This window comes from Antedon mediterranea, chromosome 6, assembly GCF_964355755.1.
Source record: "Antedon mediterranea chromosome 6, ecAntMedi1.1, whole genome shotgun sequence".
Lineage (NCBI taxonomy): Eukaryota > Metazoa > Echinodermata > Crinoidea > Comatulida > Antedonidae > Antedon > Antedon mediterranea.
This window is the reverse complement of record NC_092675.1, coordinates 19,783,144-19,911,300: the sequence shown is the minus strand read 5'-3', so window position 1 is coordinate 19,911,300 and position 128,157 is coordinate 19,783,144. Positions and strand designations below refer to the sequence as shown.

The 128,157-nt window shown below is 29.9% G+C and overlaps 2 protein-coding genes across 13 annotated transcripts; both read left to right on the top strand.

Annotated features, from left to right (window-relative positions):
- Nucleotides 1–9,424: 9,424 nt before the first annotated feature.
- On the top strand, nucleotides 9,425–112,894 carry LOC140050886 (calcium-activated potassium channel subunit alpha-1-like). 12 transcript variants are annotated; one of them, XM_072095866.1, is made up of 29 exons: nucleotides 9,425–10,080; nucleotides 31,917–31,978; nucleotides 42,270–42,363; nucleotides 42,965–43,076; nucleotides 50,180–50,331; nucleotides 50,632–50,802; nucleotides 53,151–53,242; nucleotides 54,505–54,615; nucleotides 63,963–64,068; nucleotides 64,302–64,454; nucleotides 65,260–65,415; nucleotides 74,423–74,476; nucleotides 76,553–76,662; nucleotides 82,377–82,445; nucleotides 83,316–83,402; nucleotides 84,501–84,577; nucleotides 85,517–85,582; nucleotides 88,788–88,862; nucleotides 93,101–93,151; nucleotides 94,759–94,815; nucleotides 99,083–99,137; nucleotides 100,936–101,001; nucleotides 103,132–103,252; nucleotides 103,666–103,893; nucleotides 104,595–104,787; nucleotides 107,771–107,884; nucleotides 108,359–108,489; nucleotides 108,699–108,893; nucleotides 109,310–112,894. In XM_072095866.1, exons 1-29 carry the CDS (start codon nucleotides 9,757–9,759, stop codon nucleotides 109,643–109,645), a joined length of 3,618 nt encoding a protein of 1,205 aa, XP_071951967.1. In that variant the 5' UTR covers nucleotides 9,425–9,756; the 3' UTR covers nucleotides 109,646–112,894. The 12 variants fall into 12 exon arrangements, with proteins under 12 accessions (XP_071951967.1, XP_071951969.1, XP_071951968.1 ...); XM_072095868.1 differs by lacking the exon at nucleotides 74,423–74,476 and adding an exon at nucleotides 73,042–73,059; XM_072095867.1 differs by lacking the exon at nucleotides 74,423–74,476 and adding an exon at nucleotides 66,120–66,158.
- A 6,305-nt stretch (nucleotides 112,895–119,199) lies between these two features.
- Nucleotides 119,200–123,981, top strand: LOC140051813 (uncharacterized). Its single transcript, XM_072097132.1, has 8 exons — nucleotides 119,200–120,156; nucleotides 120,520–120,656; nucleotides 120,832–121,006; nucleotides 121,226–121,260; nucleotides 121,469–121,761; nucleotides 121,932–122,060; nucleotides 122,769–122,902; nucleotides 123,115–123,981. Exons 1-8 carry the CDS (start codon nucleotides 119,276–119,278, stop codon nucleotides 123,905–123,907), a joined length of 2,577 nt encoding a protein of 858 aa, XP_071953233.1. The 5' UTR covers nucleotides 119,200–119,275; the 3' UTR covers nucleotides 123,908–123,981.
- Nucleotides 123,982–128,157: the final 4,176 nt, after the last annotated feature.

Below are 128,157 nucleotides of genomic sequence, written 5' to 3'. Positions count from 1 at the left end.
CGCATAACAAAAGTATTCAAAATTCCAACGTGATACATTAATTTGGAAATACTATGAGTACAATTACGTCTAGGCTTAGTACTTTTGAACAATGTTGCACTGTAAGCTAGGCCATATGGGTTCTAAAGGCCCATCGGTAGCTGTCGTCATGTCATGAAGATGTGCGTAAATGTTAATACTAGAATACGCCTTTATTGTAAGCGAGCGTAAATGTTGTTGGTGTTACTGAATTACATCATATTCTCGTGCTATTATATATTATATATAATAATATATAATCATAATGTGTGCTACTGTTGTTAAAGCAATTAGGCTATCAATATTGATTATGATAAAACTAATTCCCAAAATAGTAAAGAGTTAACAATTTATATTAAAGTTCTCATGGAATTAAATCAAAACCGGCTGTTGCTTTTAAAGTATAAATTAATATATTACTATGGAATCACATAGAGTATGGATTCAATCCAATGAAATTGATTTTAGTAAGTATTCGGTGATTTAGAACAAGCTAGCCATAGGCCATGGCTAAGCAATTACTAACCGTACGTCCATCCATCCCCTAACCGGCTATAGCAACTCGACGAAGTAAGTTTAGATAAGGATTCCCTTCGGGAATAAAGAGTTATCGAAATTGATCCATTTAGTATTTAAAATTCCACATGTCTATTAGGTATTCTAATACATTCTATTCACATTGAACTAAATCCTTTTGAGAAGCTCGTATTATTTTACATTTGTTTAATCGTTGTTCAAATAATTACAGCTGCGACTGTTTAGCCTACGTTTAGTTAAGTTTAGGCGTATCAAACATTTTAAAACAAAATATTGCTTCATTAAAATACCACCGCGTTAATCTTTCAGTAACAGATGGATTACTTAGCAATTACAAATTAATCTATTTTTCTTAGCTATTAATTGTCAATACAAATTTGCTATAAATAAATTATATAAAATATAGTCCGTCCCGTCAATAATAAATGACATTGTCATCGTATTTTTTATTTAAAATTTTTTTCAAAAGTAATTTTTAGAAAAATGTTAAATCACATTTCTGTTCAACCAAATAAATATAAGTCAATCATAGTCCTTGTAATTAACTTGTTTACATATATTATTGTTTTTGTTATATTTACTTGTTTAATGCAATACTTTGTTACGTTTATATTTTTTTATTTTAGATTATAAAAGGATCCCAATTGAAATAAGCTAATAAGCTTTTTGGGCTATCCTGGAAAATCTTTTATAAATGTATTATTTGTAATGTAAGTAATTTATGTTATCACTTTGTAAGTATCTTTTATGATGATTTTCCTAATTAATTCAAATCAAATTCAAATCAAATCAATAACAAATCCTGACGTATGTGCGTTTAATACTCAATACAACCTCAATACAAATTCAATCCAACGGTTTATTCGCACATAATTATAAACACACTCTCATTATTTCAACATAGGTCTGAACGTGAATGTGAAAATCAGAATAGTTGAATTTGTTGCAAATAAGATAAACAATTTTACAACATTTCAAAGTTTCATTTGACTATAAAGTTTGCCAATTCATCTTTTGCAAGATCATTTTAAAATAACATAAATCATATTTTAAATGTGATGTTCTTTAATGTAAATCCAAAAAGTACAATTACTGTATTGGATCCATGATGGATTTATTTCAAGATACATTATTTGATGGTACTTATTAGGCTTCTTACATTTCACTATAAGAGTCTTCTCGGATAAGGACTATAAACCGTAGGTCCAGTGTATATCTGGCTCATGTGCACTCTAAAGAACCTAGTACATCTTTCGAGACGAGTAGGGGGTTACCCCGGTGTACTACCGTAGTTCATTCATACACACACACACACTGTCGTGGACAGACGTATTGGCGCCGTAGTTGGCTGCCGATGTCACAATGGGACCCTTAGTGGAGCAGTAGCCTTCAACTATGAAGTTTGCTCCTTAAAATAGAAGAAGAAGAGAAGAATGGTAAATTATATATTTCAATCTATGAAGAGTTTACCACAGTGCGCATTGACATAAGCGACTATTTCAACACATTATGTTAATGCTTCGAGACAGCCCAGTCCTTGAACGACGATTGTGTCTATTAGTATTCACTTAGCTAATGTTTCACACTTTTTACACATTAAAAAGTTAAGTTTGTCAATGGGACTTAATCCAAGAGATGATAGTGTACATTGATTTCAAACTGAACTGGAGTTTTACAACAACAACAAAAATCAAAAATTATATTTGTTTTAATTATTATTTAATCATCACTTTTTAATTATTCCCAGTTATCACCTATCTAACTGATGATCAACCTGGAAAATAATATTATAAATATTTTAATCTAGAATTAATATTGAAGATGTTTTCACTTTAAATTCAACCAAAAACCCACTTGCTGGCAGCCAATTTGAATATTTTTTGCTTGAAATTACAGTATTTTAGGTAAATACATTTTTGTCGATCCAACTTTTGGTCAAAGTGTATAACTATTAGGTGACGATTAAAATGGCATATTTAATAAAAAAATATTTTTTTTCAGGGGGACAATACATCTTTAAACTACAGCCTGTATAAGACCCATCATAATTATTAAAATTATTTTTTGCCTTTGATACTGATGCTGTAATAAACAGTGACTCGGCTGTTCTTTTACGCCCTTATTTCAAACCAACTGTAGCATGTTTTTGCCCCACATAAATAGCAAGGGTCAGATGAGCAATAGAAACACCTGTGTAAAGCTCTATTGACAATTGAATGAATCCGAAAAGCTTCAGTTTGATTAAAAATTGTCAACATGATCTTTGAGTGTATCTTTAAACTTGACCCACACACGGAACGATTAATATATCGTCGTTGGTAGTGTTTGCTCACGCATTTTGTAGGCTGTTCGATCATAGCATAACACATCGTTGAAATAGGAACAAGTTAAAAGGGAACTGTCTTTGTCAGTCAGTCACATTGGAGTGGTTCATTTATTGATAGAGTAGACCTAATCACGTTATCTGATAATTATAGATGCGTCAACAACGTATCGAAATAGAATCAATAATCTATATAGGCTTGGTTGATATGGCGTAATTCTATCGTCACTTTAAGCAATATATTATTTCGTTTACTGACACCTTAACATTGGTTTGGTATTAGTTATAGTTTTAGAAGGTCTTACGTATAACCACAACAATAGTTCTTTATTTAAAATTTATTATAATAAAAACACAACCTATATACAAACATTTAATTAATACTTATATTATTAAATGAATGTGTCATGATTACCATTCAGTTCGCTATTACGATTTGTGCTAAACATTTATTTAGAGTTATTACTATATTAATATTCTAATTAATTATATTTTATAAGCATATAGTTTTATAGCATTATTTCTTATTTATGTTTAGAGTTTGGCATTACTGTATTCAACATTTTACTAAAAACTCTACAACGAATGAACAGCTATATAAAGTACATTAGGTCTATCGTACTGCGCATTGTCTGTTCGAAAATGTTACACTGCACATTTGTATATGTCACTGCCAACAAACCTTATGCAAACCATTTTTTGTTATTTGTATTTTTATACATTGTTTCTATAAAGAAATTATGTATGTATTTGCTAACTCTTTCCTTTATCAATAGTCTAGTAGCCACACATTAAATATAACATTTTTTACACTAATGAATTAGACATACTTATGTTTAAACATTTTTCAGGTTTGATAAATTCATAACATTAGTAGGCCTAATGACGTAGCAGAAACGTGACCAAATGTTTGCTTTTTTTTTTAAATCACAAGATACACTCTTTCTGATCGATTGACCAAACCTTGATAAGAACCAACTATCAAATTGACAAACCTTTCAATCATTCAGATAACATAAAGGAACCAAAACTCATTTGATTCTAATCGAATGTTTGGAAATCAACAGCACTTAGGCCATAGCATGCAAACTCCACCATCAGTCACACTAAACCGGAATTCGTGACAACGCTTTCGGACAGAGAGATACTGGACATACATAGTTTTGTCAATACAATTGAGTGATTGATTCTTTTTTGAATGACCATAAAACGAATAAATACTTAAAGTAGAATAAAACACAAAGAACTTCAATGCCGAAAACTAAACTTTACTAAAGGTGGTTTCTTTTGTCTTGTTTTATATTTCCATTATTTATTTTTTCCTCATTATGTTATCATTATAGTATATATATTATATTTCATAGAATAATAAATATTAAATTCTATTATATATATATTTTATTATATATAAGATAATAATATCATTATATTATATCATAATATATTAATATAATAAGCTTTGAATCACCAACACTTACAACTTTCGTCTGAGTCTGCAAACATTCTATAGCGGAATTTTCTGATCAAAAGTAAAATTGTAGGCCTATACATTTTATCACCAATACAGATGAACTTTATATTATACATTATAGTATTTTACACTCTTTTTTAGTTATAGTATATTAGTATAAAGTTATCAAAATATCTATTAGGGCAAAAGACAAAATAATTTTGATTATCGACAAAATAACGAACACATAAAAAAAAAATACTATTTATTCATTTCATCTTTAACAGTTCAATACAATAGTTTAATAATTCTGTAATAATAATAGCTATTTCATTCCGAATACTTATATATTTATTTTATGAATATTACAAAGATAACGATTGACGTCACATAATACAGGTACTCAAATGGCTTTATTAACAGAGTGGGAACATGTCCACCACTAAAATGACTTCGAAACCTACCTGTCAATCACATGACAATCAAACTACAAGGTAAACCACATCGATGTATTTATCAACCTCAAAGTGGTCTTATATCATATTGAACAGCGTCATACATTTGAAACTCGATACTCTAGTAAGGGGAAGAGTGAGTGGCAAAAATATTGAATCTTAGCTCACTAGAGTAAACTAGGGCTAAGTCCAATGCAAATCAATCTTTGGTTGCAATAGACATAGTAGGGTCATGTACCGAGTAAACAAGTCCTATGTTGACAAGAGTGCCACATGCTATAGATCTGTCTGTATCCTACCAACTTCAAGCAAAATGCATATTAATATAAACACTTAAACTATTTATCTTTAAAATATGATATTTTTAAAAATACAGATTGAAAAAAACCGAAGTTTAGTTACCGTGCTGCCGGTACAGTTGTATCTACAGCAGATCCAGCATCCAGGTTTAATTTCAAATTGTTACTCTTTTTATAAACTTAACTGATATTAACTTAAACAGTTATTTTGTATTTAAAAACCTAAATATGACAGGCCTAACATATTTTCATTGTTCTTTTCTTTTCATGTAAACATTAGTTAAACGTGTTGTTAATTAGAGTTAAAAACAAACAAATATATATATAATTCATTAACAGTGTTACTGATCATAAATCTTGAAATTTAGGAATTCACACGAATGAATTCGAACATAATGCTTAGAAAAAAATGCCATTGGCAACATACTACGGTAATATATCGATAGTAATCCAATCGTTCAACTGATTATCTTTATTGATTATAGTAATATTAAAATGATTTAGACTTAATTGACTAATAATATGATATAAAATTTATCAATTATATAAAAGAAACTTAACTTAAAATAATAAATACACACAAACTACTGGAGTGGTCGTGTAAGTCATCAATCATGCTTGACGTAAGTACGTAGAAACATTGAAATACAGCTACAATTATACTTTTACCTAAATATAATACAGTAATAAAAATGTACTTTAGTATTATAATACATTTGTTGCTGTATAATTGTATTCAACTACTATCTATACCTATTATTGTTTGTTGCTGTATAACTTTATTAAATAAAACCCCTTGTTCTTATATCCCACTCTCTAAATCTCCCAATTATTTTGTAACGAGTCATTTTGTTTTTCATTGGGAGTGAAAACAATTAATATTTGTCAAAGGTCACAGAAAACGGGTTGATGGAAGCTGTCAATCTGCATTTGGCCTACTGTAAACACCAAAATGCGAAATAATAATGTTCACATATAATACTCTGAAGTACTTCCTTTCTAAGCTAACTTTAGCTTTTGTTGTTAAACTGTGTATTATTTCCATTAAAAAGACTAATTTAGAGAATGAAAGACCACAAACTTCCTACAATGTTTGACAATCAAATTTAACTTTTCTTATTTAACAAATAAGGAAAATAACAATGAAGATATTGTATTACACGAGGCACAGACACGTCATATGCGCTTTGGTCTCTTAACAAACAAATAGGTACAAAATATTGAAACAAGATGGTGGTGAATAGCATTGAAAACGCTTAACATCTGTGTTGTTTAAAAGGCCTATAGTTCGATGTTTTGGAATTTTATAGCCACTGAAAATTTAAACATTTCATTTGAACATTATTTTATTTTTAAACAAAACATAAAAAAAGTATAAAACTTTGAATAGGCATTTTTGTTAGTTTTAATAAATTTTACCTACTTTTGTAAAAATAAACAAAATATGTTTAATAATTTCACTTATTAAAAATAAACATTTAGATTTTGAGTAATTATTTCAATCCAATTTTTGGTCAAAGTGAGTAACTATATATTACATATTTTACAAATAATTATTTTCCAGGAGGAAAATATATCTTTAAGTACTATAGAAAGCAATATAGAGAGTTATTGCCTAATCCATCAGTAGAAAATAATCATTTCACTTATTAATTATACCGTATATCCTACTTATATTTTGCATGTCAATGCAATATGTAAAGCCCCATTGATGTTCTGTTATTTAGTAAAATTTAATACAATTATATTATTTAAATAATTTCAATTTCAATTAATCAAAATTTCTCGCTAGAAAAAAAGTCACGTTTATAATAGGAATACGCTGATTTTACAAATTACACTGAGAACAATGATTATTATTTAGTAAATTTTAATATAATTTTCATATATTTGAATACATATTTCATATTATAAATGTGTATGCCTACTTTATTTGCATTATTATTTAAAGATGTATTGTTCCCCTGAAAATATAATTCTTAACAAATTTTTGTTGAATATGCCATTTTAATGTAACATAATAGTTATCCACTTTGACCAAAAATTGGATCGAAAAAAAATGTATTTTCCTGAAAAAACTGTAATTAAAGCAAACAATGGTCAAATTGGCTGCCAGCAAATGTTTTTTTGGATTGAATTTAACCATTCATTTTGTCATTTTATAAGTGAAATGAACATATTTTTTAATTTTTTTAAATTAACTTTATTAAAACTACTTGAAAAAAAAAAATAAAATAAAATAACATATTCAAAGTCTGATTTAATTAATCTTCATTTTTCATGTTTTTGGGGGACAATACATCTTTAAACAAAAAACAGTATTTAGTATACAATTGACCTATTACATAAGGTAGTGTATTACAGTTTTCGTACGGTAGACTTGTACTTAGTCTTTTATAACATGGATTTGATTATAGATAAAATGATATTATAATAAGTATTACTGTATTAAAGATTTATATTAAGTTCTTAATTGGTGGGGTACTTTACAGGTTTATCTTAGATAAGCTATTTTGAAAGGGACTTCTGAAATCAATTAAAACGATTGATGGAATATGGTATGAGCAACAGAAGACATCAATGACTGCAGGATATTAATCAGAAGCTCTCTAATTACTACCTTAGACTCACAACATTGAATTAAATTGTATACTTTACTGGAGGCGGTTGAGTTCTGGCACGCTCTGTAATCAGCGCCTTTACATCTTGATCCGATTTGAATATACTAAATCAATGATGTTTGTAAAAATCAAGCAATATTTGTGAATCTAATAGAATAGACAAAACCCGATGACCCGGGGGTGACATAGTTGATATTGCAATCTTAACCAACTATTCATTTGTTTATCTCCAATCACGACTACGTTCGTTTAATGCATGTTCACTTTCTATTACTTTAATTGATTTTATCTTTGATTTTCTCCAAAGTCATTTGGTAATGAAATTGTGTGTGTTAGTTTTTATTGTTAAAGTTTCTACAGTTAGCTAGACAAACAAATGTTATGTTATCGGACAATGCTGGAAATATAATTACCTGTATAGGTTTATTCAAAATAATAGGCCTATTCAAGTTGGGTTTTTGCAGTATTTGACATAAATAATTATTCATTATTATCAAACAAGCAAATTATTGAAACAATGCTTTGGAATATTTGTGCATTTGTATTACTGTAGGCCTGCTACATAACGTATATAAAATTACTAGCTGGATCTCAAATTAGCAAAATCTACATCAAACGTAGTACTAGTAAAACAGTCAGAAAGTCGGAAATATTATTCGTTAAATAATATTGAAAATAAACCTTTATTTTACAGTCTTCCCATTTGGAATAAGGTGTCTAATCGCAAAAAAAAGTTAGATCATTAGAATGTTCAATTTTTGTTTCTTTAAAAAAAATTGAATATACGATGAACATGGATGTGCCTCTGTTTTCGCTGTCTGGGAGAAAAAAGAAGAAGTGTTAAAATTATAATTGTGGAAATGATACTTAGGAGAAACGTTAAAACACACTTAGGCCTATACAAAAAATAAATAAAACAGCTGTATATTTTTCCTTCAGAAATCTGAACATGTTACGAAAATACAAATTAATATTATTAAAATTACTAATATATATTTGTTTACCCACTATTTCTATTTTTGATCAATCAATGGAAAAATAAATGTCAAAACAATCGGGAAATATACAACTTGTAAATTCCAATCAAGTATTGTAGTTACTTAAAAAACGAAGTCGTATAGAGGGCGATAGCTAGTTTTGACTTGAGAACAAATACATATGTAAAGGTCTATGTTTCAGTATTTTATTTATTGCAATACCAATAGTAAACCTTTCAGCATATCAACTTGTTTTTCGTTAAAAAGTATTTACCATAAGTCCTTTTTGTCATGGGTATGATTTAAACAACTTATAGGCCTACTAGTAGGCCTACTGGTAATAAATCATACAAGATAATATCAACTAAATGCCATATATTAGAGGGCGACATTAGATTAAGTTTACTTGTCAGAAGGGAAAAAAATAAAAAGAGGAGTACGTAAAAAAGATTGGGATGATTTGATTCCGCGATCCACTCTGAAAATGTTCATAATTATAACCATTATCATGGTACGGTGCGCGGTGTATTCACCATGCCAGCAGCGCATTCTAGCATGCGCGAATACGCATTTCCGATGTACAATCGCACGCGCGCGAGTACTGTATTTCCGACACGCACTTCCGTTCTGCAAAATGGTTCAGTCTATATGAAATGACGCCCTCTATGTCAATCTTGATTTATGATAACACGTCGTTTGACGTCCAATCTTGGTCCAATTGGAAATTAGATACAAAACCGCAAAACTAAGCAATTGGTAACCAAACAGCAGCAGCAAATAAGCATGTTTATTATCAACGAATCAGAAGAAAAATACTAAACGTCCTTAACATTATCATATATGGGTTAGATACAGGTTTTGAAGTTCATTTTAGTTGTGTTGACATTCGAGAAAACTTGGTAATAATTTTTGCCAGGCTAGGCCTAAAAATTACAAACCGCTGACAAGCCAAATGTTTTCCGGCGCTCCGTATGCTGCTAACTCTGGTGAGGTAGTGGACGAGAGGCTATAGTAAGAATTCGCCTTTGTTATTTTTTTTTATTTGAAAGAGTTAGCAGCAACAGCAAGCAATCATAATGATGAAGAATCTAACGGAAGAAGAGTGTGAAGAGACAAATTGTGGAAAACCAGACTGCTACGAAACGTATTGGTGGTATTTCCTGTGTTCAAGTCTAGGAGTATTTATCAGTGGTATAGTGGTGATTGCTTTGGTGCAGGTTATCGCACAATGTATAGCGAATAGGCAGGAGCAAGCAGCTGATGGAAACAGAAATGTTAAGGGGGTGATGGTGGCAGACCCTAAAACCGCTACCTCTGAGGAATCTATGAATTGGGGTACGGAGGTCAAGGATTGGGCAGCAGGTCTAATATCGGCTCAGACAACAATCGGAAAGGTCTTGGTAAGTATAGTCCTTATTTATACTGGTACCTTATCGTTGTGTCTAGCTGCTAAAAAGGTATGGTAATTCATAAAAAAGCATGTATAATGTACTATTGTATGCACATTTTCAGGCCTTGTCTTTTATTTTAAGGCGAGCGAGTGCGATCACTCACCTAACACACTCCTAAATTGCCCTTGAGGAGTTAGCTTAAATTTGGTAAACTTCAACACACCAAAATACAAACGGCACACCTGCAGCATCTCTGAATGTATTGAGAGTGCAATTTTTTTCATACCTATTATAATTTTCAAAAGACAAAGCCTGTCCTCAAGATGATGGTGAGTGAAAATCTCCAATAGACTATAAAAAATATGTCCGGCCAATGAATGGAACCTACAATCCACTACTTGACCACACCACTACGTCAACCAGCCAGTGAAAGAGTCGGTTTTAAACTTAAATACATTTACATTTACTGTACCTTTAGCAGCCAGATGCACTGATACAGTACAGTGTATCTTGACACATCGTTCATTTTAATACACCATATTTGGATTTGGATACAATATTTATTCAATTTATTATTTATTATGCATGAATAGATCATATTCTTACCTTTAAGATGTCTGTATAATATCCAGGCAATAGTTTTTAAAAATCTTATTTTTTTTTCCTGTTAATTTAAAGTTGATAATTCATAAATTACCACAATAATAAAAAAATATTAGTTTTACATTATGATTATCACTAAATATAAATAAATTAGCGACATTGATTTGTATGCGTCGTAATAATCATATGTATTTAAATAATAATATTTTCGATTGACGTCAGTAGCATACTCTCATGAGATTATAATGTCTAACTCGCCATTCGTTATAAACATTATAAATGGCCACCGCTCAACATCAATTCTCTAGATGTATTTTTTGAAACGATAGTCATTATAAACAAAATCAATGCAAATACAAATATTATACAGTACATTCTTCTGATATTTATTTTGCTACTGTAGTTATTTTCTTCCTGTAAAGAGACCTCTGCAAAATATGTACAGTATTGTGAATTGTTCTATTTTAAAAGTTTGTAACCATAAATTGTTGCATCAATAAAAATAATATGTTTTAAGCTAATAAGTTTTAGAAATATATTTGGTAAAAAACCTACCTGACTGATAACTGATTTATTATCTTATTGTTTATATGAATATGTTGGAAATACCTTTTGAAACTGCAGAATAAGTAAAGCATCAATAACATACAATACAGTCAAGAGAAAATATGAAATTGAACACTATTGTAGAATTCATGTCGGTGTATTCTATACCAATTCATACTGTAACCATGTCATATTTTAATATATCATTGTGTGGACATGGTTGTTTCTGTATATGTACACAAGTTAATTACAGTATGAACATGTTTACTCATACATGTTGTGTGTAAACACACTTCATAATGGTTTATGAAAAACGATCTTAAAGTACACAAAAGTATGATGGTTTCGTGATGTTGCTATGTACAAATTTTTTAAGATTCAGTCCTAATAAGAAAAAAATTAAAACTAAATGAAAACAGCTCATAATACTGTATCTTTAATTTTACCTTTACATTGACATTTTATGCAGAATTTTTCAATTAGCTTTTATTTACTTAGTACTCTCAATTGTCTAGATTTGGTATGGTAACTGAATCGGTTAATTTTACAAATTTAAATTTGTACAGTAATTATTCTTTCTACTCTTGTATTTTATCGAATATACCATTTGTCTGGTAAAGATAATTGCGTAATATCATATAGTTTTATTACATATATTTTAAGTTAATGATGATTCTACTAAAACTCCACTTATATGATTACAAATTTTTCTTAGTGAAAAGTAATTTTGTTGATTACAATAAATGTACAGTATAGTTCTTAATTTAAGTCATTTCAATTTAAATAATTGATATCACTAATTATAATTATCTATTTTGAATCATCGGTTTAAGTTTGATTAATTTGAGTATAATATCAATATTGTAGATGTCTGAATACAGTACATGATAATAAAACGAACCCACCTTTAAATATGGAGTAATTAAATGGGGAAAATGATGATTCATGTGTCAATATTAGGGATGGGAGGCAGGTGGACAGATCGTCTGTGTTTATTGGAGCGTTAGGTTTTATTTCTTCATGCCTTGCGATTGGCAAATAACCATTCTATAAGCTCTGTCTACACTATCAAACTTTATGTTACAAAAAACGTGATATAAATTATGAACATCATGATATCATATCAATGCCATATAAGGGCATATGAATACCATATTATTTGAGAACACCTTTTTTGTCCCAACTAGTTTGATAGTGTAGACAGAGCTTTTAAGCACTTCTTACATTCCACAAATCACAGTTCTATGGCAAGCAGTGAAATGTTTATTTTTGACATAAAGACATATGCTACAAAAAATCGCATTAGATTTTGTATTGTGGTATTTTTAAGGAATAAACAAAATATATATTATCGCTCCTAGAAAATTGTGGACTGGAGATTGGGGTATGCGCAGTCTAAAAGTAGGCGGGGCTTAGTGGGAATTGCCGTCATCCAACGATTCCCTCCTGATGCTCGAGGTCCCTATTAACTGACCTAGAGGACAAGAAGTCATATAATAATGTACAGTAGTCGTAGAGACAAAGATGCTGTATAAATGCAGCAGGAAGCAAATTGAATTTTGTTACAAAAAACCCAAAATTTGTTACTGTTGGCTTTAAACTCTGGTCCCTGGCCTTAGAAAATGAGCACTTTTACTCAACCCATCTACACATTGAAGGGTAAATTAAAAAATTAAGTGGAAGGTTTCCAGTAATTTTATTACCAACAATTTAATATATTATTTTAATTACGTATTCTACAAGAATCGTGTCCTTGGTTACTTGAAGAAGGATGTTCTTATATGCAAACCACATCCTCGATAAAAGGAATCTTAATTGGATTTCAACCTACAGAGTAGTCCTATTCAATTCACTCATTATTACTTTCATTAGTGTGGTATAATGGCACTGCCTAGTGGGAACAATGGAAGGTCTTAAAACATTCTACTAATCACTGTTATTGCACACTTAGAAAATATTGCAATTAATTCAGAATGTTGTATATCCCACCCTGTGTAATAACAGTATAATCCCAAAACAAGACTACAGTACCCACTTTTTTTCGTAATAATATAATACCGTAATATCTTTAAAAATACCAACAAATCCTTAGTATACAAGTACGAGTATTCTAAAAAATGCTTTTATCTTACTAGTCTGCAATGAAAAGCTGATGTTCAACAGAATAGATGTCACTAAACTGTATATTAAAGTTATTAGAGAGGTTTCGCAATCTTACGAATACGATAACGAAAACGGATACGTCCGGTACACATATTCGTTTTCGTAAGCCATAAAAAAATCTGTTTCGCATGGCAACGAAATATTGAGGCGCGTCCAAAATATGACTGCGGTAAATTTGAGCGAAGCGCAGGTACGTGTTGCTTGGTGCTTGGCTGCCTAGGCCTAGCGTAACATCAAAGCGAGGGAGGACTTTATAAACTGCTATTTATCAAAATTGACTTGGCATTTTAGTAAAATAACTTTAGTAAATTATTTTCAATAAATCTATAATTATATTATAATCATGAATCATTCCTGATTCAAATGCAAAATGTGCAAAATAGATCAAAAACTATACTCGTTTTGTAGTTACGAATATGACTGGTGATATTCGTCAACACGAATACGCTTTACGAATATGAAATGGGGATCAGCTCAAAAGTTTCACAAATGTATGATGTATCCGTTTTCGTTATCGTATTCGTAAGGTTGCGAAACCTCCCTATTATTAATATTAATTAACCAAATAAAATGTTAAATATTTTTCCTGAATATTTTGATTGTGTACAATATAATTTCTATAAGAAGTATGCATATATATTGTACTAATCCCATTCACAACATTTGCATTAAAAAGATATGGCACATTTTAATGTTCGTATCAAATCTATAATACCAAATAAACAACTAGATTTAATTCGTCACTATGACGAATTATAGGTTATATGCATTGATTTAAATCAAGATAATTGATTTTTAAAAGATATATTGATTGATTGATTTTCTCAGAATCTTTAATTATTTATAATATATGATAGGACCTTGCTAACGCGAACACCATAGCCAGTATCACAATCCGATCAAAGATCCATATGCGTATAATGTCATAAACCACATTTGTTGTTACATAATAATAAAGACATAAGTTAATTTTTATCTAGATTTCATTATAAATCATGTGTATAATCTATACACTAAGAAATAAATTTGAACAAACAATACGGATAATAAAAAAAAAAAATCTTATTTCGTTTCCCAAGGTGAGACTCGATCTCGGTACCTTGAATGCCATAGACACGAGCACAGACCACCGAGCCGTACACAACTGACTAAAAGTTGTAGACAAATTCCTCCGTGTATTTACTATGCAGTAACCACTTTGATGCAAATAGATTATTACATACCGAAATGAATTATAATTTTTTACTATGATGACATCTTTAAAATGTATACAAATGATGCACTGTCAAACTACATACTTTTAACTTTAATATATGAATTTTTGAAGGAAGAAAGTTAATGTTAAGTTTGTTATTTTGGCATAAGAAAATGTCATAATTTGTTTGATTGTCGAAATTATTTTTTTAAAATTTAATATGCAATTAATGATGACTTAATCAACTTTAGTTCTCTTTATTTGATAATAAATCATACATATGATACATACACTTCAAGAAAATGAAATAAAAAATAGGTGTTCCCCTGCATTCTGACGATATATATTAATTTTAAAATTTAGCATATTTTCACCATTTTGTTAACTTATACGTGCGTAGCCAGTCACTTTTGACGTGCTCGTATAACGCAATTTCGAGTTGAAACCTGAATCAAATATGATGATATTATTAAAGAAAGATTGTAAAACAGAAATCGGGCAAAAAGAGTGCGCATTAACGTTTAACGCGCAGTGCGCGTGCAAAAATCTGCGCACTCATGGCATTTTTTTAAACGCTTAAAATTGCCTGAAACGTACTCTAATTTCATCGAAAATAAATTTTGACAATTTTGAACATTTTAAGCGCGCGTACGCAAGCGTTATATGCGCTACGCACGTAATTTCATTGCCATATGATGAAATATGACCTGAAATTTATGAGTACCAAATTTTGTTTAATTGTGATTCATGCTTGTGAAGATATGATTACAAACGTGATTTCGTAAAATCGCGCGTAGACCGCGTAATTTTTGATTACGCATCGTGAAAATATAACCACATCGATTCCTGGCCATGAGGAATATACTCTGAAAACTTGACTTAGCTAGATTAAACTGATGCCAAGATAATGCACGGACAAAATAGTGCTAAGGAAAGAATAAATAAATAAATAAATAAATAAAGATTTTGACAGAATCAAGAGGTTATATGCATATCATGCATATAACCTAATTACTTATATATTTTCAAAACCATCCTTATTAAAAAAAATTGTATATTTAGGTTTTACGGTAAAAAAATGATGGGACTGTCAGTTACACAGCATTGGTATCACAAACAATATAAATAAAATAATGACAAATGTAAAATATACTTGTGAAAATTTGAAGAAAACATTTTTTTAGGTTGAATCAACGGTATTATTAATAACAGTATGTTAATATAAGAACATTAAAGGACAAATTGACCGAGGACCATATTTTTACAACGTATTAGGGATGTACATATGAACAGAACAATCGCGAGATTAAGGAAATCGCCGCTGATCGTCGCCGTAAATTGCTGTGACGTCACAGGTGCATTGCAAAATCTACTTAATGAGTCCAGATAAGCAAAAGAAACAATAAGCAAAATCAACATTTATATTTTTTACGATTTATTTACAAAGGGTGTTTCCTAGATATTTTCGCGATTTGCCAGACTTTGCCAAAAAAACTTATGACGTAAATTTTGTGATGCACCTTTGACGTCACATCAATTTACGACGAAGGCTGTATAGCGAGGGAGTGCGGCGATATCCTTAATCTCGGGATGGTTCTAAAATCCTATGTACATCCCTAATACGTTGTTAAAGTATGGTCCTTGGTCAAGTTGTCATTTAATTATTGCACAATTTATACATCACATTCTGATCCTTGAAAATACTGTCGATTTTCAATTATTATCATTTGTCGTCGCTTGACACCACCCTTTTCTTTTCTATAGAATATTATATCAACCTTGAGTCATAAAACTATAATATAAAATAGGTATTGATATCATTGATCTTGCATTCGTATGTATTGTTTGTTCCATTGATCTGATTATTGCTGATTGCTACGGCCAGTTGACAGCCTGTGTATTGTGTCATTTATTGTCATCGTTGTGGTTGGCAGCGTCATCTGCATAATGTCATTTTCAAAGCAGGGGGTGGGAGTAATTAGACTGTAAAGATCAGACATTTATTTTCAACAGACACAACAATTTGATAGCACATTATAATTTATATTAATGATTATGTATAAAATTGTTATCGATTTGTGGAGACTATTGTTATTATTATTATGGAAAATTGCACATGTTGCTTGACTAGAATAAATTGTGTGTATTTAGTGTACCAGTGTTTGTGTGGGTGGTAGCTCAAGAGTTAGTTAATTCTATCTAACGCTTAGGATTTTTATTATTAAAAATGGAAACTTATCGAGAACAGTACAAATAAAGTATCTATATATAAATTTACGTAAGGGCAAAATTCGGTAAATCTCGGTTTATTTCTAGAATTTCTACTCGATGGTATATAAAGTTGGTTCGTACTTTCGGTACTGATTTTAACCATCTGATGTAACCCTGTTTACTAATTAAATTGAGTTAGGTAATTAGTTATTGACGATTAAAACGAATTTAGGTTCAACGATTTGCCCCAAATAGGGGTGTTTTCCGATCGTGGTATACACTGTCTAATGGATGTCCATCTTGAAAAATACCCGCCACAAAAATACGAGGAGGCTTCGCATTTTCCTATCTCCTCCTACGATAATTGTTTTTAATAGCTGAAAACTGGTTGAACAGCTAGAGTACAGCATCATAATGTTGAAGACAGGCCGATTTTCTTAAAAAAATACTATTTTGATAGATTTAATATACGATTATACAAATGTATTGATTTGCGATGAATGGAACATTCCAATCTCTGTTTCACAAGTGTCGATTCCCTCAGGCGTCGTAAAGGCAAGTACAGTACTGTATACTCGAAATTCGATCCATTTTTGTTTTCAATCTGTGCTGCAGAGGTTGGATATAATTTTTTTTAAACGGATAATGAGCTAGCGTTTTCACTCGCCGTATATTATGTACAAATCTTTATTATTGCAGTTAAACCACCCACATCATCACCTTTCCCTCACTGGCATGAGTAGCGTTGTAAAACCAGTAGAGAATAGGCCTACGGTACATCACATGCCCTAAACGCAGAACAACTTTGGTGGGTAGGGTAGGAACCAACTTAAGTATGAATTGGCTCTAAGAAACAATTGAAAACCATTAGGCCTACTAATTAAGTTGAGTTAGATAATTTAATATTTATTGACGATTAAATCGAATTTATGATTTTCCCCGAATAGAGGTGGTTTTCACAAATTGTTTTACATTATATAAACATATACACGTCGTAGTGATGTATCGTTACATGTGCTGTACTATTTCAATCGACTAGGACGGTGATAGTTTCAACAAAGTATTACATCGCAATGTTTTACTGTGTTTAGTGGTATATTATTTGTAAAACATGAAAGCAATTAATATTTCGTTACTAAATGGATAAAGAATATATTTTAACATTGTTCCTCTTTGCACCCATCCTCTTCCCCATCCCTCAACCCTAATGTTACATACAAAACACAAATTAAGTTTGTTTAAATTTGACTTAAACAATTGGTCTTATTTTGTGACAAGTTTCTCTTTCGGAAGTAATAGGGTGCTAATTTTAGTTGAGTACATAAATCACAGTGTCTATTTATTCGTTCCTGTACACGACATGTATTATTGTCCTGCGGTAGGCCTACGTACATTTGAAATCGCCAGTTTTTTAACGCTGAAATTATTATGTATTCGAGAACCATCTGTGGGCACGACCTAGATGGTACGCGAGCGAAGCGAGCGTACCATCTAGTTACTCTAATTTAAAAAAAAAAGTATATATATATTTATAGTTTGAAACGATAAAGATGAGGAAATCTGTGAGAATGAGAAAAAGTCGCCCCAACCGAGACTCGAACTCGGACCGCCTGCTTGATATGCAGATGTCCTAACCATTAGACCACTGGGGCTTTCATGGTATTGCATGGCGTGGTACGGCGGAACAGCACTAGTCCAATAAAAATACTGAAAGATGAGGGCGTATCAATTTGATCTCTGTTGCGCGTGCGTACAACTGAGGACTAGTGCTGTTCCGCCGTACCACGCCGAGAATGTTAAAGAGTCGTTATCCAATCGAGTTCGAACAATACCATGAAAGCCCCAGTGGTCTAATGGTTAGGACATCTGCATATCAAGCAGGCGGTCCGAGTTCGAGTCTCGGTTGGGGCGAATTTTTCTCATTCTCACAGAATTCCTCATCTTTATTGTTTCAAATTAATTAATTAAATTTTAGTATATCACCGGGCGGTTTATATTTATAGTTTTATATTTTTAGTATTTTGAAGTGGGTTGTGCGGTTTAGTAATACCCATAAAAAATAGATTATCATGAAGAATTAAAAAAAAAACACATCTGTTTATCTTTAAACTTTGAAATTTAACCAATTTTTGTTACTATTTCACACGGTTATTTTTTTTTCTATTTAAAAAAAAAATGTTTTACCAAAATTTAACTTGTAGTCGGTGCCAAAATGTATCAGTTAGTTATACTGTATCTGGCATTTTACACTGTGTGTATACAGTACAGTACATTAGATCAATTGTTATCATTGATTATTACTTGGAACCTAATCAAGTATCTAAGTAGATGCCTAACCAATGTTCAATAGATAATTTGTAGACGTAGTATAAAATAAATAAGAAAAAAGTTTCAATATGATATTTTATTTGGTTTGCTGTCTAGCTTCAAATTTGTTGCCATAGTTTCCAATGTCCTTAAGCAGGATTATCAGTTTAATTTCGTTGCTATGGTTACAGCTGGCTAACTGTATTTTGCTCATCTCATTATAGCTGTTCTTTGTCAAGTACAATTGTGGCATAATATTCGCAATTCTTTGAGGTTTTTATGTGAAATATGAAAATAATGTATTATTTTCTTTCTATTGTTGATTTTTAAATACAATTTTTGTCACTAAAATTAAACTCATTAAAATTTCACTAAAAATTCTATTCTTGGTAGTTTAACTGAATTATTATCTAATACAGTGAATAATACTGTAAGCATGCCCATGTGAGGGTGTGGTTGATGGAAAAGTCCATTAAAGTGAAGGGGTGCTCAAGGAACTTTTAACTTTTCAGTTTATTGTAAGTGGCATAGACTACCAACACCACTGTTGGTTTGTATGATTTATACAATTGTTAAGTAATTTCTAATTTGCACAATATTATTTCAGAATAATAAAGTTATTACTCAGCTCACTCTAGACATTACTCTCTATAATATCGCTACTGTATGCTCAGCCCTATAACATTTTTGGTTTATCGTTATCGTTGATATCCACATACACATGTAGCCTACAGTACCAAAACCATTTTTTATTTCATATTAGTACATATTACCTGTATTCAACATGTCAAGGACCTGAAGTTGATTTGTACTGGTATAATATTTAACAGTAGTTGTTAGTCTGTCAAATTCACCTGGTTGTCAGAATTGCTTAGGCAATTGTGCACAAAATGATATGCTGTCAGCCTGATCTCTTCTTTGTAGCTGGCTTTATAAAGTAAGAATTGCTATTCTGCCTTACTTTGAGATAAGGGCTTATCTACAAAATGCTACTGTTGAGTAATTGACCAAAACATGTTTTGGTTTTTCATTACAAAAATTCAAACAGTATTTTATTTCCAAATGAACATATTTCAGAAGTACATTATTAAAAAATATCTGACATTTTATTTTGGGGGTCAAATTGCAAATTTTCCATATCTGTTCGTTTGTTCGTGTCGACACATTCAGTATCAAATGGCGATATTTCTGTATTTTTTCAATCAATTGCTTGCTTACGAGTATTATATAAGGTATGGTTTAAAGATCTTTGGCTATGTTTGGCTTCGGGACGTTATACCACACTTAGACCTAGGCTAGGCTATAGGTGTCGTAGGTTTCGTGTTATGGGTTGTCCAATTCTAGGTCGTCCAATTCGAGGTCGCCAGGGTTGTTGGGGTCGTCCAATTCGAGGTCATCGCTTTCTACACACCATCAAAAGTCGCTACACTTTGTATTAGTCCCATACTTCATAGCGACGAACAAACTAATCTTTATGAATGTTATTAAGATATTAATGTAGATTATATATTGTAGATATTTCATGTACTATGCAGAAATAAAATCTTAATAGTCTATGGTGATAGGTAAATGATTGATAGTATAAAGTTTATTGTACAGTAGCATCTCACCTGATAATAAACCAGGTTAAGAAGACAAACTAGCGAACTATACCTATGATTAATCATACAATATCATCGTATAAACAAGGTTGTGTAGTTGATGTCCTTATTAGGAACTGTCTACTAAGCAGTTCTAATGTATTGATCATTATGGTTCAAAGGTCACTCAAACATTTTTGATCCCATTTTAATTCGGAATGTGGAGAAAAAAACATTAACATATCTTTTCTGAAAATTGTTCTTAAATGACAATGGCTTTAAAGAAGTATTGTCCCTAAAACATGAAAAATAAAAAACTTCCTTTAAAAGGGTCATTTATACCTCCATGGTTATTCATGGTTGCCAGTAACAAAATAATGATTTCCCTATAAAAAAATATAAATTGACTATACTCCTTTAAATTACTGTTTATTATGTAAATTTTTTTTTCGATCAAATTCTTGATCAAAGTGAATCAGTATTATTATTATTATGTGACATTAAATTATTATATTAAAACATTTTAAATTTTAGGGCAGACAATATCTTTAAAGATGGCAACGGGTTTTGTAAAAAATAAATATCTCATACTAGTTTTACTACTACTAGTGTACAACTATCAAGATAAGTGCAGGCCTTATACCTATACAAAAAATGTGATTGCTTTTGAAAGGTTCAAGTATATTGTATTACATAGACATAGTGAATCAGAGGCAGCTGTACCAAGCTGCATCATATTACTGTAAGCATATAATTATACATATCTGATCATTGATTTAACAAATTAGTAATAATATTAGGATGATTAATTGTTGTAACCAATATGCTTAGGTGGAATTTTACTACAACCAAACTCACTCATACTGTAGTACTGTAGTATTCAGGATAAATGCTGTTAAATTATTAATAAAACCTACTTTCACTTGATGTAGGCCTAAATGTATAGGTTTTGAGTTTTGTTTTCGTTCGAAGCCCGAGTTCAAGATGACGTTTTATTTTTAGGTACTTTGCAATGCATACCAGTTGATAACATACCATGTTGTCTGTAGTGGAGTTGGACCGTTTAGAACACAATTTGTTTCTATTCCCTTAGAACTGAGTATGTCAATAAATGTTAATAATATATAATTAATATTTCATTTCATAACATCTTTTTTTTAGCGTTATAGGTGGAAAACATAGATTTGGGTGACAGCATAAACTCTGTCTTCCTTGAAAACTTGTGAATTCCAGTCAATTTTTATTCCAATTTATCTTTATTTATCACTATTTTAAATTGTATACAATTTTTATAATAGGCATATTCGACTTGGCTGTTTTGAGCGGATAATCAGCAGATCTGACTCCTTAAACTCCTCATTATTTATATGCGAGCTGTGGGAGTAGAACACTTTGAGGTGTTTGCCGGTGACCAGTAAAATAATCCTATTTATAATAATCACTCCCATTGCTTTTAGGTAGTTGGATGTTATTCATTTTGAGATTGCTTTGCAAATATCCTTCTTTATATTAATTTTTAATATCTCTTAATACCAAATGAAGAAATATAATATAAATAAACCTTTTATAATTGCATATAAAAATTATATTGATTTTCTCAAACTTGGTAATGAAACCAGTAAATCTCTTGTAGTTGAACCAAAACATTTTAATAAAATGAACAAAAACAGCAATAAATTTTTTTGGGGATGCTTCTTTCCATCATTAGTATAATCAAATTTAAGAAATATCAAAACTTAAACCTTGTCTACACTAAACTTTATGTGATAAAAAAAAATTGATGTGCCCATATAGTGTATAGCCATGATGATGATATCATATCACTACCGTATTTGGGCACATCATGTTTTTTTTTGTAGAATTAGTTTGATAGTGTAGTTTTAAGTATACAATTAATAAGTACATGAGCTGATAAGGCTACGCATAAAAGGTTACCTTAGTTGTTTATAAGTAAAGGATTAGTTAATTTTGCAATACTGTTGTCATGTCGTAATATCAAATCAAACCTTACCGGCTGTTACTAAGTGAATGGCAAATATACACGTATGGTTGTCTTTTCCTGTGTATACAAATGTTTACACAGTTAAAATTTGCAAGTGTTAGTAAGTGTCAATTAAATATAGTGTATGTTATTGTGCACAAATATTAGATTTATATTTTCACATATTTTGTTTATTCATTTTATACAACACAGTAGCAAATGTTTACTATTATGGATAAAAAAAAATTAAATTTCTAGACCTGCAAACAATATAATACTGGTATGAAATGTTATTATAATCACACACAATAAATAAAATAAAAATAAATTACTGTATGTAAATCAATTTTAAGTATGTTAAATCAATTTTTTTTTAAATGTATCGATCCTAAAATATTATACGATTTAAAGACATCAAGGGTATTACTAAATACCGCAAACCTCGTAAACCCCCACAAACTTTAAAAAAACATAGCAACGAACTAACATAAAAGTTACTGAAGCCTGTAGTGTACTACATACTTAATATGTCAATTAATATTTTAAATTTGTGTTAACTATCTATTTTTGGGGTAAAAGCATCATTTTTTGGTTAAAAATAATAACTTAAAAATAATAACGTAAAAGTTACTGCATTGTGTAGTCTACTACACACTTCACACAAAAATTAAATTTTTGATAACTACTTATTTTTTGGGTAAAACATTTTTTTTTTGGTTAAAAACATTAAAAACTTTTATGTTGGATTGATGGGGTTTGTGATGTTTTTTTGGAGGTTTGCGGTGGTTTACGTTTAGCAATACCCGATATGAATATCAAAATAATTATCACAATGCTAGTACAGTATAGTGTTGGTCTACAAGGCAATATTTATTACTGTAGTTGATATACAGTAGCAAGCCGCTACCTACAAATAGTAATAATATGACATATAGGTTTTATAATACATAAAAAATATATATCTGCAATATGCAATAATTCATTTAATCATTTTATCTACAAACTTGATGATTCTGTGAAATTAAACATAAATAATTTAAAACAATGAAACACTCATTAAGGAAACCAAGGACAAGTTGATCCCTGTCAATCAAGCCTTGTCAATGTCAGCATGTCATAGTTTGAAGACAATTGTCATCTGACGAACCAATTAAAACTGAAATCAATACCGGAAAATATACAATTTTTAGATACCAATATTTGAGTAAAACAAAATAATCCTATTGTACCCAATTGTTTTTACTAACTTTCACTTGGGTCAAATTTCAGTAAACACACTTTTTAAAATCATATTTGAGGGAGAGATCAGTATAAAAAAATGTTCTCCACAACAAAATATAAATATTATTAAAGAAATTTAAATTTGTGATTGCGAAGCGAGGTTACACATCCCAATATCCCGGCATGTACACAATGAATTAATATGACATCGCAAATCCAAAGCTCCCTCTATTATTGGACCGACCATTGTTTGGGTAAACAAACAACCCATTTAAAGCATTATTATTATCATTGAATATGGTAAAATAGGAAATTAATATTACCTAATTAACTGTAAGTAGTTCATTAAGTATATGTAAAGGAATAGAAATTGGTCTGCACATCACTTTAAAAGTACCGCCCAAATGAGCTACTGCATTCTATAGCTTAGAATCATAGGAGCGCCAAGCTGTCATTTATTGAAGCAATAGAGATATCATGGTTTTTAATAGAGATATCTTAGTTTTAAAAAGAGATATCTTAGTTTTAAAAAGAGATATCTTAGTTTTAAATAGAGATATTTAGTTTTAAATAGATCTTAGTTTTAAATAGAGATCTAAGAAAACTAAGATATCTTTATTTCCGAATAAATTATACTTCTGCGTGCCATATAGAATCCTAGGATATGTTGTAAAAATTCATTTAGTGTTTCAATGCTAAATTAGTACCATAATTTGCATGAAAGACTTAGTTCGATAATTCATTATACAAAAGATGTGATTTAGTACAGTATAAAATCAGTTTAATTTAGAATGAAGTCACAATTAATTAAGAACACTATAACACAATTAGTGGTAGAAGTTGTATTGTATGGTACAGTATCCATAATACAGTAGTAATCAGTAGTGTCTAATTTTAAGGAAATTACATAAACAATTAGATAAATACTGAAAAAAACCATAGGCAGAATTCTTTAGTTCTGTTTCCGCTGCGAAAAAATAACCGATAATTTACTATGTAAATAAATTAACTCCAAATTCTTGGAAGCAGGAACAGGAATTTTAAATAACCAGTTAAATTGCCTGAAAATAACTGTTGTTAAAAACACCCAATCAATTTGGTCCAAAATTTTACATTCAATGCAAATTAATGAGATTGACAGCTGTAGTAACTTGAATATCTGATCGCATTGCATTTTGGGTAATGTTAACGTTTTTTGTCAATGACCAACCAGTAATTATTTGGAAGCACAAATCAAGCACAAATGTGGTCGATCTAAAAATTATATTTTTTAAATAAACAGTTTATTTTATTTATTTATTTTTATTTTATTCAATCGAACCAACAGCGATTATTACCGCCACTAAGAGGTTTGATACAAACAAAGCCAGGACTGTTTAAAGCACCTTGATTGGTCCTAACTTTGATCAAGGGCTTCTCTCGTCCAGTGCCCACCTTGACCAGAAGAAAGGCATGGGCCAATATGTCTGAGGCAGATACTAGATGCATGGGCTGCAATAAGTGTCAGCAATGCTGATTTCAAATGCCTAACAGAACCCCAGCTCCATACAGCACCCCGATATTCCCAGATGGTCTCCCATCCAAGCTCTAACCAGGCACAACTTAACTTTGGTGATCTGATGAGAATCGGTGTTTCAACGTGATAAAGCCGTATGGTAAAACAATTCTTTACACAGTATTTTACTCTTTTACTGACAAGATTAAATGTTTTTCTAAATGGAGAAAAGGTTACCAAATATAGAAAAATCATTTTAAACCATCCTTTAATAAGGTTCGCTAAAAAAGAAAAAAAAGTGTCTTATACTTCAAGATGAAAAGCTGACAAATTTTTTTTTAAACCTATCATCTTTAAAAATAATACGGTTTGATAAAAAAAAAACCAGTATTGATACTCTAAATTACTTATTTAGATTAATAATGTTTTGATCTCTCATAATATTACTTATCGATTATTTGAATAATTTATGTTTTAAATTATTTTTTCTTATTATTCAGAATAACAAAATAATAGGTTGTAATACATTGTCATTGTAACCCTTTTCCTAAATTAGTGTTCTTTTATAATTGTATATACAGTACAATATAACCATAACAATCATTATTGACTATTTCTACTTTTCATTTTATCAAGTCAAGAATAAAGTAATTATGTGTGTGTGTCTATAAAATGGTATCCATGACAACATAATATTAGAAAATTCACACCTATTTAATTTGTATATACTGTAATTTTAAAATTTCTTGAATGCACAAAATTAAATTTAAAATTATTTATAAACACTAAAATTCATGAGATGAAGTTACTACTTTAATAAAGTAAACTTTAAAGATTACATAAAAGGAAATTTTAATTTTAAATCTATTTTGTGCCATACTTACCTGGATAAACCGACAATAGCCTTTCTCCGCAAAGATTATTATTGGAGATTATCATGATTTAAGGTTAATGTTCTTATACACTGTATGTCAGATCCTATCTTCTAAATTGAGAAAGTATATCAGCCCTTAAAGTGTACAACCTGAAATATTTAAAAACATTACAATTCATAAATATTCATGTGAAGTGATACACATTATAAGATTATTGCACTTTCAACTAATTCCAATTTAAATTATGTGTTTGATGTTTTAAAATTCCGCATTAGATCTACTTTGAATGCAGTTGTCATCCTATTCAAGAAGCATGGTACTGTACTTAGTGTATATTAACCTATTTTAAATGACATAGTAGACTAGCTGGTGATGTTCATAAAAGCCTCCATAATGTACACCTGCCTCCTTCTAGACTAGATATTGTATAGTTGTGTGATGTTACTGTAAAAACTGATGCTAGTATATTCAGAAGTTATTTCATAACTGATCCATACTGACTTGCTATTATGTCTAGATTTCCTATATAATGTATTATCAAAGTTCTAATCACAGATTACAATGTTCTGGTCCAATGGATGAGCACCATTTAATTAGTGAATTGGTCTAACAAACAAATTTTACAACAAAAGTCCGGAAATTGCCGAATGGCTAAAAGGGAATTAAAAGGTGCCCCATCTTAAACAATGCTGGTGTTTAGGAGGAGATAGAGAATAACAAAAATGTTGGGTAAAGTGCTACAGTATAATATAGATTCTTTATTTAAATAAGCAAATTGTTCATCTCACGCCCACTTCTCCTTCTATTTAGTCCAACAGGGTTATCAAATCACTCTACCTAAAGTAAAACCATACTATTAAAGATTATATTTGTAATTCTACCGCTATAATTAAAAGTTGTGTTTATGGTCTAGTCAGGATTCAATGAGTTTCATACGAGTACCCACCATGTGTTCAATTTGTGGAATTCTAAATACTCAGTCCCTGTTTAACTATGAGTGAAATCTAGCTATGTAAATTGATGCTGATGGAATCTGTATGATAATAGGGGTGAAGTCTTACCACGTATCAAACAGATAACATCCAAATTATAATTGATATGAAATCAAATCATAACAAGTTTTCATAGCACTAAATAATGAAAGTGTCTTAATGATATGTTATCTACAATTTATATATTAACTTTTTAACTATTTAACTTAATTTGAATAAATTAATTTTCAATGAAAACAAGTTTTAAATTAATAATGATAATTTGTTATGACTCCTGGCATGTTTTCTTGTGTGAGTGATACCTTCTGCATAATACACACAGTAAATATACTGTACATGTATATTGTTATGTCTATTTCGTGCCTACCTTACCCGTATAAACCGATAATAGCCCATGCTCTCCAGAGGGAGGGCTTTAGATACGAAAGTAAAAAGTTCCTAGAACACCCCTGCATAATATGTATATATACAATGGGTGGTTGTTAGTTAGTCCCAAATCCAAGTTTCACTGTGTTGAATGTTGAAATAAAATGTCAGACAAAATATTAAAAATACATAGAATTGGGGAAAGTTAGTTGAATAGGAGATGAGCATGGAGGATAATTCCTTCATGACACGAGTAGCTATGTAATAATATATGGTCCGAATGAAAGACAAAGTTATCCTTCCTCTCTTCCCCCAAACCACCCACCCCCTAGCCCCATACTTTCTCTCTCCGTCACTCAACATTTTAAATCTCTTTACTATATATTCTTTATCACCAATCAGTTATTTCAAATATTTATTCTTTTATTGGGTGTGGTACGTAATTTCACTGATTGTAACACAGTTTCATATTGACCCGTAGATTGTCGCTTGTTTGTTGGTTTTTAAATAACAGCTTCTATGTTAAATTTTCTGTGGATATAATGGTTATTTAATGTGTGATAGACTTTTATCTTTGACTATTCACAACTTTTATTCTGACAGATGATTTGTTTTGTTTAGCAAAGTGTTCTTTTCCTTCCTTCCTAATCTGACTATAACATGTATTCCACAAAAAAATGATTAATCGTACAGTATTACCTCTTAATAATATCATATTTCATATAGTACACATGTTTGATTACGCTTTCTTTAATTTGTTCCATTCTATTTAGGACAATATTGTTTACAGTAGTGGTGAAGTATCCTCCTTTGACTATTACTATTTTGATACTAGCTATACCTTGCATATCACCTCTTCTATTAGTGCTACAGTATGCAGAATACTGCTGCATACTCTGTATAGGTTAAATGCAGTGAAATGGTAATAGATGAAGCAAATATAATGATGCACCATTATGTTGGTAGCTAATAGTCCATGCAATGAGTTTGAGGCACAGCATAGGAATTGTCGATAGTGATATGATTTAAAAATAAAGGAATACAGAATGTTAGAAGCTAATAGTACTAAAAAACCTGATGATGGCTTGGTTAAAAGTATAAAAGCAGTAATTATATATTGTGTCTAAACAAGATTATTCAAGGATTATTTAAATATGTTTAAATTTCAATACTTTTTTTATGTCACTGTGTCAGATGTTCTTGTTGATGTACAATACAAATTAATTTTAGGATGTAATAATAAAAAAAACATAATTGGTTTCAATTTAAGTAATTCACAAAATAAACATTTATTGTTGAAATATGAGACTTCAGCTAGAAGAGAGAATCCTAAACCCTTAATCAGAACAAGAGCTACCCATAATCCTGTATCCTATGAATAAATAATAATAAATCCACGAATATAACTATTAAGAACAGGGGAGGAAACTCCCCCTTGAAATTAATTCAAATTTGGGCTGGGGGTGGGGAGGGAAATATACATGTATCGCAGAATGTTAACAATATGTTTATTTATTTAATAGGTTTTAATCTGTCTGATTTATGTGAACGTTACACTAAGTGATTTTCATGTTTCATAAACCAAACTGATATATTATAATGATTTTGAACTTATGTCGATTAGCCTACATAACTATTTACTTAAAATAACAGTGTTCTTGCCTTTTGATTGGTTGATTTCATAGTGCCATGCATTATTTTCGGTTTGGGATACGTTGTATGCTGAGATTAAAAAAATGTTTTTATAATTTTGTGCAACAAGACGCTGACGACTAATTGTGTGCACCCACTGCTAAAATCCAAGCACTTTTTTTTAAAACTTTTGAATAGTGTTATAATGAACGTTCATTGAACAGAGAGAGAATATTTAATGAGTTACAGTAGAACAGTCAGGTTTTCAATAAGTACCAATTTATTATGATGATACTATAGATTGTTTATGTATTATTAAGAATATAGACAATGAATAATTTATTAGCTATTGACACGCAATTATTGGTTGACGGTACTAGTTGTCAAAAGAATAATACCATAGCAATCGTAATTATATAACGTCTGAGTAGAATCTTGTAGCCTATTTCGTGCCTAGCTTACCTGGATACACCAACAATAGCCTTTCTCCTCGAAGAGTGAGATATACCCCGAAAATTAGAAATGATGATGGTGGTTTGTGGGAAGGCTCCCACCTGAGGGCAAAGTTCATGGACTATACCATTTATGGAGAATGGTGTTCAATAACAATTTCTACCATTATTCTTATGGCTTACACTCATGAAAAATAAGAAATGGAATGATAATCAAATTTTGTTTACAAAAAAAATAAGAAAAAAAAATGTTTATATTGAATATTCTGCTAGAATACTGTATTCTGTATGTTATTATTGCTACACATAGCAATAATGTTATTTAAGATATAATATTATCAATGTAAGGACATCTTGAGACTAAAATTGGCAAAGAAGTAAAGCAAATGTCCCTATACTCATGAATACCAAGTAATGTACTTATTTACAGCCTTGGTTTACTTTCAATGACACAAGCAATATTGTAAATTACACTGATTTTAATTTGATTTTAACTAATAATATAGCCGACTCCCTTTCTATTATGCATTTTAATTGTTTTAGTAATTTACTGTTCAATCATTAAGGCAATTTTGTTTCTGTTCTAATGGACCAGGAATATAGAAAACCAGTAGTTCAATTGGCCACATTCTATAAAACTTACTCTCTCTCTTTGAAAGAATATTTTATGTACATTAAAAGCAATAGTGTACCGATTACCCCCAGAATAAACCGAAAACTTTCGTTATACGATGACCTATACATAGGACTTGGCCATTGTTAGCCGTCGGTCATTATTTGGACCTAAAAACCACAGCCACATTGTTCTTGTTCGTAGGTCGTCGTTCATCTCAAATCGAAAGCTCCCTAGTAATAGTGATCATGAAGTACCAAAGATAATATGTGTAACACCAATAATAATAATAACAATAGTGACCAAGTTAAAAAAAAACCAATATTATAATTTCAATATTCTCTGTATTTAATAGTCTTACTGCATAAATTTTCAGTAGTTATAATATTATTTAAATTTCATATTCAATAGCAGAATCAATAATATTCTACTCAATATTGTAACGATATAAAAGTGATTCTATAAATAGATTCATTTTTATATCACATGGTATTATTATGATTGTGAAAGGTTAGAAGGCATGTTTATCAATGTCAGATAATCATAATGATGAAAGGTCAATGAATATTTGATCCTTATTGTTTAAAGAATAATAATAATAATTATGCTATTTGGGGTTAAATCCTAAGATTACATTATGTTTTAGAGCTGGAAAGAGTTTGGTTTATGGGACAGAAAAAAAGTAGTCAATTTGCATAATTGTTTGGTCATGTGGCCTGGCATTTTTCATTTTTTGCCAATTATCAAAAAGAAACTTTTTATTTACAAAAAAATCAAGTGAAAAAAAAAACACTCTGCAGAGGGTTCACCGACAATTATTTTATCTGTGAGTGTTATTAACCTTTTACTGACTGATGTTATGGTCAGTTGAGAGTATTGAATGTGTACTAGAATTGCCCCTTTTTATCAATGAATTAATCAATGCTAAACTGACGTGTTGCTTTTGTTAATTTACCTGATATATTTGATCATTTATAACATATAAGCAATTCTACAATAAATAATTGTATGTTTTAGTACTCTTATAAACAGAACTCATTTGATAATATACATGTTTGACTATTAAATTGAGCCACGTAATTCAAATACTAAATGCTTTTAAGCCGATTTTCCACTAGGCGAATTTGTTCGCGCGAATCGAAAGCGTCATGCTATGCACATGCGTATTCGCGTTTCTGTCTGTCATACTGCCTGCCTGCCTGCCTAGTTCCTTTGATTTTTCGCTTCAGCGAAATTTACTAGTTCGAATTGTTTCTACTTTTTGCGAAGCGAAATATTGTGCAACCAATCAGAGCTCAGGAAATGAGCTATGACGCTTTCATGAGCACTCATGCAAATCGAAATGCTCAGCAACCACGCGAGGAACATGAACGTCGCAGCTATTTGCTCATGTAGTGGAAAGAGAGTAGGCGATTTTTTCCTCTTCGAAACATTGGATTCGCGCGAACAAATTCGCCTAGTGGAAAATCAGCTTTAGGTGCGACCGAGATAGGCTTTATCACTTGCTATTTTGAGGCATTCTAGATTCTCCTGAATGTTCCCATTGTATAGTACTCTGTTTAGTAAAAAAATTCTAAAAGACTAATAAGTTTACACATATTTTTGTTTTCCAGGTTGTTGCATATTTCTTAATGAGCATGGGGTCATATTTTTTCTACCTGGTTGACTCTTACAAGTAAGTTTATCATTGATTATTTTAGATATTTAATTTTAATAATTTAAAGATACAAACTCCATTAATTCATGTAGTATATAAAAATTGGAGAATACATTGCTAGTTTGCTGGGATGCTACCTTTTGAGTGCCTGGTTTGTGGACTGTACCGATTATGGAGAGGGATATTCAATAAATTGTCTACTTTTCTTTGAGGATAAAGTTATTATGTCGGTTTATCCAGGTATTTTGCACTCATAGACTGTATTTTAAAATTATAAAACTCATCAAAATTCACAACTTAAAATATAAAAAGGCAAATATAATGGACTAACCATAGCATAATAAATATGATACTTCCACCTTGCCATTTTTATGGTCAAAGAACTTTAGATGTGATTTTATATTGCAATTGATTTTATATATTGTTTTGCAAAACTATAGCTACAGACACCATGGTAATGCTTCATATCACCATAGTAATTATAGATTGGTATACAAGTTTTTGTCTTTTTTTTTTTAATGATGTCGGCAATCAATTAACGTATTATGAGAATTTACAGTGTAAGCATCACATTACAAGGATCATTGGTTTTCCACCCCCAAGATGGTGGTCGACTGGTATTTAACACAAGTGGTAGCCATTCCTTAGTATTAAACATAAGTGCTGAAAAACTATAAAAGACATAATAATATTGGCTGGCCTCACTTTTTCAGAGTTCGTTTTATGTTACCATATATTAATAAAATCAATAAATTCAATTAACAAGTACAAATAAAATTGATTTGAATTTGTCATTTATATTTTCTTTAAATGTTTTCAGTAAAACTAGACAAACGTCTCTTACAGTGTGTTCACGAATATTTGTCTATGTGCTATCTGGTAGTGTAGATGTCTAATGATGCCAGGCAAAACTTATTAAATAAAACTGAATAGCCTATAAAGTAATAAAGAAAAGTATATTTCATATTGCTATTATAAATCGGCATGTACTTTGAGAGTTGACATTATCTTGTCCTGAGATAATCTGGTGGTATAATATTATGTGGATTATATGGACCTCACCCCTGTGTCACTTTGGCCATACCAGTATAGTCAATCACCTACCAAGACATTAAATATTGAATACTGAATACTGAAATGCTTTATTTGTCCATCATCATCATAAAATAACAACAGAAATTCTTCTTGAAGATTGACAATTATTAGTAAAATAATAAATAGATATACAGTACAATATACTGTATTATGTACACACACATAATTGCACAAAAATATATAAGTTTTGAAACACGGTGTAAAAATGACAAGGTATTAAAATTGAATAGGATTCAGGAGATTAAAATAGTTTAAAACAGCTTTAAAAGGATTAATTAAAAACAGCTTTAAAAAGATTCAAACCATTAGAATGTTCCTAAAAACCTTACAATTTATAAATTGCTGAAATTTCAAATAGGCTAAAAAATGTTAAAAACGTTTTTTTTTTGCTGACTATTCTCTTTTTTTTTATGTGTATGTGATTTTGTGTAATTGTAACAAATTGTTACCATGTTTAAATCAATGTAAAATCTTGCAACAAGTCTGTAATCTTTTAGGCCTTTAAGCTTGGTTCCCACTAGAACGTAACGCAAGGACGTAAACGCAACGCAAGCGTTTTAACCAATGACAAGCGAAGTTATAGACAGTTAGCAATCACAAGCGAATAAGCCATCGCTTGTGATTGGTCAATTCACTTGCGTTGCGTTTACGTCCTTGCGTTACGTTCTAGTGGGAACCAAGCTTATGTGAGGATGTAGTATATAGAACAGAGTATGCACATATCTTTCTTTACCCTGAATAAATAAAGTCTGTTACAGTCGATGTTGAGTTTTCAAATCATTGAGAATAAATAACGATGATAATTACACATATTTAAGCGATCATTCTTGATGTTCTGGTTCTATCAAGCATAGCTGGAAAACACTGTATGTTGAAAACCTAAGTAAAAATTTGGAAAAATCTTCTCTTGATGCTGCAACATAGCTATAATTATTGCAGACAAATATTAACATCTTTTTATTTCTTCAAATGCATCTTTATTTCAATACAATTTTTTTTTTTACAATTGTCCTTCACAATGTCCTAAAATTGATTATAATAGCCCACAGCATTGTAAAGCTTATTACTGACTTATCTCTGGTGTTAGTCTAGAGTCTGTACTTACGCCTTGGATATTGTATGCTAGACAAGACTGCCAGATGGCTAACTTTATTTAGAACACAAGCAATATGATGCTTGCTAATCAACTGTAAAATGCTTACTCATCCAGACCCAGCAATGTTTTGCTTACGTATTGTTAGTAAATTGCATAAATATCTGTAAGAAGGAAGGATTATAATCATTGCAGAATGTGAATTAATATCTAAAATACATATTAATTATTTATGATGAAACTAAATTATTGTCCACTCCAAATCAATATTGAATAATTTTTATTATTGTTAACCTAAAATAAGACCGGTTAGATTAGTATACAGCTATTAAGTTTAGTTATATCATGACACTACTGTACTACTATGGCATTAGATTAATTTGGCTGAGCGTGCAAGACTGTCCATCGCGAATTCGCTGAGCCTTGTATACTGTGTGTATGATTCTAGATTCAATTTTTCCCCTTTTTTCAAACGAAATAACCTTATGGCTCTCATAATTTACAATCTAATAAGTACCTTATTTATAACATAGTGTAAAGAATATTATTTTTTTGTCCATGATTAACATATAAAATATTAAGATATTTGTTCATGTATTATAACGTCAGCAGTTACTCAAACCAAGATGGCTTACTAAAGTTATATTATGGCAAACATTTATGGCACAAAGAGGGATCATCCATGGCAATGAAACATTCTCCCCTGTATATGCCTCTTTATTGGACATCTTTATATTTAATCCATTTTCAAAGGATGTATGTTCATCTCTTCAATGTAAATTTTGATTACTTTCTAGAACTTAAGTGGTTTTCTTACAGTTTATCACTACAAAGTATATTTACTGACCACTTGATTTTACTATGAGCTTAAACAAACCTGTACTTAAGTATAGTCTGATAATATTTGTCTAGTTAATTATTAAATATCTGGATGAGAATATTTTTGTTTCGTTTGGGCAATTCTTAATGGGTTGTTTGTTTTGTCTGTTTTCTACATTAAATCTTATCAGCTGTGCGGGATTTTCAGCAGACTTTATAATTATTTACCAGATTGATCTAAATGTAGCATTGTTTCACTATATTGATAAATAAAAGTTTAAACTATAAAAGTATATATTGGTTTGTGGACAGTACCAATTATGGAGATTTTAGCTTGCTCTTCTAGGAGAATAGGCTATTAATTGGTTTATCGAGGTAGGCAGCACTCACACCTTTTCTGATTCGTGTAAATTTATGGCATATTGATATTTCTAGTTATATTAATATTTCTTGATATTTTAGGGTTTTCCAGTTAGATTATCTACAGTAGGGTGGATTGGCTCTTAAAAAGAGTAGGATGAATGAGACTAAGAAAGAATGGTAATTATATGTACACTGATTGTATGTATAGCGTATAGTGTGGGCGTATAAATAAATTAGGAATATAGATTTCGTACGATGACCATTAAAAAATAACATATGGCGTACTTGTTTACTTTGACTTTGCTGATGTGTTAATGTCAAGCAAATATCATATTTTAATGAAAATATTTCTTATAGTAGTCTTCATGTATAAGCCCACCCCCAATTTCATGTTCAATTGAAGTATGATTATCTCCCAGTGTGCAGTAGGTAAGCCTCTGTTATTGTACACACATTCATTATTTAATTTGTTTTACATATTTTTTTTTCATAATAACCTTAAATATTATTATTTTTTTATAGGAACATAGGTAAGCCTTTAGATGATGGATTTTTCTATTGTGTGCCTTTATTATTTGTGATAGATTAATTGAAAATTTGGATCAACTATATTTTCACCTTCCTTTATTATCTAAAATATGAATTAGTTTTTGCTGAAATTACTCAAAATAAATTATAGTTTTAGTGTCAGACAATTTTCAATGTTTTAATCATAGACTCCATAAAATTAATATTATTTATAATTTAAACTAAAATTAAATCTGCTGAAATTGGTAATAGAACGTTACATATACATTACTGTAGTTTTATTTTCAGAAAAATAATTTCCTAGTTTCAATATCATAATCATAAAAAGCATTTTTGATAACATAAAATAAAGTAATATTTACTTAAGATAATTGAAGATCTTAAATCTACTCAAGTTTAGCAATTAAAATATATGTTTTAGTTTCAGAGAATTAATATTATATACTTGCGAAAATTAATAATCTGTTTCACTGAAAATTATTACAGAATAAGTTATCGAAATTGATTATTTTTTTATTTCAAATAATTTACTTATGGATTTGTAATATTGGAATGACGTAATGACATCAATAGTAGCTTTTGTTTTTCTAATTTAGGACATTAACTAAGACAATCTACATTATTAAACTAATGTTACTGAAACATTCAATATGTTACTAAAATTTGTATAAGATTTTTTAGAATTTCTCTTTCTTGATGTACTATTATACAGTTACTATAAAGTTGAAGAAACGGTTTATAAATTAATTAAGAAAATTAATGTACTTTTTTACTGAAGATTATTTAGTCAAATAAGTTATAAGAATTGATTAAATCTGTAGAGTATACGTAAGAGCTAAATTTCAGTTTCAATTTTTTTTTTCATTTGTTAATATGTTAAAGCTCAGGTACAGGCATGAAGTTTAAATATAATATTTTGTTAATTGTACATAAATCAAATATTTGTAACAGAAATCGAGACGAAAAAACATGAATTTCCCTTAATATGGTCAAATACAAAATTTGGCAAAATTCTTCCATAAAAACCAGGAAGACTTTTTTTCAGTAGTTAGGTAGTTAGCCTAATGTAATAACATGTCTGGTGACTCCCTAGATGGTGAAAAAAGATGGTGGATATACGGTGGATAATTTTTGCTATAGCATGAAAATAAAAATCTGAAGTTGAATAAAAATATCAGAAATGTAATATTCAAGTTATATTACCTATATTTAGTCATCTGATAACATTTTTTACCACACCATTTATTTTTCATAGCTTTTTAAAATGCCTCTCTATTTACAAAATTTGTGTACAAAAGAATAGAGATTTTACTGTGTAATTTGAACTATCCCCCCACTGATAAGAAAGGGCTTATTTTCAACAAGCTCGTGTAACACAAATAAAATCCAAAAAATTATGAAACATAGGGGAAACTATAGATCGATAATTATTGGAATGTATGATCAATAGAAATTTTTTGCCCGCACCTGGCCTTTAAAGCTTATCACATTTATAATTAGCAATAATTGTTACAGATGTTCTTTTGTTTTTACTTTCTAATTTACTATTTTATAATGAATATTAAAATTTAAAATAAATTGCTATTATAATATTTTGAATATAAAATATATTTTCCCCTTAAAAACCCTCCCAAATATTATATAATTGAATATTAATAGTTACAAAATAAATTATTTAGAGATAAAATATAATAGTAATAGTAATAGTAAATAACGATTATTTTAGGTAAATAAAATAATCGTTATTTACTATTACTATTACGGGTGAGATATTATACAGATATTGACTGCTTAGAGGTTAAATATAAGATTTGACATCCCCGAGGGAATGATATTAAATTCGAGGGAATATATATTTCCCGAAGCGCCAGCTGAGGGAAATATATTCCCCGAGAACTTAATATCATTCCCGAGGGGATGTCAAATCTTATATTTAACCGATATAAAAGGCGATATCTGTTATATTATATAGCCAAGAACAAGTCTGCTGGGTTGGGTGAAGCTACAGTAGGCTAGGCCTCCTATAGTATTTGTATTGTATGTAAACAAGCCTGCTTAGACACCTTACCTTGCGAAGAATAATATACAGATAATTACTAATTAATGATTCCTTGGCAATAAAATATTCACTTAGACCTAGGTCGTTTAAATTAACAGAAGAATTTCCATCAATAAGCCTATTAATAATAATATTATAATCAGGTACGCCGAATAAACAATTCGTCTTCTTCTCTTCGAGGAGCCGAATCGCCGGATGTTCAGCGCGTACTAGTTACTAGGTTACTACCGTGAGTTTTGACCAATCACAAACGGTGTTTCATCACATTTAGGGAGGACTAATAACAAATGAGGGCGCTATGTATGCATAGCTTAAATAGTTTAAAAGATTAATTTCCGTGGCGCAGCGGTTGAAGCGTTGTCTTGTGATGGAGTGACAATTCCATTCAGAGTTCAAGATCCAGTAGATGACTTTTGTTTATTTATTGTCAAACGCGAGTGTTGCACACGAAAATTACACAGTCAATATCATCGAACTCGAGAATTTATATGATGAATGACAGGGGACACGATAATTACGCGAAAATTACTCAGTCAATATCATCGTTCTCGAGGATATATACGATTTACGATCCTCGCAGCGGTTGTCATGTGACGCAGTTTCAACCAATCACGTTCACGTATTTACATAGGCTATGTAATATAATTAACTATTATATTTTATTAGTAATACAAACCGAATGAATCTTTTTAATCAATTATTTAGAGATTTTCGCCCCCTCAACATAGTTTTAAATTTATTATTCAATTACTATTAGTATTAACAATCCGAATATGCATATATTTTTTAACAGAGAATTGAATTCATAGATCAATAATTTTGTAGTACCATCTATTAATGTCTGTACACTCTAAACTGAATCATTTGTATGTCTTCATCGCTTGAGGAAGTAAAAATATTTTACAAAATGTGAAAGTAATTTCAAAATCTGTGGTAAAGTTTTGCCAAGAAATTAATGAGCCCATTGAAATGCATTCACTTTCATGTGTATAGTTGGCTAAATATATGTTTGATTCCACAAACATTTTTGATTTGTATTTAACTCAACACAATTGGAGTGAGAGGCGGCAGGCCGAACATCATACGGAATCTATTTACATGTTAGGACATGGTTCAATAGTAACAACAATGCAACTAAATCAGTATTTTAAACTCATTTCCAAGAGTATAGTCACATGTCAATGGATGTAATATGATTCTATGATTTGAGGCATTAAAATATCAACACGCTTGTCAATCATCAGCTCATTCAATTAATTCACAATTATTTCACAATACTTGCGGAATTGAATTGATTATTGGCAACTTTTGATAATAGGGTTTGCAGCCTTAATAGATTTTCAGTGTCACATTTTGTGTCGATTTATTCACCATTAATGTGTTCTTTTTCTTGTGTTGTTTGACATTAAGTAGTGTTTATTGATATTCTTGTCATACATTTTTATATACAGTATTAAATTCACTTGATATTTCTTTGGTTCTAGATTACAAGATCTTGTCCATTTCAATTACATTTAATATTAATCTGTTTAAAAAGCAGAAGTGTTTTCATAAATTATTAGGATGTATAGTGTAAATAAATTAAAAACTGAAAATTTGGAGAACAATCAATGAAAGGGGTAAATATTTACAAACACTTAAATGTTTATTATCATACTAAAGTAAGCATGCATACATACATAACAAACAGTTTTGTTTATTAAAATGGCCAATGCATTATGTTCATATTGTACAGTAGTAGTAGTGTACACAAAATCTTCCCGACTACTCGTATGGTACAGTAATTGCTACTGTAATATTTAGCCTAAATCATAAAAGAAAATACAAGTACTTTATATGTCTTATTTTTCTATATACAGCATTTCATAATTAATATAAAATTAATACATAAAAATATTTAGAAAGAGATTATCAAAACACACATAATTTATAAAAAGCGATTGTGATTATAGACACTATAATTATAAAGTTCAATAGCAAAATATATGATCCAGAACTTGATAACTTTCTGTGTTTCATATATTTAATGGAAGACTATACTGTAGCTACTCTAAAGTGATGTGATGTGCCCATACATATATGGACATGATGACTATCACTACCATATTTGGGCATATCCCTACCAAATTTTGACACATCACATTTTGTGGGTCAAATTAGTTTGATAGTATAGATAGGGCTTTAAATAATTAAAAATACTAAAAAAAAATATAATGTAAATAAAAAATAAATGTACATCCAAATTTTAGATACATTTTTAGATTTTATACTACAACAGAATGCTAGCACTGATTTAAACAAAAAAACAAAGCACAACGTTCCTTTAAGATATTTCTGTTCAAAGCATATGTGTTGATTCTTGAAAATGAGTTTGGACGTGGCTCATTGGTTCGTAGGTATACAGCTTTAGACAGCCACTACAAGAACATATAAGAACACGTTGCTAAGTGTGGTCTATCGCACCCAATGGACACGATTTCACAGCCAATACGACTCTAAGTTATGCATGAATAATTATCATTTCTCCTACTTAAATATATACAGAAATGACTTTAAGGTGGCATTTTCACTTTTGTAAAATAACTGTTTCAATTGTTATATTTAACCATAATCAGTGTATCTGTTGGCTTTTAATATAGTTATTGTATAGACTTCAAATAGTTACTAATAAAAGTATATAGATTAGCTTGATAGGTAGGCATCAAAATCAGATATCATACTTTAAGTACACAAGCCTTGCAGACATTACAATAGGATTACATAGAAAGCAAATTATAGTACAGACCAATACAGCATTAACTTGGCACCATTTATTGGCTGAATGTTTGTTTTTTGTGTGTAATTTATTCAAATCTGAGTCAATTATTGTTTAGTAGCTTCTTCAAAGAGGAAACCATAAACAAATTTAAAAAAAAAGGAAAACAAAATTATTTCAGAGAAAATGTGTATATTATTAGTAAAGAATGCATTAAACAGAAATCTTATATTTTACATTTAATATACAGTAGCAGTACAAAATATTATGATTTATTTAAAAGGATATTTTTGGAAAATAATATCTGATGTTCTGAGCATGCAACAAATTAATTATTTCTTTTGAAAATATTTAGTTTAAATTAACGTAGGTTCTTTTGATACATTCTGAAATCAATTTGATAAAATACAATTAATTTAATCTATATTTTGATACGTTTCTGCATAAATTTAAGGAACAATTGTTTTGATTCAATATTTATTTGAGTAATTTTATAAATGGTTTCCATTGTACTTGTCTATTGATATGTTTATTTTTCAGCCTTTTTGATGAATTATTATTTCAGAATTTGAAATGCAAAACAAATATTGTAAAGCTAAAAATTCTCCATTAAATTTACAATGAAATCAAAGCAAAGCAGAAAAGGGCAATTTATTTTACTGCTCTATGGACCATTCCATTATCCAGTATGGGTGTCATATTATGTACATTCTCTGTGTAAGGAAATTCAGCATGTATATAAGAATATATAGCAACAGCATAACTACACACTGTTAATGCAAATAGTGTTATTCATCTGAAAAAAACTGTATGAATAAATAAATGAATGAATTCATTTTCAACTAAGCTTGAAAATGAAATATAAATAAAGAATGTAAGCGTTTACTTATTACTACCTACCAGTGCACCTGTTTATGTCAAATTTTATTTTTTTTTTATTTTTATTTTTGTGTTTAAATTAGTCAATTAAACTAGTGATCTTGTCATATACAACCATTAGATAATTATACTACTGTAATATAGTAGTTATTTTTATTTGTTTTAATGTTTTCTAATTCCTGTATACAACAGAATATTTGATTACATTTATTATAACATTTTTTTTAATATAGAAACAAATGATAGGCCAAAATTACCTATTAAGTCCCTTAAAAAATTCCAAATACTGTAATATCATTTTTTCCTTCAAAATGTTAGCATTTTAAATTTAAATGATAAAACGTGTTTTATTTGCTAAGAGCATCCTCTTTCTCTATCAACGTAATGAGATTTGCTAGAAAAGGATATTCTGGTGAAATTATGTTGCTATATTCTGTAATTGGTAAAACTCACAGAGGGAGAAAAAAAGACAATTTATTACTTTTGTTTGACAGCATATTCAGATGGCATCCTGACTTTTATGGATTTCCTCATCATTAATTTCAACTTTGACCTTAAAATCAAGAACATAATGTACATAAATAATAAATAATAAACTGTCAAAAATGTCTATTCTGAAAATTTATCAATATCTGATCATTAAATTTTTATTCTGTAAGTTTGTGAAATGTGTATGTAAAAAATTGATAAATAATTAGTTTTGTTTTGTATGTTTCAGGCCAGTAGAATGGTGCTTTGACCTCAAAGAAGACCGCCTATTCCAGACTGATCTTGCCTTCAACATCTTCTTCTTACTGTATTTCATCTTAAGAGTAAGTATAAATAGAATGAAGCTTTAAAGGTCAGGTGCGGGCAAAAAATTTCTATTGATCATACATTCAAATAATTATTGATCTATAGTTTCCCCTATGTTTCATAGTTTTTGGGATTTTATTTCTGTTACACGAGCTTGCTGAAAATAAGCCCTTTCTTATCAGTGGGGGGATAGTTCAAATTACATAGTAAAATCTCTATTCTTTTTTACACAAATTTTGTAAATAGAGAGGCATTTTTAAAAAATCCACCGTATATCCACCACCTTTTTTCACTTTCTAGGGAGTCACCAGACATGTTATTACATTAGGTTATACTACCTAACTACTGAAAAAAGTCTTCCTGGTTTTTATGGCAGAATTTTGCCAAATTTTGTATTTGACCATATTAAGGGAAATTCATGTTTTTTTGTCTTGATTTCTGTTACAAATATTTGATTTATGTATAATTATTCAGATATTATATTTAAAATTCATGCCTGTACATGAGCTTTAAGTAATTGAAACTGTCGACCATACTAATTTTGTTGCCTACAAAATAAAATTTACCTATAGTTGTATTGGTATTTATAGCGTAAATGTGTACAAATTATTATTTCAGTTTGTTGCTAACCAGGAAAAGCTTTGGTGTTGGGTCTCCATAGCTTCTATTGTAGACTTCTTCACGATTCCACCGATCTTCGTGTCAATTGTTCTGGGACGTACGTGGATAGGTAAGAAATATTGGTAGAAAGTAGCCAATACAATTTTTATTCATATCATAATAAACCCATTATTATATCAGCAAGGTATAATTAACAACAGAATATGCTTTTTGTCCAGCAGGAATAAGTCTTTATATTGTTCTTACGATTTCTTTTCTACTATTATTATTAAATTGTTTTTATAATATTACTCTTTAAATTTGTTTTTGTTAACATACGGTAGTAATTTACTTTAAACCTATAGTAGCTGTTTGTAGGCAATATGGGTTGTCATTAGGAATACAGTTGAAGAAAGATATTTTTTTTATAAAGAGAGTGGATAGCACTATTATAAATCGGGCATTGGTTATTTAAAACTTTAAAATGGTACAATGTGTATCTTTAATTATCCTTTATTTTAAACACACACTTTTGGCAAAAGTCCAACTTTTAGTTTTTTTAACCTAAAATAGATATTTTACATAATACTAATTATCCGATAGGGGTGCTTTACTGTTGTGTATTTCTCTCTTTAGAGAGAGAAAGGCTATTGTCAGTTTATCCATGTAATCTAGGCATGACAACTGTTAGTTTGTGTAATTTTATATAATAGTATAACTCATTAAAAGAGGACGAATCACACATTGTCTGCCTCAGTGGTATAAGACCTTTTTTCATATATCTTCAGTAGGTTTGTCACAAACTATCCTCTGTGGACTCATTGTTTATAGTAGATTAGAATGCTTCTTTTTAACATTCATCCTTTTGTTGTAAAAACACAAAACAACTATTTATTTTTTTTTTATTTTGCAATTAATTGACTCAGGTCAATATAGGGCGTGGATTGGTAAGTTATAATTAAAGAAACCAATGCTTTTTATTTATCAAAACAGTCATCCCTTCTTATTTTTGCAGAATTATTTTTTCCGTTCATTTATATTTTCTTTTTAGCTTGTGAATTCTTACTTTGCTAAATTATCTTTACAAGATTATTTTTTTTTCAATTTTCGTGGACATATATATCTGTTTGTTGCAATAAGTAACTGTTTGCTCCAAATTAATTTTTAATTATGCAATTTATAGTGTGAAATTATCAACCCCATTGAAATGACAAAACACCAGTCAGTTGGATTAAACTCATTAATTCCTTCATTTGGTTAAAAACAAATCAATATATATTGTATATCATTATCTATTGCCTTGCGTCAAACTGCTGGAATAATGATCAGGTTAATGACTGTAAACTATGGCACTAATTCATTTATGTTTTTATGCAAAGAATAAACAAATTGTTTACTAATATAATGTGCATTAACTACGAATGCAAATGTTGACATATCTGACAAAGTTTTGTTGAAAGTGGTTAAAACATTACTGCAACGGAAAGAAATATGTCTGCTCTGTAATTGCGTATGAAAATACTAAACTCCAAAATAATAAAGTAGATAGCAATGGAGTATGACATCTAGTGCTATCTATTTTGCTTTTAATCAACATACTACTACTAGAAATGTGTATAGGCCTACAGTATATGGGGACTGTCTAAATGATTCTACTGCAGAAACTACTTTTTGTTTACTGTTTAAAACTATTCTGCTATTTATGAGTAATCAAAACACACTGTATTCCAGTGACTGTTTCTACATTGAAACAAAATATATATTGCAGTAACAAAATATATTAACTGCAGTAGGATAATTTAGACGTAATTCATAAGGTTTTTGTGTTTCTTTGTCATAAACAGGTCTCATTCTATTTACAAACCATCAGAATACCCTCTAATACAGACCACTATGCATTCTATAATCCAGATGAACATAAATATTGTGTTTAGTTTAACGATATAAGCAAAGGCCCATGAAATTGTACCTGCATTGTAAAACATATTCTTCCCGACATATTTGATGTGTATGTATAGTATCATATTCAGACATAAAGCATTGCATTGGGAGCTGTGTATTTTGGTAGCTAATGAGATACGAATTTTACTCCTAATAATAAATTGGCCGAAATCATGTCACAGGTCACATTATCGTCCAATCAGTGCCTGTGGTATGCTTTATAATTATGTGGGATAGGGTACAGTGGTGTATCACAAATGCAATACAAATCTGAATAGGATATTACTTGACATGGCATTTATGAGAATGTTGTACACTGAATCTAGTTCCACAGAATAAGACAATAGCAGATTGTGTATGCGTTGTACAATGGTTCTTTAAATCATAATAATATTTTGTCACACTTTAGATACCACTTTGCAGTGCTTGATTTAATGTAGTACTTCTATGGGCGTATTCACCATTTACACTTGTAAATAACTCTATGGTGAAAATAGCCACTAGTAGGCCTATACAATGTCTATAATTTATTAAGTAAGAAAAATGAACAAACTGCAAATTGTTGTATTGTTCAACCTGATATTATTAAAGACAATTTTGTTTTTGATTAGTATGTAAATCAGTAAATTCTAATTTATGGCAATATTTTAAAAACAAGCTAATAAATAAAATAAACTAAAACTTGATTTGTATATTTAGGTCACTTTATCAAGTTAAACGAATTGAATTTATTATAGGACATACTAATTTTAAGTTAATAGTTTTTATTGCTCAGATATCATTATTTCAAAATCATATATTTCAACACTCACCAGCTTTTTAGAATCAAAATAAAATTCAACTGTAGTCAATTTGCCCAAAATTTGGGGCTAGTGAATGCCATTTCCAGTTTTGGGAGAGTTGTTTGTATCATCAAGTCAAGTTCGCATTTTAGCTTTCTTTGGAACCTACAAGTAACCTTGGACCACATTTGTAAAAATGTTAGTTTCACATCCAATTCCTCATCAAATTTTAGAGCTGTGAAGACTTTTTAACTATTTTCAATTTTAAAAAACAAACAATTGTCAACTTCTGCAAAAAAGTATGAATAATTTACCATCACAATTGCACGAGTGCATGTCAGTTAAGAACAGCGCATATCGTTTAAGATCTTCGTCAGTGTTTATTTACTGTGTGTGTACTGCCATCTTATAAATTACAAACAAACAAACTATGTGTCCATATTGCATATGGCATTGAAAATTCAAATGTGAACTTGACATAATTTAGTTCTTTCATTGCCTTTTTAGCTAGTATTTCAAAGCTAATCCACATTTAGGCTAATCCTAATTTTAGTTTATCTCATCATCTGAATTAATCCAATTTAGTTATTTTCAACGCTATAAGTATTTTTACATTGGTTTATTTGGTTTAATTTTCTCATGTAGATTAATCCCTTCATGTTGGTTAATCTATTGTAGTTAGTAATCCTATGACCCAATTGTATGTTAGTTAATCCCATTTTGAGAACAATTTTGGCAACAGTGTAGATTTCCTAGTTATAGCAGTAATTTGTACAGTATTACCAGAAAAAACGTTTGAATCATTTGAATATAAAATAGTTTTTAAACTATTTTATGAATTCAGTACAAATACATTGTCTGGTATAACATGGAAATTAAATCAAGTTCTCACGTTCAACTGTGGACTACAAAAACGGAACTTAGAAATAGCATGGACAAGAAGATAATTATTAGATTTTCACTGTCTACTGGCCTACTATGATTGACATTATACAATCACTGTACAGCTCAACGAAAGCATACCTTGCTGACGACGATCCGAGTGATGATAAGTTCGAAACATCTTCTGGGGTGCGACAGGGTGGTATTGAGAGTACCAGCATGTTTAACCAATATTTTGATTACGTTATTAGAGTGTTCAAACAACGCTGTAAAGATGCTAGTTTGGATGGCCTAATGATACAATACCTAATTCCTATTGAAGCTACAAATCGTGCTCAAAGATGTAAAGCACCATCAAGGGGCATCTATGACGACTTTGAAAGTGGCTATGCTGACGACTTTGCTGTAAGCTCCTGGTCACAAGAAGAACTGCAAACCATTGTGAACATCTTGAATAAAGTATGTCTGGAATTTGGCCTAAGAATTAGTGCCCCCAAAACAGAAACCATTATATGGAACTGGAAAGAGGAAGTTGAAGAATACCCAAGATGCATCATACAAATTGGCGGCGTACACATTAACAACGTAACACACTTTAGATACCTTGGTGTATGGGCTACCTACAATGATGTTCATATTGGAGATCAAGAAGTAAAATACAGAATCAATTCAGCCAAAGGAGCATTTGCAGAGAATAGGGCATTGCTTACCAACAGAACGATCCACCTACAAACAAGAATGATGTTTCTTAATGGTCTAGTTAGGAGTAGACTCACCTATGGTTGCCATGCTTGGAGGGCAACAGGAAGTGAAATGTCCAAACTTAGCACAACATACAAAACCTTCCTAAGAAGAATGCTAGTGAATGGCTTTCAAAGAGTCTGCCCACCAAACCATGTAGACATATCCTCAGATGCTGAAACAGATGAAAACTATATAGACTGGCGTTACGTAATTGATAATGACGATCTCTACAAAATTACTGGCTGTCAACCGCTAGAAGAATATGTCTACAAGCAACAATTCAACTGGATCGGACATGTAATTAGAAAAGAAAATGAAGATCCTACAAAAATTCTTACTTTTCACACAACACAAAGTAAACGAAGAGGTCGGAAGATACCATCAGTACTTGATAGAGTTGTACAACAAAGTCAACTTACTAGATGCAACTTCATTAGAGCCTGCTTCAACAGAAATTTATAATTCCCAGCAATGTTTTAACTGTATATATGAACTGTTTTATAAGTTGTTTTGTGACTGTGTAATTTGGTAGTAGTCACTCTCATACTGTAGGCCTACATTTAAAAGTAACACATCCAAATGCCAACTTCAAGTCAATGGCTACCAGATGTCTCTGTGAGACGGTTATTTGAACCAGTACCAGTACCAGTACCAGTACAAATACATTGTCTGGTATAACATGGAAATTAAATCAAGTTCTCACGTTCAACTGTGGACTACAAAAACGGAACTTAGAAATAGCATGGACAAGAAGATAATTATTAGATTTTCACTGTCTACTTTTAACTACAAACTGAAGACTGCAAGTTTAGTGTGAATATGGAACATTTAGTAAATATTTAATTGATTTTTATATTGAGTATAAATCAAAACTTAAATATTCCTTAACTAGAAAAAATTACTTTTCAGAATTGATAAGATGAAGTTTTAATTTGTAAAATACTATTGATTATGTATGTATCTTAAAAGAGTAAATAAGAATGAATGAATCTTGAACTATGATCTATTGAACTAAGTCCATAAAACTGTTTTTTTTTACAGTATAGCTCTTTATTCAATGTAAATTATATGTTTTTATTGGTAAAGGTTTGTGTATATGAAGGCTAAAATGCTTCGGGTGCTTTATTTTATAGTCGTAAGGTGTTGGTTCAAGTCTGCTTTAAGGTGGATAATGCTTCAAACTTCATTATGTATCTTTTTTAAATTTTGTATGTTGAAAATCTACAATTGAACTTCATTAAATTATATGGGGGAATAAAAACAATTCTTGATAAAAGTACTTTTAAGATGATTTTATTTATCTTTTTTATTCAACTGGAATACGCAATTGATTTGCTCAATAATGTATGAAATTTTAGAGATTTATATTTATGCTATTTTTTGCAGGTTTTGCATCTTGGTGGCTGTTAATGTTAGCATATTTTAGGAATAGGAAATTACTGTCCTAGAATACAGAACTAAGTTTGATATGTAAACATTGAAAATTTAATGTTACTGTATTTTGTTAACTTGTATTAAACCATAATATATATTTGTTAATTGTAGTGTTTAACTGAAGTTAGTTGTGCAAAGATATCAAAGTTTTTTATTGTAACTTTAACATCTATTTGGTTAGATGTTTTAATTTACCGTTTATCTATGGATAGAGAATTGGATTTCATTTGTATGTATGCACAATATTGGTTTCATGTTTAATACTGATAATCATTACCTAGCACATTTTTTTTTGTTTGAACTTAATTCAGTTAATGAACTTTGATTTAATTCAAATTCAATACAGGGTGATTTTTTATGTTTAAGATAAATATACTGCATGTGTAATTTTTCTAAACTAAAAAAGTATTAAATGTTTTCAATCCTTCAGAAACAATTTATTTAATTTGGAAACAACTTTTTTTTGTACAAGTTTAATAATATTGTATAAAGTGCAAAAATATTTTATACAATTTGAATTTTATTTTTCAGCAATTGAAATGTATAAAATATAAAATATTAGCAATAGAAATAATAATAAGATAATAAAATCTTTTATTTGTAGACAGCTGTTTGTAAATTAAGCAACAAAAATTATGTCTGAAATTATGTTTTACATGGAATTAAATTGATGTATCATAGGTACAAGATATCGGAATCCTTCATTACAGATTCTTTCCAAAATAACATTTGACTTTGTATATATAGAGGGATTAGTTGTGTCTACAAGAGTTTTAGTAGCCATTTTGTTTTACACAGGATGTTATAAACATCATCTTTAAGTACACACAAATTATAAAAATGGACATCTGTTTTTAAGATCTTAAATTACAAAAAATAATTAAAAAAATTAGAAAAATCTATACTGTTTTACTTAAAAAAATATTTTGTGACAAAATTAGGTTGGGGAAAAAACGTTGTGAAAATTATTCACCTTTGACCTTTGTGAACATATAATTAAACAACCATATTTACTACAAACTATAAACGTATGTGGCATCAGACTTTGAATTGATTTGAATATTAATAGGTTTATTGATTTCAAAACTAATCTATTAAAAAAAGTAGTGAACTTGATTATTGATAAAGTATATTACAGTTGAAGCAATGGTTTACATACACTAGATGAAAATTACAATAGAGAGGTTTTGTTTTGGGATAGTAAATGAATAATGAATGTTAAATAGTCTCAATAATTAATGTTAAATAGTCTTGATAATCAACAGCAGTGCAAACTGGACTATCGCATCCATAAATCACATTTTGTCCCAAAAGGAAATCTCACTTATCTAGGGTATCTATTTAGGGTATGGCTTGATTTAAATATTAAACGTGTTATTCAAAATATCAAGTTGTAATTCGAAAATACGTTATTGTAATGTATTTGAAATTGTTCTTACATTATCTACAGGGCTCCGATTCTTGAGGGCCCTCAGGCTGATGCAGCTTTCTGAAGTGTTACAATTTTTGAGAGTTTTGAAGACCAGCAATGCCATCAAAGTGACGAACATGTTGACTGTTTTCTTAACGGTCATGCTCACTGCAGCTGGAGTCATTCACTTGGTAAGTTACACAAGTTACTAAAGAACCTAAATATTTCTTTGTTAGATCATTGAATCAATTGATACCTTTAAGTTGTTAGTATCAGCATGGTTTTGGAATAGCTATGTGCAATGATCTGGTGGCCTAGGTATTTCACCAGAACCAGAAGTTTACTTCAAGAACTTTCACTCAGTGAGTTTGACTAACAAACAACTATAGGAAAATTCTGGCCGTGCCCCTTTAACAATTTTAGTACACACATTAAAAAAATTCTCTATTAAAACTTAAATATTAGAAATCTTTTATTTTTGTTCTGTCTAGGTGGAAAACTCGGGCGACCCATGGGAGAATTTTAGTAACACACAAGACCTAAGTTATTTTACATGTCTGTATGTTGTCGTGGTCACCATGTCAACCGTGGGCTATGGAGACATCTATGCACAAACAACATGTGGAAGATGCTTTATGACGTTCTTTATCTTTGGTGGCCTGGTAAGTTTTCTCTCAAGAAATAGTTAATAATAATGTATTATTTTTATATAGGAGAATTCTTCAACAAGATGGCATGAACATTGAAAGACATTCCTCTATTCCTTCTGAATACAGTTGACTTCCAATACCGGAATCTCCGAAAACCACAAACTCTCCCAATACCAGACTTTCTGAAAACCACAAACTCTTCCAATACCAGACTTTTTTCAGAGTCCAAAAGGTCCCAAATTCCTTTTTAACATTTAAAACACTTTCAAAATACCAGACTTTGTGGAAAACCAGACATATTGGCCAGCCCAAAGATGTCTATCTGTCTCCCAGAGAGTTGACTGTAGTGAGAGCCTATACACATGTGGCTCATGGTGCATACTGTATATGTAATGCAACATCTTAGCTTCAAAAGATGCAGCCATCTTATCTGGGAATGTCTATGTAAAAGATCTGAGCAAGAAAGGACAATGATGGCAGACATTAAGAAATGTTATTTTGTATTAAAAAAAAGTATTGTGATTGTTTTCAAGAAGGCTATTTTGCATAATGTGACCTGAAATCTTTCAATGAGCTTTAGCACATAAAGTGTTGAGTGAAGACCATTATAATCCAAAGTCCAGCAATACATATCGGCATGAAAATAATTGTCTGTTCTATAACCTTTTTCAACCTATTAAATCCAAGCACCAATTCCAACCTAATTTTTTGTTTAATGCATCAATGGCACTCTTCTGACTTTAATTAATCTGAACAATACTTATTAGTGCTTTCCCTTGTCGTTTAACATTAATTAACCCTATTCAGACATTGCCATTGCTTTTTGAACCTGGGCTTTAATTAGATATCTTAATCTTGAATAATCACCCATTGGGACACATGCTTGAAGCTTGGAGGAATTACCATCTGTGACAATGCCTTCTGACGAGATCATCACTATCAAATGTCAATATCCTTAGGTCTGCATGCATCATTGCTTGCAAGAAAACAAATATATTAAACCACGGATGAAGAAAAATAAATTTAACCATGCTTATTACCCCTGATGTTGTAGCTTCATAATCTGTGGGCCATTAATTATAAAGATTAATTATTTATAAAGCAGACATATCGGACAAAAAAAATGTCTCCTTTATGACACAACCCCAAACCAACCCAAATCGGATAAGAAATAGTATACATTTGTAATGTTACATGAAAGTGTGCTAGTAGACTTTGAAGATGATGGTGCCTTAAAAAATGTATGTGTGGGAAAATTAGCTGAAATAAAGTACAGAAATCAAGAAAGTAATAAGGGTAAAATGAGTGACTTGTCTTGAGAGAATGTTGAACCAGGCATTGGAAATTGTGTAGAGATAACTATCTCCACAACCATGCACCCACAGCCCATGAGACTTATAACCCATGAAGGGCCTGGATTCTGGTTGTTCTAAAGGTAGCTTTGATATCTTTCAAGAGCTTGATAGAGGCTGCACAGTAGACAGTTCAAACAGCCTGTCTGAAAAAAGTAATCATATGCTATTGGTTGCATCATAGAGAATATCTCTATGTATGCAGAATATATAACAACCGAAACATTCAAGTGGTGGCATAAATAAACATCCTTTATCAAACAATAACAGGCCACTTAACAGTTTCCTGAATCATCTTAAAGATCCAATATGATAAATATTGATTTATAAGTTAACTTTCACATACTATGCTGAGTTTTTATATCCTATTGAGACAAACATTGTGATTCTCCATTATATATATTTAGCTAGCAAAGCATTGTACTATAAAACCTTATTTGGTAAACATTACATATTATTTGAATACGGTGTAGTATCTACTTATAACACTTTTCATTATGGTTTAATCACATACAAATTAATGTATATTTTGTATACATTGTAATACATACCTTATTTGTTAAACAATAGAAATTATTTGAAATTGTTGAAATAAAATAAAAAAATAAATAAGTACGATATTATATACCTATAACACTTTTCATTATAATTTAATTACATACAAATGAATGTATGTATATATATGAGTCTATTACATGCCTACTTACCTGGATAAACCTCAACAGTAGCCCTTTTCCACGAAGTGCGAAACAATTACGAAAAGAAGAATTTTACCGTAGTTCACCTCCTTAAAGAATGGGACAGTCCGATATAGCGCCCTCTCGTGGGACCATTCCCACGTATTACCGTCATCATTTCTTTTATTTTTTAAATCAATGCTTTTATAACCTTTTTTTAAATAAAACTTTTCACAATGATTTAATCACATACAAATGAATGTATATTATATATAATTTTTTTAAATTCATGTTTTTATATATATTGTACAATAATTCTTGTATTTTGTAGGCCATCTTTGCAAGTTACACACCGGAAATCATTGAAATCATTAGTAGTCGAAATATTTATGGAGGAGTATATACCAAGGAAGGTGGGAAAAAGTAGGTGCAAATCATATTATTTTCCCTAATTAAATTAGCTGCATGATCAATAAATAAAGTAAATCGTGTTATGGACAATAGTTTCTTTCCTGATCATGTTTTTATTTTACTTTCTATAATTTGTATTTCTTGTTTCATTTTATATGCATTGTGGTTCCTATTTCTTTTTACTATTCTGTTCTGTAGAGGTAATGTTAAATCTATGTTATATTATTAAACAAAACTTTCAGAAACATGTTTTGAGTAAGTTTCAGCTTATACTCATAAGCTGAACTAACGTCATATTTGCATTTACGTAAGAATCCATCGTTCATGTACAAAAGCACTCGGCGAGCATTGCACATAAATTTTCTAAATTCCAACAGCAGTTCTGCAAGGATTGTAATTATTGTACGTTCTATGAATATATCGTATTATGATTTTTGACGTGACATAAAAAATATTTCCTTCGTTTATGGCAGTGGAAGTCATCTAAAGTTAAAAAATGTTTTAAAAAGTTAAATACACTATACATATGCAATACATATAATAGAGTTGTCTTCTGATCCCAAAGGATACTGCACTATTTTTACAGTTTTCCTGGCATGCAGGATAACTTCAATTTAAAATATTATTTAAAAAATTTTATTTGGTCTAGTAAATACCATGCTTGCTTATAATATCATCTCCTATTTTAAGATACTCAACCATTTAATAATGCTCCTAAAAAAATCCTACCCGCTAATTTTGACTTTTGAATTTTGTTGTAAGATTATAGGAAGGCTGCTAAAAAGTATAAACATTTGAGTTGAAAATTAAAAATACATTTATATAAATAAATATTTTTATTGATAAGGTCTGTTCTGTTCAAGTAAACAACTTTAATTAAAAAAAAAGTATAAATGTGTCTTTTTTGGGCTAATGAAACGCCACATAAAATTTATCTGACTAGCCCAGTTGTTGGACATGTGTTTAGCCTTTGGATACACACAATCAAATACGCTAATGTACATTTTGTTATAATGGTCAATGACACTAAATGTATTAATACTTGTTTGATATTGTAATTATGATTTAAGTACATTTCATTCTAATTTGTCAATATAATGTAATCTAATCTGATCTACGCAATGGTTTTATATAAGATTTATATACATTTAGTTATTTAACCATGTTTGACAGGTTTCAACTTGTAATCTATAATCATAACTATCAAGCTAAATTATTTACTTTTCAGTTGCCTGCTCCATATCTGTAATTTATGTCATTTTTCTTACTTTCAGGCATATTGTCGTATGTGGACATATAACTTACGACAGCGTCTCAAATTTCTTGAAAGATTTTCTTCATAAAGATCGTGAAGACGTGAATGTTGAAATTGTGATTTTCCATACGTAAGTAGCTGATAGTGAATGCAAATCATACTATGAATTTACATAGCTCAAAATTACCCTTAGGAATAGTGTTTTCACAAATAAAATTTCAAAAGTAATAATATGAAAACTGAGGGCATAAACATTTACAATCTACGAAATAAAATAATTATATAACAGTTAGTGATACAAAAACATACAATTTAACAACATACAAGCTACATTGTTCATATTTTGTTTTATTATTATTACGACATCTTGTTCACCTATTAGTATAATTGGTAGTAAGCGAGCAAAACTGCTTTAATTTTAACCAGTGGGCTAGGAAAATACTAGCACCGCTTCAAGGGAGTTGCAGAATTGGTTTTTGTGATCATTTCACTGATTTTATTTTTTACAAGATGCATAAATGTTGCTAGCCGTAGTTATGGCTTCATACTACCAGGCTCATTTTAACAGCACAAAATATGGGAAAACATGAAGGAAATCAAATCAAATCAACAGCTATTGATTAAAAAAAAATCATTATCATTACATTTTCTGTGTGTTTACAATGACATTACTTACATCCCTGTTGTATTAGATCCACATTGGGTTCTCTGTAAACCAGGGACTACTCTAGATAAATAAAGATGACTTGATTAAAATATTTTTAGTTCTAATAAATTGGATTTATTCATAAGAATGAAACAATAATGATACTGTTACATCCAATATACACCTGTCATGTTTTTTTCCCTCATATATCCAAATCATTTTCAAGTTTTTATATTGACATAGAAAAGCATTAGATAGATTCGTAATATACAATTCACAATAATAAAACACATAGCATTAACATATTTTGACTATTAATGCTGTGATAATCAGATCAACAGGGGACTAGAATTGCTGTGTTTTATGGTCATATAGCGCAGGTTAGTCAACGTCTGGCATATTAAATTAGTTTCAATTTATTTTAACACTTTCACAGAGAAAGAGCATACAGTTAATGATATTTTAAATAATAATAATTTGATTTTTTTTTTATTAAGTTGCTTTTTACCACACATTTTTGTTGTGTGCTTATATCGTAGAGAAATTAATTTTTCCATTTCTTCAATATGAACCTATAATCAATTTTTGATTGATGGACAGCCTGATTGATTATTGAAATTTCATTACCGGAGTAATAAATAAAATAAATAAATATTTATGTTCAAAGCACATATTTCTAAAGCTCTGTCTACACTATCAAACTAGTATTGACAAAAAAAGTGTGATGTGCCCTAATATGGTAGTGATATGCCCAACTATGTTAGTGATATGACATCATTATGTCCCATGTTCCTTGATGTTGTAATTGAGACGAACTTGAGATGAACCAGTCATCAGAATCATATTGCAAATAAAGTTTCTAAAACAATTGGGATAATAAATAATCTTACGCACACTTTTTCCCAGCGTATCTATCCTTCTTTCATTATATAATTCTCTTCATTATTGTAACATAATTTGGGCTGCTAACTATCCTTCTTATCTAGATAAACTTAATAAGCTGATTAAGCGTGATTAAAAATATTACTTTTTCGTCTCGCATCACTCCATCTGAACCTTTATTTTATGAACTTAAGTAACTGAAATTAGGTGATATACATAAATTACAAATTGCCTCTTTTGTCTTCCAATATTTTGTCTAACATTGTAACAACGTTCCTTTTTACCACAATCATAATCTAAGTTTCATAAGTTTCAGTTAACTATTACTTTTGTAAGATTAACAATGATGATGTTATATCACTATCAAATTTAGGAATATCACTACCATATTTAGGCACATCACACTTTTTTTGTCAAACTAGTTTGTAAACAGAGCTTAACACATATTTCACTATTGATGTTGTTAGATGGTTTAAAGTTGATTTTCCATAATTTATATTGATATATCTATTTGTGTTATATACATATGACCTTTATAGTGTTTTAAGAATTTCAATTTATTATAATTTATTTTTTTGTTTTAGATTAATGAATGCAAACCAAATCCAAAAAATTATATTTACATTTTGAAAACCCATAATCGACGATTATTTCATATTTATTATGTACAAAATGATTATAAAATCTGAAATACACAAGCTTTCAGTAATTTCAAAGAAGGCAGATAACATTAGACCAGTATGGATGAGTGTTAGGTACAGACTGAAAATTAAAAAGTTCCTATACAATAGGTTATTTATATGTTGGTTGCGCCTAATAATATCGCTGCATGGATGCATGAACACGCTCAGTGAGTGTATTTGCCATACACAAGCATTACTTTCTCTCATCCAGAAAGATGCATAATTACATGATTATGTTAAGAAACCTTTGTATGTTTAAGCAGGTAGTACTGTCTGTTTTAAATGTCAATCTTGCTTTTAGTGCTGAAACAAAAAAAAATAACATTGTTATAATGAATATTGTGGTTGGTTTACGGTATTTGCCATTTTGAACCAATGGAACACAGTTTCAGAAAGATTGTTTTATATACAATATACAACAAACAAAATTGGCATTTTTTGATACAGAAATAAAAAAATAAGTAAAATTGTAGCAATAAATCTATTTAATATATATTAAGAAATTACTTATACCAACATTTGCCTGCTCAATTCGCCAGACATTCGATAACATTTGAAATATGTACTTTCCATATATATGAACCTAGTTTACTAAACATTCATTTTAATTTAAAAATAGCCCAAATACTTGAATAGCTACTGCCTAAAATAATTTATTTACATACAGGAGCATATAAACGACAACAATTTTATCCATACACAAATTATTTTCTACCATTATAACAGGTGGTTTTCTCATGACAGTAATGTATTTTTCACATATTAATTTTGTAACATATGGCGTTATCTGCACATGAGGCATACTGTATGTTAAAATACAATTGACACAATTATCATTTGATAATTTTTTTAAATCCATTACTTTAAATGAATGTTCACACAATAATGTCTGAAGGTTTGGAAATAATTTTCTCATCAAATACATTTGTGACCTATCGTCACTAGCAATGTTGCATTTATAATGTTGAGACATGACCAACATTAAATACAATTCATTAACTGTATGTAGTACTATTATGGTCAAACACACCATGGCCAACCCCTATGCAGGGAACAATTCAACAGGTATTCTAAAATGGCTGGCGGTGAGGGGTACTTCCTTTATTGAATGCCTGGCGGTGAAAGTGTTAAAGGGAACACTTTCCATTAGAAATGAATGTGGGAGCAATATATATATTCACATGGTCAAACATCCCTATTACAGGGAACACTTTTTGGTCCCTTAATAGAGGTTTTACTTTATTTATATACTATTTGGTGGTGTTCCCCTTTAACCTGTCATAATACGTATTACTTTCAATATACATGGGGTTTTCAAGTCCTAGAAAAGACATGTGTAATTTCAAACCATATGGATGAAAAACATTTCTTGGCCACTATTTGCAATAATTTTATCTTATTACTGTTTCTTATTGTAATTTTTAAGGTATGTTAGCTCCTTTCATCAGTGTTTTGTTGAAGTCACATAGTTGCCTTTGTGTGAGACACAGCCTACTGTTCAAATAAAATAAATGTGTAGAATTTTAATGTTTTGGCAATTTCTGCAAGATATGTGTGTTTTATTATAGTTTGTTTCCATCTAAAAGTCAAACTTGAAATGAAAAAATGTCTTTATACAATGTTTTTAGAAAAATCTAGTTTGCATTATTTTATTCTTTCAGATTAATCTTTACTTAGGAAGTCTATTTCTTCAATATATGTAGTTTATCATTAAATTCCTCGATTTGGTGAAAGGCATTTTATTCTTGAAATTATTCTAGCAAATTTGGCTTAGAAGAGTGAACTATATACTAAATGAGAGTCAAGCTATGCAAGACATGCTCTCATTGGTTCTCTTCAGTCATGTGATGGATCAATTTAGTCACATGGTGTAACATAGCAAATGCGACGAAACCTGTAAAACTATAAATTTATAGCATATATATTTTATATAATTTATTCTGCTTCTGAGAAAAAATTATATTGAGATGTTTCTTGTTGGATGAATATTTTACTTTTATTTTAGAATGAACAAAAAATACCATAGAAATTGTAAAAAAAAAATGAATTGTTAATGTTTTAGCACACATACATTATCTTACCAAATACTTCCCATAATATATATTATATTTATTTCTTTATCCTACTACTCTATAATCCCTATTTATTCTTACCTTTAGTATCCCCATTTCATCCTACCTTAGTATCCCCATTTATCCAATCTTATAATTTCCATTTATCCTACCTAGTATCCTATATATCTAATTTTATAATCTCTATTTATCCTACCTTAGTATCCTATATATCCAATCTTATAATCCCCATTTATCCTACCTTAGTATGCCCATTTATCCAATCTTATAATCCCTATTTATCCTACATTAGTATCCTCTATATCCAATCTTATAATCCCCATTTATCCTATCTTAGTATGCACATTTATCCAATCTTATAATCTCCATTTATCCTACCTTAATATCCCAATTTATCCAATCTTATAATCTCCATTTATCCTACCTTAGTATCCTATATATCCAATCGTTATAATCCCCATTTATCCTACTTTAATATCCCAATTTATCCAATCTCATAATCCCCATTTATCTTCATTTATCATACATTACTAGCCCTGTTAATCTTACCTTGGGCCCAGATTACACTGATGAAGTGTTTTACTATTCAACACTGAAGACATTGTCTGTCATTTTTCTTCAATTCAATTCAATTCAATTTCTTTATTGCTGCAAATGCCATCAAGGGCTAATATCCGTTTAAACATACTACATCATACAAACATATACATATTTACATGTATGTCATACAACATTGTCTAACGCCAATGTCCACCAACATTACTCATCACCTCTGTATAAATATTTACTAAATTTGTCAGAAGCTTCAGCCAATTAATAATTTGATTAGATCATTAAGAACATGACATTACTACAGCATACCTGATAGGTATCTATTGAAATACTAACCCTCGTAGAGGTTGCTTTATGATCAATTAGTTACTTGATATCATCATTCATAGCGGACTTCAAAGCTGAATTCAATCTGATTATGGTGGCTGTGTTCTAAACTAATCCACAAGTTACTAGTATTGCATGTATTGTGACAAGTTGACATATATCTTGCTTAAATATCTTGCTTAAATATCTTGCTAAATCCACAAGTTACTAGTATATCTGTATTCATAGGGCTATTCAAACTAAAGTATCCCACATTTGTAGCGTCCATATTCAGTTTGAAACTATCACAATGGTACTGGTTTAAGACAGAGTATCACACTAATCTGTCACTTCATGATATTTGCCGTCATATCATGCAATTAAACGGTTCATTTTCTTTCACATAAGGTATACTTAAATATTCTTTTCATTATATTCTAAATTACCATTTAAAAATTGTTTGAAAAATTTACGTGTGAAACTCTAGAAAAATAGTATCTTACTCATACAAAAATAGTTTCAAATACAAATTTGCTATGTCAATGGCTGTGTAATAATTGTTGCTTAAGTAAATATACAACTGAAGAAATATTAAATTGTTTCAGTTTATCGTAGAATTTATTTTGAAACACATCAACTTAACAATATCTGTAAAATAGTGTTTAGCAGTGGAATTGTATATACTGTATGTAATCTGTCTGGGTATTTCACACCTTACTAATCAATAAACCAATACAGGTAGTTGCATATGCCATTCATGGCCCCTGACACTAGGACAGTAATAGTGCCATTTATAGAAGTTAATGTGTTAATCTGAATAGATAGTGTATACACAAAGTATTGTGGAATTTGGATATTCATAATGCCTATTAGCAAAATACAAATTTTTTCCTGCACATGGTAAATAATTTGACAGTTATATTTATAGAATTGTCGTTCTCTTATTAATGAAGTTACATGAAATTCAAACAATGCGGATGATGGCAATAATATTATATAAACAGTTTTGCGATCCCTATAGTAGTTTTATTTAAACATACAACTTTGATTTATAGAATATAAACTGAAGCTCGAGTGTATACACTATCAAACTAGTTTGACAACAAAAATTGTGATATGCCCAAATCTGGTAGTGATATGACATCATCATGTCCATATATGGGCACATCACATTTTTTTTCACATAAACTTTTATAGTGTAGACAGAGCTTATGGGTAAATTATGTACATTTTTTGATGAATCAACCAATGTTATCAGGTAGCTATTTTAGGTTGATCTATTAACATTGCGTTAGCCATATGACCAAAATGAATAAAATAGCATTAATGATAAATGAAAAATTATTTATAAATAATTTAAATACATTGGACAGTCTGAAGTATTGAATTTATACAGTATTAACATTCTCATAACAATTACACAATTTTCATGCCCGATTCACCGGACATTTTACATATATTACAATATATTTGCCATTCGCTCTGTTCCTGTAATTAAATATTCTTTACAGTTTATATAAACCATTTCAGTTCATTTGCCTTTTCTCTTGCCAACACTGTAATTTACCATTTAAAAAAATAGATATTCAATCCACACACAGTTGCACAGACAGCCATAGGATTATTGAATTTATGTTGTATTTATGAGATCTATGCATTTTATGTTTAAATCCATATCACAAATTGAATTTTGAAAAATTGAACATATATTTTTCCAAACTCTGTCGCAGAAGACAGTCAATTTATTTTGATTTTTTCAGTTATTTATTAAGCTAACTTAATAATATTTTGCAATATCTCAGCATTTCTTTCATGATAACCATGGATCTTGTTCTGTGTTTATAAAAATTGTCTGATCAATTGATTATTATTATTATTAGAATTAGATGCAAGGGCAGAAGGTTTTCGATAGTAAACTTAATTGCAAAGAAACAGGGGGAATCGTCACACAGGACAGGCCTACATTCTTTATTTAATGATTTTAAAAATCTAGTCTTCTCATCTAAAGAACATTCACCCCTATTTAGAACTTGTACTGAATTTGTAATCCAGGGAACTTAATAGTATATATATATTCCCTAATTTGTTCACCAATAACAACAAAGACATTATGTGAATCTTTTAAACCTAATGTGTTCAATAATGTGGCGTGTTCAATAATGTGGCGGTCGTCACTTGTCTAGCAACGTACTAATGATTTGGCAGGGTGATAGACATTCGTGGAAACCATTTCTCATATTTTACTTTTAGCATAAATTTTCATAATTTGTCAAGTCATTACTAGATAATTTGCCAGTAGTTGCTATGGGAATAAATGGCCTAAGAACACTTAGGTTTTGAAAATTGTGATATTGCCATTAAGAAGAAGGTCTTCGTAACCAATCACAGGCCTACCATCAATAAGAATATTCTATCATAAAAAAAAGATGTTATTATTGCTGTTGCCATGCCTGGTTTCGTACAATCTGGTAGATAAGATAAAGTTGTTGTATAGGCCAATGGAATTATCGTATTGATTATTATCTTGTTAATAATGATGAGAATTATAAGTATGACTATGATGATGATGAGAATTATAAGTATAATGATGATGAAATTGATAAGTATGATTATGATGATGATGAGAATGATAAGTATGATTATGATGGGAATGATAATTAGGATTATGATGATGAGAATAATAAGTATGATGATGATGAGAATGATAAGTATGATTATGATGATGATGAGAATAAGTATGATTATGATGATGGGAATGATAATTAGGATTATGATGATGGGAATGATAAGTATGATTATGATGATGAAAACAATAAGTATAATAATGATGATGAGAATGATAAGTATAATTATGATACAGATACAGATACAGATTCATTTATTGTCCAAAATATTAATGGAAATTACAGTGCTAATAAACCTTGGCTTGCCTAAGATAGATAAATATAAATAAAAAGGGGGACTATCTAACAAATGATGAGAATGATAAGTATAATAATGATGATGGGAATGATAAGTATGATTATGATGATGAGAATGATAAGTATGATTATGATGATGAGAATGATAATTATGATGATGATGAGAATGATAAGTATGATTATGATGATGAGAATAATGTTGATAATCATAAGGAGGATGGTTTGTATGTTTGCATAATTCTGTACATCATGTTGCTGAAAATTAACGTAAAAATCAACAATAAAGACATTGGCCTTGTAAATATTGAAATTGGTATTCATTAGAATAATATAATTATTTTGAAATTGAAAAAGACTGAGAATTATTTTTAATTTATTGTGTATTACTTACTAGTAATTGTAAATTCTTTAATTGAATTTTAGTTTGTAATAATTGCTGTGAAGTTGATTGTGAATTTAGCCAGGATACAAGTCATCAGTAAAAAATGCATCTGAGAGTAAAATTATTTACTATTTAATCACACTACATTATTGTAGCATACATTGGTCGCCATTGCAAAACTTAATGATGCCCCTGGGAAATGCCCAGGGTAACTTTACGATAGTATCCCTGGGAAAAAATCCAGGGCAGTGTATATACACCCCTGGGAAAATCAAAGGATGTGATTATGTATAATATAATAAGAGTAATGTAAAATGTGTATTTTGTACAGTTATAACAACATACAATTTTTCATATTGTTTCATATGTTAAGTGGTATCCATATTGTTGTAAAATTGTAATGTATATAGAGTATTGATTTAGGAAAAATATATGCTAATACTGAAATATAATATATAAACATTATTATGAGGTTTTATTATAAAAGCCACATCTCTACTTAAAGTCAATAATTATATACAAAAGCATCATGTATTGTATAAAACAGCCATAAACCAGAATAATAAATTACATACATTATAATTAACACAGTACATTTTCTCACAACCAGATACTTTGCAATGAAGTTTTTTTTTTTTTTTTGCATTTTCTAGATATTTTTTATGAATTTATATTAATATAATGTAATCTACAATCCTACCAGTATCTGTTTATCTGCCAACTAGATTGATTCCATGGTGCTGGATTAGGCCTGAGAGATGTAAAATAATTGTTTACATCTCCCTGGTTAGACCCATAACAGACAACAAAATTAAAACACCTGCAAGACCCCTATTTGTTCATGCGCCAAAAACTTAACATCACGCATCAAGTATAAGAAGTCAATAAAACTAAAGTAAAATATGTTTCCTAGAACACAAACAATATGTCATGAGCAGTTCTCAAACTTATGCCTGCGCAATTCCTTACCATCTCTTGCTTCTTGTTCTTGTTGAGTTGAATAACTTATGAATATTTATTTTATATTTTCTAGTGTTGAACCTGATCTTGAGCTCCAAGCACTGTTTAAGCGTTACTTTACACAGTTGGAGTTCTTTAAGGGGTCAGTGCTAAACAGTTTAGACTTGGATAGAATAAAGGTATGATGTAGGACCTAGATGTGAATCTTTATTCTTATTTTGAATCACCAACAACCTAACAATAGACTAGCGAGTCAATTGGTTATACCCAAGGGTTTGAGGCCAACTCACTCCTAGTTCTGGTGATAGTGCACTTATAAATGCTAACATTCTTGTCTTTTATTTTTTACATCTTTTACAACCAAATACTATGTATCTACTGAGGTGTTTTTGTTTTTTATTATACTTAACAGCTTGCTGAGGCAGATGCTTGTATCATTCTTTGCGATAAATACTGCACAGACTCAGATGCGGAGGATGCAGCTAACATCATGCGTGTTATCTCCATCAAAAATTGCTGTGCAAGGATCAGGGTTATTGTTCAACTAATGCAGTACCACAACAAGGTAATGTACCCATCACTCACAAGGTTCGCACTATGTAAAGTTCTGTCTACACTATCAAACTTTATGTGAAAAAAATATGTAGTTTTGCCCAAATATGGACATGATGATGTCATATCACTACCATATTTGGGCATATCACTAGCATATTTCGGTACATCACACTGTCAAATTAGTTTGATAGTGTAGACAAAATTTGTTGTTACTCATGCACCAACCTCAGTTTTGCACTCAGACAGGCTCACTGCAGCAATGTAACTTGCAACAAATGTCATTCTGGTAGTAAGTATTACAAATAATAAGGGAACATGATTCAGATATACAATGGAAAATAGGTTTACAAAAAAAGTGTGATGTGCCCAAATATGGTAGTGATATACCCAAATATGGTAGTGATATACCTAAATATGGTAGTGATATGACCTCAATAAAGTTTGATAGTGTAGACAGAGGTTTAAAGAAAGGACATAATGCTATAGTGCTCTCTGAAAGAATGAATCACTATACATTAATTTCAGAACCATGATATAACTCACTATATATTAGTAACGGTAGGTTTGCAGTACATCATGTGTTGCCAGAAGTAAATTAAGGTTGAGAATGTTGTTTCCATTGTTATGTACAACCGTCTTCTACACATGGCCTACTGCAAGTCTTACTTTTCACTATACTTTTTTATTCACCATCCTTTAAACAGCACTAAATATTGTTATTTCGAACGTGTTCTAATTTGTATCTTAACTTGAATTTTTTGTATCTTAACTTTAATTTGTTGTATCTTAACTTGTTTTGGAAACAAATCTTGTAGGCCTATCTTCTGAATATCCCAAGCTGGAACTGGCAACAAGGTGACGATGTAATCTGTGTTGCTGAGCTGAAACTCGGCTTTATTGCTCAGAGTTGCCTGGCTCCTGGGTTTTCCACGATAATGGCCAATTTATTTGCTATGAGGTCAAACAGCGAGGTAATGACATTTTTTATAAAATCTTTAATTGAATTTGCTATTTATATATTATTTTTTCCCTGCATATAAATTACATAACTGATAATTGTTAAAACAATTATTGATGTAAATTTGTTTGAAGGCCAATCCTATGAATTTAATAGGATACAACTGATATTTCAGTATACTGCTCACTTAACTGTAGTATATGTCTTTGTATTAATTTTTTTATACATGTTTTATGAAATTTATGTAAGTCATCTACAAATATGTAGTATCTGTTTATGTGAATAACTTTTTCAATGTTTTATTTACAGTGTCTATGTAGCTCTTTTTAAAAAACATATTTTTTTTATCATATGGCTTTAGTTCTTAAATACATAATAATGTAGGTCTACTTTACCAGAGCTAAACATCAAATCTATATCTTTTTTTAAATGTATATTCGATGTTTGTTTCTTTTTTATTTTTTTTGTTTTAATATAAATGATGAATTTTATAAATTTTAATGTTGGCTTTAATTTTGTTTATCCCGGCTTAAAAATAAATTATAAACTGGTCCATATCTTGCATGATTTTAGATATATCATTGTATCACTTGCCCTTTGACCCACATTAGGTCACAACCTTTGCCCTTTACACACAAACCTAGTGAATGTGCCAATAGTTGCATGCATCATTTTGTATTAATGTGTTATGTTGCCATGGTTTTCGATCCTATTTAGATTGTTTCAGCCACTAATTTTATGGGCCAGATTTGTTATGTACGTATGGTGAAAAAGTATAGTATGATATTCCATTTCATCACAAATACTAAATGCACTCATTCATTCATTCAGTGATAATTATCACATACTAATGTCCCGTTACCACTTGCACATATTTTGGTTTGCGATACTCCAAATTCAATGCATGGCAAATGGGTGCCATTTAATAGCATGTATTTGTTGCGAACTGCGTGCCCTTTCTCGCAAAAGTGTTCAACATTTAGAAAAATGTTGACAATTTTTGCACACATATTGCCACACATTGAATATAGAGTGATGCAGGACTATAGTTTGTGTAAGTGTCAACAGGACTTTATACTCTTGATAACATTGTACTGTTTCATGAAAAATGCGAATCTTCATTTTGAAATAATTATATTATTAAAACCTCCACTTTTTTGTGACCTAAAGAAAGTTCTCAAGATTATTTGGATTGGAAAATAATACAGAATTTTAGATTAGTCGAATGTTCCATGAACCAGGATGTAGACACCCTGTTGGAAAGTTGGCTGTGGTTGAATAGTTTTTTAGTTGGTCATTTTGTAGATACTTTATTTTCTGTAGGCCTACTAAGCGTAGATGAAAAATGTTAAAAACAAGATACATTTTAACAACTGAACAAATTCAATTCATCATGTTAAGCAACACTGTCCTTTTTATTAGGCCTGATTACTGTACTAATTCAGACGATACAGTAAACTACGGTCAGCAACAACATTCTTGTCCTAACCAAGGAGCATTACTGTAATAATAAAGGCATAATTTGCTAACAAAATAACAACATAATATTACTCTTTTGGTTTGTAAGCTTTTGAAGTTATTTTAAATATTGGAGATTAACACTTTTCATGAAAAGGTACACATGTAATAAGGTGATATTGGAAGGCACATATAACATAAAGCAATAAGATATATATTTATATATAATTAAAATATACTGCAATTATAGTCTGTTCATAGTTGATAACATTGTGAAAGAGTAAATGAGACAATCTGCAGTGTGAAAATGTTGCTCCTCAACAGTCTCTCCTCTGATGGAAACACCTACCATTTTGGTTTTTATGGTACAGTAGAATCTTTGGGGAAACCTTATTTAAGGTACACTTTCTCTTAATAGAGCTCTGTCTACACTACCAAACTAGTTTGACTAAAAAATATGTGATGTGCCCAAAAATTGCAGTGATGTGCCCAAATATGGTAATGATATGACAACGGCGTGTCTATACGTGTTCACATCACATTTTTGTCACATAAAGTTTGATAGTGTAGAATTCTACTGTTAGAAAAACTGATCCAAAAGTGGCATTTTCACTCTTGTAGATTGTTGTTTTTTTCACAAATTTCTTAATTTCCAGCAATGTTAATACTAAATGCTACCTATGAATATAACAAACAAAATATTATTTAAAAAAAATTGTATGGTGTATTATAACTAATAAAATGTAATCCCAATTAATCAGGTTAATCTTGATTCTATTTTAAAATATGAATGTTTATATGTCCTTCCCTGCATTTCCCACAGTTTATGCTTTAACTTTCCATTATTCCATGCATGCTCACACGTATATAAATTTAAAAGCTTATTCTTCTTGAATCAAAATTCATTATTTAGCATAAAATTAACAATAGGATGTAAATTCATACATACAAATATGTCAATCACATTTTTGTTTGCGTATCATTAGAAATAGCACTCTTATCATATAATACTCATTTATACCATAAAATTATAGGAAATTATTTATTGAGTTTAGTTACTAAATATTAAATTCAATATTTAATGGATTAATCTGTTTTTTAAAAATGCAATTTTTATTTAAATTAATGAAAATTTATTTTATATTTCTTTTTCTTTATGTTGCCATAGGACATCTTAATTTGGAGAATCTTTATATTTGTTTTGACATTGTCTGAAATGAGTAAAATTGAATGATACCTCACATCCCATTTGATCTTGTGCAATATGCAATATGCAACTACAATATCCTCCCCTCCATCCCTCATGTTTGAAAACATAAAAGATGCGGAAACTTACATAAATGCAGTTTGTTATATAAAAAAATATATATTTTATATATATATAAATACATCAGACATAGAACATGCATTCTAAACCGCCCGTTGATATACTGACATTTAATTAATTAATTTGAAATAATTAAGATGAGGAATTGTGTGAGAATGAAAAAAAGTCGCCCCAACCGAGATATTTTATATATATACCATAGATATAAAAGTAATTCTTGAATTCTACAATATTCTATGGTTATTAGTCGGATTATTTCATGAGATGTAATTTTGTGACATTTTTAACTACTATATTATTATTATTATACCTATATCTCCTTTTACTTATACTCATACTTAACATAAATACTGGTTGAGAAACAGCAATTCTAGAATTCATAATATCTACAATATTTAGCATGCAAGGTCTATGATTCTCATTTGACTTGATGACCTTTACAATGTATGTTTTAAAACGACCCCAGCAAATTACTATTAATCGTATCGATTCAATTTGTGAATACATTTGATTTCTGTTCATATCAGTTTGATAAATATACAATATTCTTAACTCTAAAAAAAATAACTCCCTAAAAAATGAAATCTAAGCTTCAAATTGTCCACAAAATGTGGTTAGTATTTATGGGCCATATCTTTTGTTGTCATGTGAAATTTAAACCCTATTTAAATTAAGTCAATTATATACAGGCTTTATATAGGAAAATTTAAATGTTTTTCTTTAAATATTATTTTAATTTCTTTAGATTTACAAGCATTTTCAATTTTTTAGGAACAACATTTTTTATATATTCTTTTTATCTAATCCATTTTTCTATATAATGGTTAATTAATACTTTATAATTATGATTAATTGTGTTGCTTTTTAATTTACTAAGGTATAAGCACATATTAATTAAAAAACTAATTTAAGGATAAGTAGTATTTTATTTATTTATTAATTACTTATTTAATTTAGAGAATTTGATTAATAATTTTAAAATGGATCGTATTGTTGGATGATTCTTTCATAAACTATGTTTTTAATTTTTTAACTAGATTTGTATATTTATTGTTGCAACAACTACTTGACAGTGTATCATCCATTTTAGGCCCCTACATAATAAATGTTACATGTGACAAGATGAATTTCTAAGTAGCTTACATAGAAATAAAAAGTATGACTTCTCCAGCTAGACAAAGATATATCAATATTTCTTGAGTCAATATTGTCATAAGCTATTCACGTCGACATAGATATACAGAGATAGAGTGTGATGCAAGAAAGTATATAAATATATGTCATTTTTGTTGTTTGCAATAGACTCGAGTGGGGGGTTTGCGATTTTTGATGGGGGAAGTAAACTTATTCTGATATGTAATAGTATTTTGAAAATGTGATAGTGTATATGAATTTAGAATGGGAAAGGAAGAATGAAACATTTTTGATAAATGCGGACAGTGGGAGGATAATTTGTGAAGGAATTTTGTTTACACTTCATTATGATATAGAATCTTATGTCTGTCAGTGAGATGTAGGTATGCGGCTTGATAAAAAGAATACATTTTAAACTAAAAGCATATTTTAAATTCATTGTTCATCGAAAATTTAGAATAATTTTGAGTATTGTGTAGGTATTTACATAAACCGGTAGTCATTTGTGTGTAGGAATTTATGTTGGGTAATCAAATTCAACTTCACAATGGTTAAACCTTTTTGTATATTCATGTACATTACTGTAACATGTGTATGTAAAAAATAAATTTTTGTATAACAATAAATATAGATAGATAGATATCCTCAATTAACTTTTTTTAAAGTAATTATTTTTTTAGTTTTCAACAAAAAATAATTGCAATCTAAATATATACTATACTACTGGTGAAGATATAAGCCCATTGTGTTCAGTGGGCTTATATATGAGCTAGTAAAGTCATTTTCAAGTAAGGTATAGATTTCAAAGTTGAAATATTGAATTGGCACTGGTTGATTGTTTGACAGTATTCACTAGATCTTCTGATGAATTAATTAGTTGTAATCAATTAGCCATTAGATAGGCTTATGCGTTTAACTGCTGAATCTGTTAGGCCATCTGAGGGTAAATGTTGAATTTAAATTCACGCCAGATCAATTTACTTATTTGGTTGTGGAGGGAAAAGTGGGTGTTGAGGAGTAACTGAGACAGTGTAGTTTTTCTTTAGACTTTTTTTTCTTAGACTCTACATTAAATGCATTATAAATCTACCGTAAAACCTTGAAAAGACGCCCATTGGCTTCTTTTTTAAGACTCCAGTGTGAGTGTCTTTTCAAGATGGGCTTCTTTCAAGATTTTTTTGTAAGCTTAAATGGGCGGCCTCTTTTTCAAATGAATCCACATTTTTTAAATTGCTACTGCAATAATATTATTTTTTAGACATTTTCTGCCAATTTTACATATTTTTCAACGATGCAGACAACAAGGATATAAGATGCAATCAAAGTAACATTTGGAAAACAAACTGTAAAATGAATAGGTCTAGTTAAAAATTACGCGCTGTAAGGTCATTTATATATTGATATAATATGATAAACAGGTCATTGACCTTTCTATTCTTTTGACGTCCATACTATCTTGAAAACAATTTGCAAGAATGTACATTAATCTATATTGTTAAGGCGTTATTTGTTGTATTTTTCATAATTGTTTTCTTGTTTTGTTCTATTGTCATTGTTGTTTTCTTGTTTCTTTTTAAAATGTCGTATTTTATTTTAGCTTCTTTCTTCCTCTAATCTCATCAACGACAGATGCTGAACGAAATACATCACAATTGTTACAAACACCCTAAAGGCCCATCACATGAAATTTGTTGTAAGGTACAGATGCATGCTTAGCATGAATGAGTGAATTAATAATAATAATATTTTACAGTGTTCTTTCCCAGTTTTTCACCAGGAAAAAAGTATTAAAATTAAACACTTTGGTATATAGTGTAATTATAAGCTCATATTATTGGCCTATGATTCACACAAAAGTAAAAAATTATACACATTTTTATTTTTTAAATATTAAGAAGAATATAGAATTTATTTACTGGGTGAACACTGGTTTGGAAATTAATAATGATAGTAAATAATAATATTAATAAAATTAATATAATAATGTAGATTAATCAGGTTGAAGTGCATTGTTTAATAAAAACACATAGTAATTAATAGTTTAGTAAATAGAATTCCACTTGATTAATTAGAATTAATTTAGAATTGCCAATTCCAAGGCTGCAAAAATAAAAAATGCTTTATAGTTAAAAAAATTCCCCATTAATATTCCACAAAGCATTTTATATTCATTTCATGACTGACATTAACTGTAACAAATATAGCTTCATAGTGATTTAGTTAAATTGACTTGACAAGCGAATAAACAGTTGTGTGAAGGATTGTACATTCATATCTACAGCATTTTTTTAACTCTATGCTGATTCTTTATTCTACTGTACTACTGCATTTGTTTTGACGATATAAACATATAATGTACAACAGCGTTATGTTGTTGTTTTATCCAAATCATCTTCTCTCTTCATTATGTGTGTTTTGTGTGTAAAGCTAGGGGGAAACAAACTCTCAAAATATTAAGAATTTTGTTTTCGGCTCCCACAGTTTTTGTGAAAGTAAAATTTCCCTGTAAACAATTGTTGGGATATCATGTGAAAAAATGAGCATGAAATAATTCTGCATAAAAAGGAAGCATAAATATTAAAAAACTAAATTGCATACTGAAAAAATAATGGTTAGTTTGATGATAATAATATTGATGCTAATAATGTTTTTTTATAATTTTTTGTGGGTGATGATGATGCGGATTATCAGATAATATTGATAATAGTTGATGGGGATGATATTGATGATAATGATATTGGTGATTAATATTGATACATATTTGATGTGGGGATAATGATATGGATGATAATGATCCAGCTAATATTGATATTGATTATAATGATTGTGGATGATAATGATGTCGGTGATAATGATGCATCTAATAATGATATTGATTTTAATAATATTGATGATAAGGATATTGATGATAATGATATTGATGATAATGATAATGATGTTGGTGATAATGATGTTGGTGATAATGATGTTGATGATAATGATGTTGATGATAATGATGTTGGTGATAATGATGTTGGTGATAATGATGTGGGTGATATTGATGATAATGATAATGATGTTGGTGATAATGATGTTGGTGATAATGATGTTGGTGATAATGATGTTGATGATAATGATGTTGGTGATAATGATGTTGGTGATAATGATGTTGGTGATAATGATGTTGGTGATAATGATGTTGGTGATAATGATGCTGGTTATCAATTATAATGTTAGCAGTAATAACGTGGAGTGTGTAATTGTGAATTTTAAATGACACTATGGAGGCACTACATATCCATTCCTTGCATGGCATAGCTTCTATATATTGTATGGCTTTTATCATTCCCCAACAATATGATGTACCAATTGAATTTCAAACTTTTGTTCATTAAGCGGCTCATAGCTCTGTTAAAAGTTAATTTTTTTTTAAGATTTAGCATAATGTATGTGTACTACAGACATTCACAACCTCACCCTCTTTTTTAAGACAATAGTAATACTAATTAATGTATTCCTTTAAAAACACCACTATCATTATGGATCAGAGCATGAATTAGGTTAGATAAGGATACAATAAATAACTTAAAATATTAAATAGTGTTGTTATGTTTTGTTGTTACCCATAGAACCAGCCCATTTCCATTTGTTTGTGGATGTATTCCCCTATTTCTATTATTTAATTTTTGTTGTGTTTCTTCCCTTTTTCTTTCTTTTCTTTAACCATAACCTTTTAAATAGGAAAGTCCAGATAACAAGGTTTGATAGTCCTTCTTTCAAATGTTTGTTTAGCCTGTGGCATCATCTGCGGCAGTTACTGCAGTAAATGTGTGGTATACTCTATAGTCTTTTATATGTACAATCTACATTATAAAATGTCCAACATTTTACGATTTGTCTTTTTAGTCATATATACACAGAATTATGTTTCTGCAGTAAACTATACATTTACTGGAGTACCTGCTATAGATGTTTACATTGTCTTAATAATTCTTCAGGTGGAAGTTTATGTTTATTATTAATATTAAAATAAATGTTTTTTAACATAATATAGACTAAATAAGAAAATAATACATTTATTTAAATGAAATACAGTATATAAAATGTGTACTTAAGACAACTTAAACACAAAGTATGCACAATTTAACATAAAATAATATATTTTAAAATATATTTCAAATGCTTATAGTAATGTAACATAAACGTACTAATACTTAATATTCATAATAAATATTTGTTATAAAATGTATTTTATATTTATAATTATGAGGTTGTGGTTTGCTTCAGCTTTGGGTATACGGATATTAAAACTTATTTAATAAATCAATATAACATATTTTCCCGAGTGGTGATTGGTTACGCTGTTGAAAGACCGCAGATACTTTTTTGTTAAGAAATTATTGATTTGGAATTCTGCCGCATTCCAGATTTGCAACTATTTCACTGCGTCACTTTTAATGAATGTCATTTTGTGCAAACTACAGTTCAAAATCCATAGTTTAACAGACACTGACAATTTTAGTGCTATAGACTTTTCATGAGTGTCTCAATGTGACTTGATTAAAATGTCAAGTGGTATAAAAACGAGTCACTTCTGGTTAAGTGTATTTGGTTCTTTTTCAGTAAGGTATTTTTACACATAATTAATGTTGGAGAAATATTATAATTTTGCGTCAACTTTATATTTCAGGTTTACCGTTGTATGATATAAAAAAAATATTTTTCTTGTCCCCATATTTTTTATCACCTTATAAATATTTGTTATTAAAATTAGAAACATTTATATTTTGATATTACCAAATTAAAGAAAAAAAAAATTATAATGTTGGTCTGCTAGTTTTTTACAAGGTATTTTTCCTTCATTCCGACTTAGTAATAAGAAATTTTAATTTAAAAATTAAAAACAAAACAAAAAAATCTCATATTTAACCCAACTTATAGTGTTAATTAAGCTCAATGGTTAAATAAAGATTTAATATTATTATTAACATTATAAAGAAAGATTCTCTTGTATTAAGAACTTGTATGCGTTATTTATTATTGTTTATATTTGCATTTAATAATACTGCTACCGCTGCTGCTACTACAACACTGCCTTAAATGTTCAATTTTACTCTCTCAGCCCAATAAAAGTGACGGTGCTTGTGATTCGGATTTTAAAGACATGCAATTAGTTGTAAGTCTTGACACCTGCAGTGCTCCAGTACTTCTTTATATTTAAATGTATATATACTAACACCTAGTTTGCAGCCATTGGTCAGCAGTAGTTGGAAGAGTTAATTAACATATTACGAATGCCTGATGATCTTTCCTAATATGCACATTAGATAATATGCAAATTAGACAATATGCAAATTAGAAAAATTTACCTTAATGTTAAAACAAATGTGGGTAATTGAAATTCAGCATATATCATACTTTCAATGTCAAACTGATGTTCTCATTTGTAAATTTGCATATTAGATAAAGCAATTATTTTCATATAATTTGAATATAATTTGAATATTACAGATGGTATAATAGTCATAGTTACAAATGCATCTAGTTATATTCTTTTTAACAAAGTATAAATTTATATATGCAGTATGCTAATAATAAAATACTAATAAAGATATAATGAGGTACATTGCAAAACACTATCTTAAGTTTGTGTTAGGTCATCATCATCATCAGGTATTCGTTATTGATTGTTGCTCTTCCGGAATAATGTTGCATGATCGAAGAAGTGTAAAGTAAAAACCCATGTAAATCATTAATTATAATGTAATGTTAAAGAATAATTATCAACCAAACAAAAAACTATGTAGTACATTAAAAATGTTTCTCTTGTTTGTATTTTAAATACATTTTTGTTGTTGCATTTATGCATGCGTCTTCCCGCATTATCCTACTCCCATTCAAAATGTTTTTATACACCAGTGTTGTGTGATTTTACAGGCACTATTTCAGCGTTATACCCTTCACAACAGCACAACAGAACAGCCTTTATTTCAGTCATAAAGCGAAGGCCATGTATCCCCCTATTTGTAGCCCTTGAGTAGCACTTACAATCAGTTATGTATGAAATAAAAGTGTTGTTTTTATACCAGTGAAAAATGGATCAAATTAGTTTACGAAGCACATCTCAACCATTAATATTCCATTGTGAAAAAGTGTTGGTTATTTTAGTTGTTGTAGATACCAGCTGTCTTAATAAATTTTGTTTTTATTATTTTGAGGAATCATTTTTTAGAATGATGTGTGGTGACGGAATTTGTCAAAAATCATATTTTTTTGCATTTTATTTTCAGTCAATGAATTTTTACATGACATGATTTTAAAAGAAAATTAGATTTAATCAGTTTTATTTATATTTGCTTGGTTAAGTTTTGTGTATCAAGAATGCAATGCATTATATTTGCCATCTGAAAATCATAATACATTGGACATAACATTATACATATAATTTTATTTCATAACTATTATATAGATTTATATAATGGCATAATATTCATAAAAATACACATTTTTAAACAATTATCAAAATCATCAAATTGCCAATTTAAATAAATTTTTATCTTTGCTTTTATGATTTCATATTTATACATATTTATGATTTTAATTATTGTTTTATGGTAATGAAACAGGTAAGAAAATGAATTAATAGCAAAATAAAGCACAAACAATTTGTAATTAAAATACTATATATAAATCACAAACAATATTACCAATATGAATTTTAACCAGCCTATTTATTAACTAATTATTATGTATTTTAACAGATACAATCAATTTCAGTAATTTAATAGCAAACATAATGTTATTTTGACTTCTAAAATATATCTTCATATATATTCACATACCAAAAACAATAAAAAATATTAGTATTTTTAGAAATAATATTGTTCTAATGTCAGTAAGGAGGTGTTCAGATATGAGTATTAATGGTATCTTAGCTAAAGACAGTGGTGAATTTAGCATGTGAACTAGGAAGTAGGTATCATGAGAAGTGTTGATATCAACGACAGGTAATTAGTCAAATACTATACCGCTGCACTCCTAGTAGTTGATTAACAGATAGCGAGGTATACCGTTACTTTCAATAAGCACATACATCACAAATTCGCATAAAACTTGTTAGCTTCTACTAAAATTATACTCTTGTCTGAACGCCTCCTAAAATATTTGCGTATGTAGAGTAATGTTTTTGTGAACATCAATCAGGTTTTAACACTCTTAATATTCTTTTTCATACCATCTTGTGTGAATACAGGGTTCAAATGACTTGTGGCAAACAGACTATCTAAATGGTTGTGGCAACGAAATGTACACTGAATATTTATCACGATCCTTCACAGGAATGACCTTTCCGGAAGTCACACGGTAAGAATTATACAATAATTGTCAAGTAATTGCCATTTCAGGGGTATCAAATCCTTGATATTTTCAGAATTCAAACAGTAAAATTTCATTATCATATTTTGATCTCACTGGTAAATGCAGAGCTTGGAATTTACCTTTTTTATCAACTAACAAAATTTGAGCCAGAAACTTTTTTAGGGTAAGTTAAATTTACAGAAATTGGCAGATCAAACCTCAGGTACATTTGCTTATTAAAAAGTAACTATTAACCACCAAACATTTGTTAGTAATGTTTTAACTAACAAAATCTACCAACAAATTTGCTAGTTTGCTAGTGAAAATTTCCAGCCCTGAAATGCTAGGATTTTTTTTCTTCCATGACTTCCGCAAGTTATGGAAAGAATTATTCATAGTTGTTAAAATAACAAATGATTATGATCTCACAGGTAAATGGTAGGGCATTTTTGATTTATGACTTTCCGGAAATTCCATTATTAGTATAATCCATCAATTATCATAACATTTTGGTTATAATCTCACAGGTAATGGTTGGGACTTTTCGATATTCCAGAACATGGATTACATTTATTATCATAACAAATTATGTGATTTCACTATTAAACTATTATTAAGACTTTTTGATCCATGATTATTGATACTCAGTATTCAGTACTTCCTATTTACTCTACCCTTAATAGTTAATTTTATTGAAAAAAATCAATTTGTATGCTTATAACATTGTTTAAACTGCTTTAAAATTGCGGTCGAATTCAGTTCAGCACCCTGAGGAAAATATCGTGAGTGTTAAGCGCGCTTTCACATTGAGCACAAATTTGTTTATCTCTTGTCAAGTGAGGTCATTCATGCTCACTGTTGATTGGTAAAAAGAAAAAATTTGTAAGATTTCAGCAAACAAATGACTGATCTATCACTATCTATCCGAATCATACAAATTTGGTGTAAACAATCCTATGCTTTTACCACTGAACCCATTTTTCTCAGGGCACCGGTCCAAATCTGTATGCGATGTAAAAGCAGCCTTAAAAGCATGGACATTTTTTTAATAGGAAGGTCTTACATGCACGTATGCATACTGGGCAGTAAGAGTACTACAAGGTTTCATATATCAGAAAACCCCTATCGAAATTGTGGTTTTTAAACAATAATTAAAATTTCACTAATGTGTGAAATAAAAAAATAAGAGATGATTGTGTCTGCTTTCACTCATGGTGTATATAGTTTGTTTTGATGTGATGTTTCATTTTCCTTCAAGTTTATTCAGAAAATCACTTAAATTATTATACTGTATCATAAATAAATATCATTTTTAGATCAACATTTAACAGGATTCTCCTTATTGTCTAATCTGCCATTTATCATCATACTATCATTATCAATAATAATAATAACGTTATCACTTCTATTGTCATCAAATCAACAGTTTTTTGTCTTCTTTCCTATCTAATCTTATCATAATCTAATCTTATCATAATCTAATCATAATCATCAGATCATCATCAACTTTCCACATCCATATTCTCAATTTTGCTGTTAATATCGTAATTACTACAACTGGTTGTAAATCAATGCTTTAAGCCATAACGCATGCAAGACTATGCTAGTTCCATGAACGTATTACCTATCTAATCACCTCTTATCTATTTAGCATTTTAATTGCCTTTTTCTACCTTGACCTCCCTGCAGATTTCGTCATAATATTCTCTCTTTAACTAAAAGCTGTCCCAATCAATCGCTTATTTTCCGCTCATTAAATATGTCTAATATTTCAAGTCTGTAGGTTTTTTTAAAAGAAAAATGATTATTCAGCGCTTTATTGGTCTCATCTTTTCTCTTTATAGTGCCTATCCATGTTGTGAAAATCAGTAACGCGAAAGCTAATGTATTCTGTTTTGTTTCCAGAGTATTGTTGTGTACGAGTTTCAAAAGTAGATTTTGTTTGATTGTGTGATTATAAATTTAGATTTGTTTCTAAATATGTAAATGTAAATGAGGGAATAACCTGCGACTTCTGGGCTGAACTGTGCACAGGTGTGGACGACACATACCACAACTTTGTGTTGAGTGCTGCCACTACACCAAACAGCGCCCTTTTTTCTGTCCACAATGACATGGGCTGAATAGACCAGTAGTACTCTTCCGGAAGATGTACTGGGTTTATTAAAGTGCACACGAGCCAGATGCGTACACCGGACCTCAAGGTTTAAGTCCTTATCCGAGAAGATTTGTTCTACCACTTGACTCGACTCATACGTATCCGTGTCACAACATTTGCAGATGCGCAGTTTGGGCAACCTCCGTAGATGTATGGGTAAAACTGCCTTTCTACGTCACACATTTTGTGTAGAAAGATTTACCACATCTTGCTTAATTCTCCTTGATTCCAACTGTAATAATGTTGTTATTAAATCCAAGTATCCATTCCACTTATTAAATTTATGTTGTACACTTTAAATGCAGACATAAACTAAACTACTGAAGGAGAATATTTGAGATTAGATGGGAAAACGATGATACTTGGTAATGACACATTCCTATCATCATTAAGACAACAACAAGGCTTATAGATGCCAATTTATCTATCATTTGAATGCCAATTACAAGTATATTTATAGAAGATATATAGATGATTCAAAACATATTGTAGCTAACAGGTACTATACTTGTGATTGTCAACATGCATATATATAGCTACTCCAGCATAATTAGTAATGAGACATATAGAAAAGGTATGTTTGAAAATGTTTACACCAGGAAGTTTTGTTTTACCCTTTTTTTTTTATAATGTAAAATATATATTTTTTGCTATAACATTACATTTAATGACCGAAGGACATTATTTAATGTTCATTTTCATTTTCAACTATTTTATACGGTCAGACAAGTTCCTTAAATACTGTACCAGTGGCATTTATATTACGGTAATGATGCATATTTTCTTTGACATTAGACTGATAGGTTAGATTATTCTGTTAGGGCTATTTCTTTCCGTGAGGATGTAACTTAGTTAGTTGTGTGAATAAACTGCTGTAATCAACAGAAAACAAATTTCAATCCAAAAAATTGATTAAATGGCATTCTCAAAATTACAGTTTGTTTTTGCAGTTTTGGGGCTCTTATTTAATCTTGAAGGTAAAAGAGGTTTGGTCTGATTCTATATTCTGTACTGACAAATCTATAATTTGTATCATTCTTGTAGTCAGTGTCAGAGTCAAATTATAGAGTGACACACATGAGTCCCAGGTATCATAGGCCATAGGCATATACCTAGCCTTATCAAGCATTATATGTGATACACATGTGACACATATTACAGAATGTATCATGGCATATGTCGAGATACAGTACAGAGAATTGGTTTCTTTATGACACACTGATATATCATATTCAACAGAAACAAACACTTGAATTTACTTTAAGAGGTGGAAAAAGTTTTGAATTTATGTTTCAATATTTCAATATGAATTATTGGTATCTTAGAGGACTTCTGCAAATAACAATTTAAAAAGTAAAGTATCCAGATATTTCCACTTCCTTTAAGTGGCGCTTATGTTATGCAAAGACTAAGTGCTAATGTTTTGTGGTATATTTGTTTGTAATGATTGTTGTGGCGTCAACGAATGCTAAAATCCGTTTAATGGTATGATGTATCTGTCAAAATTCTAAATTGTGTTTTTTTTTATGTTGGCATTTGTCTGATAACAAGTTGATCAATGTGTGTGATTTTTTCATAACATTTTGACAATTTTTATTTTTATAATTTAGTTTTGTAGTGTAGTTCAATTTATCCTCCTCCAAAAAATGTTTTCCCACAAAATTTTAAAGAGTATTACTTACTCAAGTCCAAGACATATGCTGTAAACTTATTTGACTAGATTCCTCCATAATTTCCTATCTTCTATTGTGACAGCCAGTATATGTCTCTATTACATAAATGTATGCGAGTGCTGGTCTTCCTTGTTTTGCAAGCCCATGTTTTGACTACCATGGAAAGAAAGAAAAGAGTATTACAATAAGACCTGTTTATTTGTTTAGTTTCGGTTTTCATGCTGCCAGTTTCTATATATTATAGGTTAGGAGGCACCCTAGTCCTGATTGTTTAGATGCTAACTGCAGGTTCCTTAGTTCAAACTCTAGTTGGCGACGACAGCATCCCATACTTAGGTTTGGGTTCTGGCATGGGCTTCAACTTTCTCCATTTTCCTTTTCCAACATCTTATTTTTTTAAATATTTTTGTTTGAAAATATATTATCTTACTCTATTTTCACAGCGCTTCAAGACTTTTTTTGGTTCTTTATAAATTAATAATATTGCAATTCAACTGAAACTTTGACATTTATTTACAAATGTACAATCTAGATTACCTAAAGATGATCATTGCTATAATAGTCAAGGGAGGTAAAACATTGGTCAATGTATACTTATCAGATTTGTGTATATTGTATGTAAAATATTAATAATTTTAGAGAGCACAAGAACAAATGACAGGAAATAATTGTAATACATAATGTACAGTTTACAGATCAGTTATTAGAATGTATCATGTCGAGTAAAGTGGTTGAGTGGTTAAGGTAGGTGGCGCCGTAAACAACACGCATAAAATGGATATGTTCAAGACTATCTTTACATTCTGGTGGGAAAACAACTTGTAACTTTGATAATGAATTGCAAACTTTTCGTTGGCTTATCTGAGACCGTAATCAGATACGTTTAGTCCTTCCTTTAGCAGCAATCATGGAATGTCATATCTTCCAATAAGTTACTGATTTGAGTTGCATGTCTAAGTACAAGGAAGTTATATAGCCTAATGGTTCTTGTAAATGGGTTAATTTACATTTAGTTAACTACAAGGTTCATTTCACTATTTAATAGTGTTAGATACAGCCACCATATGGTAATTTACTTTCGAAAATGCCTTATTTATCATAATTTTTTAGTCTATTATTTATTTTGTAAGTTCATCCATAGTACTGTATAATCGTATAGTGAGAGTATATGTACGAACTTCTAATTTATAGTTTCCTTTTACTAAAAGTGCTTGATGAGAATTAATAATTTTAGGGTTGTCTCAGAGTCATGCTTATATTACATCACCACTTGTCTTTATCTGGCATTTGTACCCAAAACTTTGAACATTTGATAAACATGAGGGAAGATGTACACTTAATTGGCCAATGTCCATCACCATTTAAAGATGTTCCACCACAGGTCCCAGAATAAAGGGCCTAAACATGATCAGCACATCAGATGATCAGTTACTCTCTTTTATTTCCAACTCATCCAACAGTGAGAAACTTGCCAATTACAGGATGGATGAACTAAAAATCAAATTAAAGTCTTATTTGAGGCTATGCTGAGGGAGTAGAGTAGAAAGAGTCTGCAACCCTGATATTAGGATTGAATCTTAGATCTTGGGAATGGAAGGCAAGCATGTTAATCATCAAGCTACAGCTCCACTACAATTCAACTACTAACTATAATATCAACATAAATTCTACTATGACCACATGATCTGCATAAAAGACTCTGTCCAACACCTCAGGAAAACGTATAATAAAACCTAAATTAATACATAAAACTTTCTTTTGATTCACCTGCTAATGAATAGGTGGTTTGCTGATTGCAAAGTGATTTTTATTACAACTATTTTTCTGGAATATTGAATTTATGATTATCATAATATCTAATTAATGTTATCTATTTTATTTTTTTATAGATTATGTTTCGATAAATTAAAACTATTACTGATAGCAGTGGAGACCAATGTGGATTCAGAGACTAGCACGTAAGTTTATATTTCAGTTGCTAATTTTGTTTTTTTAGGTCATTTATTGTAAATAATTGACTTTTACTTAAAATTAACTGCCAAGCACATAATTTAATTATCAGCTTTATAGTTATATGGAAATGATGTATTGTTAGCAGGGTTGTTAAATTCAACTAATTTAAATAGGGAGACATTGTTCATGACCATGAATACAAATTCAGCAGTTGTGTTATGCAAATGATCAAAATTTACCTGCTGTATGTCATCAGCAGCCATTTTATATGAAAATGAAGTATTATTGGCAGCCACCTATACTGACATCAGTAACAATAAATAAGTGACTTGTTTACTGACATATCCATGATAATAAGGTTGCAAACGAAGCAACATCTGCTGCTAAGGTTGTAAATGCATCATCACAGTTGGCTAAGGTTGCAAATTCTACAAAGGAGCCATATATGTGGTTAAGGTTACAAATGAAACATCATTCATAAGGTTGCAAATGAGGATTCATCTGCAGCTAAGGTTGAATCATCCTAAGCTAAGTTTGCAAAAAGCTATCACATGTATGTGTGACTAAGGCTACAAAATGGGTGTCATCTACAGATAAGGCTGCAAAAGAGTCATCATGTTAGCTTAGGTTGCAATAGATACATCATCAAAAAACTATGAGTAGACATCATCTGTGTCTCAGATGTGGCATCATCAAATACATCACCTGTACTCTATACCAATGGGACATAATCTATGAGTAACTGTGGTGTATGCAAAATATGTATGTAATATACATTAAAATCATCTAGAAATTAATCATTATATATTAAAAAATAGAAAAACATGTTATTATATTTGTTTGAACTAATATTATTGATATTATTCTACCCATAGCATTGCAATTAATCCAGGACCGCATGTCAAGATACAAGATCAAACTTTGGGGTTCTTTATTGCTGACTCTGCACTAGAAGTCAAGAGGTCAGATCATTTTCACTCTTCCCTGCTTAATAGTATAGTACTTTCTTTGTTTGTCAGTTTGTTAGCATGATAGCATCCAGAATTGTTAAGTTATCGTCCTGCAATTGTTAGGTCATTTTGAAGTATCATAATAGTTATTAACTTTCACCAAAAATTAGTAGAAAAAAAATATCATTTAACTAAAATACAGACGTTTTTTGGTTCAAAAAATAACTTTGACTTCCAGTCAAAGTTTTCAATCAAAACATATCTCATAATGCAACGCGTTTATTTGGCTACTCTGTATGCATAATGATAAAACTTCCTCGCGATCTGTGTGAAAACACCTTCTCAACCGTGACAGGTTGTAAACAATCCTAATTAGCATCACGCATAATGTATGTATGTGGTTTGAAATCTTTGTTTAATTTCGCTCACGACGATTTTCCAGATAGTGTAATCAAATTAATTTAGCTGTTAATTACGTACAATTTTTTGGCTCGAATTTTCGACTTAAAGTGAATAACTTTAATATTACTTTGACATGGCCAATTTAAATTTAGAATATTTTGACCTTCGTTTTTTTGTGTTTCAAGGGACAATACATCTTTAAGTTATCGTCCTGAATGTTTTAGTGTTAACAGGTATATACTTACAGAACATGCCTATTGATTTTCAGGAAAATTGATATATCACGTCACGTGACAAAAGCTTATTATATTAAAATCTGACTTACCTGTATCTTTCTTATGAAATATTAAATACCACGCCCTCTGCATTCTTTTAATATGGACCGAAATATCAAGTAGTGAGCCCTCTCTCTCGGAATATAGTTTTCCCTGATATATTTTTCCAAGTACTTCACTCAGTTTCTGAGTTCATTTTCTGTGTTCCTTTCATTTTTACTTTCTCTATGTACATCAACTAAAAATGATCATCGTCATCATCATCGTCAGTGTTTTTATTATCACTATTCCTTCATCACTATTTTCATTTACATGTTTCTGACAATATTATTTATCAATTTTGAAATCATTAGCCCCCTTTTTCTTGAATTGTAAATTAGCTTAGCTCATGACAAATATTTTAAAATTTCTTTGTTGTTATTTTTTTCTTCAGAGCATTCTATTACTGTCGTTCTTGCCATGGTGATATCAGAGAGGTTGCTCAAATCAAACAGTGCAGTTGTGACAATGGTAACTATAATACACAAAATATTAATATCAAAATATCCCATCAAATGTTTCAACAAAGCTTTTTTTTTATTTGATAAAGATTATTAATTATTAAGATTAATTATGAATCAGTAGATTAGGTTAATATAGTAAAATTACATTTTTGACTTTAAATAAATATTTCTAGTAATTGTTTTGATATCATGGTTGATAATTTTATCATCATTTATTTGGTTTTGTATATTTTTTTATAATAACCACATTTGATTTTTTCCAGGCATACTGCTATTAAATATAATATTTTAATTATTCCCAAGATAGGATAGTATGAAAATGAAATCTTCTTTGCAACAATTTTTAATTATTTTTTTAAGATGTGAAGAAAAATGAAAGCTTGTAATAATCCAAATTTAAAACATAGACATTATATTTTTTATAAGGGCTGCTATTCTTAGTAGCTAATTACCTGAAAGATATTATATTATATTTAGTATATATTAGTAAAAGATATTTTGAACAAAATCAGATATAGCTCATAGATATTCATAGAAATTGATAAAATATATGGGGTGGAATTAGGCAGACAATTTCAATAAATTGTCTATTGCTTTACACATAGTTTCATATCAAATAATTTATACTTTATATAGTAGCAGTGTTATTATCAATATTATTATTATATATTGTATTTACATTATATAATTATTTAACAGTTTTAGCTAGATTTTATTTATTTTTTGTTTGCTAATAATATGTGTTATTTTTAACATTCTAACTGTTAAATTTGCTTCTATTGAATGTAAACTATATACAAATGATTTGTTTATTTTTTTGTGATAATGTTGTTTCATATTTTGTTCTTTTTCTAATATTAACGCCTCAATTGCTCTAATTTTTTACTTATTAATTTGTCTATAAGCGCACGTGTATTTCTTGTTCATCTTTCTCTCTTCACTATAGCCAACAAACGGCGACGTAATACTTATCATCGAAGAATATTCTCAAGAGCCAGCATTAGAACTCCAGGTTGTTTTATTGATAACAATATTTATAACAAAAAGCTGCATGAATATGTTAATTTTGACATGAATATGTAAATTTTGATATGAATATGTATTTTAGTGACCTACAACCAGCACGATTTCCCCCCAAAACCAAATTATTATCCCAGACTAAGATATATTCAATTTGCATGTGCTATATGAATGCGCCCAAAATCACCTAATGAATTTGCAAGACAATAGAATTTAAATACAATTCATGATCCTAATGAATATGAATTCAATTGTGAAGTTGTATAGTATCCACCAGTAACGATTGTTTTATATACCATTATGTTGAAGTTATTTGATCCAGAAACTATGTGTATCTATTTGATGTTGGGAGTCGCAATTTATTACTCCTGTATTTGTTCCCGTCGTATTCCTTTGTTTTGTTGTCATCCTTATTGTTCCTTTTCCTCAGCCCCTACACCACTCTTTTTCTCTTGCATTTTGACATTGGAATGTACTATTACCTGTCCAATATTGACGTATTCAAGTAGACAATATTTAGTCCTTATTGTCATTTGATAATAGTTATTCCTAATAATAATTATTATACATTTAAAATTGAATCACTAGTAGTATTAACATCATGATCATGGTATCTTCATTAATCTTCAAAAACATTTTATCTATAATCATTATTATCAAAATCAGCATACACAATATCAACATTATTATAATGTAAATAGTATAGAACGTTATGATATAATAATGATATAATCATCATCAGTAGATTTATTAACAATAATATCATCATCATAATTCATAATTTCATTCTAAATAAATATTAACACTTATTTTGTAAAAAAAATTTTAATAAAATTCTTCAACCTGAATTGAATGATGTTGAACCTCTGAAACCTGTTACCCTTTTGCATTCCATTAAAATTATCGTTAATAATGATATATTTATATTCCAAACATACTATTGAAATTTAAAATCTATTTTTGATTCACTAAACCAAAGACAAATAAAAATATCCCCAATATTTAATGCCTACACTAACTTAAATATAATTGAATTATATATTTTTAATGTAATTCTTTTAAAAATAAATTGCTTGCTTTGTGCAATTATAAAAATGTACTACACAGCCTTCTCTATAGCTAAAACACCATAAACAACCCACCATAACATATGTACTGCAACTGTATTATATTATTTAAAAATTCTCCTTATTTATTTATAATTCCACCATTTTAAGGAGGATGTATTGTGGGATGTACAATAAAGTTTGTAGCTATACATGCATACATTAAACCCACAATGCATCATTCTGGCTACAATGGTGGAATGTGCACATAATTAATATCCTATAATACGTTAATAGACCAAATTTAGCACTATACATATATACATCAGTTTATAGGATAGCATTCATCCAATTCCTGTGCACATATTATAATGTACATGCACAGCGTTGACGCGAATAACCTACTATAAATCAAAATGCAAATTAAAATCTAGTTATAAATATAATTTGAAATACCTATAAGAGTAAAACATGGTTCCCACTAGAGACACAACACAAGGACGTAGACGCAATGTAAAGTAAGTTGACCAATGACAAGCGACAGTATGAATAATCCATTGCTTGTGATTGGTCAAATCACTTACATTGTGCTTACGTTCTTGCATTGCGTCTCTAGTTGAAACCAAGCATAACAAAGCGATGATATTATGGTTAAGCTTATTGTAATGAACTACTACATTTTAATGATACGATTTGTTTTCAGCAGTGAAAGATGCCTGCATTCTTTTATGTTATTCATTGTATTTCTGTTCACATACTACTGTAGATTATTGTTGTATTTTCATCACTCACAATAATTCATTTTAGATTGCTTAGGTTCTGTAAGACTCATCGTCATTATCATCTCAGATCATCACGGTTTTGTCTTCATTTTTAGTTTTTCATTTCTTAAATCATCACCAATTTTTTGATTATTATTTTGTTCAGTTTTCTAGACTTCATTGACATAATAGATTTAAAGATCGATTTCCCATTATTCTTGTCAAAAGAACTATAAATGATCACTTGTTTCATTTATTTGATTTCTATTAATATGCACATTGGTATTAATTTCAATTATGTAAATAAATAATTGAATAGTCTGTAATGAAAAGATTGATCTTTAAGCATTACCAACATGAATTTAAAAGTTTAGATTTACGATTAAATCACTGAATTGATAAATCTAAGAAAGAATACCACTTTAGCTCAAACATAATGCTGTTTCAGGTGTGAAAATGGTGATTTTAATGGCAAGTAAGAAATAGACATCTTTCAAATGTTATATTTCAAATGATATATACAGCAGGACCCCTATTTAGGAGACATCAAAAGTGTGTACTGTGTTAAAAATACACTGCCACCTTATTAATTTCAAGTTAAATGTTCCTTTAATAGCAGTTTCTCCTGAATAAATGTTCCAAAAGAGGGATATGTTACTGTATAACCTCAAGGGAAACACCTTTGCCAAACCATGTTCCCATTTTGTAAAAATTAAGAATCTCCATTCATCATAGATGAAACTTGGTTTTAATGGTATTTTTGTGATAAGAATAATGTTTAAAATATTTGATAATAAACTTTAATATAGGTACTAATATCATTAATATCAATAAATCGCATTAACAATATTCCACAAATGTATCTATAATATTTACATACATTTCTAGTAAAGTAAGGTTTGCAATACAACATTTGTTTTCAAAAGGAAATAGAGTATTTTTGAGAATGTCTTGATGTTTCCGTTGTTATTCTACTACCGTCTTCTGGAGAAACTTCAAGCCATTTTCAACCATATATTATAAACATATGGTGTACCGCAAACCTAACATTACTATTGTTTACTTATAATGCAATCTTTTAAACAACATAAATTTCATATCAATAATAATAAAAATATATTGCAATTAATATTTTAGTAATTCTGTAAACATTAATTATATCATTGCTATTTTAGTTTTAACATGCTCTGATTTCTAAAAATGAAGTCTACTGAAAGTAGTTGATAATAATGTTTTCGTTTATTTTTTTATTGATCATAATTGGTCTGTTGCAAATGTTGTCATGGTTATGATAATTCTTATAATCTTTTCATTTGTAATCTTATAAATTTCTCTTCTTTTCTCTTGGTATTTGCTTACTTTTCACTTCATTTTTTTGGTGTTTCATCAGTGAAGGGACTGAAATATACAAATCAAAGCGAGGTTGGTGAATCAATACCCTTGGAAGAAAACGGGAATTCATCTGGTGAGTGCTGCTGGACTTCTACTCATCCTCACATCATCAGAATTTATCTTTATAAACTTCCAAAAATAAGCTCTGACAACTAACAGCTAATTGTACAGTGGTATATCTAGGAGAAAGTTTGTGTTGATAACTGTAGGGATGTAAACATTCAAAATTCCCTTGGTTATTCCTGCGAATTCAAAATCTGTGGTATCATAAAGATAAGATATTTTAAATGTTCATCTTCTCTTTCAGTCTATTCTTTCCCTTTACTGTCCCACCCCTCTCACATCCAGACTAGATATACCACTGACTGCATGCTTCACCATCATTAGTGCATCAACATGTTTATGTAAATTATTATGAATGAGATCAACTTAATATGACACCAACTGTCATTCAGTGTTTAAGATAATTTATACTTAAAATATAAAGTACACATTCTGGCGTGTATGGTTAAATTGCTACCTATTTGAATTTATTTAAATTGGAGATATTTTATTATGAGAAAAACTCAATTGTATAAATGTCAGTTATAGTGATTTACATTCTAAATCATAATGTAGTACTATTAGTATATTCTAATATTGTTTTCCCTGCCTATACATCTTCATATTTACTTATGTTAAGCTAAAAGTATAAACTCTTCAATATCATGTTTAATTGATTTAAACTTGAAAAGAACATTTTACAGATCATAATGCAATTAAACATGAATTTAAACTATTATTACTTCTACTATTAAAAAATATATATATTTTTGTAGGCCTATATTTAAAAATTTTATTCTCAAAATTTCTGACATTTCTTTAAATCTGGCATTTCTAAATCTATATTAGTGGCAATCATAGCATCTAGAATAGTAAATATAACATTGGTAAATTAACATAACTTAATATACAATATCTACAATAGTGTAAAGGTGTAGTTTTATAGTAAATAAATATGTTTATTTTATAGAAAACATTTTTTCTTTTTGAACATCATTAAAACATGAAAACAAGTATAAATTGAACACTCCTTAACAGTTTTATAATAATTTACTTGCTGACACAGTGAATTTCCAGCCTCAATTATTTTTATTTAAACTGTCAGGAAAAATTTGAAATTGCGGTAAATAAGATGGCAATAAGAGTATGTTGAAATGTCTAGCAAATTGTTAATAATGACTTGTTACAAATTATCCTGAGTTGAAGTCAATTTAGTTCTCTCATTCATTCCAAATGTATAAAGTGTTATTCTAATTGCATAAACTAAAAGTCATGTTTTGTATAAGAAACACTTAATGGGATAAACAATTATTTCTCAAGAAAAGAAAAAACACCCCTTGAATTTAAAATGAAATCAACTTTAATTAGTATATTCATAGATATATTATTTCTATGGTATTTCATTATAACAAGCATTTAGGCCGAAAGGTTTTGACCGGTTTTTTTTGGAAAATAAAGAATTCTTATATGAATTTCTTCTTTCAGCAGTTTTTTTTTCTTGAGATAATATTTTATTTATTCAAATAAATCTTATCAAAACAAGCACTTAAGTTTTAAGCAAAAATCATTACCATACTTAATATAGTAATCATCCTTGCACCTGGAGGTTATACCTCATAGCATGATATTAGTAATATTCATCCATCTATGTTTCTTCATTTTATTCATCTATCTACCCTGACATGAAAGACACCCCATCTGTCTCGGGCATATCGCTGCGTATGTATCAAATTTAGAAGATTTTTTATTTTGTTATTTAAAGTCTTGAATGAGTTTGTTGAAATTTTTTTTAGTTGTCAGCATCCTGAACTCCAGATCATTTTTGTATCATGTGGTATTGGTCGCCATACCAGAAATTATGCAATTATTTTGGCATTAAAAACATCCCGTTTTTTTGTTTTGCTTTAAAATGTAAAAAATATAGACCATTTTTGTTGAACTTAAAATAAATCTGTAACAATGGAAAAAACAAAATATTATTATTATATATATTATTATATAGTACCCACAGCATTGTCATTTTTTTCAGTAATTTGCCTTTGGATTTATTATTATATAGTATTATACTAATTATTTTTTTCTGTTTGAATCCAAAACTAAATTTGTAAAAAAAAAACGATGACAAAAATAACCAATGATTTAATAATTTTTTACTCATTTTCTTTAACCATTGACAGATGATGATATTTTGAGTCAATTAAATGGTCTATTAAGACATGATCCATGCTTTACAAAACATTGCTGCTAACTTGTTTTCAAGCGCATTTTTTTGAAGAATTAAAAAATATTTTTATTTGTAACATATATGCATTATCAATCTGTAGTTGGTTTATAAGTTATGACATTAATAGTTGCTTTCATTGCAGATTATTCCATTGTGTGTATAACTGTGTTTGTTTCCAAACCTGTGTCTTCCCATGCTCTCCGGTTTATGCTCTTCCCATCACATGCGCTTTTGCCTATCACATGACATTTTATATTTGTAGCATCGTTATCATATATTCATATTTATTCATAATTATTATGTTTTATTTACAGTGATTTACTTATTTCATCTACAGGATTATGTTATTCATTATGTGACATGCACTGCCATTTTCTATTTTGCATATTCACTATTATCATGAATATTTAGTACTATTATTATGAATATTCATTTATGTTAAGAAAATCATTAATGTATGTTACTTTGTATGTACATGTTTGTTGAATATGATATGTATATAGGAATATTTACATTTATTATCTATATTAATTATGAATGTAAATTATATAATGAATATTCGTATTTATGAATAGTTTTATTCAATGTGAATATTTAGTTATGGATATGTTTGTAAGTTATATTTATTCATTTAAAATTATTATAATTTATTCCATCTTGTATTCTTTTACAGGTTGTATTATTATTTGTTGTTTCTTTTGTGATTTTTGTTTTATTTTAATGCCATATGTTTTTTTTTTAATTCAATGAGTTTCTTTTTGGTGAACATTTCATTACAATAAATTGTTATCTGTTCCAATAATGTGTAAAGGACCACCACCATCTCTACTTGACTAAACAGTTACTAATAACTGTTTTGTTATTTAGCATTATTTGAAAGTTTTTTTTTCATTATCTAGTGTTAGAAAAGTATATGGTTTATTTTTCAGAGGTCATAGGTGAATTAGATTAAATACATTGGTATACTGTTTAACAGTATTTATAAATTTCTAACTATTAACACACACACACACACACAACAATTTTGTTTTCATAACCACCTGTATGTATATATTATGTATGTATAACTTATGTTACTTTATTCAAGTAGGTGTGGTGTTTTTTATTTTTTTAATAAATCGGATAAAAAAATATAAAATAATAACTAATAAAGCAATTATAAGAATTAATTTCCAAATTTTTAAAACATTTTTTATTTAAAAATTATTTACCGGTATAAGTTTTCTAACAGCCTATTTTTAAAACATCATGGATGTTTTTTATAGTTATTCTTATCTATCAATTTATTTCTTTTCATAATGAGAAGTATGAATGCGTTTTTGGCTTAAACTTTGACCTTTAGTAATGTCCTAATTACATATGCAGAACTTTACTTTCCATGTCAACTTATCGACATCTTTCACATTTCAGAACATCTCGGCAACTTGGCATCAACTTACATGTAAATTAAAGAGCTTGCCAATATCCAAACGCTAAAAAACCTACCGTTACAGCTCTTACATAAATTAAAGATACCGAAGAGCAAACCGTTTTGCACAGTTGTCTGCAATAAAGACGTATGAGTACAAGAAGTTTACATAATGGCTAAAACTTATTCCAAAATACTTAAAATGCTTTTAGTTATATTACACCTCTTAGATCGGATTGTTATAAAACGTCGCAAGAAACCCTTTACTATCGGTATTTTTTTTTTCAATTACCATTTCTAAATTTATCACAAACATACATATACCAACACTTTAAAAAAAAAAATGTTTACTAAATAAAACATCTTTGAATCGGGTTTATTGGTAATTTGTTGTTATAAGAAGAGAAAGATTATAAGATAAGAAATAAGAAGGTATATGATTTTTTGGTTTTATTTCAATTGCTTTTTTATTAATGATTTATTTATTCAGTTGTTTTTTAACCGTCTTTTATTATTGTTAAGCTCAAAATAATTTCCTAAATAATTCTTTCAAAGGTGATAAAAACATTTTCTTTTTCACATATATTTCATTTAAAAGTATTTTTTACTTTATATTGTATTTATCAATTTTATTTAGGTTCTTGTTCAGTTTACACATGTAACCTTCGACAGTCTGGGGTCACTATTGGTAGGTCAGGGGTCACCATTGATACCAGCACACTAGAATTCTTGATAAATATGTTGTATTTTAACTGTGTACTTATAGAAAATTAACTAGTAACCCTGTAGGTCGCTAATCCTATAATTAATTTGCATGTGTTGCATTAATTCAATGCATATTCATGTGTGTAATTTGCATATTCATAGCTTTTATTACATTGCAAATCTACATTTAACATGGTTAGAATGGATTCACATTAAAATAATAAAATTCTTTAAAATTAATAAGTTCCAAATACTATAATAATACCGTTTAAAGTGGTAATTTATATTTATGAAATCATCAAACAAAAAATATACTGGTACTCATGGTAACTATTAAATGTAAAATTAATTACAAAAATAATAAGTCTTCAAATTAAAAAAATAGTTTTGCAGCATAAATAAATAATTAAATTTGTATGTCATGCGGGCACAGATAAAATCATTTAATTTTGAATACTGTATTTGCTAATATTGCTGTATTTATTAATATTAATTTCTCAAAAAGAAATTTTAACTTTCATATAAACAACCTCTCAAGATTTAACTTAGTAATTTTATGGATTTAGAGGTATGCCATTATTCACTTTATTCTGTATTTTGTGAACTATAAATAGTATAAAAATAAAATCAATTCTATTCACATTTTGCAATAAATGATTGTGATAAGTACATGTTTTAGTGCATGTAAATATATGTATAGGTAGATGATGATACAGTGTCAAATTGAATGATTTTGTAGAATTTAAAGATAAAATTTTCTCCATGTTGATCACCCCCTTTAAGCCTCACATCAAACAATGTGTTTGACGCCATTTATGCTATGCCTAAAAATAGTAATTACAGTTTTTATGTGAATGTTAGATGTTTTAAGCATGTATGTTAGTAGGTCTAATATTATTAGGGATCATATTAAGATTGTTTAGTTTAGTATTTATTTTATATATTATATTTTTAATTGCAAACGCAAACATATTTTCACCTTTTTGTGTATTTAGAACCTAATATATAAGTTGATATTGTACCAGATCGATTATCCCATTATTATAGATATTGTTGAGAAGTCCTTATTTTATACGGTCAAATTATAACATCAGTTAAGAATAGAAATTATGATTTGAAAAGGGTTTGTCAGGATTTTGTAAAAAACATCAAAATGTATATTTAGTTTTTACAATTTTAAATATTGTAAACTCACATCCTGTTTAATGCATGGTATACCCGTTATTATTAGGCCTATTATTATTGATTGTTATTGATTGTTATTGAGGTAAAACTATATACCTAAAAGGGAAATCCCTTAACAACTGAATTAATTATGTTCTACCTGAAAACCTAGCTTAATATAATATATACTAATTTCTTTCCAAGAACAAGAAAGGCCAATAACAAGGCTAATAATTGTATAAAAGCTTTAAAGACTCACCTACCTTAAACTACACCTACACAGCCTTTAACAGGCACACACAATCCTAGTACCACAAAATACCCACAATCCTTCACAACACACCCCCTAATACACTAAGGTATTGCTTGTTATTTATACTACTATGTTTACTAATGCTTGATTTTTGCCCACTTTGCCTTCCATAGTCTTGCATGAGACAGGGCCATACGACAGCCGTATGGGAAGACGAAAAAATCGGCGAGGTAACATTTTTAAAGTGACTGCTGTGATATGATTGGCCTAACATGGATGTCTTTTTATTTCTTTATACTAACATGGTTGTTATTTTTCTATTCTCCTATTTTTAAGAGTAAATTTATGTTCACACAGACAATGAACAGATATTTCAAGTCAGATTTTTAAAGAAAAAGTTAATATGTTAAAATCCGGCACAGTCACACTATTAAAGGCATATCTTCCATAGCAAATACGTATGGGTTTTTTTTATTGAATTTATTTTAATTTTATTGAAATAAATGCTATAAAATATAAGAAATGCTTTCGATAATTTTATTTTAATTTTAACTATTCTTCAGTTAATTGTTGTATGAAAACTTTTGTCTTTAGATATTTATACAAATGCAAATTATTTGAAAATTATAAAACAAAAAATCATTTTTAGTTTACGGAATCACTTTGATTATTATAAAACTGTAAATCATGAGGCTGTGTGAACATATTATTAGTAGTTTTTATCATCCTTGTAGTGTAATAAATGTCTATATATATTTATATAATGTGTCTACATACACATGCATACTAAAAACCATAGTGTAGTCATATCTCAATGCGTCATCTAATTTCATGCACATTTTTTTGTTCTCTTTTTTTTGTGTGTGCACCTTTTCCCAGTCACTTCAGGTTAAATCGCTAACTTCATCGGTCATTTTTATTCCTAACAAAAATAAATACATTTTTAAAAAATCATAAAAATATTGAATCTCATTTTCAATTTTTTCATCTATTTGTAAATATGAAGTCGGTTTTTACTAACATTTTTGTTATATATAAGTGGATTTTGGTGGAAATAAATTTAACATAATTCTTAGTTCAAGATCATTTGTTTCGGTTTGACAGCCTTTTCTTGAGTCATGTTACCACAGTCATCCTAAATTGAGGTTCTTTTATATCATGGTAATTGTATATAATTTTATTTTAAAATTTGTTATGGTTTATTGTCTTTTATACAAACATAGACATCATTGGTAAAACTATGAGGGAATTCAGTCATTCACTCAGGCACCTTAACTTTAATCATTAACTTTAGACCTCTCATCCATGGTGTTTTTGACATGTTCATAAACCTATATGCTGTATATATAATCATAGAGATATTATAATATCTCTATGATACAATAAATCAGTTTTTTGTTTTCTAAACATAAATTATTAATAGTTTTTTATCCTGTGTGATAGTTCTTGGGTCTTGTGAAAAAATTAGATGACAGAATTTAAAAGTGTTCTTCTAGAAATTTTATAATGTATTTAGTGACTTTGTAATTTGTCATTGACATTATTATATTTTTTCAATTACCGTATATAATTGTCTTAAAATGAATAATAAAATGGATACTGTAAAGACACATTTGATATAATAATTGAATATTAGTAATAAAGAAGTGCGGCATATCTAGTATTCTATAATTTATTGCATTTCATTATATTATTGCAATTATTATATTAATATATTTTATAGGAAAATAAGTTTATTTTTGTACTATTTTTAGATTATTAATATAATTGTTTTTTTACAATTGTTTTGCAAGATATATTAAGAACTATACTTTTAACAATTTTGCTTTTCAACCAATAGGGTTCTTTTGCAAATGTTCTTACCATTATAAAAATATATTTACTTTTAAAAACTTTTACTTTATACAATTATATAACTGACACATTTTAAAAGCAGAGCGCATTTTATTCTTTTTAAAACCGAAAGTTAAATTTATAACCATATTCATTATAAAAATATTTTTATATTTATAAAACTAACTATATAACAGATTATAAAATAATTTTCTTGATTATAAAATAATTTTCTTGATCTCAAAATCTTTAGAAAAGTAAATCTGGTAGGATTCAAACTTTCGACCTCTCGCTTACAGACTAAGTAGCATACAAACTCCTTTATTGTTGCATCTTTATCATGTGGCTTCTTTTCTTTAGCTTCGCCACAAAAAGCTGTAGAAAAAAATGATCGTATATATAAACAAAATGGTCGCAGTCACGCCTCTGCCGGGAAAAGATATAGGTACGGAGTACTTTCACATATTCCAATGGATGTGAGCTTTTCGGCAGCATCAGGCAAGTCCAGACTATTGACAAAATGGTTTTACTTCATTGCTTGCTGCGGTGCATGCTGGTCAGGTGGTCAGCGGTGAATAAAATGGTGCACTTTTATCAATCATATTGGCATGTATGAATTGTTCGTCGTTAAAATTTAAGAACATCAAAATTTGTATTTGATAATTCTGTTTTAATCTACTTTACCATAAAAACTTTTATTTTGTACCGTACACTAATTTTAAGATCAGCAAAAGTTTTTTTAATTTATTTTATGGAAACAATAACATTGTTGCTTGTTTGTTATACTGGTATCATGATTTTGAGTCCATCCTGGAAAAAATTGTTTCTCTCATTGTCTTCCATCATTTGAATGGGACGAGGTTTGTCACTTTTTGTATATTTTCTGCAGCAAGTTAAGAATAGCACATTGGCGCATGCAACAATCTTGGAATATGGTTTCAGTTTTTTATCAGAATATTTTTAATTATCATGCACTTAACATACATAACAACAGCTAATTTTTTTTTTCTGTATTTAATCGATTGTTAATTAATTTAACCTAAATAAATATATCAATTGATCACTACCAAATAAAAAAATAAATGAAAATGATATGAAACTCAGTCCCAGTCAGAGGGCTGGTTTGAATATCATTAATGGTTGGACATCATTGTTTTTTTTGTGTTTTTTGCTGCATGATGTTGTATTTTAAATATCTTCAAAATGAAGTTTAATTTGATTGTTGATTGAAATTTGGATCCAAACACCTTGTTCTTTTGGGGAAAAGACCATGAAGAGTAGAATAATTATTTACACCGCAAACTCACTTTTATAACCTTTATTTTTTTATTATGAATACTTTTTAAATAATTGATAATTTCATTGCTATTACCCAATCACACAGCTATATTTTTAACTTTTAAAAAGTAAAATAAGTAGATTTCAACCCTTTTTATGTATGAATATGATTGCCAGAAGGTCTATCCTTAGAAATTCTACCTATACTAGAAATTAAAAACCGTTTGTATTTAATTCCTTTTAAAAATATTGTTTTTTTGTATGTATTTTAAAAATAAATTACATAATATTCTTGTTTGTGTTCTCTTTACTTTACTGTATTTATATAGTATACCTATTTGTTTTTGTAAAATTAAGATGTGTTATATACTGGTAGTTATTAGATAAATTGTTTAATTATATTTTCTTCAGAAATGTTGTTATGATTGTTTAAGCAGGTTTTATGTAGTATTTGCACGGTATTATCGGGCAGCACGCAGAATCATTGATGCTCGTTTTTCCCGCAAATTAACCCCAAGCCGTTTAGGCTCTATTTATAAATTCAATTTAGACGTGTTTTTTTTTTCCAGAATAAAAACTAACAAGTTAGTTTTCTTTCAGATTTTTCATGGCATGTTGGTCGGTACATCACCAGGTTTTTTCTGTGCAAGGTTCAAATCTGTACCTTGTATTGTTAGATAGTTTTCAATTATATGCACATTAAGCTATGTAGCATGCATCATCCGAATTTCATATCACATTTTATTTGTAAAAATGCATGGTACTTGTAAGATGTCACCTCTCCTATATTTTATGGATTCTGATCCAGATCCTATTTTTGTTAAATATAATTTTTTTCAGAGCCATGTTGTAAGTGGTGGTTTGAAGAAAATGAATATTTTATATTGTAATTTTTTTTATTGATATTTTAATTATCAAAATGATTTGTCTCTGTTACAAAGTAATTACTTTTATATATTATTATATTGTATTATTTATATTTTCAGTATTTTAAAACTATTTTACATAAATATATAATTTAATCTATAATAAATCCAAAGGAAAATTACTGAAAAAAAATACAATGACTAAATCTAAATGGAGATAAAAATAAAATAGGCAAAAACTTAAATCTAAGAAGTAAAACAGCCAGAAAGAGAATGCCAAGCCATTGGAAAACTAAATAAAATGATGTTGATCTGTTTGGCGATTCAAAGTGATTTGTACAAAATTTAACATCAACATTCTGCATATAAGCAGATTTTCATCCTTATATAAAGATTATCTGTGTATTCATTTTTCAGTGTTATTATTTTTTTTTAAATATTTCACATTGGATTTAAAATGAATGTTTAAAATTTTGATTTAATTTATTTTCGTTATACAATTGTCTTCCTGTACTTACAGGTACATTGACATTTCCCGACCTCAAGACTAATGGCATGTCCCAACATCAATCAAGGTGAGAATTAATGACAAAAAATTAAACAATTTTTCAGTAATATAATAATTACTTTGTCGACTAACCTTACTCCAAAATTTGGTTTAATTTTTATGGAAAATGGTCTACAGTATATGGGTATACCGACCCTACTGTAGTCATTACTGTGCTTGTGTAGCCCATTCATGAACCTGAATCCTATTTTCAGGGGTCCTGTGCTCAAGTCAACACAGTATGTTTTTTATATTATTAGTTTAATATGCTTTTCATATGTTCAGTTTCAGTCATGTTTTTAGATTGTATTTTAGTCTACCCAATACTAATATTTGTAAGAGTATTTTCATTCAGTCAAAAATCAATTCACAGAGCAGTAAGTCCTAAATAGAATCATAATGTGCCCAACACTTGTTTATATATTATTTCTAGTGTGTAAATTTATTAATTTCATTTTGTAAGATTTGTTTTTGAATATATTATTTTTTAGAAAAAGGATAAACCGTAACCGTTGTGGTTTCTCCTTAAGGGGAGGAGTTTTACGCCCCAAAAATTACAGTATTGATAAAAGGTTTGATGGAAAAAAGGAAACTAAAATGATAATATTATAATACTGTATGCAAAGCACTGTTAATTTGAAAGGTAAATGGGAAATAATCATCAAAACAGCTTGTGTAACGCCATGTAAATACTGTAGTCAACACTTTAAAAAAAGTTTTAAAATTTATAAAAACAAGAATTTGGGACGATGAAGCTGTAATTGCACTCTGGATTTTTTTAGTAAAACTTACTGACCAAATAGTAAGTTTTTGCAAAATTGCTTTTCAAACAGCATACAGATTATTAAGTCTTGACTTCGAATATACATGTGTGCGTGTTACTGCAATTATTTTGATTTTCAATCACCATGCCAACCGAAATGGGTTTGAAAGCCTTTATAGCTGACATCATATAAGTAGGTCAGAACTGCACTAATTACTACCTCCCAATATCAATCTCTGTCATGTAATTGATGTCCTATATTATTTTTTAAGATTTCAAGTATGTGTATATAAACACATTATTTTAATGGAAAGCGATAATGGTGAAGTAATAATATAATAATGTGTGAGGATGAGAGAATTTGGGAGTGAGTGAATGGTATGTCATGTGCGTATCAAGCAAAGGAGTCAATTGGACCGATTTTCAATTTCGCATATCTTTCTTCTTTATACTGTTTAAACTATCAGTATTTGAAAATGTAATAAATTAATAGAATAGAAATATTTATTATGAAAATATATTTTGCAAATAAATGTAAAGGTTTGTGGTTAAACGCAATTGGTTTAAAAAAAAAAAAATATGCAAGCAATAATGCTATTGCTTTTTATTACTGGCTACTAACCAAAGGATTTGATCAATGTTTTATTTATATTTTCCACGGTTGATTGATACTAATAATGATTATAAATAATAAAACTGTACCCACACAGGTATTCACCCACCCTTCTGATATAATATACTGTAAGGCCTTCCTATATTTAGAATAAGCATCAAAGAAAGTGATGCATCTTAAAATGCTGGACTGGACCTAATGTCAAACATTTAGTCAACTCAAAGGGAGCAAATGACCCATTTTTATGTTTAGAGGGATGTGTTTCGTTGGGAGTTGGGGGCCACTCAAAAGAGATCCTGTAGCAATACATTTTTAAAGCATAGAGTGTGTCATTTAAATGTTTAGTTTTTGTTTACTTTTTATATGGAAAAAAATGAATTGAATCATTATAATAACTTGGCAATAACTTCTTATTTTAAACCCATTACCCATGATGCTTTGATACTACAGAACCGTGTCCAGGAGGCCTCAAGTGGGTGTTGTCAAATCAAATTACTATTCTAAAAAAAGAAGACGGTGGGTTGAAGATTAGTGTGCAGTGGACTAATTTCTCATAATAATGTTAATATTAATCTTATACCATGTGATCTAATCTTAATCTTATATATCATGTGATACTTCTAATCTTAATCTTATCTTATACCATGTAATACTTCTAATCTTACATTGAATACTTCATACTATTATATACTAAATCTTATGTTTCTATAATTCTTACTTTCTTACTTTCTTAAAATAATCAAAGATTCAAGTTTCAATCTAAAGTGGATGATCAATCTAATTAGACTTGAATTATGATGATCTTAATTCACAGACTGATTCATTTTCAATCTATTAGATTGAAATGTAATCTCATTTGCATTGAAATTTGTTTTCTTTTTAAACAGTCCACATGGATATTGTGTAATATTATTGGCCATCCTGCCCATGTTTTAGGCTTAACAACTTGAATTATGATGATGTTAATTCACAGACTGATTCATTTTCAATCTATTAGATTGAAATGTAATCCTCATTTGCATTGAAATTTGTTTTCTTTTTAAACATGGTGTCTCTTCTATGTTAGGTGTGATTGCACGTTTCCTAATAAATAGCCCATATATAATCTTATTTTCTTTTTTTAAAGATACACAATATTGGATGTTGTGATATCAAGGTGTTTTGATAATGTTATAGTAAACAATCTGCCATTTTATTACTCAAAGGACAAAGTTGATCAATTGATATTTGATGCTATAGTAGTACTTCTTAGTTGAAGAAATCCACACGACAAAGATTTGATTTATTTCTGATAATTTCTAACTTTTAAATGCTTTTCCATATATATTTTAGCCTGCTGTATGTATGATATGAAGTCATCAATTAATGTTTCTATCTTCCATATGACAAAAATATTCGATACTAGAAATTTTTTCAATAAAATTATTGTCCCACTTTAAAATAGTCTCATCCACTACATTGTTAGTATTAAATAGATTCACACTGGTACAATGTTTCAACTAATCTATTTATAATAATCTTAAAACATTCAAAATACGAAACAAAAGATATAAAATATAGAGATAAATTAAATTATATACTAATAATTAATTATTCTGGTTAATTTGATTTGAATAGTTATTTTTAGCTATTGAATAGTTCAGGCAAGTTTTTAAAGTAATGTTTTGTGTTTGGCAGTAAGGTAGTGCACAGAATTCTGGGAAGGGTGGCGTGTGAAAAGTTCTGTTTCCTTTTTGATCTTTGCCATACATGTTGTTTTCGGTCTTCCTTTCAAAAATTTTTACAAAAATTAAAAAAATTTAAAAAAGTTTGTTTTTAGTACTTGAGCTAGTATAATGTTTGAAGATTTAAAAAAATTTAAAGTTAACTAAATTGAACAATTTATAAGAGCTATTGCTTTTTAATATGATTTAATATACAGATTTTGGTTTAAGTTTTATTCGCCAGTATAATGTTTTTGATGCGTTAAATGTTTGATTTATAAGATGATGATTTAGATTACCATGTCTAATATAGCATACACTGCTGTGGTCTTACTAGATGCTAAAATAGTATTAATGTTGGTTGGTGTTATTAATTATTGCATTTTTCCTTTTGATTGATAACTAAACAAACAAGTGTGTAATTCATTTGTTAGAAAGCAAATGCTTTTAGTATGGTTGGTAATTATTATGGTAAAATAATGTACAATGTCTTATGGGAACCAGCTTGCATAGATAAATGTTTATTATATCTTGGTTTCCACTGTAAAATATTGTTATACATCTTCTCTTAATTATAATAATATACTCTGTGTCTTTGATTTCATCATCATTATATTCACATTTAAGAAATAATCATTATCTTCCTATGAAATGGTTTATTCTTTTCTCTTATTTCAAAATTGAGCACTATTAACACAAGGTTTATCATACACATTAGTACCAGTTTCCTTATTAATGTTGTTCTAATTTTGGATTGTTGACACTAGCATGATCCATAATCATGTTATTATGTTAACATCATAACCTTGTCATTGTCATTATAATTGTTATCTTAATTTTGTCCTCTAGCATCATGAACAATATTATAAAAAATGAACAACATCAGAATCATACCATTTTTTTACTCCAGTAAAATTATCTTATTTTTTCTTTTATCCATTAGCAATGGTTCTAGTCCCAGCAACAAGGGTCAAGATACCAATTCAGAGAGTGACGAGATTTTACTAGACACAACAGGAATGTTTCACTGGACACCAAGCAGACCGATCCACAGTACCGTTGTAGTAAGTCTGAAATTTAAAGAACACATTTATACCCAGTATCTAATCATAGAGGTAGCTCCAGTGATCTGCAATAGTAAAATATCATGCATAAGGCATTTTCTACACTAGCAAACTTATTAGTTGGCAAACTGAGTCTGGCAAGAAAAGTTGTCTAAAGTTTGCCATTGTAGATAAAAGTTAGGCCAACTGTAGAAAACTAGTTTCCAAAGGTTGGGTTGTGCATTTTTTTGACAAACTAGTTTGCTGATGTTTGTGAACTGAAAATGACTTGGAACTTTAGTTTTAAAGAACTTCTACAAACTAAGTTTTGCTAGTGTATACTATATAAGTAGGTGTATATTATGATAAGTATCTGATATTAAATTATATTTTTCAACAAACTAAAACGATATATGTTTTATTATATTTTTTAGAAACGGGAAGAAGCAGCGAAGGATCCATCTCTAAATGGACACGTTGTTGTCTGTTTGTTTGGCGATAAAGACACACCGAAAGTCGGTTTGCGAAATTTTGTAATGCCACTACGTGCCAGCAACTTTCATTACCATGAACTGAAACCAATCGTGTTCATTGGCAATCTAGAATTCATATCACATGAATGGGACATGCTTAAGAATTTCCCAAAAGTGTATATATTGAATGTACGTAAACAATTATTGTACTCTATAACCCACTTCATAGTTTATTGTCATTTTCATTCAAAATGATTCAATATAGGTTTATCTACTATTGGTAAGGAAAATGTGCTTGCACAGTTTAGTACAGTAGTTGATCCTTTTCAATCAATCAATTGTTCGATTTATATAGCGCCATTCCAACATTTATTGCTCATGGCGCTGTAGAAAAAAATCAGAAAAGGTGAGTTTTGAGTAATGACTTAAAGTGACTCAATAATGATGTGTGTTTAATGTTCAAGGGTAGGTGGTTCCAGAGCCTAGGTCCAGAAGTAAATAAAGTATGGTACAATACAATTCAATATAGATGTTAGTCATATTGTAAATTACCCTATATTTTGACATTTAATATATTTCTAATGATGATATAATTGAAGTCAAAATTTGGAATAAATAATGCTTTTTATTTTTAGTGCATGATGTATGTAAATATATCTTTGTACTTGTATTGTATTGTACAGTATTCATGATATTTGATACTGAAACTAAGGGTTCTAAAGGGTTCTATTGTAATAAGGGAGCTTTTTCTATTAGCAGTAGTATCATTCTAATACTGAATACATAATATAGGTCGAGGCAATGAATATATATCAATTGGTTAAAAGTATATATTCTCCCGTTGAAATAACAATGTTACTTTGATGAAATTATATTTCTGTTATTTGTAGGGATCACCATTGAACCGTGCTGACCTCCGTGCCGTTAATGTCCATCTCTGCGACATGTGTGTGATTTTGTCCACGAACAATTTCTCGGTAGAAGACCAATCTCTGCAGGACAAGGAGACAATCCTGGCTTCGTTGAATATCAAAGCGATGACATTTGACGACACAGTGTCAATCCTGCAAGACAAAACACCAGGTGAAACCTCCACTTCCCAGCCGTCGGCTCCGATTCTCCGACACATTCCTATTGCTGAGGAGGAGGAGAGTGACGATGGCGAGGGAACAGAGGACGAGACTGTTTGGCTTCGTAAATCTGAGCATGCTGCTTATCCCACTTCTGGTACCCCATATTCTCTTTTCTCTTCTATAAATAGTAACAATGATGGTGAGTGTCTAATAACACCTGTCATTCTCACTTCAAACCTGGTTTCTCAAAATAAATGATTCAAATCATTTTAAAATCATTCTCTATGTGCATTGTAATTTACTAAAGCAATAGTCTAAGGCATACCCTAAGAAATATACATTTAATACTGTTATACTACAGCTAAACCCAGTACTTCATTTAAAGTATCAATATAGTATAGTGTTTATACTACAGCTAAACCCAGTACTTCATTTAAAGTATGAATATAGTATAGTGTTTATACTACAGCTAAACCCATTACTTCATTTAAAGTATGAATATAGTATAGTGTTTATACTACAGCTAAACCCATTACTTCATTTAAAGTATCAATATAGTATAGTGTTTATACTACAGTTAAACCCAGTACTTCATTTAAAGTAAGAATATAGTATAGTGTTTATACTACAGCTAAACCCAGTACTTCATTTAAAGTATCAATATAGTATAGTGTTTATACTACAGCTAAACCCAGTACTTCATTTAAAATATCAATATAGTATAGTGTTTATACTACAGCTAAACCCAGTACTTCATTTAAAGTATCAATATAGTATAGTGTTTATACTACAGCTAAACCCAGTACTTCATTTAAAGTATCAATATAGTATAGTGTTTATACTACAGCTAAACCCAGTACTTCATTTAAAATATCAATATAGTATAGTGTTTATACTACAGCTAAACCCATTACTTCATTTAAAGTATGAATATAGTATAGTGTTTATACTACAGCTAAACCTATTACTTCATTTAAAGTAAGAATAATTATTAGTGTTTTTAAAACTAATTAATTTCATATCATAAAGAAAAAATTATTTTCATTATACCTTTCAAAAACATTTAGTGCAGTAATTAAACATTTTATTCCAAATCCTAATACAGTATTACTATTAATACTAAAAATACCCATTTGGTTCATATTCATTCATTTTATTCTATCTATTTGATAAATACTCAATTTTTATAAGTAAAAATAATAATAATAATAATAAAAATCATTTTAAAGATAATAAGAAAAATTGCCAATATAATTTATGAAAAGTAAATTTTTTATTTAAATAATTTGTTTTATGATATTTAAATATTTCATCATGCACAAAAAATTATTTTACTCAAAGTACATGTCTATATTTTTAAGAGAATATATTTGAATTGTGGTAAGTTGCACATTTTGTTAACGAAAATTGTGAAATTATTTGGCGTAAATTTGTTGCTATTAGCGGGAAACCAGGAGTGAGTCTTTGTGCCATTTTCTCTTTTGACCTTTCACTTGAATTTTCTTCTTTCAACTTTGACCTCTGTTTTCACCTTTGACCTCTGTTTTCACCTTTTATCAATTGTTTTCTTCCATTACATGTTTCCGCATTTATCTTCACTCCACTTTATATACATTGCATGTCATAATGTTCCTTACTGAAACATAATTACTAATATAATGTGAATCAGATTTTGATACCAAATTGAATTTCTTTCATGATTAACATTTTTAATTTAAAATGTATGAAGATGCTGAGTGTATTAATTATGATCTTACAAATATTTAGGCCTTCCGCCCCTTCCTTATCTCAGCTTTTAATTCATGACTAAACACTTTCTGTGACATACAGTCACTAAATCAACTTAACAATTACATACATGCCAACACCGTTTTCGCCGGGAGACTCCCGTATTTTAGACTCACCCATCCGGCTTGTGCTCTCAGTTTTTCACATTTTCTCCCGTATTACAAAGATAACTGAATTTTGATGTACATGTGTGCTTTTCTGCATTAAAATAAAACAAAAAGGCGTACACACAAGCAAATTTACGATATTTAAGCCATTGTACAACCATCTACCATCATAAATTTTTTTTCTCAATGGAAAGGGTATTCCCCTCACATACCGCTTGTAACGATACACAACATAATGTAGGAGTTTACGCCTGGTGTGTTAGACCAGGTTTATTGGCAATGTGAAAGTGCTATTTGTCATAATTTTTATAACCAAACTTATTGTTAACTTACCAAATTTAAAACCATTTTTTAATATTTCAATTTGAGTAAAATATTACCGACAAACGTTATGCTTAAATAGATAAATATTTACGTATACTGTTTGAAATTTACATATCAACGTCGGCATTTCATTTTAACCCAAATGTTTGCTTTATTTATTTTTAATTTTAACATTTTAATAATGTATGAATATATTATTTGATTTAATAACAATAAATAACTTGTATTGTGAAACTTGAAACAATACGTACAAAATAACAACCCTTCCTTTATCCTTGCTTGTTTATCGGATTGATGTTGTTTTTTATTTAACACTTGAATGTTGTGTATTTAATGTCTGTGCATGCTTTAATGTTGTATGCTTTATGTTACTTTGATGTTTTTGCATCTTCAGCATGCTCAGAAAATACAAGCTGAATTGTCTCTCTGATTTCAATCAGTTATTTTAATAACCATAATGGTAATGGTTTTATGTACAAAACAATTTACAAACTTTGTCTGAATCTGAATTTATAAATAAATATTTTCATTCGTGTTTTAAATTTTAATTATGCTAAAAGAATATTAATATAAAATACACTCAATTTGAAGTACTGTATATATTTACTATTATTTTAAAACCCTTTTACAATCTATTACAGCATCTAAAACATCATTTCCATTTCAATCCAACCATTATAGACATTTACAATGTACTCTGACATCAAACAACACTGAATTATCACTTCTATTAATGTATTATATTAACAAAAGATTTTGATTTGTATTTAACAGATTTCATGCCTTCCGTATTGCCACCTATCCCAAGTAGCCCACACCAGCCACAGTTTGCTCGAGAACGCTGTGGATCAATGGTTGGAGCGAATGTCCCTATGATCACAGAACTCGGTAAGTTTACAACAAGTAGTTTTGGGCTCTCAATTTCGAACAATCTTGCTTGATTTTATTCAAAAATGTAAGTAAATAAGAAAGTAAGAACAAAAATCATAATCATGTGTACCTCCAGCTACTGACAAAATGCCTACACAAATATGAAAAAAAAATTAAGCATAGGATTAATTTAGAAGCCTGATTTGTACAGTACAAATAAACTCCATTGCCTAGCAAAACACTGGGACACACACCATACAAAATACCGGTTTTGATTTTTGATTTTTTCCAGGTCCCAGATTTTATAGATATCCACTGTATTAGATATACTGATAAAGAAATGCATTTTTTGTTTTCAAATTATGACTTTTTAAAATAAATCGATACCCTGTATGGTTCAGTTGAAGCATGAAGAATATGCCCCTGCGATACACACAAGTGTATTAACTAAGCAAGAGCCTAGAAACTTTATATTTTTTAATTAACTTTCAGTAAATGATAACAATGTTCAGTTTTTGGACCAAGACGATGACGATGATCCTGATACGGAACTATATATGACCCAACCATACGCTTGCGGAACTGCTTTTGCAGTGAGCGTATTAGATTCCCTTATGAGTGCAGTAAGTATTCTTTTCTTTATGGTAACTATAATAGTTTTTTTACTTCCAAAGCAACTTACCTTTATTGTATTCAATGCTTGATGTTAGCATGTTTGAATTTTCTGAAAATGGTATTTATATTGGCCAGACACCTATCTTGTTGATACGATACCAAGCCCTGTATTTAAATCATGTCAGAGTTCACCTAATATATTATGTTTTTTTGGTAGACGTACTTTAATGACAATGCACTTACCCTTATCCGTACCTTAATAACTGGTGGTGCTACTCCTGAACTTGAGCAAATCTTAGCAGAGGGAAGAGGTATGCTAGGTGGACCGGCGTCACCTGAAACTATAGCAAATCGAGACCGATGTAGAGTGGCCCAGTTACCTCTGTACGAAGGATCATTTGCAACCTATGCAGTAAGTAGTCGCCTGTTGGCAACATATTTACATACAAGGGTTATTGTACAAATAATGAATGTTTATAAGTGAAATTTTACAAATAGTTTCATGAGGTGAAATGAAATTATTTGCACCATTTCATGAAAAAATTCATTATTATACTTTTAACGAGAGACCAAGGCCTAAACCATTCAAGGAGGCAGTGCTCTAGTTTTGAACGCAGAATAGAACACATTATATCATGTGATGGACAATCGTCCAATCAAATGAAAGGAATGAACGATTTCTACTGAAGTATACAGTATCTTGAATGTACTGTACATTATCAACATTCCATGACCAATTCAGATCCTAAACTATAATAGCATAATATTTTGATGTGATCACTTGGCTTATTTGTTTTCCTTTTTAAAAAATATAATTTTCCTTTACAGGATGGCGGAATGTATGGAGATTTATTTGTTGAAGCAATTAAGAACTATGGTATGCTGTGCTTCGGACTATATCGTTTCCGCGATAACCCACCCACTGCGGACATCACTGAAACACCGTCAGCAAAACGATACGTGATCACAAATCCGCCTTATGAATTTGTACTGAAATCAACAGATTTGGTTTTCTGCCTGGTTCACTTTGACGGAGGAAATCAGCAGAAGACGAAGAAAAAAAAGAAGCGGAGTAAAAGAAACAAAGAAGGGGAGAAACCTCCTCCTCCCCCTCAAGATATGATGTATCATCATCATCAGCAGCATTTAAACCCTATGGCATAAACAATTACAAGTATTAATATAAGTGTGTAAAAGTGAATGCTTAATGATTATTACTCACTCTGTAAACTGTATGAGAATAAATGAACTCTCTATACATGCAATTTCATGACAACAAATTATTTAACTCAACGAAAAATGACAATTTTACGATTGAGTGAGTAGTTGTCATTCTAATTTCAGTACTAAATAGATGTTATAATATGATTTTATTGTTATTTATAATTATTTATTTGATTATTTATTTCTCAATTATTTGCATTCCTGAAGGCATGTATGTACACCATTGGCAAAGAATTAAAAATTGAAAGTATTATGCAAGAAAGTTTTGACATTATTATTATTTTAGTTATTGTTTTATTATTGAAAGAGATTGTTACTGAACGCATCATGTATTTTACTCACAATTTTTTAGAATTATGAATGCCTACTTGTCAAACTAAATGCATGCAAGGATTTGTTGATCTCTTTTATATATTTTAATTGTAGTACTTAAGTATTTTATCTATCTTTCTATGATATATAGGAAGAACTTGCAATTGATCCTGAACTATTGATGAATTCGTAGAACTTTTCCAGTTGTGTAATTTTTTGATCTTATGGTAAAATACGCAATTTTATGATTGATAGATTTTAAATTTGTTTTTATTGTCCCTGTTCTATGTATTTGTGATGTTTAAAATTTAAAAATCTTAAAATTAACTTATCACAGCATTCCCTAAAAGCATAATAGACATTTATCAGAATGTTACTATATTATTTGTTTAAACTATTCCTGTAGTGTTCATTATAAGTACAATGATTTTCAATTCATATTTTGTATTTTTGTTACACACTTGATAAATTGGGGCCTTTGTTTAATTGAGTGCTACAAGAGTGTCTTAATTTGAATCATAATTTTTCTTAATTATATATTAAAATTTAATTTGAGTTTAAGCAGGGAAGAGTGTGTTATCTCACTCATTAAAATATTTAGCTCTCCGTTATTTTATCAAATCATTGGCATTTGGTGTATTAACAAGTTTGATTTATGTTATGTGAGATTTTTAATGTTACAAGTAAATTTGCTTTATTTTGTTTTGTATTGAAATGTAAGAGATTTGTGATTAATAATTATCATAGTATGTGAATCCTTTGATGTTTTTATGATTGTCTATTATTTCCCATTGTTTTATAGAATTGATGTTTATATGTACTGGTTGATAATACTAGAGGTTTGATGGTTAATAAGAACAAGTTCTTCAATATTATCTTTAAAAACTACCATTATAGATTATAAATACTTGCTGATTTCCAGATATTTCAAACATTTGCAATATTCCCCAGCTAATATATCCAAATATTTGCTATTGAACTTATTAATATGCTAACTAGTAAATACATGTTCAAAAATTGTTCATGACTGATCTTCTTATCCACCAATCAGTGATCTGTCTTGAAATCATGTGACTTGTTTACCCTTTTCCCATTGGTTCTTATAGCAATTAAGATATGACTATGAAAGAAATATGCAAATTATTATATTGTAAATAGAATTATTGATTGTAAACTAGATGCTTAGTATTTAACAAAAGAGAATGAATTTTTAAGTCAAACAAAAACTTATGATAGACTTTAAACGTGTATTTTATGTGTCGTGTATGTAATTAAATCTTTCCTATTTTTTTTAAACAACATTCCTCAAGTTGTACATATAAATGAAGAAATAATTTGTGTGTGCAATGAAAGTAAAGTATAATTATATTATTACATTTTTGAATATTTGACTATGGTACTTATGTCTTGGTCATTTATTCTTATTTCTAGTAAGTATATCTTTTAGTAGTCATGATAAAAGAACTAAAGTTGTAGAATGCCCATAATGAACCAATCCCAATTGGACATTACCAGTAAACTTCATAATAATATAAATGTGGTTTAATAATGTGGTTATAATAGAAATAGACCAGTATCACCATTCTTAAAAATTAATCTGCATATATTATATTTACATATCAAAATTTGAATTTTGTATCTGGAGATTGAATTATGGTAGTAATTTCCCCCAAACCTGTACTGGATATTCAGATATTGTTATGTTAAAAGTACTACCATATTTACATATATGTTTGGTATAAAATGAATCAAACTTTTAAAAACAATATTATTCATATAACCAACAATCTTCCCCCACTCATCGGTTGAAACATAAAGTATGACATTTTGGTATAAGGTTAAATTGATTTCTCCTTGTACCTACAGATGTGATAACAATATACAGTGACATCTGTTTATAAGAACATTCACTTGAATGTTCATTTATAAATGCATCAATTTTAAAGGAACATCGGTCAAAAAATAACATTTTGACCCTTGTTGTGAAACGGATGTTTGATTAATTTTATTCCCAAATCATATTTGAGATTTTAAAATCCAATATTCATTAGTTTTAAATTAATTATTAGTTAATAAGTGATGTTGTCTGTGTTCATATTGATTTTAATTAGTTATTTTGGACATGTTTAATATTAAAGTATAAATACTTCATGAATGAGAAGTTATAAATTATTTATTAGATATGAATATATTATACATAGATTGAACAAATGTATCTATCGAGTCAACAGTTCTAATATATATATTGGACATTTTAAAAACTCATTAATTACACAGTGTAATGTTAATATTCTTGATGTGCATTACTAAATTATATTTAAACCTAAATTTTAAAGAATATAAATCTGGTTGTTTTTATTGGATAACATTTCTTGCATTTTTATACGACTAGAAACGATTTGATGAATGATTAATTTAATTTAAATATTTAATACATTATCGACAGGTGTTGTTATGTATAATTATATCATTAATTTGAATAATTCAAATATGAATTATTATTAATCATTATTGACAATTTTAAATATTTTGAAAGATAGATAAAAATGATAAAAATGCAATAATTGTAATAGGTGTGTAGGACATATTTCATAGTACAAACAATATATTATATACAAAAATAAAAATAGTTTTAATGTTTGGTGAATATTACTGCATTGTTCATTTATTTGAATATTTGTACCAGTAGTTTAAACTGGATATTTATGTTTCATTATGTAGAGCGTACAAAATAAACAAAGCTTGATTGGATGCTGACATGGAACTACAACATTGTTAATACTATTAATAAGATATGGCTAATCTAATCACGGTTTACTTACCGCATTTAATTTGAAAAAAAAAACCCAGTTAAATATATTCAAGTCTTACTGTAAATTCCAATATATACTGGATACCAAGCATTTATGCTATCAAAGGTTTCGCTATTTAAATTATTCAACTTATAATGTGCAGATAATTTATGTGTGAATTGTATAATTCTTGCTTGATATTAAATAGTCGAACTTAGGTTTAACATGTGTATAATCAATATATGTATGTGTTTACATTTTCTCCCTTTATTCTTATTGATGTTCATTCGCAAATATGGGTTTTAATTGATATGTTCAATATTGTGCGATAATAAACAAGTTATCAATTTAATAAAACATAATTGCGCTCAACTTTGTCATTATGTTATGTCATTTAATAAGAGAAGTTATCATAATTTCGTTGATACAATCTGCGCATGTTACCTCACTAAACATTTTAGACAGTCGATATTTAGCCACTTTTCGAAAAAATCCTAGTACTATTATAGCACATGGAAATTGTCAAAATTTTGCTAAATTTCAACTTAAATCACACAATGTGGTCTGCTCGACACATATTTAAAGCAAATTTCAACATTTTTATTTTTCGACATAAAGTGGTCCCTTGACAGATAATGATATGGTACTATACATGCACATATAGCAATATCAGTGCATATTAATTGGATTTTAAGAAAGTAGAAAGTTGGCTGATTTTGCAAAAATTCCCTCTAATATACTGTAGTACAGAAAAATGACCAAATTTCGATTTTTTTTTTATTTTTCGACATAAAATGGTCCCATGACACTATAAGATGATGATATAGCATTATACATGCACATAGAGCAATATTAGTGCATATTAAGTGGATTTAAAAAATGTCGAAATTTAGGTGATTTTGCAAAAAATCCCTCTAATATACTGCCCTGTCATGAAAGAACGACTCAACTGACAAATTTTTCAAAAATCACTTTTTTAGCTTTTTGGACTATTTAGGGAATGATACACCTTGTGGTATATTCAGATATTCAAAATTTTAACTAGAAATATGAAATTTAAAAATCAAAATACCACTCAATCACAGTGTGTTACTATTGTCACCAAAGACTAACTCAACTACAAATGCCATGAAAGACTCACTCAATTGACATATTTTAATTGATGGTGTTAAAACACCTATTATGTCATAGGAAACCCATTCAAGTGCACAACAATGGTGTTAATTGCACAGCAAGCTGTGTAATGTTGTTGTTTTAAACATAAAATAATTTGGTACTGCCCTACGAATAATTGTCAATAATTATTTTATTCAATACTCAATTAAACTTGTTTAGTTATTATTAGAGTATTAATGTTATTTCTGGAATATTTAGAATTAAATACCCTAGACTATGTGAACAACGTAATGATAATGATATTATTATTGAATGTTCTCCCTAAATTAATACTTAAAACTAAATTAAAAATACAAGAAACATGAAAAACAATCTTCGAAAATATAGTACAGGGTTACTATAGCACAATTGACATGCGCAGAACCCATTATTCGTCTCTGCGCATGTTTATTATGCTATAGTAACCATTTATGTCAAAACTGGTTACTATAGCACAATTGACCTACGCAGAACGCATTATTAGTCTCTGCGCATGTTTATTATGCAATAGTAACCATTTATGTCAAAAAATAAAAGGGTCGAAAATCGGCCATTTTTCGAATATTTCACTGTACAGGGATTTTTTCCAAAAATTGCCAATTTTCGACCTTTTTATTTTTCGATAAAACTGGTTACTATAGCACAATTGACATGCGCAGAACCCATTATTCGACTCTGCGCATGTTTGTTATGCTATATTAACCATTTATGTCAAAACTGGTTACTATAGCACAATTGACATGCACTGAACCCATTATTCGTCTCTGCGCATGTTTATTATGCTATACTAACCATTTATGTCAAAACTGGTTACTATAGCACAATTGACATGCGCAGAACCCATTATTCGTCTCTGCGCATGTTTATTATGCTATAGTAACCATTTATGTCAACAAATAAAAGGGTTGGAAATCGGCTATTTTTCGAAAATTTACCTGTACAGGGATTTTTTCAAAAAATTGCCAATTTTCGACCTTTTTATTTTTCGATAAAACTGGTTACTATAGCACAATTAACATGCGCAGAACCCATTAGTCGACTCTGCGCATGTTTGTTACGCTATATTAACCATTTATGTCAAAACTGGTTACTATAGCACAATTGACATGCACTGAACCCATTATTCGTCTCTGCGCATGTTTATTATGCTATACTAACCATTTATGTCAAAACTGGTTACTATAGCACAATTGACATGCGCAGAACCCATTATTCGTCTCTGCGCATGTTTATTATGCTATAGTAACCATTTATGTCAACAAATAAAAGGGTTGGAAATCGGCTATTTTTCGAAAATTTACCTGTACTTTAGTACAGGGATTTTTTCCAAAAATGGCCAATTTTCGACCTTTTTATTTTTCGATGAAACTGGTTACTATAGCACAATTAACATGCGCAGAACCCATTAGTCGACTCTGCGCATGTTTATTATGCTATAGTAACCATTTATGTCAAAACTGGTTACTATAGCACAATTGACATGCGCAGAACCCATTATTAGTCTCTGCGCATGTTTATTATGCAATAGCTTTTGCAATTGACCCCATGTCTGCCGAATATAAGAAACTTAGAATTTATCTAACCGAATGGCTAAATCTTTGAGAGGTGATTTTTATCGTAATAGTATTGCCCAGTTATTCTCGTCCGATTCTAAATCTTGGTGGAGGGGTATTAAACAATTTCTTAATCTCGGCAAGGGTACTAAGTACTTTAAAACTATGGCTAATGACTTATGTAAAGGTAACCTATACGATCTTACCACGAAAGTTAGTGGTTTTTTCCAGTCCCTTACTTCTGAGTTCAAACCCCTTGAACCAAAAACCAATGATAGTAACATTGTAGTTCCACCCCATTTAATTATCACGCCAGAGACAATTGAGTCTAAGCTTAAATTTGTAAAATGTAATAAAGCCCCAGGCCCGGACGGAATCCCTCCGTGGGTACTACGTGATTTTGCCAATATCCTTTCCAAACCAATAAGTGCAATAGTTAACTCCAGTTTAAGGGAAGGGGTTCTCCCCATGCTTTGGAAGTCAGCTGATATAATCCCCATTCCAAAGGTTAACCCACCTAAGGTTCTTGAGAATGACTTGCGTCCTATTTCGCTGACTTCCACCACCATGAAAGTTATTGAAGGGATTTGGGTCCAAATTAAAGATAAAGTCAAGTTCAATCAATTTGGTTGCTCTAAGAGTGTGTCTACCACTGACGCTCTTATAAATTTGTTAACCGAATGCTTTACTGCTACTGACCAAGGAGATGAAATGAGATTATTATTGCTTGATTTCAAAAAGGCTTATGATTTAATTGACCATAATATATTAATTGATAAGTTGTATAATTTAGGGGTCGAAGACCATCTAATCTCTTGGATCTATGCTTTTCTATGTGATAGAAAACAACGTGTTAAACTAGGCGATGAATTGTCCCCTTGGGCAGTCGTTAAGGGCGGTATCCCCCAGGGATCCTGGTTGGGGCCCATGTTGTTTATTATCTTTGTCGACGATCTTCTGGATGGGGTGCCGTGCATGAAATACATGGACGACACCTCCATCCATGAACGCGTCGGCAAAGATGGGACAACTGTACTCCAAACCACTCTTGACAAAATTGTCCAGTGGGCTAAGGATAACAATATGTCCCTTAATATTAAGAAAACGAAAGAGATGAGAATTAGTTGTAAAAGGTCAAAGACTGCTTTTGAGCCACTTCATGTTGGAGATTGTAATCTGGAACGTGTTGGCGAATTTAAACTCCTTGGTGTAATTATTTCTCATAATTTGTCATGGCAACCTCATATTGACAAAATGATTAGTAAATGTAATTCTAGAATGTACTTTCTCAAACAGGTGCGGAGGGCAGGCCTAGATGCCCCCGCACTTGTCCAATTTTATACTAGTATCATTAGACCAATATTAGAATATGCGGCCCCAGTTTGGGGATCAAATATTACGAAGTAACAGAGTCAACAACTTGAACAAATTCAGAGAAGGGCCTTTAAATGTATTTTTCCGCATGCTACTTATTCCGATGCCCGCAGCTTCCTTGTTTTTTCTACCTTAGAAGACCGCCGTGTTCGACTGTGCAAGGATTTTTTCGTTAAAATCAAAGACCCCAGTCACAGACTGAATCATTTGTTACCGGAGGCTCCTTCTGCTGCTTATAATGTTAGAACACTCCGTGAGTTCTGTATCCCTAGAGTTAAAACTAACCGTTCAAAAACGTTTATTATTAATCCCGGTCTATTCCAAAAATGGTAAACATTTAGTGTTATGTTTCCGTGACCTTCCGTACCATTGTGTGTAAATATTATTGACAATTTTTGTAGTTTTTAACATTTTTTAAATTTGTAAAAATTTTTAAAACTTTTAAATTTTTATAATGCAGGCCTATATCTATATTCTGATGTTTTCAGTTAAACGTGTTTTTAACATTTTGAATATATATTTATTGTTTTTATAATAAGTGATATTTAATTGTAATTTTGTTTTAATATTTTGATTGTATGTTCTACCTTTCTAAATGTCTTTTATATTTTTATATTGCATTTTATTGTTCTGAGTGAAACGCTTCTGTTAAACTTCAATCTTTCGTTTGATTGCAATAAAGTTCTATTCGTATTCGTATTCGTAGTAACCAATTATGCCAAAAAATAAAAAGGTCGAAAATCGGCCATTTTTTGAATATTTCCCTGTACTAGTACAGGGATTTTTTCCAAAAATGGCCAATTTTTGACCTTTTTATTTTTCGATAAAACTGGTTACTATAGCACAATTAACATGCGCAGAACCCATTAGTCGACTCTGCGCATGTTTATTATGCTATAGTAACCATTTATGTCAAAACTGGTTACTATAGCACAATTGACATGCGCAGAACCCATTATTCGTCTCTGTGCATGTTTATTATGCAATAGTAACCCTTTATGTCAAAAAATAAAAGCGTTGAAAATCGGCCATTTTTCGAATATTTCCCTTTACTATATAGTACAGGGATTTTTTCAAAAAAATTGCCAATTTTCGACCTTTTTATTTTTCGATAAAACTGGTTACTATAGCACAATTGACATGCGCAGAACCCATTATTCGTTTCTGCGCATGTTTATTATGCTATAGTAACCATTTATGTCAAAACTGTTTACTATAGCACAATTGACATGCGCAGAACCCATTATTCGTCTCTGCGCATGTTTATTATGCAATAGTAACCATTTATGTCAAAAAATAAAAGGGTTGAAAATCGGCTATTTTTCGAAAATTTCCCTGTACTTTAGTACAGGGATTTTTCAAATAATGGCCAATTTTCGACCTTTTTATTTTTCGATAAAACTGGTTACTATAGCACAATTAACATGCGCAAAACCCATTAGTCGACTCTGCGAATGTTTATTATGCTATAGTAACCATTAAATGTCAAAACTGGTTACAGCACAATTGACATGCGCAGAACCCATTATTAGTCTCTGCGCATGTTTATTATGCAATAGTAACCATTTATGTCAAAAAATAAAAGGGTCGAAAATCGGCCATTTTTCAAAAATTTCCCTATACTATATATAGTACAGGGATTTTGTTCAAAAAATTGCCAATTTTTGACCTTTTTATTTTTCGATAAATTTGGGTGATTTTGCAAAAATAATAGTCTGCGCATGTTACCCCAATACATACTGTATTTTAAACAGTTGACATTTGGCAATCTTTTGAAGTTTTTGTATATTTTTTAAATAATGACGCTGAATTACATAATATGTTATCTAACTACATTATTTGAAACAGTCGGTATTTGGCCACTTAAAAAAAAAAATCACTGCGCTATTGCCTAGAACATCTTCCAAAACACTAGAGTTTCAAAATTATATAATTATATACGCCAGCCAAAAATTAATCGATCCATGGAGGTATTTTTATACCTCCATGATTGATCTCATATGCATGCAACCATTTTTAACCTTTGACCTGAAGGATAAATCGATGTGTTGTGATTGGACATTTGGTTGTTCGTTAATGTCTGATGATGCGCACTTTATAATTTATGCTATTGGTTAAAAATTAACCGATAATTTGTGCTATGGCTGCGGAAACAAGGCCGAAGACGTAATGTAAAAATGACGACGTGTAATGCGCGTACTTGTGCGTCTTCGAAAATACGCCGTTTAGATAATATCCTGTGCGTAAATTGCCACGCGGCCTTTTCAAATACATTCACGTGGTAGCGATTCGACCGAAATGTATGTAGCCTTGCCGTATTAAAAGGTCTTCGGCTGAAATCAGATTATATTAAGTGAGAAGTCATAGTCACAGTGAGTTCTGAAATGGACCTTCAAAGTCTTCTGTGGGAAAAACAATATGTTTGTCTAGCCGAAAAATTACTTGTTGAAAGTAAGTTTGTCATGGAAAAGATGGACGGAGAGCCGATCGAAATGGTTCGAGTAGGAGTTAGCGAATCTGGAATCATTATCGCAAGATACACTGCTGATAATTTCAATTACACTTCTGATTCTGATTTTGATTATATTGAATTGTTACATTGGTTTCCGAATAAATATGTTAAACTGTCACCATCTACAAAGACACACTTCGATTCAACCTTTTATGGAAAAGTGTTAAAGCTAAAACTAAAAAATGGTAAGTCGTGGCTCCTTGAACTGGCAGAAAGAAGTGATACGGAAAGTATTTGGCAGGAATGGTTATCAATTATTCAAGATATAAAGACTAATCGCCGGAATACAAAAAAACAAAATACTGTAGTCTCTCCTGATGATCGATTTGAAACTGATATGGGTGGAATTATGACAAAAAGAGATTCCACACAAGGCTTAAACATCGGATATCAGAAACTAGATATCAATTTGACTGAAGACCAGAGTTCATCATTAACACATCAGGAGCAAGAGGCTAAGAATACAATTCATGGCACTGAGAGTAGAAATACATCTTTAGAAAATAGTAACCATATAAGTCGTACAACTGCAGAGCCTACATGGAATAAATTATGGATGTCTACTAGCACTACTCGACTCGAGTCCAGTCACAATCAACCATTATCAAGGGATAGAAACGAGGTGCTCTTCAGCGTAGGAAATCTGTTTGGATTATTCAACGTTCTGACAATGCGACATGGACATGCACAAGCTCTACCTATGGCCTCAACAACTGCACTGCATATGTTGGAAGAAATGGAAGGATATTTAACGTAAGATGTGCTTCTGTTGTTCAAACTTCTTTTACTTTGGATTCTTCACGCTAGGCATCATATTCGAATTATGTAATCCATATTTAAGTATTCTGCTTGTTCATGCTACCCATTTGACAAGTCCATGAGACCTCCACCAGACCAATGTCCCATGCTAAAACCTCCTATTGAACCATATTGCCCCATAGACACCATCCGGGCAAAACCAAATAGCTCAGGTAGGCTGGGTCAATTGATATCCAAAGGCACATATTGCCCACCACATTTACGATCAATTGGCCTCTTTGGTTAAGTTAACTTCCATCAGAACTTGAAAACAATTAAGTTAATTAAATCTATCGCTTCAATTTCATTAACTAACAGTTTCGAAGAAAAAAGATGTGTGATCCCGAAGTCCATCTCGTTACCAGATCGACTAGACGGAGAAGCAGGTTTTCTAGAAGACTCGCTGTATGCGGCTAAAAAAGTACACCGTCAAGGATTAGCATACGCAGATTTATGTAAGTTCAGAAATGAAACTATAATTGTTTCTGGTAATAAACATATTTTATTCACTCGATCAATCAGCCATATATTACCATATATGTCTTTGTTTCGATTCAATAATTAATTAATTATAATTCTATAAAAAAAACCAGAAATATCGCAATAGCAATCAACTTTTCTTGTTTGTAGTGAGTGAAGATGATAATACAAGGGCATTTCTTGTTAATGGTCACGTGATGCTTTTGGATGACAAACAAATTGACTTATACAACCAGATTGAACGGAAAAGAAACGAATTTAACGATGTTATATACACGATACGACAAAACAAGCAAATGAAACAGAAGTTGATAACAAACGAAAGGTAAAAACAGTTTCTTGTTTAGTACAATCCTTCCAGACCCAACACGTTTCTAATAGGGGTGGCCATTGGTGTCAAGGAAAGATGTCCATGGGGCTTTTTAGTGATAAAACAATATTTCCAAAAGAGTACCAAAAAGAGGTTCTACTGTAGTTTATTATTAAGTTAGTGTCAAAATAGTTTGTTTGAAAATTATCATACAATATTTAAACACTTTTACAGAAATCTAAATGTAGCGTCATCTATCAACATTTCAGGTTAGTTGACTGATTGTATGTGCTTGATTTACCGGTACGTTACGTTCTGGGTTTCGATTAGAGTTCTTTTGTAGATTGTGGTCTCATTGAACTTCGTTAATTCTTTTTTTTTTCTTTGTACTATTATTATTTATGTATGTTTCTGAGTGTATGATGAAGCTACATTCTTTCTAAGTGATCTTTCTTATTTCACTTATAACCTGTTAAGGAATCAATGACAACAGAATGGAATATGAAACGTCGAGGAAAAAAGAACAAACAACCCGAAAGCCAAACAAGCTACATAAATTGTTAGCAGGCACACGTCGAATGAGTATAATCGGTTCGAGCAAACATCAAAACGACGACGACGCTAGTTCCAGTCAAAGCAATGAATTGGAATCAATAGGCTACGTCGATCCAGCAGATATCGCCAAAGAGTTAACACTGATAGACATGGAAATGCTATTGAGACTGCACGAGTCGGAACTTGCCAATTGCGCTTGGCAAAAGAACGAAAAGGTCAGTACTTTTATTCTCATACAATAACCAGCTACATAAAACTTTCATTTAAGATTTAACATTCGCAGACAAATCCATGCAATTGAGAATTGTGATTCATGTTGGGTGTAGTCTGACCATTTCGTAATTTGTTTCAAAATAGTATGATTCGAAATATTTGCACTTTTCAGGAGGTACATGCTAAACATGTATTAGCAATCTTGGATATAGCAATGAGAATTGTGGGATTATTAGCATCTGAAATAATAAAAGAGACGTGCATTAACTCAAGGACAGAACGAGTCGCAAATATCATTGATGTAAGTATACACTTAAGTGTCGTTAATATGATAATTTTTTTGCAATGCAGTTGAAACCTATCAGGTTTTATCTCTGTCGCCATCGCCTTTTCGTTCATTCTTAATCTTCTTCCATATTTTCTATTATTTACTTTATTTTCATACAGTGGAGAATCTAGCACTCTTTATAAAGCCCGGCGCACACTAGAGCTTCCGGCTGAGCCAACTGCCACGAGTAACACTTGCCTCACAGTGTGCGCCGGGAATTTCGTGAGGAATCGGCCACGCGTGCCGCTGAGGAAAATATCTATCGTGTTTAATATTTTTTGGCACGCGTGCCATTTTCCTCAAGTGTGCGCCGAACGTGAGCTTCCTGCTCACTAAAAAATTCCACTGCGCATGACATGTTCTGATTTATTATGATATTTCAGCGCGTGCTGTATAGCGTAGTAATTATCCAATCAGAAAATCGCGTACTGAAGGCGTTTAGTGTGCGTCCGATAGAACGCGAACATAGTTTGCGGCAATTTTTTTAGTGAGCCAAGTGTTACTCGTGCCAGTTGGCTCAGCCGAAAGCTCTAGTGTGCGCCGGGCTTAAGGGATACCAATTGTAATTTATCTTTATACTCAGAACTACGATTTTAATAACATTATGTTTAGGCTTTATGAGAGTTTTGTAATTTACAATACTGCCGTGCTAAATAACAGTTTTTTGAAATATCGTCAAAGATTGCTTGCGAGTGTCAACTGTTGAATAACTATCACTCGTTGCGCACGTGTCTGGCTGCGTTACAAATCATACCAATTTATCGTCTGTATGGAACTTGGAGAAATCTTGAAGAAGAATATCCTGAGAAATTCAGGTACTGTACGTAATTTGTTATCAATTGTTTATATAGTCGATGAAATAATTGATCAACAGAAGACCAGATATTTTTCCTTTACGGTACCTTTTTCGCCATAACACGGTTTTATAACGCCACAATCTTAGTAACGCAATTTACGCGCACAAAATATCAAATTAGCGCAATATATATGATAGAATTAAAGTCATTTTCATGGCATTTCCTTGCAGAAAATTTAGTGAACTTGAAGAATTTTCAACTGATGCAGATGGATACACGTCATTCCGCCAAGCAATGAGAATCGCAAACACTTCACATTGTATACCATTTATTGGCACAATCTTACAAGATGTAATTGCATCTGAATTTGAATTCGATGAGACTTTAATCGACGCTCATGTCAAAAGGTTAAACTCATCAGCAGTGAGTCCTTATAAAGAACCAGTTATGTTAGTTACAGAAGAACAAGCAGATAATTCTAGATCAAGTACAAATTTAGCAGAAGATGCCATGCATTCCTTTGCGTCTGCCTGGCGGGCGTTACGATTGCCAATAACGCGTTCGGGAACGCATTCGGTAGAAGATACTGACGTAAGAGAATGTCATTCACGTGAGGAGGTATGTTCGTCAGTATCTCCTGAAAGACGGAAGCATATACAGAAACTAATCTTAGAATATGCACAACGATTAGGTTCTGAATACAAAGCTCAAAATAAAATAGCCAGAGCAGGTAGTTGGATGGATGAAGAACTTCTGGACTGGGGAAATCTCTTCAATTTCATCAAAACGCAAAAACACAAAGTAACTGAAACAAAGCTCTCTTCACCTTGTGAATCAAGTATTCGCATTGGTTCTGAAGATGTTACAAGAGATCAGGTGAACAGAACTCTTTTCTTATTTCAGTGTGCTGCTGTTCAGTATGATATGGATGCTAATCCTATGATAAGGAAGTTTTTACTGACAAAGCCGTATATATCTGGTGACGAACTATACAGACAGTCGAGGGTATTAGACGATACGTGACACTGTATAGAATTCTGCTCGAAATGAGTCCTCAAAAGCAGTTGGTTTTTACACTGTTGAACGGAAATTAAAACCTACAACGTATTCCAATTTATATATATATATATATATATATATATATATATATATATATATATATATATATATATATATATATATATATATATATATATATATATATATATATATATATATATATATATATATATATAGGCCAACTATGTATTAATAAAGAAACACAATTAGCGACAGTTTGAATATGTGCCATTGCTAAATATATAATAATTTTAATAACAATATCAATTAAACGTCTGCCAATTGTTCCACCTCCATGAGTGTGTTTGACATAATTATATAATGCCCATTAAATATCATTTCTGTACGACTAATTAACATTCTGTTATGTACAGACAGTTAATATGCTTACTGTGCGAAAATGCATATACTTTCAGTTCACTTGTGCGACTACAAGGTAAATAGTGTTACAGTTCAAAAATAATTCTTTCTAGATTACGTTAACATGTCTGAAATGTTCGCCGTTAATTACTGCAAATGTTTCTTGAGGTTGCTGAGTTGAATACAAGGTGCAACTGTTATTAGCCATTGTAAACTTGAGCACATTACAGCATTTTGATTTGCACATCTGACCACAATGAACCAATGATCGAGAATATACAGTATATAGAATTTTGCCCTGAAAGTCTGCTAATGTTAACAGGCTCTCGTAAAGACCGTCTTGACCTGAAATATAACAAAATTGAAATATACTAATTGCCCGGGAACGATATCACCCACAGAAGATAAGAGCTCTGCGCTTAAAACTCAATAGTCATTTATTGTCGGTGCAGATATAAAAAAAATTCACTTTTTACTTTATTTAAGAACATAATATTTATTACCATTAGTAGAACGATCTCGTACTGCTTTGATCTCGGATTCGTCAAGTACTCTATCATAAATTTGAAACATCGCCACGTTAGCTTGTGCCTCGGAGCCATCATGTCCAATTTTGATTGTTGTCTCATTGAAATAGAAATCTAAATGCGTACGTTGTGTATAACCAATACTTGCAATCTCTCCATTCCTCCAGAGTTTGACGTTTTCATTGATTCCATCGAAAGTCAGAGTAAGAAATGTCCAGACTTCAGGCAATAGAACATGAGCTCTAGTCAGTTCCTGATTTCCATAGAATACAGTTACCTCAGATTGATATAGATTGCCATTTGAATACGTTTGTTGTATTCGTAGACTGGTTCCTTTTTCGAATAATCCAACAATATCGCCCATCGAACTCTGGTACGGGTAGACATAGAAGGCGATTGTCAACGTTTGTATTCTGCTGGAGTATGGGTCTAAAGTCGCAACCTCAATCGACTCTGAAGTGTCACCTGCACACTCATTATTACCATAGTTACATGGTCGTATTGGCAGCTTTCCGTAGAAGTTTTCCAACAAACAAGCCATACTCAAAGTAAACAGTGTGATGGGATTCAGAATTCTCTGAAAATCACCTGAAAGTAATGGAAGATCGTTAATATGTGAACCCTGTATTTTATATCTGGCACAATTATGATTAAGATGACTTTTGTAAATGCGTTTATTACATGGTTCAAAACTTTAATTGAATTACAATAGGCCTACTGTAACTAGAATACAATAAGAATGTGGCTTGTTAGACTGTTATGTAACTTTGAACATTAATACTATTTAAAATAAAGTTTTGAAAGATACTTTAGGCTGACATACCAGTTACATATTCATATTCCGCATAGACTTTTATTTCACAAAAGTTCAAATACTGCGTTTTTGATGAAAACCATACCATTACGTAACGACCAATGATTGGAACTTTACAGATGATGTCGATGATAGGGCTAGTCTGGACATCAGTAACGGATCCACACAATGTGCTTGGGTAAGAATAATCAGATCCAATTCGTACTTCAGCATCTTGTAATCGTTTATGAAAGACACGTCCTTTGTGAAATAAATTATTTATAAATCAAAACTCACCAAATATAAACCTAAATTTAGCGATTTTGATATTATATTATAGGCTACACATTTTGTGCAAAACATAATTGTGGTACTGTTACCTTGGTCAACCATATTGATGATCGTCACACTCGTGACTTTGTGTTCCTGTGAAAGATCCACTTTCATCCATGGTTGATAGTGATAACCTGTGAGTTTATAATTACAATAGGTTAAATTTAAATAAAAAGACAGTTTTTGGATATGCAATTATTACAGCTTACAATTTAACTAACACATGTATACGTAGTTTGTACAGGAAGCTTTCGATTTGCGACCGACAACCAACACAGTACGTCTTGTTTATTTTCAAGCTTTTCGTTTCATAACATTTATTTACAAACTCTGACAAAAAAAGAAAGGAAAAATACAATGCAAATAATATAATGATAATAGGTTAGAGAATGAAGGCAGATGCCCGGAAATAAGAAGACAAACACCTTGAGATGGGCGGCGAGCCTTAAAAAAATAAATACATTAAAAAAAAAATGAGTAAACAATATGGAAAAGGTACAGGTCAGAACATGACAGGCTAATAATAAGAGAAGATATGATTGTTCATTTGTTTTAAAAATACTTTTTGGAGGCGGATTCTAAAATGGAGGAAGGTAGATTATATCATAATGTGGGTCCGGAGTATCTAATATTGTAATGAGTTGGTTTTATTGACTTTACTGTGCGCAATCCCTCGACAGTTATGATGGTTTCTATGCAAATGTCCAGGATTTACTTGAAATAGGGAGGTCGTCGGTAATCGAACGTTCCCTATTATAACTATTGGTTTAGTAAGTAAGCTATTGCTGATAAGTAGCACTAACTGAGTATCTTACTAGAATGATAACAGTCGAAATTGGTATAATCTATTCCATCAGTTGCAAAGCTTGCATAATTCCAATAAACCACTGATGTTGAAGTCGCCTGTGCTTTGTAGGACAAGTATGCTGAAAATTACATAATATTAATAATCCTTAGCTACAAAATTGTAGGCCTATAACCAACAGAAAGGCTATCCTGTTGTAGGCCTAATACACATTAAATGTAATCATACTAAAAGTATACTTTATACAATCAAAGCACATTGAAAACGTTACAAATGAAAAGGTACTTAGTTTCAATAGTTTTAGTTTCAATAAACATTTATTTTAAAATGGTCATTTTTTTCATTACAAACAATATTTTAACAATAATCAACAATTTACCATTTTAGGGATCAAGATTACAACTTGTCTCACAGATAAGAGAACATATCGGTGCCGTTAACACAACACATAAAATGCATAAAATGAATTAAAATGTACAATGCGCAACATATTTAGTAGTCATTGGTTTGATAGCTAGAGAAATAAAGGTTTTCATATGCATTCTAAATGAGCTTACAGTATTTAAACGAATCACGGTAGTTGTATCCAGATTATTCCAATACGTTGGTGCTAAATAAGCAATAAAAAACTGGCCTTTTCTAAGTTTAACAAAATGGAACATACAATTTATGATTTACCATCTATTCTAATTATATACAAACAACTTACAAGTGTCCGTGCCAGATATCAAATAAACAAAGGCAACAGCAAGAAGCAACAGCATTGTTACAGTCTTGCCTTTCGAAATGATAAACGTTGATGTGTTTTTCGTAGTTAATAAAAAAGTTGCAATTATTAAAACCGCTTATTACAAGTAACCATAACTACACAACACATAAATACAGTTATAAAAAATATGTTTGCAAATATCCATGACTACTGTACCAGTGAAATTATGTGGTTAACGAGTGGGGACATTTTTTTACACAGGCCTACAATAAAGTATTTATTTTTTTAGTAGTATATTTTGTTCATAAAATGTTATGTTCTTAGTAAACGTTAGTAAATGTATGTTTTAATTAATTTGGTACCTCTTTTACAATTCGTAGATGGTACAGTCGTTTCACGAATACAAACTCTGTTTGTTCGCATTTATCCATTCTTATTACGTACGGTTTGAGAATCTGGATGGTTTCAAACCCCAGATTTCGGCGCGTAATGTCCACTAGGCCGTGTTTCGGCAGCCAAAACAAAATTATCCGATAAAATTGTTTACCAATAAGTGCGCATGATCAGTCACTACCAAACAAAAATGTGTCCTCAGGTCAAAGGTTAAAAAGTATCGCATTTATCCGATAATTATCCGATTTGCATGATAGATTATCGCTTAATTTTTCTCGAGTGGAATCGGTTAAA

Coding starts and splice junctions, on each gene's coding strand:
- LOC140051813 (XM_072097132.1), top strand. CDS start 119,276: ATGGACCTTCAAAGTCTTCTGTGGGAAAAACAATATGTTTGTCTAGCC. Junction 120,157..120,519: donor GAAATGGAAGGATATTTAAC/GTAAGATGTGCT, acceptor ATTAACTAACAG/TTTCGAAGAAAAAAGATGTG. Junction 121,007..121,225: donor AAGTTGATAACAAACGAAAG/GTAAAAACAGTT, acceptor ACACTTTTACAG/AAATCTAAATGTAGCGTCAT.
- LOC140050886 (XM_072095866.1), top strand. CDS start 9,757: ATGATGAAGAATCTAACGGAAGAAGAGTGTGAAGAGACAAATTGTGGA. Junction 107,885..108,358: donor CCCTATGATCACAGAACTCG/GTAAGTTTACAA, acceptor ATTAACTTTCAG/TAAATGATAACAATGTTCAG. Junction 108,490..108,698: donor TAGATTCCCTTATGAGTGCA/GTAAGTATTCTT, acceptor TTTTTTTGGTAG/ACGTACTTTAATGACAATGC.